The sequence below is a fragment of the Pinus tabuliformis genome, chromosome J (genome assembly GCF_031772625.1).
Source record: "Pinus tabuliformis cultivar Carrire ecotype Pingquan chromosome J, CPIR1, whole genome shotgun sequence".
NCBI lineage: Eukaryota > Viridiplantae > Streptophyta > Pinopsida > Pinales > Pinaceae > Pinus > Pinus tabuliformis.
This window is the reverse complement of record NC_142295.1, coordinates 432,410,024-432,554,202: the sequence shown is the minus strand read 5'-3', so window position 1 is coordinate 432,554,202 and position 144,179 is coordinate 432,410,024. Positions and strand designations below refer to the sequence as shown.

Here is a 144,179-nt window from a genome sequence, read left to right as displayed (position 1 = left end):
TCATATAGTTTTAGATCTTTCATTGTATATGTACATTATTAATACTCCCTAGTTAAGAGGGAGTGTTAGAAAATGTAACTTTATTCGGTCTTCAATAATTTACTTGAGTCATTATGTAATGTACTTGTCAAAAGAATAAAGGATGTATTTATTATTGTAAACAATGACTTGTTAAAGCATGGGTTTCATGCTTGGGTCATCATTATATTAGTCAAAGCCTCTATTGTGGATTCCTAAGATTAATATTGAGTTTATAGAGTCATTATACATTCGAAGAGACCCTTCTTGGGCTTTCGGATCATTTAAAAAGGTTTTGTATCAAGTCAAATATGAATTATGTACCCTCCACATCATGTCGGACAAAGAGAGATCAAGTCGGCCTTAGGACCCCCATTTGACCCACAAGAAGCCTATATATACAAGCAGGTCAAAGTTATTTGGAGCATTCACTCTCAAGCAAGTTTGATATCTCAAGAAAAGCTGGAGAAGTGTGAAGTCTTTTGCTAGGAGGCTGAAAGAAGTGTGCGTTTGGGGAAGTATTTCGAGAAGAAGAAAATCAAACTTTTGATGCCTCTCTCTCTCTGGTTCGTGGTCTAAGTTGGGAGTTTGAAGTCTCCTAAGATTTCATTGTTTTCGTAAGTTGTTGCCTAGTTGAAATTGCTGCAAGGGGTCGAAAATATGGGAGGCTGACAAGGTGTGGAGGGAAATTTTGGTCTTGGTCTAGGTTAAAGAGTTTCAAAGAAGACTATTGAAAGGAAGAATTATCTTAACTGGGTTTTCCCCTTGCAGGGGTTTTTCCCTGGCATGTGCCTATATACCTATATATTTTGTCTCTTGTTTTGTGATCTTCATACACATATAATATGGTAATTTCTTGATGAAAGATAAGATAATAAATAAGTAAAAGAAGCCAACGCGCTCATAAGTAATTATAAAGAAAGGAGAATCAAACCCTAATATAATATCTTTGATTTTCCAACATAAACTCCATCCAGACTTGGAGGGGATTCAAAATGATCTTTCTTGAAAAAATTATTGAAGACAAAACCTCTACCATGTTATTAAAGGAGGTGGGTAATTTTAAGATGGACAAAAAGGAAAAAATGAAAGATTTCAATCAGAAGTTCAATCGCATATTGAAAAAAAAAATCGACAATACAAAACCTCAAGCCTCCATCACTATAGATTACTACACTTATTCCTTGCTAACAAATATTGTGCAATTTGTAAAGTGAACTACGAGACAGACATTGACAAAAAACTATGAAGAGGATATTGTCACTGAGAAGGAAGTGTGTGCTATTAGAGTCATCTTGGATGATGATCAAAAAAAGACTCCAAGGAAATGGGTAAGAGGTCTCAGGCCTCTGTGACCAAGGCTAAGGAGAAAGAACCAAATGATCTTGAAAGCTTGACTCATCTCGTCAAGTACCTGACCACTGAAATGGAAAAACTCAAACAAAGGACAAGCGAGACTACCATGAGCAGCAAGCCCCCAAGTACCTATTCAAAAGGAATTCAACTTCTAACAGTAGCAGCAAACAGTCGGCCAAGTCTGCGCAAAGTTCTAATGTTGTCCTGAATATTGAGAAAATTGGCACAGATTCATATTGCACATTTCATGAAGAGCATCATTCAGAAAAGACATGCCCACAGTGGAACCAACTCATGAGCAGGATGGTTGTGTAGTTTTTGTATTCAATGATGGCTAAGGAGAAAACTAAGCCTAATGAAGGGAAGGAAGAAGCTACTGCATCTGATGAAGCTCCAAGTATTGTTCATGCAACAAACATGTTTAACTACATTCTCACAGCCCAAAAGAGTATTGTGGATAAGCAGCATCCGAGTAACGGTTCAGCCCAAAAGCAGAACAACCAATACAACCTAAGAAGTTAAGGTTTGACCACTGTAATTGAGTTTTTGAAGCAAAAATTCAAAGAAAATTTTTTAAGGAAAATCAATCGACCAACTAACTCAACGCAAAACGCTCAGAGCAAGTCTGGGAAAGAAGTCTCAACGAAAAGTGTTTCCTACAGCAGTAAGGACAGAACCATCCCTTCAAAAATCACAAACCAAGTTCCATCCCCAGACACCTCAGTGAGTCTTCCCGCTATGGATTATAACATTGTGGATGATATGAAGAATGTTTGTGCAAACATATCCATGTTCGAACTCACAAATATCATGAGCCAGCGGGACATTGTTCTATGGGCACTTGGGCAAACCTCTACAGGTAATTCTACCTCTTCAGACAAGGAATATAGTAAGTCTCCTGATACTCTCGCATATGTACTTAATGCACTCATGATGGATGAAGATACACTGCCCATTGTTCTTGTTAATGTTCGAAAATTTCAATTTCAATGTACGCAATTGCTTGTTTGATTCAGGTGCATTGGTGAATGTCATGCCATTATATGTTTCCAAGGAAATTAATTCTAAATGGTACAATAAAGATGCATAGATTATTTAGTTGGACGGAACTCATTTCCAGGCGATTGGTGAACTCAGACATGTGATCATCCAGTTATCATCTGACGAACGAGTTCACCAATGTATCAACATAGTGATTGTGGACATTTTGGAAGCATACAAAGTGTGACTGAGCAGAGACTAGTCTAGTAAGATTCAAGGGTACTTTGCCACAAACTGGTCACACCTATGGCATCTCGACAGGGGTAGGAAAAAGCAGATCTGGGGAATCAAAGAGATACATGAAACACATAGTTACTCCCTTCAATGGACAGAACGATCCAATGGATTTCATAGAATTATTATTTGGAAATTACTTTTTGTAAACTCATCTAGAGTGTTATCTATTAGAGCCATCCCCAGTCCCACCACACACAGTTGGATCTCCTTCCTTGTCCAACTAGTGATAATGAACTCTGTACAGTTAGTAGAAGTAGTAGTACTACTACTACTAGTATAGTTAGCAGTCCCTGTACATATGATATGTGGACTACGTATTTTGATGGATCCAAAACGTAGGAGGCTCTTGAGATTGTTGCATTTTAATATACCCGCTGTAGAGAAAATATTTGATCTCTAGCCGCTTGGAATTCGAGTGCACGAATAACACTACAGATTATGAAGCACTCATCTTGGGCTTACAGAAGGCCATCGGCCTCTACGTTTCCATTCTAAAAGTGGTACGTGACTGAGAAATCATGGTACATCGGATACGTAATACCATACATTATGTGTCACCTCATCTTAAAATTTATCAACAAGAGGTATGGCAACTCATCTCAAATTTCCAAGATTTGAATATTATTTTTTTTTCCAAGAATTCGTAATGCAGTTGCGTATGCCTTGGAAAATGCTACTACTAGGATGTCACCATTAAAGGGATACTTTTCTATTGAAATTTTGTATAAACATTTTGTCCCAAATAATATCACTAGTTTACGCATTTTTGATGATGACAAACAGATACTGTATTTTATGGCGAGCGCTGACATGTTCAAAAACGTAGTGATCGATGAGGATGAGCATGAAAAGGCACTACAGGATGCAGCCAATGCAAGTAAAGAGAACCTCATCCCTAAGGGTGTGGTATCATTGTAGAAGTTTTATGATCTGCATAACCGCTTTCGAGGACCTGTCAATGCCAAGACCCACACCTCCACACTGTCACATGAACAAATCAATCTTGATACTTGTTGAACACCACAAAAGCAGTAAGCCTTCATTCGCTTATTCAAGCAGTATCATGTTGTCTTCACGTGGACTTACGATGAACTCAAAACATATGACACGCAAATCATCCAACGTGTAATACCAATCAAGGAAAGCCTGGCCAAGTCATTTGTTCATCCAACGTTTGAGCCCCTCATAAAAAAGGAGTTGAGAAAACTATTGGATGCTCAGATCATATACAAGGTGTGACATTCGATGTAGGTATCAAACTTGGTTCCTGTGAGGAAGAAGTCTCGAGAGATCCGCCTGTGTGTAGATTTCTGGAATCTCAACCGTGCCTCAAACAAGGATAACTACCCAATGTCATCCATGGAGAAAATATTGTAAATAGTATCGGGGTCTGAAATGTTTTCTTTGCTTGAAGGATACTTAGGTCATAACCAGGTTCTATTCACAGAGCTTGACATAGAAAAATACATTTAGAACGAAGTGTGGCACGTTCCGATGAATGTCGTTTGGGCTAATCAATGTTGGTACAACATTCCAACGTGAAATGGGCATCACCTTCCACGGGCTCATTGGCCAGAGCGTAGTGGTCTTCTCTATGATGTAACAGTGTTCTCCAAATTGAGGTTAGATCACCTGTGCCATTTGAAGAAGATTTTTGAGTGATGCTGCAAATACAGGATATCCTTGAATCCCAAGAAGAGTATATTTGTAATGTCCGACAGTAATCTCTTGCATTGCTAAAAGTGGGATCAAGATAGACCCAAATAGGGTCAGGATTATCACGTAGATTCCCTTCCCAATGAATAAGAAAGCCATGCAGTCTTTCTTGGGGAAGATCAACTTCCTCCACAAGTTCATCTCTGACTATGCCTAGATTGTTAAACCAATGTAGAATATGGTGAAGAACGACAAAGTTTACAAATGGGATAAAAGGGAAAAGGATGTGTTTACTCGTATCAAACAATTTATAGCAGAAGCACCTGCATTGTACAACCCAGACTTTGGTAAAGATTTCTTGCTCTACACTTTTGCTTCTGATACCTCTCTTGTTGTTGTACTTACTCAGAAGGATGAGTTGAACAATGAATGACCTATCTCCTTCATGAGTGCAAGTCTGCAAGGACCAAAGCTTAATTACCCCGTCATGGACAAACAGGCTTATGCAGTGTACAAGGCGGTAAATAACTTCAGACCCTATCTGTTAAAGAATTGTTGTGTTATCTTTGTTCCACACCCAGCAGTCAGGTCACTACTTGTTCAACAAGAGTTGGGTGAAAGGAGGGCGAACTGGATGACCAGGTTACAAGAGTATGATCTAGACATCAAGCTAGTTCACACAATCAAGCGTTATGTTCTTTCCCAATTAGCAACAGAAGCAGTAAACGCGAAAGAGGAAGAAGAAGAGCTCGCAGGATGGGAACAAGAGATTGAAATATATAACGTTGAGCGAGCCTCCCCCACTATAGACATAAACTATTGGTACAAGGATGTGTACCAGTACCTAGAGCATGGAACAATGCCTTGTCACTTTTCCACACAACAAAAGAGGGCACTCTAACTTAAAGCATTATCATATCAGTTGGTGCATGGGGTGTTGTTCAAAAAGCAACAAAATCGAGTACTACTTAGGTGTTTGGAGGCACACGACTCAAAAAAGGTATTGTGTCATTTCCACGAGGGACCACTCAAGGAACACTTTGCAGGCAACACTACAGCACATAAGGTTATGTGGGCATGCTTTTACTCACCTGCATTATGCAAAAATGCTCATGACCATGCCCGCAAATGCCCGGCTTGTCAAAGGTGTGCCAACAGAAATCAAAAGTTAGCATCCTTGTTGCAGTGGAAGAACCTTTACAACAGTGGGGCTTGGCTATCATTGTGGAAAGTTTCTCACACTTGTCAAAGCAACACTGTTATATTCTAACCGTTATGGACTATTTCACATGGTGGATAAATTTAGTTCCATTAAAACAGGTGAACGATCAAGAATTCAACAACTTTCTGCAACATAACATCATTTCCAAGTCCGGTGTTCCTACCTCACTTATTTTTAACAATGCAAAATATTTTTCATCGTTAATACTTTATGATTTTTCATTGGAAAATGGTATTATATTGAAACATTCAGCTAATTATTATCCGCAGGGGAATGGTCTTTCTAAATCCACAAACAAGAACCTTATATGTATCATCAAAAAGACCATACTCTCTGAACAATGAAACTGGCATGCTGCTTTGGTGAATGCCTTATGGGCTGACCGAGTCATGCCTAAACCTTCTTTAAACACCTCCTCTTACTTCCTAGTGTACAGAAAAGAATCCATCCTCCCGCCGAACATCTACTTTCCCACTCTCCAACTATCATAGGAATCCCAAGGCAAGCCCTGTCTTTTAGTTTAGCATAGGACAAACACTTTGACAAGCTACAGGAAGAAATGTTAAAATCTAAAGAAAAAAATTTAGTTCACCAAAGTCGTATCAAAAGCTCGTTCGACAGGAAGTCTGCAGGGAAAAACAACTTTAGTGTGGTTGACTTAGTCTTAAAGTGGGATAAAGCCCACGAGGACAAAGGCAAACACACTAAGTTTTAGTGCTTGTGGATTGGACCATACACGGTACACAGGAAGTTTGGCCAACACACAACATCATCTTCAATCTCTTAATAGGAAGATTGACTCTCTCCATGTAAATGGCCAAGACTTAAAATTGTATTTTCAATGAAGATATGGGGTTGTGCCCCGCACTATGTACATAGTATTTTTTTGTTGCTATTTGTTTCTTTTCTTTAATTTTGTGTTGGTTTTGTCATGTGAATAAGTGTTGTGCCTGATTGCGTTGTGGCTTCTAAGTGTGTGTGTAGCTGAATTCTAAAGAGTCGTGTGACACTGCAGCATTTGGCTAGCCTTCTATCCATCTTCCTTGTGTTGGTTACATCTTTTGGCCAATGAATTTCCGATGGAAAATACGATCCATCCGTTAAGAGAGTTTTGGTCCAACCATGAACCCATGTTTAGTCTAGAAACCACATCTCTATACTCATTTTTTCTACTGGTGTTCTCAAACTTATCCAATTAGTAGAAACTAGGGAGGGGAAAAATATAAACGAGAAAACCTAAATCATAGGTCTCTATATGCTTCTCTAAAGAAACAACCTCTTCTTCTCTCAATAAGTCGAAGCTTGGGCATATCTTCCCCAGTTGAGAGGGAGAGATAGACACAACATTCTTGTCTTCACTTTGGAAGAAAGAACGGAGGATTGGGTAATCATTTGGCATCTGATGCTCTTTGAGGGTGTGTAGGGCATCCAAGACAAGAGTATTCAAGAGGATCAATATTCTTTGAGGGTTGGGAACCCAAGATAAGAATATTCCTAGAAGGTCATACTCAGTGAACACCCCGATGGGTATGTACCTTGAGAGACAATGATGAAGGTTTCTATAGTCATTGGTCTTGCCAACATTGTTCTCTGATCTAATAAGAGATAGAGTTGTCAGTCAAGGCCTTGTTGTGGAAACAATGTTGGTTACTATGATGTTATAACAGAGGTTACCAATCGGATTCTTCTTATGAGAAATTCTTTAGATTGAGAATGACCAAGTACCATTATAAATACCTCCCTAGTTAAGAGGGAGTGTTGAAGAAAGTGTAACTAGGTTCGGTATTTATAAATGTAATTTTGATCTTTGTACTTGTCAAGAAAAAGTAATATTATTTTTGTAAATTATAAGAATGAGTTTCTTGGTCATTCCATAGTTATAGGAAAGTCAAAGAGTCAAAGACCTGTGTAAAGAGCTATTCTTGAGAATATATGTAATGTATACAAGTCTATAAAATGGTGTCTAACATCCCTCTAGTAATGAAAAGCACAATCCTCTTCACGTCGGCTAACAAACGAATTAAATGTAATTCGTGTTAGCTCACATAAGATGACACATCCCTTCATTGGTTCATGTCAGCTAAATATGGAGACGTAACAACTCTAAATACCCTACTAGGTTATCCGCAAATCACAGGTGCAGAACTCAAACTTGTCTGAGATTTTCGAATGAGATTACAGTGTTTTAGGACAGTAGATAAGGTACAAGAAACACGGTTGCCTCTGCACCTTCATGGGTAATCACAGAAGCATCATTACAGTCTCAGCATACTTGTGAAGAAGAGGGCAGTCTCTATCTCAGCCTCCTGATGATCATAGTCTTCAATGCAATCATACAACACATAGTCACTGTGTAATATAGACTCAGCATACCTGTGATGGAAAGATACAATCCCAGCGCACTTGTAAAAATTTTACGTGATATCTTAGTCAAAGTCTTGGGATAGGTGTAATGAGAAGATTTCAGTTATCAAATAGAGACATACCATGTCTCAACATTCTAAACGAATTCATAATTGAACACAATCACAGTGAATCTCAATGATCCCATATCGGTGTAATTGTGATAAACAGATCTCACAGTAACACACATTAGCATGGTTTGAATGAATTCATGATCTCAATGTAAACATAGTTACAGAATGCATAGATGATCTCAATAAAGAAATAGTGAAGATCTTAGTAAGTATGTGACAATGGAGGTGCAGTAATGATCTCGTTGTTATAATGAATATCTCAGTGAAAATGCAGTGATAATGACCTCGATGAAGCAGCAGTGACGATGATGATCTCAATAGCAACGAAGAAGAGGATTGGTGTCTTGGTCTTGGAGTGGCATAATATGTCAAGGGTCATGGTCTTGGTATTCGTCAATTGGAACCTCTATAGGAAGAATTTTGTGTGGGTTTTCCTCTCCAAGAAGGAGAGGTTTTGGCCCTGGAAGAAAGCCAACATTTTGTGTTCTTGTCTTTTTTTTATGGTGGCTATTTGATGAATTAAATAATACATGCTAACATGAAATAATATGATAATAATCTAAATTTTAAATACCTCACAAATAATTATCATGCTAAGAAGAATCTCATTAACTCCATGACCTAGATTCTTCAACATCGTGTCAGAGCTATGGTTACAGTCAAAGGAAGGGCAAAAAAGAGACATATCAAGGATCAAGTTTCTAGTAGGACATCAAAGCAAGCTAAATGACATCAAGATATGCATTAAAGAAATAAACCCTCATCTTGATCAAACCCTAGAAATCTACAACATCAGTCTACATCAGCAAGGGTTTTGTCTATGCAATCAAGGAGACAGTCTACAAAAGCAAGAACTTGTGTCCCACATTCATCATCAAAAGGACACCAAGACCCTCATCAAGATGTCTACAAAAAAAGATAGCTCGAAAGATTTCAAAATGAAGATCACATCAGCTTGGTGAAAGTTGTAACCCTAGTAGCAATCCTTATCTACAAAAGAAGGCAAATCATATTGAAGAAGAAAAATCATTTTCATCATCTTCAAGGTTATAAAAGAAAGGATCATTTCCTTTCCCTAGAAGAATTCATCGAAGGAAAGTGATGAGTCTCATGATTGAGTAATTATATGGGCCTTAATTGGCCTTAATTCACCAACTAGCTTAGTCAAACCAACTATTCTCACAACTTATTGCATACTTTTGATTATATTTTGCTTATGGGTTGAGTTAGAGTTAGATATTTTGCTTTGTGATCTAATGTACATGTAATGAAGGAATAAAGGATAAAAGCAAGGGAAATGCAAGGATAAAAGGTAAAAGCAGGGAACTATGGTAAAATACCTTGGTAAAAACTTAGATGGGACAAGGGAGAGGGATTATAGGAGGTAAATCCTCCTCATTTACTGCCCATCCATTTGAATGTCTTTCCATTAGCTAAAAGTACACACGGCCAAATCAGGAGTACTAAAAGATAGCCAAGCAAGTGGAAGTACAAGCAGCCTCCCTACTAGAAGGCAGTCGAGATAGTGAAAGTGAAAGGACAAGTTACCATTAAGTTGGGAGTTGTACCTCCATAATTTTGAGGGAAGTCATTGAGACTTCAGATGTATAAATAGAGAGGCTTACGACCTCAATTTTTTTAGCCAGTCATTAGTCAGCTAGTCAGTCACCAATAGTCAATTGAAGACTTGTAATAGTTTGATGTAACATAGTGTTCTTTTATAATGAAGATGAGTTTCTATTTGAGCCAACACTGAGTAAACTCAGAGGGCTGAAGCTCTTGGGTTAGGGACCGACCCTAGCAGCCAAAGCTCCTCTTTATTGTATTCTTATTCTAGCCTAGATTCCTGCTTTATGTCCATTTACTTAAGCAGTTCATTCCCATTACATCAGTATCATAGATGCATGGTTTGATTGTTCATTTGGTTAAATAGATGCATTTTCATTACAATGGTTCAGCACAGATTTATGGCTTTCCTGTTTGTGTACTTAAGCGACTTCTTGTTTACTGTTCATTTGCCTAAATAGTTGCAGTCTCATTACAGTGGTGCAGAACAGATTAGTTGTGTGCCAGTTTGCTTCATTTATGCTTTCATTTAGCCTTGTAGCAAAGAAAAGATCCACAAGGTTGCTCACAGGTGTCTCGGCCTCACCTCGTCCCTCTGGGACCATGATGTGAGGAAGAAACCCTGCAGCAACCCCAAAAACATAGGGTTTTGGTTTTCACAAAGGGTTTGTTGTTTGATGCAATCACTAAGTTCATTGCATATTACTTTGTCCCTTTAGTGGTCATCTACCCCTTCGCTCTCTTTCTGTCATCAGATCTCACTCACATTCCCATTTCATTCTTCTTTAGCACGAAATGCCTAAGTAGAAGCTGTTAAATTCATGTTTAAATGGTTTTTGCCAGTAAATCGCCTCACACAGCAAAATTGACCAATCACCGCTCAAATTCCTTTGTGTTTGACTTTTTTCCCTTTGAATCCCCACTGTTGATCTTCCTTGTCAGATCCAACGGTTATCGTGCACCCGCTCACCAACCATCTCGGTCAAATCTCCACCATAGATCTACCTTGCCAGATCCGACGACCATCACGCGATATCGCATGGATTTCCGTCTGACCATTATCTGGCTGAGGGCACGCGATATGGGTAGTTTCCCTGTGCTACATGTCGTCCAGGGAGGCCAATCGCGTGAAATTCTACAAAATTGCTTACATATTTGAAGGTGCACGATATACTGCTTACCACCCTCTAAACCCACTCCCCCATTTCTACACGTGCCTTTGAGCACTCTCATCTCCGCCGTCGATCTATCTCCTGATCCGATAATTGTCACTTCACCCGATACCATTTCTGCACGTTCCTTTTGCCCATGACCTAACCTCCACCGTCCATCTGCCGATGAATCATGTTTGTCCATCTCCTAACTCCACCCACGCGATATAATCCCAACCATCCATCCTGTTAGTTCACCATGTTCGCCCATCTACCTACGTACCCTCCTGTGATCCAATCTCAACCGTTCATTCACCTTCCACCCGCCTGATCCAACGGTTCTTATGCGTTGTTTCTCCTTCACGTCCTCTTTTCACCATTTTGATCTCCGACCATTTTTCTGCTTGAACCCAGACTTCGCCTAGTTTCCTTTACCTGCACCTTAGGATAGTTTTATGCTCTTTTACTTCTACAACTAAGATAGTTAGCATTAGATTAGTGTTGTTTAGCAATTCTGCTTAGTCTAGTTGTTTTCTTGGTTAATTAGGTTATGGTGTGATTTAGGGTTGCATGTTGTTTTCTTCATTTCTGCAGTAGAGTAGCTCTCCCTTAGAATAGATTTGCTTTCCTTCCATCAAAATCAAGCTTCTTCTAACCCTATAAGTCTGGCTTGGAACCCCTGGGGTCTCTTTCCAGATGAGCAGTGACAACAAGCAGTACCTTCACTTCTACTTGTGTATATAGCATAATCACCTCCAAGTTTGTACGAACCCTAGGTTGATAAGTAAAGCTGGTAGCCCTGGGAGTTGCAGCATTCTTGCTGCACTACCTAGGCTCGTCACTTTTTGGCGCCATTGCCAGGGACGTGTCAGAGTAGTAGTGATTACTGTTCTTTTCTTCTATTTTCTAGTTTCCAACTTTTTTCCATTAGTTTATTTCTACAAAAGTAACCTAGTTTCTTTCTTTCATTTTGTCATTTATCTATTTTCCTTTCCATTCTGCGAATTAATCTACTTTCCTTTCCATTTTGCATGTAGTTTCCTTTTGTTAGGGTTTTCACTCAATCAATAAATTTCATTCTGCAAAGTAGTTTCCACTATGTTAGTAGTTTTTCATTTGATCAGAAATTTCCTTTCTGCAGAGTACTTTCTAGATTTAAATAAAACCTCACAAAAAACCCAAAAACATTTCCTTTCATGCCTCGTAGGATTAGGGATAATTCTGGAAAATTCTTTCCAAATGCCCCCACCTCATCCAACAGTCAGCCTTCTTTCTTCTTCACTGGCGGTGAATTGGAAGCCCCTTTAGGTGAGCAACCTGACATATTTAAGGAACCTATAGGGGAAGAAGAAGAGGAAGAACCTATTCCTACTGAACCAATGGCTGAACACCTAAATGACAGAGGAAATAGAGGGAGAATTGAGGGTGCCTTCCCCATCAGGGAACCCAATGGGGACACTAAAATGAAGAACATAAGCCCCTCTGCTCTACCTCACTTCCATGGCTTGACCACAGAGGACCCTGACACTTTCTTATTTGAGTTTGTTGTTGTCTTCCGACGCTATGACTATACAGATGATGAGCAGAGGTTGAAACTATTTCCATCTACCCTCAAGGAGGCAGCATTGCGCTAGTTCATGGGTTTACCTGGGGATAACATAACAACTTGGGCTTAGATGCAGCAGGCCTTTAACAAAAAATATAGGGACTAATCTAGGTCAAAGGACACTAAAGAGGATATTTTTAGGATGACCATAGGCCATGATGAATCCCTAGAAGACTATGAAGAGAGATTCCAACTCAGTTACAAACGGGCCAGGTGCACACTTGACCCTTGAGTCACTGAAGTTGGACCTACTTAGAGGAGTAAGGGAGGATATCCTAGACACCTTACATATGTTAGTAGGATGAGATATCCACCAACTACCCTATGAGGACATCAAGACTTCTGTAGAAACCATTCTAGGACAACCATAAACAAGGGTAGAAGTAGTCAACCTATGTCCAGTACCCCATCTTCCAACTCATCCATCAAGGGTGAAATTGGAAATATGTTGAAGGACTTCAAAAGTGAGATGCTACAAACCCTCGCCTTGAAATTGGATACCATGAATATCATAAGGAAGCAAGAGGAAGCAAAGAGAGCCTTGGCCATATTTTGTCCTAGGTGCACCAGGAGGCATCCTAGGAATGAATGCCCATTAAACTGTATTGAGATTTGCTCAGTCTGTGAAGAAAACCACTCCACAGACAAGTTCCCTTCCTTACCTGGACTCAAAGTTGTATATCAAGGCGCTGAAGGGGTCATTGAGAAGTTGTGCTACATTAACCAAAGGAGACCTCCTAGGCCTAGACCATACCAGCAGGGTATGCAAGGATCATCCCATGCATATTACAGACCCAACCAAACCATAGCTACACCTTCTTGGGGACCCCCTGCTCATCCTTCCTGGTCTACACCCCCTCCTTGGTCCTATGCATCTCAATATCATTCCCAGCCACCCAACCAGTCATTTCAACCTTACAATTAGCCACAACATCAGTGGAATACCCACCCCAAGGGTGGAGGCCCCAATTCAACAATTTTCCAACTCTATTGCCTCCATCACCTACCCAACTGCAACTCTTGCACTCTACTACACCTAGGCAACCCAAGATGCTTGTCCGGCAAAATCCAAACCCAAACAATAGGCAGGCCCAACAAACATATGGTGGAGAGACATCATACCCAGCTTATGTTTTTGAAATTCAAGAGATCAACCTGTGATCTGGGAGAATTATCCCAGATAACCAACCTCCCTCTCCACATAAGGAGGTTGAGGGAAAAAGAGACAGAAGCAACCTTAAAGAAAATCCACCCTTTCCTGAAAGATTAGTCCAACCACACCAACCTACCCCAAAAGAAACTGAAATTCTGGGAGAATTGGAAAACCTATGTGTAAAGATTCTCCTTCTCTAGGCAATCAAAGATGTGCATATTTACAATAAATTGATTAAGGAGAAGTGCTTTAAACATCCAGGAAGAAGAAAAAGGGATGCACCTACCATTAATGTCATTGGGAAGTTATCTGACTTAATGTTGGGGCAAGAAATATGTCCAAAATACATAGACCCTGGAAGCCCTGTAGTCGATGTCCACATCAATGGCACCATTGTCCCACACACTCTGATTGATCTTGGGGCTGCCATTAATGTGATGACCAAGGATACCATGCTAAAGCTTAACCTCCAGTGGTCATTAAGGAAGACCACAACAGTGCTGCAACTTGTAGAATGTTCCACAGTCACCCCTGAGGCAATTGTGGAGGATGTGATGGTCTCCATTGATTCCTAGGAGTACCTAGCATATTTCCTAGTTCTCCAGCCTAAGGCTAAGCTAACTAGTTACCTCTCATCCTTGGAAGGCAATGGTTGGCCACATTTGATGCCTACATTAGCTGCAGAGCTGGGAATATGACCATCAAGAATGGGCATATGCCCAAACAATTAGTCATATACCCTCCTGCTCAACCCTCCCTAGAACATGACTTACCTTTATGGTTGGAGGAGGAGGAAGAAGATGAGTTTTATTCTGCCGAACTCTATACTTTGGAAGCCATCATAGGAGGAGGATAGGAAGATGAGGATGATGTAATTGAAAACCTACTCCAAATTCCAACTCCTAGTCCATTATCACTAGAAGAATAAGTAAAGGACACACTGAACAGTGGTCCAATTGGCTTATGTTTGGCCTATTCCAACCCAATCCGAGTCAAAACCATAGAATTTGGCTCAGAAAAAACCTTGAAGATCAATTCATCTCTTTCTACTTTAGAAGAGGAACAGCGATGAAACTTGTTGAAAGAAAACTTAGAAGCCTTTGCTTGGAGCTACAAGGAAATGAAGGGAGTACACCCCTCAGTGTGTACTCACCACATATACATCAAGGAAGGTTGCAAGCCAGTCAAGCAACCACAAAGGAGGATGAATCCATCCCTCAAAGACATATTCAAGGAAGAACTGTAGAAACTGTTAGATGCAGGGTTCATTTACCCTATCTCTAACAGTGAGTGGGTCTCTCCTTTAGTGTTAGTTCCCAAGAAAAATGGGAAGTGGAGGATTTGTGTCGATTATAGGGCGCTGAACAAAGCCACTAAGAAGGATAATTTTCCCTTACCCTTCATTGACCAAGTGTTAGATGGCCTGGTAGGGAAGAAGTTATTTTCTTTCCTGTATGGATTCAGTGGGTACAACCAGATCTAAATCTTCCTAGAAGACCAGGACAAGACCACTTTCACCTGTCCTTGGGGTACTTTTTCCTATAGGATCCTTCCTTTCAGCCTGCACAACGCTCTTGCCACTTTCCAGAGAGCAGTCCTGAGTTTCTTTGCTGAATTAGTTCATGACGCTATGGAAATCTACATGGATGATTTTACACCTTATGGTTGTGATTTCCAAGAAGCCTTGACTAACCTAGGCAAATTATTACACAAATGCATTAAGATGAACTTGTCTCTCAGTCTAGAAAAATGTGAATTCTTAATGACTGAAGGAATTGTGCTAGGTCACTCAATATCGCAGAAAGGACTGCAGGTGGACCCAAACAAAGTAGCAATCATTCAAAGGGTCCCACCTCCACAAAATCATAGAGATGTTAGAATTTTCTTAGGGCTAGTTGGATATTACAGAAGATTCATAAAAGACTTCAGCAAGTTAGCCTCTCCTTTGTTTGGATTATTGGCCAAAGATTCTAAATTTATATGGTCAAAGAGTTGTCAAGAGGCCCTCGACATTCTAAAGGGTAAGGTAACCACTGCACCAATTCTTAGAGGCCCAAACTGGGCCCTCCATTTTCACATTCATGCTAATGCCTCACATAAATCCATGGGAGCAGCCTTAGGTCATGTACAAGAGAAATTGCCTTATGTCATCTATTTTACCAGTAAAAACCTGTCAAAGGCTGAACTAAACTATATTGTGACAGAAAAAGAACTCCTAGTTGTTGTGCATTCATTGAACAAGTTTAGGCATTACATTACAGGCTATCAGACATTTGTGCATACTGATCATGCTACCATTAAATATTTGATGAACAAACCAGATGTAAATGCTAGAATCATAAGATGGTTACTTTTATTACAGCAGTTTGATCTAACTATCATTGATAAGCCTGGTAAGGAAAATTTTGTTGCTGACTTTTCTGTCTAGAATGAATCTTACTACAGGAGAAGAAGGAATGGTGGATGATCAATTCCCAGATGGGAATTTGTTTGCTATTTCAGTGCTCTCCCCATGGTTTTCTTATATAGCAAACTATTTGGTGTCAGCACAGTTCCCACCAAACCTGCTCTCCAGAGAGAAGAGCAAGATAATCAGGAAAAGTGCCCACTTCACCTGGATTGGGGGAAATCTATTCAAACTTGGCCCAGATCAAATCTTGAAAATACGTGTAAGGGAAGAGGAGGTCTTTGATCATTCTGACCTGTCAAGATGGGCCTTGTGGAAGTCACTTTGCAGCAAAAAGGACAACATTCAAGGTGTTGCAAGCAGGCTATTATTGGCCTACTCTTCATCAGGATGTGAAGAATTATGTTAGTCAGTGTGATCGGTGCCAGAGGATGGGAAAGCCGACTCCAAGAGATGAAATGCCCCTACAACCTCAAGTGACTTTCGAGCCATTTGACAAGTGGGGCATGGACTTCATTGGGCATATCAACCCTCCTTCAAAGCAAAAACAGCACATCATTATGTGCACTAATTATCTGACTAAGCGGGCTGAAACCAAAGAAACTAAGGAAGCAACAGAAGAAAAGGTGGTTGAGTTCCTGAGGGAAAATATATTCTACAAATTTGGGTACCCTAGAGAACTAGTCAGAGACCAAGGCAGCCATTTCACCTCCAGCATGATTGAAGAAATGCTCAAGCATCACAAGATCAAGCATAGGACCTCCACTCCTTATCATCCACAAGCTAATGGGCAAGTGGACATGACCAACAGAGCACTAGAGAACATCATGACCAAGGTAGTGAACAGCAATAGAAAGGACTGGGTTGAGAGACTAGTTGAGGCCACCTGGGCCTATAATACAACATGGAAGACCACCACTGGAGTTACACCCTATGAGCTGGTCTATGGAAAAAAGGCTTTGTTGTCCATTGAATTTGAATATAACACATTGAGGATGGAAGCCCAACTAGATTTAAATCACAGTCATGCACAAAAAGAAAGGTTGTTCCATTTGAATGGCCTAGATGAATTCAGAATCCAGGCCCTCCTCCACAAAGAGATAATTCAGCTTCAGAGAAAGATCTAGCATGACAAGCCTATTAAGGAGAATTTATTTCAAGAAGGAGACTGGGCATTATTGTATGATTCAAGGTATAAAGACTTAAAGGGAAAGCTAAGAACATGATGGCTCAGACCATATGTGGTGGAAAGATGCCATGACAATGGTTCAATGCGAACTAGGACTATAGATGAAGAAGTCATTCCATTACTAGTTAATGGACAGATATTGAAATTATACAAGAGGCCTTCATCTAAACAAGAGTTCATTGACAGCATCAATAAGACAGTGATGATGGTGGAGCAAGTTTCAGCTCCTCCCTCATTAAGTCACTGAAAAAGAAAAAACAGAATAAGGATTCAGGTGAAAACCTCCATGAGGTGCCTGAGTCCCATATTTGGGTTGAAAACCTCCATGAGGCGACCCAAGGATGAAAAAAATGGAAATAAAAAGAAGATCCTTGGGTGAAAACCTTCCTTGAGGTGCCCAGGGCAAATATCTAGGGTGAAAACCTCTCTGAGGTAGCCTAGGTGTTTTTCAAAAAAATATAATAATAATAATAATAAAACATAAATGTTATTTGCAGGAGGACGAAAAAGACAATCAAGGAGCAAAGAGAAGATCCAAAGGGGGCCTTGCCTCACATACGTTCATCTCCTCCACTCCTTACCATGAATCCCTCCATAAATTCCATTATTTTTCACTTCATTGCTCCAATTCAAGTGAAAATTGTGTTTTCTACAGGGACCCCTCACCTCGTCCATTGTCATCATCCCTGCCTTCACACACACTCCTACTCCCTCTGTCCATTCATTGCAGCATCCTCATAGACACCATCAGCAGACAGCAGGGGAGGAAGAAAGATGACTACACAGTAGCAGCAGCATCAGATCTGCAGTCACAGACACCATCAGCAGACAACAGAGGAGGAAGAAGAATGACCATCAGCAACACCTCTGATCTTTGACACTTGCAGTGTGGCATTAAGGCCACAGGTAAGTATCCTACTCACTCACTCATCTGCATCATTTGATCAAAGGTTGTAAAGGTTAAGAGGTAGTTGGTTTGTAAGTAAAAAGGTGGCCAGTTTCCTCTAAAAAAGGCTATGCCCTCCAAAACCTCAGGATCCCTATAACATGGACAGTCTTCAATGACTTACCAGCAGAGGATGACATCAAAACCTTCATCTATGGTGTTAGTCCTTCTGTCAGTAAGGAGGAGGAAAAACAAGAAAAAGAAGATACAAAGCTAGATGGGGATGAGATGGACAAGGAAGAAACTAATATAGAGGGACATGATGAAGAAGAACACAAGGAGGATGATGTTGAAACAGAGGAGGAACGAAGCAAGAAACCAATGGAGATGAGCAAGAACAACAAAAAGAAGAAATCAAGAAAAAACAGAGAGGCAGAAGGCATTGAAACAAAAGGGGAAGAACAGAAAAACTAGCTAGCATGTATAGCCAGCCTCTCCTTGAAGGCCATCCAGTATAGAATGCCAGCTAAACCTTATGCTCCTTACCTCAGAGAACAATGGTTGCAATTTTAGATTAAAACACTAATTATGAGGATATGTTTAGGCTGCTAAAGAAATGATAATATACATGCCTGCTAAAGGAGATGGAAAACACTGCCACATAGCTTGAAGATCAGAGAATATTAGTGGGAAGAAGGAGAAAGGAAAGCAGGTTGCTATAAACAAGAAGAAAAGACCACAGCAGAAGCATGAGATGTCAGAAAGGCTACCAGAGCCACTGAGTTGCTCAGAGGATGGGAAACACTTTTAGTAGGGGGTGAAGATGAGTCTCATCATTGAGTAATTATATGGGCCTTATTGGCCTTAATTCACCTCCTAGCTTAGTCAAACCAACTATTCTCACAACTTATTGCATACTTTTGATTATATTTTTCTTATGGGTTGAGTTAGAATTGGATATTTTGCTTTGTGGTCTAATGTTGTTAAGTTTTGGTATGTTCTATGCAAAAGAAATTTATTTAAATTTTCACAGTTAGCAATCACATCAGCATTAAAGTAAACTACAGATAGAACATAAATATAAATCGCATAAGACAAGCCAAGACAAGAGGACACAAGATGTGGCACTAGCCAGGGACAAACCCCACAATGTGGGAAAACCCTTGATCAATTCTTCTTTTATGTTATTCAAAGTTCAGTAGAGAAAGTGAGAGAAATAGTACATTTACAATAGAAGTCAACACTTTGACTTTTTATATCACATGAGATCAGTTGAAGACACATTGCTTCAACTGATTCTCTAAGGTGACTCCTTCACCTATCATAGTGCTACATCTCATCCATTTGTCACACCTTACCATGTAGTACCATCATGCTGCATCATGCATCATCAGGTTGCTCATGATCTCATCACTATGCTGCCCATACATCATGTTGTACTCCAAGTCACTGCTGCATGTCACCGAGATCCATATACCAGATCTCTAATCCTCTTTTCCATCATTATTGAGATCCTCCTCATTTCAGCACCATTGAAGCCATTATTATGGAGATCTTCATTGTTGCTTCATATCAACGTGATCCACTCATTGTGATCTCTATGATTTCATTGATGCACTAAGACAGTCATTACATTATGTAAATGAGCTCTTCATTGAAGTCATCATTATGTGGATTGTTGCAATATTCCTTTGTCATCATTGTATATTTGTTGAGGCAGTGATTCTCATTACTGCTTTATTATGTAACCCTTGTCATTGTTATGCTACTGAGACTACATCATTCCTTTATCATTTGTACCAAACAATATGATAAATCCTGTATAGTGGATCTTCTCCAATACTCACACCAAATAATGTGAGATACCTCCTTCAGATCATAGGTATGCTAAGACTCTTCTTCACTGCGATGACGTTATTCATTGCTCCTGGCATCGAGGTTGTGACTGCATCGAAACCCTAGGTGCAGTCAAAACCTATTGCAGCTCCTCTCTATGTGATTGCGGCTTCTTATATCCATTGCACCGTATTCCATATCTGCATATGACCTGCGTATATGTTATGTAGAGTTGTTGCGTATGACAGCATATATGCGTATATAGAATTGTTGCGTATGATAGCATATATGTTACACGTACATCGTGTATAGAGTTCTGCGTATTATATGTCACCATGACTGCAATTTAAATGTTGTGTATATGCATGACAGCGTATAGAGGCATGCCAGCATATAGAGGTCGTGCTATACTCTTCATTATATGTATGATAGCGTATGTTCCATTGCTTCGCATATGCAAGAGTCTCCATTGTTGTGCATGTATATGCATGAGTCTCCATTACTGTGCATGTATATGCATGAGTCTCCATTGTTGTGCGTATATAGTGTCTTCATGAACGTGTAGCATCTAGGGCATTAGCTAGGGCATCATCTGTAGCTATTATACACTTAGCCCAACATATCTTCATTAGTGTCTCTCCTTCACCAAAAACCCAAGACGTGGAGTAGAGGAGATCACGTGAAGAATGTGTGTAAAATGACTTCAAGTCTTCTCTTATTTATATTAAAACATAGATGATGCATGGACATGACTATTGGGCTTCCAAGCCTACATAAGATGTTGGCCGACTTGACAATTAGTCTTATAATACAAATAAATTCATAACTCCATAAATACTTATCGAAATCGGATAATCTTTAGATCAATCCTACACCTCTCGATGAGAGGGATCCAATAAAAATATCAGTTGCCATAAATAAGATAACCCACATGGATTTTGGCCCTATTTACCAATTTAACACTCCCTCTCAACTAGGGAGAACTCCATCCGCTGATCCATATGTCCAACAGTACTATCTCTGCCATCATTTCCCTGCACTGCTCGGTTCTGCTTAGCTTTGTTGGCTCTGCTCTGCTCTGTTCAACTCTATTGGCTCTGCTCTGCTCTGCTCAACTCTGCTGGCTTTGTTGGATATGCTCTGCTCTGCTCAGAATTGCTGGCTCTGCTCTACCCTTCTCAGCTCTATTGGCTCTACTCTGCTCAACTTAGCTTTGTTGAACTATGAAGAAGAAGAATTGATCGAGAATGTCTCATAACATTCTCCACTGATCCGAAGTCAGTCTCAGAGTGTGTACCACTGGTCCAAGACCAGTCTCAACCGACCCAAAGTCAGTGTCATAGTGGGTACCACTCCTACCACTGGTCCCAGACGAGTATCATCAGTCTCAGAGTGTGTACCACTGGTCCCAAACCAGTCTCAACCGACCCGAAATCAGTGTCATAGTATGTACCACTCTCACTGGTCCCAGACCAGTCCTACACTGACCCGAAGTCAGTCTCAGAGTATGTACCACTGTCCTAAACCAGTCTCAACTGACCCGAAGTTAACGTCATAGTAGGTACAACTCCTACCACTGGTCCGAGATCAATGAAGGTCATCCTAGCGTAGGGAGTACGGTAGATACAGCGATGCATCCATCGATACTACTATGGTCCCTATCTTCATTTCCCTACTCATTGATCAGATGAGAGGTACTTCCCATGAGTCCCTGACTGCATGGGTAGGATGCCTCGACATGAGAACTTAATCAATCCCATCCTCACAGGAGAACTAACCATCTTGCTACAATTGTCATGGAGAACACATCATCTAGACCTCACAGGAGAACTAACCATCCTGCTACATTTCGTCATGGAGAACACACCATCCATACCTCACAGGAGAATTAATCATCCTGCTATACAGGAGAGCGAATCATCATGTCCCACAAGAGAGAAAATCATCTTGTCCCACAAGAGAGTGAATGATCTTGTTCCAGTGCGCACCACCAAGGGAGGGTGAGTCACCCTGTGGCCTTATGTTGTTCCAGTAAGAATCGCAAGCCCCCAGAGCTCCCAGAGTTGAATGTATGCAACATGTAGGACCCTTTTACAAGGATCGCTAGACGACTCCAAGTCGTATTGGAAAATCACAGATTTGATCTTTCCCCGAGGCTTTGTCAAAATGTCAGCGACCTGTACATCAGTCTCAATGCAATGGAGTCTCCTTGCTCATCGACTTACCATATCCCAGATAAGGCAGCATTTGATGTTTATCTACTGGAGCAATCATCGAATACGCGATTCCTCTAGAAGCGAATCCCACCTCAGGTTGTCATAGAGAATCACAATGGTATTCATCATGTGTACAAACATCTCACTAAAGAGCTTCCGTAACCAGACTGCCTCTCAGGTAGCCATGCTAGCAGCAATATACTCTGCCTCAGCGGTGCTCAAAGCCATCGATTTCTACTTCCTGCTCAACCAAGATATCGAAGCAGATCCCAAGGAGAACCAGCACTCAGAAGTGCTCTAGTGATCCTCCACAATGCCTGCCCACTCAGCATTTGAAATATTTCAGGCAGTGTATCTCAATCCATGAGAGATTGTGCCCTGAAGATATCTCAGAAGATTCTAAGCACCAATCCAGTGAAGCTCAACCAAATATGAGCTCACCATACTAACTGCAAAACATATGTCCGGACGGAGGTTCACCAAGAACATCATATGCGAATGATTTTATAAAACTTAGAGGCATTTCCCAAATCTAGTCTGACATCACTACCATATAACTTCTAAAAGTTAAGATCCTCGAGATAGTCACAGGCTTGCAGTTTATCTTTCCACATTCAGAATCCAACTCCCTCTATCTCCTACAAATGACAGGGTCTACACCTGTCAGACATAGGTGCCGGTATGAGAGGTCTATCATCCACAACCTTCGAGAAATGGTTTGGATCGGTTTCATTCCTAGTGAATCTTAGCGTCATCAAACAGCGATTAATCCTCTCATACCACGCCCGAGGTGTTTTGCTTCAAGCCATAAAGGGCTTTCTTCCACCTGTATACATGAGATTCTCGACCATGAATCTCAAATTCCTCGGGTTGTTCCAAACCTGTGGATCTGCTATATGATGGGAATGGTCCCCTTGTAACATTTTCCTTTGGTACATTTCAGACATGTACCTTCATGCTATTTTTTAATTCAGGCATCCCTGTCACCATCTAACACATACACCTCCGGTGTTGTCTCAATGGACATGGTCCCCAGTGGACTTCTTGCAACTTGATACAACCCTGAACTCAAAAACATCTTTGAAAAATCTATGTACCTTTCCATCGATGAGTGCCACCCTAAAACCTTTGACTTCCATTTCGAGATGGAGACCAGGTTCTTCTTGCAATCACGTACATGAAAGAGATTTTGTAAATGAATTGAGTTACCCTTATTCAATTTAGGGGTAACATTCCCTACACCCTTTTCGAGATAGGTGGTATCGGCTCCAAGTATAATCCCACAATTATCTATCCGATGAAGTGTCGGGGGTTCCTTGCTTTCTTTGAAGAATCGACCATTTCTCCTTGATGAACTATATTACTTGTCATTCCCTTGACCCTGGAATGATTTGTTTATCTTTATCAAGAGAAGTGTCTTTGCCATTCAGACACTCCTTCGCATAATGGCCGAACTTATTGCAACCAAGGCATCCGCCTTTCCTTCCACCCTTAGATCCGAACTTCCTAATGAAGTGATCTTTAGATGGGCCATCAAAAACTTCTGTTTCACCATTCTGATAATATTCTCTACTTTGACTTCACCCTGGGTGAATTATGAGGAACCCATTAATCCTTTTGTTCTGTCCCAACTGCCTTCCGTGATTTCTCTTTCACTCTTGCTTGGGCATTGTCTTCACCTCAGCTCTGATACCATGTTAAGTTTTGGTATGTTCTATACAATAGAAATTTATTTAAATTTTCATATTTAGCAATCACATTGGCATTAAAGTAAATTGTAGATAGAACATAAATATAAATTGCAAAAGACAAGCCAAGACAAGAGGACACAATATGTGGCGCTAGCCAGGGACAGGAAACCATTGATCAATTCTTCTTTTATGTTCTTCAAAGTTCAGCAAAGAAAGTGAGAGAGATAGTACATTTACAATAGAAGTCAACACTTTGACTTTTGATATCGCATGAGATCAGTTGAAGACACATTGCTTCAATTGATTCTCTAAGGTGACTCCTTCACCTATCATAGTGCTACATCTCTTCCATTTGTTGCACCTTACCGTGTAGTACCATCATGTTGCATCATGCATCATCATGCTACTCATGATCTCATCACTATGCTGCCCATACATCATGTTGTACTCCAAGTCACTGTTGCATGTCATCGAGATCCATATACCAGATCTCTAATCCTCTTTTCCATCGCTGTTGAGATCCTCCTCATTTCAGCACCATTGAAGCCATTATTACGTAGATCTTCACTATTGCTTCATATCAACGTGATCCACTCACTATAATCTCTATATGCTTTTATTGATGCACTAAGACAGTCATTACATTATGTCAATAAGCTCTTCATTTAAGTCATCATTATGTGGACTGTTGCAATATTCCTTTGTCATCACTGTATATTTGTTGAGACAGTGATTCTCATTACTACTTTATTATGTAACCCTTGTCACTGTTATGCTGCTGAGACTACATCATTCCTTTATCATTTGTACCAAACAATATGATAAATCCTGTAGAGTGGATCTTCTCCAATACTCACACCAAAGAATGTGAGATACCTCCTTCAGATCATAGGTATGTTGAGACTCTTCTTCACTGCGATGACGTTATTCATTGCTCCTGGGATCGAGGTTGTGACTGCACCGAAACCCTAGGTGCAGTCAAACCCTATTTCGGCTCCTCTCTATGTGATTGCGGCTTCTTATCTCCATTGCAACATATTCCATATCTGCGTATGACCTACGTATATGTTATGTAGAGTTGCTGCGTATGACAGCGTATATGCGTATATAGAATTGTTGCGTATGACAGCGTATATGTTACGCCTACATCGTGTATAGAGTTCTGCGTATTATATGTCACCATGACTACAATTTAAATGTTGTGTATATGCATGACAGTGTATAGAGGCATGCCAGCATATAGAGGTTGTGCTATAGTCTTCATTATATGTATGACAGCGTATGTGCCATTGCTTCATATATGCAAGAGTCTCCATTGTTATGCGTGTATATGCATGAGTATACATTGTTGTGTGTGTATATGCATGAGTCTCCATTGTTGTGCATATATAGTGTCTTCATGAACGTGTAGCATCTAGGGCATTAGCTAGGGCAGCATCTGTAGTGATTATACGCTTAGCCCAACGTATCTTCATTAGTCTCTCCTTCACCAAAAACCCAAGACGTGGAGAGGAGGAGATCACGTGAAAAATGTGTGTAAAATGACTTCAAGTCTTCTCTTATTTATACTAAAACATAGATGATGAATGGACATGACTATTGGGCTTCCGAGCCTACATAAGATGTTGGCCGACTTGACAATTAGTCTTATAATACAAATAAATTCATAACTCCATAAATACTTATCAGAATTGGATGATCTTTAGATCAATCCTACACCTCTCAATGAGAGGGATCCAATAAAAATATCAGCTGCCATAAATAAGATGACCCACATGGAGTTTGGCCCTAGTTTCCAATTTAACAAATGTCCATGTAATGCAGGAATAAAGGATAAAAGCAAGGGAAATGCAGGGATAAAAGGTAAAAGCAAGGAACTATGGTAAAAGACCTTGGTAAAAACTCAGATGGGACAAGGGAGAGGAATTACACGAGGTACATCCTCCCCATTTACTACCCATCCATTCGAATATCCCTCAATCAGCTAAAAGTACACACAGCCAAATCAGGAGTACTAAAAGACAACCAAGCAAGTGGAAGTACAAGTAACCTCCCTACTAGAAGGCAGCCGAGCTAGTGAAAGTGAAAGGACAAGTTACCATTAAGTTGGGAGTTGTACCTCCCTAATTTTGAGGGAAGTCATTGAGACTTCAGATGTATAAATAGAGAGGCTTAGGACCTCAGTTTTTTTAGCCAGTCATTAGTCAGCTAGTCAGTCACCAATAGTCAAGTGCAGACTTGTAACAATTTGATGTAACACAATGTTCTTTTATAATGAATATGAGTTTCGATTTGAGCTAGCACTGAGTTAACTCAAAGGGCTGAAGCTCTTGGGTTAGGGCCCGACCCTAGCAGCCAAAGCTCCTCTTTATTGTATTGTTATTCTAGCCTAGATTCCTGCTTTCTATCCATTTACTTAAGCAGTTCATTCCCATTACAGCAGTAGCATAGATGCATGGTTTGATTGTTCATTTGGTTAAATAGATGCATTTTCATTACAGTGGTTCAGCACAGATTTATGGCTTTCATGTTCATGTACTTAAGCAGCTTCTTGTTTACTGTTCATTTGCCTAAATAGTTGCAGTCTCATTACAGTAGTGCAGAACAGATTAGTTGTGTGCCAATTTACTTCATTTATGCTTTCAATTAGCCTGGTAGCAAAGAAAATATCCACAAGGTTTCTCACAGGTGTCTCGGCCTCACCTCCTCCCTCTGGGACCATGATGTGAGGAAGAAACCCTGCAGCAACCCCAAAAACATAGGGTTTTGGTTTTCACAAAGGGTTTGTTGTTTGATGCAGTCACTAAGTTCATTGCATATTACTTTGTTCCTTTAATGGTCATCTGCCCCTTCACACTCTTTTTGTCATCAGACCTCACCCACATTCCCATGTCATTCTCCTTCAACACGAAATGCCTGAGCAGAAGTTGTTAAATTCATGTTTAAACATTTTTTTCCGGTAAATCGCCTCACACAGCAAAACTGACCAATCACAACTCAAATTCCTTTTTGCGTTTGAATTTTCGCCCTTTGAATCCCCACCGTCGATTTGCCTTGTTAGATCCAACGGTTATCGCACACTTGCTCACCAACCAGCTCGGTCAAATCTCCACCGTAGATTTGCCTTTCCAAATCCGATGGCCATCATGCGATATTGCGTGGATTTCCATCTGAGCATTATCCCGCTGAGGGCACACAATATGGGCAGTTTCCCCGTGCTACGTGTTGGTCGGGGAGGCTAATTGCGTGAAATTCTACAAAATTGCTTACAGCTTTGAGGGCACGTGATATACTGCTTACCGCCCTCTAAACCCGCTCCCCCATTTCTACACGTGCCTTTGAGTGATCTCATCTCTATCGTCGATCTGTCTCCTGATCTGACGACTGTCACTTCACCCTATACCATTTCCGCACATTGCTTTTGCCTGCGACCTAACCTTCGTCGTCCATTTGTTGATGAATCCTATCTATCCATCTCCTAACTCCACCCACGCGATATAATCCCAGCCGTCCATCCTGTTAATTCACCATGTTCACCCATTTACCTACGTATCCTCCTGCAATCCGATCTCAATCGTTCATTCACCTTCCACCCGCTTGATCCAACAGTTCTTATGCATTGTTTCTCCCTCATGTCCTCTTTTCACCATTTTGATCTCTGATCATTTTTCCACTTGAACCCAGACTTCGCCTAGCTTCCTTTGCCTACACCTTAGGATAGTTTTACACTCTTTTACTTCTACAACTAAGATAGTTAGCATTAGATTAGTTTAGCAATTCTGCTTAGTCCAGTTGTTTTCCTGGTTAATTAGGTTATGGTGTGATTTAGGGTTGCATGTTGTTTTCTTCATTTCTGCAGTAGAGTAGCTCTCCCTTAGAATAGATTTGCCTTCCTCCCATCAAAATCAAGCTTCTTCTGACCCTATAATTTTGGCTTGGAACCCCTGGGGTCTCTTGCCAGATGAGTAGTGAAAAAAGGCAGTACCTTCACTTCTACTTGTGTATATAGCACAATCACCTCCAAGTTTGTACGAACCCAGGGTTGATAAGTAAAGTTGGTAGCCCTGGGAGTTGCGGCATTCTTGCTGCATTACCTAGGCTCATCGGAAAGCAGCAGAGCATCCTCATCAAAAAGGAGCAACCTTTTCCATTGAAGAAAGGCTTTCCATCAAAGAGAAGATCATCCAAGAGGAAAACTCCAATGCATCTTCTCCAACAAGAATCAAAGTGATCAAGTAGAAGAGTTCATCTTCACTTGTCAAGTAAGTATCTTTCATTTTTATAATCAAGTTTGGTTAATTGAATTCATGATTGCAAGGAGATCTATGGGTTGGATAGGTCATCAAAATTCCTTGCATGAAATTAGGAGGATTGTCATAATCCTCATAGATAAAAGAAGTCAGTGAACATATCAAGAAAAAGGTCTCCTTTGAATTCATGGGAAGGAACTCTTAAGGTCCTCTCATCCCTACGTAGCAAGAAAGGAGACATAAAAGAGATATATGAAATGTAGTGAAGAAGGTCATATCACTTAGACCTGGTTGAAGGTATCAAAGAATGAAGGAATATCTTCATGAGATCTCAATTGAGAAAACTAGGAAAGATTGTAAGAAGACAAGCATCATTGTTCTAATTGATAAGAAAGAAAAAACAGTGATATGGAAAGATTGTGAAAAGAAGTTCATATCACCGGAAAGATGGAGGAAGCTGAAGAAAAGGGGCATGGAAAGAGGGAGAAACAGATCTCCACTATGATTATATTTCCTCCCTCACAAAAAAAAGGGTCCTATCATAAGCTTTTAAATCTTTAGATATGACCATGATATTAAGATGCATCATTGCATCATGAGTGCATTAGAAGCAAGAGCTCGTGGCATCACCATGGGAATCATGAAGTATAAAATCCATGACAGTCAAACATGAAGGATATAACTCTTGAGAACCTCATTGGACATTGAAGGAAAGGAAGAATTCATCCAGGAGAGGTATCATCATACACCAAGTCAAAAAGGAAACATCTACCAGATGTGGATATGCAAGATCCTTAAGATTCTCTGATGGAATCCTTATCGGAGGATTCACTAATCTAGAGAGGAAGCAAGTGTTTCATCAAGAACTCCAACTTATGGAATTCATGGATGATGTTATGACGACATAAGAAAAGAAGCAGATCAAGGGGTTGAAGACACTTCAATCAAGGAAGTTGTTGGAAGAAACCTAGATGACTTAATGGTAAAATGAGGTATGTATGCTTATGTTTAAATTGTATAATGTCATGTTGTATGGCTGCAGATAACATGGATCAATACTTCTATCTTGAGAAGCATGATCAGGGAAAAAGGATCTTCTCCTCCTAAAGGATGCAGAAAGACATAATTCACAATAGATGAAATCAACATAATATGTCATCATATAAAGTATGAGGTGATTAACTACGATTACATAACACTAATTAGAAACCCCTGAGAATGAAATGTGTGAGGAAGGAATAGATCATGAGCTATGCAACCATGATGAAGGCAATCAACATCCAAAAGACCAAGAAAAGTTGACTAGGAAACCTCCCTGAAAGATAAGAAGACTCTGATGGAAGTCTGGAAAAGATAGAGACACTTGACAATGTATATGTTTGGGAAATGTGTCAACATGTATGCAGGATGTTGATACCTACAAAAAGATGGCATGATGAAGAGTCATCTCGAAAGGTACAATTTGATTTAATGTTATGCTTTGATTTCTTTAATAATATCTGGAAGAGTTCATGGAGAGTTATCGGAACAAAAGTTTCAAGTACAAGTACAACCAGCGTTCATGCCATGGATGGAAACTCCTGAAAGAAGCATGAAGAGAAAAGAAGTAGCCATATGAATAAGGTTCTAGATATGTACGAAGAAGGCCACTTTCCATGAAGAGAGAAATGACATGACAAATCAAGAAGGAAAGTGATCGATGGTTGTTTCCCTACAAGAAAGAAGCTCAACTGAATTTCATGACATCAAGAAGAGAAATTGATCAAACAGTTGAAGGACCCATGAAGAAGTTGTTGATGTATGGAAGAATCCCTAGCTAAGAGGGAGCTCTGATGATCCAAGTGGATATCGGTGGCCATCCGCCTATTCCACTTGGACCCCCACCATTGTTTCTTTCAATTTTTCAGTTTCCTTATTTGTAGCACAATTTACTATTTTTGGTAGTTTTTCGGGTCCTAAATTTCTGAAGCCGTTTTGAGGCTCTAAACGACGCCTTTTGGGAAAACTTGAAGCAACATGGATCATAGATTGATGTTGCTCACTCAAAAGTTGTAATCCTCGGATAGATATTTCTGAGGTATTGTGCGCGTCAAACAGAGATCGTATGCCAAAGTTACGACCCCAGGAAGTTGATGTACCAATTTACCCAAATGGGGCCCATAGTTTGGCGCTTCATCTCCTAGGGTTAGGTTTTTGGATTTTTAAGGTTTTCCATTGTTTCTCAACAATAAAGAGGCCTTCGAGAATCATTGTAACACAGTGCAGAGGCATGTTTCCACCACATCTCTTCTCAGAGATAAGCTACCATCGCCCGAGCTAGTCTTATTTCCATTCTGTTTGCAAACATATTTTAGTATTTGATATTAATGAAATGAAGTGTCATTTCTACTGCAACTTTGTATTTATGGTTATATATGTAATTTATTTCGTTCCTATTTAAATCCGGGTCAGTGGTATCGGAGGGGTCTGCTCTTTCTCTGTTTTTCTTTCCATGTCCCCAACGAGGTCAGGATATAAGGAGTTAGGGTTTGAACTGGTCGAACCTTTGCAAGACCAGCGTCGCAAATCCCGACGGGCTCCCATGGCGGATGAAAAAAAATGAGGGGGCAGGAGATCCTATCAAAATCTTGCTTGAAGAAGCCCTCGAGTGACAAAGGAATGCGATGATGGACAAGTTTGTCTAGATCCTTTAGCGCTACCCAAGGGCAACGCATCTACTTTCAGTAGCTACTCTGGAAGCGCCACACCCTTTAAGGTACAAGTTAACTTTGACATTCCCATATTTGAGGGTCAGATAAATGCAAATGATGTAGATAAATGGTTAAGTCTGCTAGAAGGATATTTTTCCGTTCATTATTTTTCCGGCCGGGAAAATATCACTTTTGCACTTCTCAAAGCAGACCCCCATGCCAACGACTAGTGGGAAACCTACTGTGAGCAAAAAGATGAAAGTAAAAACTCATTGTTTTCATACGCACCCACTAGGAACTCGTTCTGGGATGCCATCAAGGAGCATTACTACTCTGTCGGGAGCTATGAGGATAAATACATAAAGTGGACAACACTGTGATAGGGAAGGGACCAAAATGTGCCAGAGTTTATGAATTTTTTTCATACCCCTCGCACGAAGTTGGGTATCAAGGATTCTGAGACACATTTGGTTCTTAAGTACCGCGGTTGCCTGCACAAGTACATCCAGGACGAGATGGAATTCTTGGACATCTCCTCACTCATCATGGCATACTGATATGTCATCAAGATCGAGAAAAAGTTTAAACAGAAAAAGCAAGACTTTAGATCTACAAATCTGAAGCAAGGGAAAGGTGCCCCCAAACTGCAAAACAAAGGACAAAGCCAAGGCGGGGCAGCCCAGGACAACCCACAAAAGCCGCAAGAAAATAACAACGTCGTGAAGCCGAAGGAGGACACGGGAAAGTGGTGTGAGTTCCATAACAGCTCCACTCACAACACAAGTGAGTGTCGGACCAAGCAGTCACTGGTGGCTAAGCTAAAGGCTTCGGAATCATATGCATGTTTAGACTCTGGGTCAGAACCTGACAAGGGGAATGACAAAGGGAAGCAGATTATCGATGTGGAGCCCAACGCCACCATTTCCACCATGAAGATCCAGAAGGAGGAACCCGAAGATCCAGAGGAGGAGCGCCTCTTCCACTCCTAGATGTGGGTAAAGGGTTCCCCACTATAGTTTATTGTCAACAGCGGGAGCCAAAAGAACCTCATTTCGGCAGAGATCGTGAAGCAGTTGGGCTTACCGACCACAACACATCCATAACAGTATACCATCAGGTGGCTTCACCAAGGACGGGATCTTCGCGTGAGCTTGCAATATCGCCTTCCATACAACATCAAGCCCTTCACGGATGAGGTATTATGTGACGTTTCTCCCCCTGATGTTTGTGATGTATTATTAGGCCAACCATACCTATGGAAGCGACATGTTGTGTATGAGTCAAGGCCTCGTGTTGTTATTGTTACTTTTGGAAATAAGTTGTACAGGATATTGTAGGTAGCACCGCCTAGTGCCATCTCTTTGGTTACTACAAAACAATGCAGTAAGCTCATTTACAAAACTAGGAAATTTGTTTTCCTGATGATATGCCCTTAGGGAAAGAAGAAGACGGTGGCCATGACCTCTAGACAAGGCCCCTCCACACAGCAACAATAGATGGACAAGGTCGTGGAAGAGTATGAGGACATCTTCACCTCCCCCACAGGGTTGCCTCTGCACTGTCAGGTCAAGCACTCCATCAATCTGACCCTAGGTGTGTCGCTGCCCAATGGACCAATCTATCGGTGCTCCATTCTAGAGAATGACGAAATCAAGAGCCAGATTCAGGAGCTGCTATAGAAAGGTCACATCTATTCGAGTTCATCACCATGTGGGAGCCCGATCATGTTGGTACAGAAGAAGGATGAGACTTGGAGACTCTGTATTGACTATTGGGTGCTGAACAAGATCACTTTCCGGAATAGGTACCCGATCCCATGGATTGATGACCTTCTAGACCAACTGAAGGGGGCAAAATATTTCAACAAGATCGACTTGAAGTCCGGCTATCACCAGGTACCAATCGAACCCTCCGATGTGTGGAAGACTGTGTTCAAAGCCAAGGAGGGCCTTTTCGAATGGCTGGTTATGCCTTTTTGGTTAAAGAATGCTCCTACAACCTTCATGAGGTTGATGGATGACATCTTGCGGCCCTTCACCAACTAATTTGTAGTGGTATACTTGGATGACATCCTAATCCTCAGCCAGAGTTGGGAAGAGTACCTCCACCACATCCAACAGGTTCTCCAAACACTGCGGAAACACAAGTTGTGTGCCAATTTGGAGAAATGCACTTTTGGCATGACTCGGGTTCAGTATCTGGGATACACTATTAATGAACGAGGGATGCATGTGGATCCAGCGAAGATCCAAGTCATTTGGGATTGGCCAACCCCAACCACTATGACAGAGCTCTGTAGCTTTGTGGGTCTTGCCAATTTCTACCGCAAGTTTGTGTTGGGATTCTCTCATATCACTTGGCCCTTGAGTCAAGTCACCAAGGGAGGAGTGAAAGTAAAAGTCTTTTGTTCTGAATCTCAACAAAAGGAATTCGTAGAGTTGAAACATCGCCTCTCCTCTACACCAGTGCTCACTTTACCAAACTTGCAATAGCCATTTTAGATCGAGACAGATTCCTTTGACTATGTTATTGGGACAGTCCTTACTCAACAAGGGCATCCAGTGGCATATCATAGTGAGACACTTTCAGACACAGTCCAAAAGTATCCCACTGATGACAAAGAGATGTATTCCATTGTGTCGGCCTACTGATAATGGAAGCATTACATTTTGGGAAGGAAACAGTCATCCACACAGACCTCCGACCCCTGCAGTTCATACAGACACAAGGGAAGTTACAAAATGATCGCCATCAAAAGTGGTCCACATCCTTGCAGCAATTCCATTTGAATATCAAGTATAAGAAGGGTAGCACCAATAATGTTGCACACTGCCTCAGCCGACCATCGATCATGACATTAACCACCATGCTCAACTCTTGTGGTCACGAGACTTCTAATTGGCCACTTCTCTACAAAATCGACCCAGAATTTGGCCACACATACCAGATGATCTTGGAGGGTCAGCAAGTTCCAGATTTTTACCTCTAGGATTCCCTATTATGCCCCCTCGGACACCTTTGTGTTCCTTCAAGTGAGCGAGCCAAGATGATTTTGGAGGCACACTACAGTCGGGCCGCTAGGCATTTCAGGGTCGAGAAAACAGTGGCAGTATTGCAAAAGTATTTCTATTGGTCGAATCTTCGACAGAATGTTAGGAAGTACATCAGACCCTGCACCATTACCAAACCGACCATCAAGAAGCAAGGCCTCTATACTCCGTTGCCTACCCCTAATCGACCTTGGGAATCCATCTCCATGGATTACATGTCGGAACTTCCTTCTACTAAGCATGGCAACAACTGTGTTTTTGTGGTCGTCGACAGATTCTCGAAGATGGCCATTATGGTGGCAAGCAAGAAGAATATCACAGCAAAAGTCGTTGCTAAACTCTTCTTTCAACGAGTGTGGGTACACTTTGGGATCCCACAGTCTATCATCTCAGATCGGGACAACAGGTTCCTCAGTACATTTTGGTCCAGTCTCTGGTCGATGTTGGACACCAAGATCACTAAGTCCACAGCTTTCCATCCCCAAACTGATGGCCAGACAGAGGTCGTCAACACGATGGTCATACACATTCTACGCATGTACAACTCAAAGCATCCATGCACATGGAATGACAGCCTTCCCTATATCCAGCACAGCTATAACTGGGCTCTCCATATCTCGACTGGCCACAACACTTTTCAGGTGGGCTTGGGATTCCAGCCACTATGTTCCATTGATGTGGCCATACCATTTGTAGCTACTTAGGCAAATTCGGCTCATGTCCAGTCGGAAGCCGATAAGACAAACAGCGTCATTGAGCACATCCAACATATCCGCCAGCAAGTCCATGACATTCTTGAGAAATCAAATGCCAAGTACAAGCAGCGACATGATCAACATTGAATGTCACACATGTTTCTAGTGGGCGACAAAGTCTAGTTGCATTTGTAGAAGGAACGCCTTATCAGAGCCTATTGGAAACTCAGACCATTCTGATATGGTCCTTACACCATTACCAAGGTTGTGGGCGAAAATGAATTTGAGCTCAACGTTCCCCATTCCTTGGCCTGCAGCCAGTGTTCAATGTGGATCGCCTTCAACCATACTTCCCACCATTGTTGAACACATCAGACATTGCATAACAACTCACACCTACATAGTTAAATCCAAATTGCATGGAGCAAGCCACAACTGATCGGATCATGGACATGTAAATCAAGAACACCCGACAGCAAAGGATCCAACTATATAGAGTTGTCAAAGCAGGCCAACTCCTTCACCAGGGCAAGTGGCTCACCAGGGACCAAGTTCAGCAGAAGTCTCCTCATCTCATGGAGGAACTCAACGCAATGAGGACCATTGCTTCCTAAGGCGGGAGGAATGATCCAAGTGGACGTTTGTGACCACCCACCTATTCCACTTGGACCCCCACCATTGTTTCTTTCAATTTTTTTAGTTTCCTTATTTGTAGCACAATTTACTATTTTTGGTAGTTTTTTGGGTCCTGAACTTTCGGAGCCGTTTTGAGGCCCTGAACGATGTTTTTTGGGAGAACTGAGAGCAACACGACACATGTTGTTCACTCAAAAGTTGTATTCCTCGGATAGATATTTCTAACGAGGTATTGTGTGCGTCAAACGAAGATCGTATGCCAAAGTTACGACCCCAGGAATTTGATGTACTAATTTACCCAAACGGGGCCCATAGTTTGGCGCTTCATCTCTTAGGGTTAGGTTTTTGGATGTTTAGGGTTTTCAATTATTTCTCAACAATAAATAGGCCTTCGAGTATCATTGTAACATATTTTAGAGGCATGTAACTGCCACATCTCTTCTCAGAGATAAGCTACCATCGCCCGAGCTAGTCTTATTTCCATTATGTTTGTAAACATATTTCAGTGTTTGATATTAATAAAATGAAGTGTTATTTCTATTGCATCTTTGTATTTATGGTTATATCTATAATTTGTTGCATTCCTGTTTAAATCCAGATCATCTGAAAAGTTCCTGATTAAAAGGGAGCTTGGGCAAGTTTCTGATCAGGGGAAACTTGGGCATATCTTCCCCAGTTGAGAGGGAGAGATAGACACAACATTCTTGTCTTCACTTTGGAAGAAAAAAAAGGAGGATTGGGTAATCCATTAGCATCTGATGCTCTTTGAGGAGGTGTAGAGCATCCAAGACAAGAGCGATATTCTTTTAGGGCTAGGAACGCAAGATAAGAATAATCCTAGAAGGGCATACTCAGTGAATACCCGAGTGGGTATGTACCTTCAGAGACAATGATGAAGGTGTCTATAGTCATTGGTTTTGCCAAAATTTTGCTATGATCTAATAAGAGATAGAGTTGTCAGTCAAGGCCTTGTTGTGGAAACAATGTTGATTACTATGATACTATAACAGAGGTTACCAATTTGATTCTTCTTATGAGAAATTCTTTAGATTGAGAATGACCAAGTACCATTATAAATACCTCCCTAGTTAAGAGGGAGTGTTGAAAAAGTGTAACTAGGTTCGGTATTTACAAATGTAATTTTGATCTTTGTACTTGTCAAGAAAAATAAATATTATTTTTGTAAATTATAAGAATGAGTTTCTTGCATATTCCATAGGTCTAGGAAATTCAAAGAGTTAAAGATCTGTGTAAAGAGATTTTCTTGAGCATATATGTATTGTATACAAGTCTATAAAATGGTGTCTAATAGCGCTCCAGTAATGACAAGGACAATCCTCTTCACGTTGGCCAGCGAATGAATTAAATGTAAGTCATGTCAGCTCACATAAGATGACACATCCCTTCGTTGGTTCATGTCGGCTAAATATGGAGACATAACAACTATAAATACCCAGCTAGGGTATCCGCAAATCACAGGTGCAAAACTTGAACTTGTCTGAGATTTTCGGATGAGATTACAGTATTTTAGGATAGCGGATAAGGTAGAGGAAACACAGTTTCCTTTGCACCTTCGTGGGTAATCACAGAAGCAACATTATAGTCTCAATGTACTTGCAAAGAGGAGGACAATCTTTGTCTCGGCCTCCTGATGATCACAGTGTTCAACACAGTCATACGACACGCAATCACTTTGTAATATAGTCTCGGCATACCTATGATGGAGATATACAATTCCAGCACACTTGTAAAGAGAGTTTACATGATATCTTAGTCAAAGTCTCAGGATAGTTGTAATGAGAAGATTTCGGTGATCAAACAGAGACATAATTTGTCTCAACATTCTGAACGCAATCGTAATTGAACATAGTCACAATGAATCTCATTGATCCCATATCGGTGAAATTATGATAAACATATCTCAAAGTAACACACATTAGCACAATTTGAATGAAGTCATGATCTTAATGAAAACATAGTTGCAGAATGCAAAGATGATCTCAATAAAGAAATAGTGAAGATCTTAGTAAGTATATGACAATGGAGGTGCAATAATGATCTCGATGTTATAATGAATATCTCAGTGAAAGTGCAGTGATTATGACCTCGATGAAGCAGTAGTGATTATGATGATCTCGGCATCAATGAAGAAGAGGATTGGTGTCTTGGTCTTGTGGCATAGTATGTCAAGGGTCATGGTCTTCGTATTTGTTAATTGGAATCTCTATAAGAAGAATTCTGTGTAGGTTTTCCTCTCCAAGAGGGAGAGGTTTTGACCCTGGCAGAAAACCAACATTTTGTGTTCTTGTCTCTTGTTATGGTAACTATTTGATGACTTAAAGAAGACACACTAACATTAAAGAATATGCTAATAAGATAAATGTTAAATACCTCACAAATAGTTATACACATTAACATTAAAGAATATGCCAATAAGATAAATGTTAAATACCTCACAAATAGTTATCATGCTAAGAAGAATCTCATTAACTCCATGCCCTAGATTCTTCAACGGCGATTGCATCTTCAGTTGTCCAACCTGTAACTATCAACCATCTTGTTGTTCCAAGAGTGACTAGACCTTGGCTCACTAATTTTCCCACTAACAATGTCCTTTGTTGCTCCAAAGGATCATGTTCTTAGTGTCTCCCATATCTGCCTATTATCCATCTCCTTGATGCTCCAAAGGTGACAGAACTTAAAGCTTGGAGGTTGCCCTTTTATCACTAAAGTTTCCCTCCTGCAATTCACTAAACTACGGCATGATAACTGGTGGGCTCCGGTATTGTAGCAATAATGCTACAACTCCTGGAACTTCCTATCTCTAATTTTATCAACCCGGTAGTTCATACAAACTTGGAAGCGACGGTGTTGTATGCACAAGTACTAGCTCTTGTCGCAGCTGCCACTTGGTCAGCTGGCACAAGTCCGCTAGGGCTCAAGCCAACTTCTATATGCTCACAGAAGAAGCTTTATGAGTGATGGACGAAAGCTAACTCAAAGGAGGCTAATCTATTTGCAAAAAGAAACTGAAAGCTAACAAAGCATGAAAACCCTAGTAAACCCTAATTTGACTAGCTAGGCCCTTACAATGCAAAACTGTGAATGAAACTTCTACCAATGATGCCATTACTTGTAGTGAGATGAAATACATGCATCTAAGCTACTTGCATCTGAAAAGACATGTTTTTGTATTTTTTCATTAAGTGGTTGGATTTATTGTGATGATGCCTTTGATTAGGGTTTGACTGTGCAGGAGCGGTTCGAATGGAAGGAAAACATGGGCAAGGTCAGGATGGCTAGGAGAGGTCCCAGAGGGTCTCTAGCATCCGTCCACAGAAGTCTACCACGTTCGGATGCTCAGCAACCGAGTTTGCAGGCTTCTACAGGAAGTCTGCAGGGGATCCTACAGGAAACTCAGGGGTTCTACAGGAAGTCTGTGAAATTCTACAGGATGTTCAACCGTGGGAGTTTTGGGAGATGGTGGAGTGATGGAGTGGTGTGGGAGGATAGGTGAGATGGAGATGGAACTGGTGATGGCTCAGGAGCAGAGAAGTCAGATGGAGAAAGAGTGCATGCAGTGGGTTGATGGTTGGAAGGATGAGATCAACGAAAGGTTAAGTAAATGGAGCTACGTGAGTAATGGAAGAGCTGGAAGGTAAACGAGCTGAACAGAGGTCGGTTGAGTGGCTTCAGGTGTGGTTGACAAGAAGAGGAAGGTAATGGAATGGTGTGGAGCAGTGTAGATGAAACAAATTGTCTATGAATGTCACCAAAAACGAGAACTCTTTAACCTATGTTAACTGTGTTATTTTGAACCAATGAACAGCAGTGCAATTTGTGAAAGAAACTCGTGCATGGAAGTGGAATGAAGAAGTAATGATCAAGACCAAAATGCATGGATGGATCTACGACTAAAGTAACTGTTGCAGCTTGCATGGACGTGAAAAGAGTTGCGTTTCTTTTTGGTGGTTGATATGGACTGCACCCCAATCCCTAAGCGGAGATGGCAGTGATCTCTAACAACCTTTTTCTGGAGCTCCAATGAATTATAACTATCCTCTTCTAACCTAAGCAACTGGAAGCAAATTCACCATAAACTAATCCTATTCAATCTCATAAAAACTAAATCAGCAGACTGTAAATTCGAATTGCATGTCAAAGTAAAGAAACGAAGTGCTGGAACGAAAGGCAAATAACATTACAACACAGAGGAGGTCTATTGCTCTCAGGTTGGGCCCTAACCTGAGAGCTATAGCTCCCTTAGAAACTCAGAATGAGATCAAAATCTGCCTGCCTTTATTCATAACCAAAAATCTGATGTCATGCCAAAACTGGCTTACAAAAAGAACCAACACCGAGCTGTAGCTCGTACTTCCAAATTACAAGAGTAATGCAAAATTTCAAAAAGCTCCTATCAAAGGCTACGGCCTCAGTATTTATGCAAAATGATAATCCAACAGGTTTCCTTGATTTGTGGAGCTCGGCTGTCCAACTGAAGGTTAAACTGTTGATCCTGTAGAATAGTTGTAACTGTTGTTCCTGTAGAACGGTTGGCTGCCTCTAAGCTCGGTGGGGAGATTGGTTGGAGCTCGGAGCTATGGTGGGAATCACGAGGAAGGTCCCCAAGACTGTGGACATCCTCTCCTAAAAACCAGCAGTGCCACTTTACTGTCTCCTTGTCTCCTTTCTCGTGGTCTTTTGCTCCCTTTTGATGCCAAAAACCTGAAATCATCATGTATTAGTCACGTAGATAGAATGCCTACCCTTCTTCCTACAAACAACACGAATAAACCAAGAAATGAATGCATAAGCAATAAAAGATGAATGGTTTGAGCAAAGCAAGTAGGCCAAATGAGCCCAAATTGTACCAAAAATTGGGGCTCATCATCACCCCCCAGCGAAACTATTTGCTCATCCTTGAGCAACTTAGTCCAAATCCTCATCCTTCATTGCTTTCACTGCTTCCCTTGCATCCCAAGGCTCTGTGGTAGTGTCCTCTCTGTGGATATGAAACCCTGCTTTCCTGTTCACCTCTTCCCATTGTTGACTGTCATCCTCCTCTGTATTGCCTTCAGTCAGTCCTAGCAGTAGTGGTGGGCTGAGTTTAAGTCCAATCCAGCTGGCCTGGAGGCTTTGCATGGATTTCTTGTAAAGGTCAACCCTTGCCAAAGCTTCCCTCATCCGAATGGGGGTATGGTACTCTCGGATTTTCAAGCTGTGTGCCAGGGTATTCCATCTGCGTGCACATGTTTCTCCCAACAACCTTTCCATGTCTTCAAAGTGAGCTATGGCTTGGGCCTGTTGGTCCATAGATCTCAAGGAAGCTGTGGGATCCGTAGCCAACTGTTGATGGGCTGAGATGAGTGTCGCCGGATCCTCTAGTTCTGGTCGAATGAACAGTGGCTCGCTCACTTCTCGGTTCATGACCGATTTTGCTTCAGCTGCTCTTTGATCCTCATGGTTTAACCATGAGGCGAACGCCATCAATTGCATATCACCCAAGGCAATATTGGGATCCCAGGAGACTTAATTAGGAAAAGCCAAATTGTGGAGGTAAAACTCCGCTAATTTGGCTTTGTCTTCTGACGAACTAGTACTGCACAATTCAGAAAATTGTTGTGGATTTTGGATATGTGAAATACCTCTTTGTGCCAAGGTGTTTATTTGGAACTGCAGCCATTGATCTTTTAAGAACAATCCATAGGATTTTGCAGGTGGTCTGCACTGAATTGCCTCCATGGCCCAACTGGCCATGCAGGCCAATTGTGCTTCCTTTTGTTGCAGCTGTTCTTTTAGGGCTTGCACTTCAATTTTTGTTTGCTGTTCTGCTTCATGTAGAAGTGTCATTGGCTCTTCAAGACTGGTGGTCAGCTCCTTTTTGCTTTGTTGTTCTTTTGTGATGTCCTTGGAGGATGTTCCTGCCCCTGCCCTTAGTTCTTGTAGCTGCAATCTCAGCTTCTGATTTTCTTCCTGTAGAAGCACACGTTGGCAATTAGCCACATGTTTAGCCATGGTGAATTCACTCCTGACCTCCTTGAGTTGCTCTTGTAAAGGGCCTATGTCCGCCACACCCTTTGATTTGGCGATCTGCATCCATGTGTGGGAACGGACTCTTTCTTCCTCTAGTGCAAAAAATAGAGGCACAGTAAATTTCTGCGGTATGATTTTGCCCGCCTCTAAAAAGGTGTAGTATGAACTCAGATTAGGCGAAGGGCTATGTTCTGGTATATGTTCTCTTTCTATCTCTTCAGGCGGTTCTACCTCACCCTCCCTTGGTGGTGATGAGGGTCCTTCTCCTTCCCTCTTTTCCATTTCCTGTAGCCGGGCCAGAGTATCCTGTAGAACATTTTCAGCTTCCTGTAGCCGAGTTTTTTCAGTCAACAGGTCTAACCTTTCTTGCCACGTATTTTTCTTTGGACTCCCCTTCTCGTAGGTGACTGTGATCCTGGAGGGTGACTTTTCCTTGGGAGAAGCAGGTGTATCTTCGATGACAATCGGGCTGCTGGATTGAGGCTGTGGCTTGCCCGTCTTTATCCTAACACTTCTTCGAGCTTTAAAGTATAGAGGGGTCTCCCTCTTCCTCTTTTCTTTTGGCTTAGGTGGCGTGCTGAGGCCAGCTAATACAGCTGTTGCCTCCCGTGCCAGAATATCCACCTTCTTCTCTTTGGGTTTCACCTTTTCGGGGCTTCCTGTAGAAGCCTGTTTCTGCAATTTCGGGCTTCCTGTAGAAGCCTTTGTCTCTGTTTTCGGGCTTCCTGTAGAAGCCTGTTTCTCAATGATTTTCGGGCTTCCTGTAGAAGCCTGTTTCTGCTTTCCTGTAGACACAGGTGTCTCCACCTTTGCTTGCTTACCTGCCTGAGTTTTGCTTTTTGCTTTGGTTGCAGGTGCTGTTGAGGTACTTGGGCTGACGTGGACCACCTCAGCTTTGTCCATTCTGCTCTTCAGCCTCTTTTCTCTTGCTGACAAGATAGGTGTGCCACCTTTTTCTTTGTCCTCCTTTTCCTCATGCTTCTTCCTTTGTTCTTTCTTCTGCACTGTGGTCGGGGTCTTCTGGCCTTTTTCTCTCTGTCCCTCGGCCACTGCTTCTTGTTCCTCACTGCTGGAGGAACCCGTTTCTTCGATCAACATTTTAATGTCTCCATCTTTTGTCAAATTCCGGAAGGATTCCCATGAGAGGGGAACCTTATATGAATGCAGCGCATCCTCCACAAGAAGCTTGATCAACCCATGGTGGGTTATCTGATCTAGTATGCCCTCTTTTAGCTTTGTGGCACACTCCATTAGAGATTGCAATAGGAAATAAGGGATGCTCAGTTTTTGTTCTACAGGAAGATCAATCCGGTGCCTCAATTCAGTGAGCAACCGAAAGTGATATGCATACACGATGCTAAAACGGCCTTCACAAGTGATATATTTCATGATTTGCAAACTGACTTCATTCCATGGTGGCAACAGACTCGTTCTTCGCACCCCATTCTTGTCCTCCGAGAATTCCTCCTCAGGTGGAAAGAATTATTTCTTTGCCTGCTGGCTCAGCTTTCTTTCTTCCTTATCCCACGGCAAACCCATAGGAAGTTCTGTGATCCGACTGATATGTTGCGGGGTGAGCTTGAGGCTTAGACCTCTGAAGTTCACTGTGGCCAGTGTCTGGGATTTCGGCCTCAGAGCCTGCAAGAATTCTTCGGCCACTTCATCATCGTAACCCTGCAGCTTATCACAAAAAGACATCCATTGTGCTCGTGTGAAGAGCTCTACCACTTCCTGGTTTTCCCTTAATTTGGTTGAATCAGTGGGTTCCCGTCTTATAAACCCACCCGGCATGATGCACACGGTTGTTTTAACTAAAGGTGGCAAATGTGAAAGAGATTTGGTCTATTGAGACAGAGCATGCACATAATCCAAAAAATTCAACACAGCCTAATTACACTGACATCCTGTAGAACGACAGTATAGGCACAGCAAACAACAATTTCACCGATATCTTTATGACCAGACTGTGGACGATGATCTTGCCACTCTTATTAACCAGTCGCACGAAGAGTTCAGGGTTACCTCTTTAATTGGCCACCTTTTTACGTGAGGCACCCACTTCCCTGTAGAAGACTGCGTTCCAGTAGAGACTGCGTTCCTGTAGAGACTGCGTTCCTGTAGAAACTGTGTTTCTGTAGGAGCACTGCGCAAATTTCGGGGAGGACTGTAGTTGGCCTGCGCTCAAGGTGTGCTTCACCGGCGTTCTGGTAGCCAAAAACTCGGCGTATCAAAGTGCAGAGGAGATCAGAATAGCCACTCGAGTTTGAAGTGGTGGTTGATAAATGCATGCGCACAATCTAGCCGATTAGATTTTGAATCGGCGCAATCCGTGGCGCGGGGGGTGAGCTGTCCCCGCCGGACCGTTGGGCGACGTCATCCATCATTCGCCTGCGTATTCACTTGCTGCCGCATCCATTCCCACAGATCTGCCGCCGCCTCTTTCTGTTAAACTCATTGCTTCCGACGGGAGTGTTCTCACGTGCGTGCTGCTCATTCTCTTTGTCGTGGCCGCCACCCAAACATCCAACTATACCATAACTAGCCGACGTGGCCAGTCGACTGGCCATACGGCTGCTCAACCATTCACTTTTACGCTGTGCAAACAATTCAAAGTAAAATTCATGCGATTTGATGGAAGGAAGGGTCGAGACACTTACTTGCGTGGCTGCACACGATTTTTCCAGTTTTTGGACGATGGTGAGTGGATCTACCTGCTGCATGCGAACTTACACAGACCCGGAGGCTCATGGTTACAGGCTGCCGACGATGGAGTGGATGCTTTGGTTGCATGCGCCCGCGTTTCATTGCAGATGGCGGTGCTGTGAATGGTATCCACTCTAGCAGGTTTAACTGTTACAGGATTCCCGCGGGGTGTCTCGTAACAGTTCTTCCTCCTTTGGTGCATGTTGCACGACGGAGGATCTGGCCTTTCGATCACGCTCCCGGAGCTTCTGATGCCTGTGGTATGAGATCTCAGCACTTGTTTATCTTTGAAAATGGCTTTTCCCGCGAGAACTCATCGATCTGCTTTGTTGGTGCAGGGGACTTGGTTGCATGTCGACAAGGATGGTGGAGCAAGGTAACAGCAATGTGCAAGGGTGCCAACAGAGGCTTGCATGCGTCCAAACCGATCCGTAGTCGCTAGATCTCCTTTTAAAATGAATTCTGGGCCGTCCCAAACTTCTACAGGAAGTTTCCTGTAGAACACAGAGCTTCCTGTAGAAAGTTCGGGCTTCCTGTAGAAAGTCTGCGTCTTCCTGTAGAAAGACTGCATCTTCCTGTAGAATATTCAAACCATGATAAAATTGCACATACCTTGAAAAAACATGGGTATCCTTGGAGGAGGTGCTGGTGAGGTCCCTTGACAGCATGATAAGGACCCTTGGCTTTGAGTTGAAGAGCTTCCTCTCCCCCATAGAACATCTGCAACCTGCATGCAATTTTACCATATTTTGCTTATTGTTTTTCTTTTTTTCTTTCTTTTCTTTCTTTTTTTTTTGAAAGATAACAGGGGCGCCTCAAAGAGGTTTTCACCCGTGCCATCTGCACTGAGCGCCTCAGAGAGGTTTTCACTCAAGGATCTTTTTCAAACCTTTTCCTTTTTTTTTTGTTTTTTTTGAAAGACAATAGGGGCGCCTCAATGAGGTTTTCACCCCTACCACCTGCCTTGGGCGCCTCAGAGAGGTTTTCACCCAAGGATCTTTATTATTTTTCTCTTTTTTTTCTTTTTTTCTTTTTTTTTTTTATCCTTCAGGGTATGCCAAAAGCAGAGGCAGAACCCTTCTCTATGACCAATACAGATTTCTCCATAGTTTTGATGAACTCTTGTCTTGAGAGAGGTCTCCTGTAGATCTTCAATCGATGCCCATTGACAAGCATGGGAATGGCTTCCTCATCAATGGTTCGAATAAGGACAGATCCATTGTCATGGCATTTGTCCACTGCATATGGTCCTAGCCATCTGGTTCTCAGCTTCCCCTTGAAATCTTTGTATCTGGAGTCATACAACAAAGCCCAATCTCCCGGCTGAAATTGCTTGTCATGGAGATGTTGGTCATGCCACACCTTTCTCTGAAGTTGAACCACTTCTGAGTGAAGGAGGGCCTGCATTCGGTGCTCATCCAGGCCATTCAGCTGCAATAGCCTTTCTTGTTGTGCATGGCTGAGATCTAGGTCCAGCTGAGCTGCCATCCTCAAAGTGTTGTATTCAAACTCAATGGACAGCAAAGCTTTCTTCCCATAGACCAGCTCATACGGTGTGAAGCCGGTGGTGGTCTTCCAAGTGGTGTTGTAAGCCCATGTGGCTTCAACCAGGCGATCTGCCCAGTCCTTTCTGCTGCTGCTCACCACCTTAGTCAAGATCCCTTCTAATGCTCTATTGGTGACTTCCACCTGCCCATTTACTTGAGGGTGATAAGGGGTGGAAGTCCTATGCTTGATCTTGTGATGAGCTAGTAGATCTTCACCCAGGTTGGAGGTGAACTGGCTCCCTTGATCGGTGACCAGCTCTCTTGGATAGCCAAACTTATAGAAGATGTTTTCTCTTAGGAACTCGGCCACCTTTTCTTCTGTTGCTGCTTTGATTGCTTTGGTCTCTGCCCACTTTGTCAAATAGTCGGTACACACAATGATGTAAGACCTTTGCCTCGAAGAGGGGTTGATTGGGCCCACAAAGTCCATGCCCCACTTCTCAAATGGCTCAAGAGCCACTTGAGGTTGGAGAGGCATCTCATCCCTTTGGGTCGGTTTCCCCATTCTTTGGCATTGGTCACACTGACTGACATATCTTCTGACATCTTGATGAAGTGTGGGCCAATAGTAGCCTGCCTGCAGGATTTTGAAGGCAGTTCTCTTTGCTGCAAAATGTCCTCCACAAGGCCCATCATGACAAGTGAGGAGGATATCAAAGACTTCCTCCTCCCTTACACAACGCCTTAAGATCTGATCGGGGCCAAGCTTGAACAGATTGCCCCCGATCCAAGTAAATGAGGCACTTTTTCTGATGATTCTGCTCTTCTCTCTGGAAGATAGGTGCGGAGGGAACTGTGCTGAAACAAGATAGTTTGCTATATCAGCAAACCATGGAGAGAGTACTGAAATAGCAAACAGATGTTCATCGGGCATCTGGTCGTCCACTGTTCCATCCTCATCTGCAGACAAATCCAATCTAGATAAAAAATCAGCAACAACATTTTCTCTACCTGGTTTGTCAACAATGGTCAAATCAAACTGCTGCAATAAAAGTAACCATCTAATAATACGAGCATTCACATCTGGTTTATTCATTAAATATCTAATTGCAGCATGGTCAGTATGTACAAAGGTCTGGTAACCAGTAATATAATGTCGGAACTTGTTCAGTGCATGGACCACAGCCAAGAATTCTTTCTCGGTTACAGTATAATTCAGCTCAGCTTTGGACAAGTTTTTGCTAACAAAGTAAATGGCATATGGAAGTTTTTGCTCAACTTGTCCTAAAGCTGCACCTATGGCTTTGTTCGAGGCATCAGTGTGGATGTGGAAAGGTAGGGCCCAGTTTGGACCTCTCAGGATTGGGGCTGACACCAACTTGTCCTTCAATTCATTTAAAGCCCTCTGACAATCGTCAGTCCATTTAAACTCCACATCTTTTGCCAACAGACCAAACAATGGCGAGGCTAGCTTGCTGAAATCTTTAATGAATCTCCGGTAGTATCCTGCTAATCCCAAGAAACTCTGGACATCCCTTACCTTCTGAGGAGGTGGAACCCTCTTGATGAGAGCAATTTTGTTAGGATCCACCTGCAACCCTTGGCAAGAAATGGTATGGCCTAGCACGGTCCCTTCAGTCATTAGGAATTCGCATTTTTCAGGACTAAGGGACAAGTTCATCTCGGTGCATTTGGTTAGGACTTTTCCCAGGTTGGACAAAGCTTCCTGGAAGTTGGCCCCATAAGGAGTAAAGTCATCCATATAGATTTCTACTGCATCATGGACCAGCTCCGAGAAGATGCTCAAGACAGCTCTCTGGAAGGTAGCAGGAGCATTGCATAGCCCAAAGGGAAGGACTCGGTAGGCAAAGGTACCCCAAGGAAAAGTGAAGGTGGTCTTATCTTGGTCTTCCGGGCTGATTTGGATTTGGTTGTACCCGCTAAACCCATCCAGGAAAGAGAAGAACTTCTTTCCTACCAGTCCATCCAACACTTGATCTATGAAAGGTAGAGGGAAATGGTCTTTCTTGGTAGCTTTGTTCAGTTCTCGGTAGTCCACACAGATTCTCCATTTCCCATTTTTCTTGGGAACCAACACTAGAGGGGACACCCATTCACTATCTGAGATGGGGTAGATGAACTCGGCATCCAACAGTTTTTGCAATTCTTCCTTGACAATGTCCTTAAGGGCTGGATTCATTCTCCTCTGAGGTTGCCTAACCGGTTTACAATCTTCTTTGATGTATATATGATGGGTACAGACCGAAGGATGGACTCCTTTCATTTCCTTATAGCTCCAAGCAAAAGCATCTAGGTGGTTGGCCAACAGACTACACAGCTCCTTTTCCTGGGACGGAGATAGGGAGGAGTTGATCTTCAATGCTTTCTCAGGGCCGAACTCCACATTCTTGACTCTGGGAGTAACAGGGTTGGTTGTACAAAGATCCACTAAGGTGCTAGCTTGGGCATCCTCCACCAATTTCTCTAAGGGTAGTGCACTGGAAGGTGGATTCTGGATCAAGGTCTCGATCAAGTCATCCTCGGTTGGGGGGTCTCTTCTAGTGGTATCTAAGGTGCACAGAGGTGTTGAGTACACTTCGTCTTCCTCTCCTTCTTCCAACCAGAGTGGTAAGTCATGCTCTAAGGAGGGTTGGGCAGGAGGGTATAGGACTAGCTGCTTGGACATGGGACCATTTTTGATGGTCATGTTTCCTGCACAACAACTTATGTAAGCATCTGCAGTAGATAACCAAGGCCTTCCCAAAATGAGAGGATATCCAGTAAGCTTTGCCTTTGGTTGCAGAACCAGGAAGTCTGCAGGGTATTCCCAAGAGTCAATAGAGACCAAGACATCCTCCACAATCCCTTCGGGAGTCACGGTGGAGCGATCTGCTAATTGCAGTACTGTCGAGGTCTTCCTCAAGGAACCCTGAAGATTGAGTTTAAGCATGGTATCCCTGGTCATCACATTAATGGCAGCCCCCAGATCAATCAAGGTGTGAGGTATAATGGTGCCATTGATGTGGACATCTACTATAGGACTTCCAGGATCTAGGTACTTTGGGCAGATGACTTGTCCCAACATAAGGTCAGACAGTTGTCCTATGACATTGATAGTTGAAGCATCTTTCTTCCGTCTGCCTGGGTGTTTGAAACACTTCTCCTTAACCAGTTTGTTGTATATTGGCACATCCTTGATGGCTTGGAAAAGTGGTATTTTTACACACAACTGCTTGAGCTCACCCAGAAGCTCATCCTCCTCTGGGTTGGGTTGTGTGGTGGCTGTTAGTCTCTCAGGAAAGGGTGGAATAGCCTTTGGTTCACTTTCATGTTTATCTTCCTCATCCTCTGGGGGAGGAGGTTGGCGATCTGGTAGAGTCTTTCCAGATCGAAGATTGATCTCCTGGATCTCCACAGCATAGGTAGGGCATGAGGTTTCCCCAGTGTATACCTGCTGGGCCTGTCTATTGTTGGGGTTCGGGTTCGGTTGAGCAGGCATTTGAGGTTGCCTTGGAGGAGCAGGAGGTAATGGCTGAGGTTGAACTGGTGGTGGAGGCAAGATGGCAGGAGGAGTGTTGTATTGGGGCCTCCACCCCGACTGAGGTGCATTCCATTGAGGCTATGGCTGGGCATGTGAGTGATATGAATGAGAAGTAGGTTGAGTGGGGTACTGAGGTGGATAAGACCATGGAGGAGGCATGGACCATGAAGGATGAGCAGGGGGACCCCAGGAAGGCATAGGAGTCGATTGGTTGGGGCTGTAATAAGCTTGAGATGCCCCTTGCATCCCCTGCTGATAAGGTCTAGATCCTTGTGGCCTCCTTTGGTTGAGGTAATAGAGAGGTTCAGTGGGAGCCTCTGTCCCTTGGTACATGGCTTTAAACCCAGGTAAGGTTGGACACTGATTTGTGGGATGGTCCTCCTCACAAACGAAACACACTTCAACCGAATGCAATGGACATGCGTTCTTAGGGTGTCTCCTTGTGCACCTAGGGCAGAAGACAGCCAAGGCTCTCTCAGCTTCTTCTTTCTTTCGCTGAATCCTGAATGTGTCAAGCTGCATGGCAATGGTCTGTCTCACCTCACTCTTAAGATCTTCTAATTGATTTGCAAGCTCATGTTTGGAGAAAGCGACACTAGCTGAGAGGAGGTTTCCTCTACCTCGTTTCCGAGCTACCCTGGAGTGGTTTCTAAACACAGTCTTGATGTCCTCATAAGGCAGTTGGTAAATGTCCCCCCCAGCTAACATGTGAAGGGTATCTAAGAGGTCTTCAGGGACTCCTCGGAGCAGGACCAACTTGAGGGATTCAGGGTCAAGTGTGCACCTGTGCTTAGTTGGAACCTCTCCTCATAATCCTCTAAGGACTCATCATTTCCCATGGTCATCCGAAAGATTTCCCCCTTTGTTTCCTTGGACCTACAGTAATCCCGGTACTTGGTATTGAAAGCTTGCTGCATCTGAGCCCAAGTGGTGATACTATTCCCAGGTAAGCCCATGAACCAGCGTAATGCTGCATCCTTAAGAGTGGAAGGGAAAAGTTTCAGCTTTTGCTCATCTTCAGTATAGTCATAGGTTCTACAAAGGACAGCAAACTCAAACAGGAAGGTATCCGGATCCTCAGTAGTCAGCCCATGGAAGTGAGGTAAGGCGGAGGGGCTAATGTTCTTCATTTTCATCTCTCCATTGGTCTCTCGGATGGGGAAGGCACCTTCTATTCTCTCATCTTCTCTTCTATTGTCAGCCATAGCTTCAGATGGAGTGGTCTCTAACTCTTCTTCTACTATAGGATCTTTGTATATCTCAGGATGTTTACCTATAGGTTCTTCTGGGTCACTGTCACCAAAGAAGAGAGAAGGGTGACTCAGTGATGTGGTGGGGGTGTTTGGTAGGAATTTCCTGATCTATCTCGGTTCCTACGAGGCATGAAATGGAAAAGACTTTCTTTTTCTTTTGATTGTTTTTGCTTTTTTTTTCTTTGGTACCTGCAAAACTGAAACAGATTGATCTACAACTAACTATGAAAGATGCAGAATTAAACTGAAAGCAGGAAAGAACTAATCTACTTTGCTCAAATGAAATTGCAAGAATGGAAATGCTAGTCTACGCTTGCAGAAAGGAAATGCTAATCTATGAAAGCAGGAAATGCTAATCTATGAAAGCAGGAAATGTCTATGCTACTTTTGCAGAATGGAAATGAAATAAACTACTTAGCAGAAGGCAAGAGTAAGAAAGTAGAAGAAAAGCAACAATTACTAATACTCTGACGTTTCCCCGGCAACGGCGCCAAAAAGATGGTGGGCTCCAGTATTGTAGCAATAATGCTACAACTCCTGGAACTTCCTATCTCTAATTTTATCAGCCCGGTAGTTCGTACAAACTTGGAAGCGACGGTGCTGTATGCACAAGTACTAGCTCTTGTCGCAGCTGTCACTTGGTCAGCTGGCACAAGTCCGCTAGGGTTCAAGCCAACTTCTATATGCTCACAGAAGAAGCTTTATGAGTGATGGACGAAAGCTAACTCAAAGGAGGTTAATCTATTTGCAGAAAGAAACTGAAAGCTAACAAAGCATGAAAACCCTAGTAAACCCTAATTTGACTAGCTAGGCCCTTACAATGCAAAACTGTGAATGAAACTTCTACCAATGATGCCATTACTTGTAGTGAGCTGAAATACATGCATATAAGCTACTTGCATCTAAAAAGACATGTTTTTGTATTTTTTCATTAAGTGGTTGGATTTATTGTGATGTTGCCTTTGATTAGGGTTTGACTGTGCAGGAGCGGTTCGAATGGAAGGAAAACATGGGCAAGGTCAGGATGGCTAGGAGAGGTCCCAGAGGGTCTCTAGCATCCGTCCACAGAAGTCTATCACGTTCGGATGCTCAGCAACCGAGTTTGCAGGCTTCTACAGGAAGTCTGCAGGGGATCCTACAGGAAACTCAGGGGTTCTACAGGAAGTCTGTGAAATTCTACAGGATGTTCAACCGTGGGAGTTTTGGGAGATGGTGGAGTGATGGAGTGGTGTGGGAGGATAGGTGAGATGGAGATGGAACTGGTGATGGCTCAGGAGCAGAGAAGTCAGATGGAGAAAGAGTGCATGCAGAGGGTTGATGGTTGGAAAGATGGGATCAACGAAAGGTTAAGTAAATGGAGCTACGTGAGTAATGGAAGAGCTGGAAGGTAAACGAGCTGAACAGAGGTCGGTTGAGTGGCTTCAGGTGTGGTTGACAAGAAGAGGAAGGTAATGGAATGGTGTGGAGCAGTGTAGATGAAACAAATTGTCTATGAATGTCACCAAAAACGAGAACTCTTTAACCTATGTTAACTGTGCTATTTTGAACCAATGAACAGCAGTGCAATTTGTGAAAGAAACTCGGGCATGGAAGTGGAATGAAGAAGTAATGATCAAGACCAGAATGCATGGATGGATCTACGACTAAAGTAACTGTTGCAGCTTGCATGGACGTGAAAAGAGCTGCGTTTCTTTTTGGTGGTTGATATGCACTGCACCCCAATCCCTAAGCGGAGATGGCAGTGATCTCTAACAACCTTTTTCTGGAGCTCCAATGAATTATAACTATCCTCTTCTAACCTAAGCAACTGGAAGCAAATTCACCATAAACTAATCCTATTCAATCTCATAAAAACTAAATCAGCACACTGTAAATTCGAATTGCATGTCAAAGTAAATAAACGAAGTGCTGGAACGAAAGGCAAATAACATTACAACACAGAGGAGGTCTATTTCTCTCAGGTTGGGCCCTAACCTGAGAGCTATAGCTCCCTTAGAAACTCAGAATGAGATCAAAATCTACCTGCCTTTATTCATAACCAAAAATCTGATGTCATGCCAAAACTGGCTTACAAAAAGAACCAACACCGAGCTGTAGCTCGTACTTCCAAATTACAAGAGTAATGCAAAAGTTCAAAAAGCTCCTATCAAAGGCTACGGCCTCAGTATTTATGCAAAATGATAATCCAACAGGTTTCCTTGATTTGTGGAGCTCGGCTGTCCAACTGAAGGTTAAACTGCTGATCCTGTAGAACAGTTGTAACTGCTGTTCCTGTAGAACGGTTGGCTGCCTCTAAGCTCGGTGGGGAGATTGGTTGGAGCTCGGAGCTATGGTGGGAATCACGAGGAAGGTCCCCAAGACTATGGACATCCTCTCCTAAAAACCAGCAGTGCCACCTTACTGTCTCCTTGTCTCCTTTCTCGTGGTCTTTTGCTCCCTTTTGATGCCAAAAACCTGAAATCATCATGTATTAGTCACGTAGATAGAATGCCTACCCTTCTTCCTACAAACAACACGAATAAACCAAGAAATGAATGCATAAGCAATAAAAGATGAATGGTTTGAGCAAAGCAAGTAGGCCAAATGAGCCCAAATTGTACCAAAAATTGGGGCTCATCAATAACCAACCCACTTGATTGCTTTTTGGCTCCTCCAAAGGTCAATCCTTAGGGCATCAATGTACAACCCACTTATTGTGACAAGTCCACCACTTGTCCACAACACTTAGGGCTTCCCAAACAACAATTAACAGTCCTCCAACCATTGTACATGGGCTACTCCTCAAACTGTCCAAAACCAAACCTCCATACTTCACTTCATGACAGTCCTTCTTCCACTGTATACCACCCTACACTCTGCTTATTAACTCGCACTCTCTTGTTCATACCACTCAAGCATTCAGCCCTATATCATGCACATAAACCCTACGCAAGAGCATTGTAATTTGTGGCCCTAATCACAAGTTCAGTCCAGACTTTCGTCCAACCATCTAGGGTCTCCACCTTCCTTTGTGTGGACAGATCTTGAGTGAGTTTAGGCAAACTTTAGGGCATACTTGGATGACCAATCATGCTTTAAAGCAACCTTAAACTAGGGCATCAAACCACTATTATTCAACACATACTAGAACAACCTACCATCCATAGCCTCTAACAACATGGCAAGACAAATACATACCTCTAAATGGTGTCTTCTTATGCCCTGTACTCCACGGCTCTGTGCACATTTCTTTGAGGTTTTGACCCTCCTTTTAGGGCTCTTAAACAACTACAAAAGTGCCCTAATTTCTGCTGCCAAATTATCCCTCCAACCTCTATGTAATCCTCTCCTTTTGCCACTACACTTTTGCGTTTTCACTTGAAATAAGCTCAAGCTTACTCCAATTATTTGGCAAGGTTTTCAGCCCTCTAAAACAAGCCTTACGGCCCTCTAAACTGGTGTCATGGAAACTCAACCCTCCTTCCAAAAAGCACAAGACCCTTTTGACCTTTCCACAAAGAATTACACAACAAATATGCCTAGAAATGTGCCTTTATAACTCTAGCAGCATATGCCCTAACTCGGTCTATCTAAAAACACAATGATACTAAAGTCATCCCCCTTTCACTTTAGATATGCTCCTATAGGACTGTGGTTGCCTCAGATGTCTTTCACCTTGAAGAAATGAACTTGGATGGTGATCAAATGAGGCTTCCTTCTCTTTTATTTATATCTTTCCATGGTGCTACGACTAGCCCTCAAAAGGGCACCTTTAAAACCTAGCTAACTTGAACATAACATCATTAACCCATCTCATATAAATATTAATTGTTTTCCTCATTTGATCAAAGCCTCCATAGTTTCCTTAGATTCCCTTAGCTCCCTTAAGGGTGCTCCACTTGCAACAATGAATAAACATTTATTTCCTTCACTTGGTTTTGTGCCCACACCTTGGTGCAAAACCCCATCGCTTGGGTACTTCGCCCACAAAACTCTTTTGTGGTCAAACTTCTCACAAACCTAGCACCTCTCAAGCTACACAAATCAACAACCTCGACTAGACAAGATCATTTTAAATGACCAAACCAATCGACTTACCTAAACTAGACAAGTTTAGTGAAATGTCCCAAATAGTCGACCTACCTCAACTAGACAAGACCATCACCTGGGCCGATAGAAACTTAATGTTACTAGCTAGTCAAAGCCTTCGTCTAGGCCGACAATCAGTGAGATTTACACATGTAATTGAACAATACCCTCATATATTTGGCTAGGACAACAACAATGAAAATGTCTCATGCTCTTCAAGAACCTATGCTCTACACAGACAACTTTATAGGATGAGTAACGAACAAGCCACTACCTCATCTGTCAATAACCTCTGATGAATTAGGTGCCCCAACAATCCAAATCCTCATCATGAAAATTCGGCACCTTTCCAATTATGGACAAGTCACAACCCGTCGACTCCACTCGAGCTTCAACCGACCATAGAATTCAAGTACCCTTTGGTCGACTCGGGGTGAACTACGTTGGCTTTTCCCCCATCTAGTTGTGTCTTAGCCTCTTTCAACTAAATATTCGGTAGTGTAACAACCACCCTCTTTACCAAATATCGACCTAGCCTTCTCCGCAACTAGATTACCAACCGATTACACACTATAATAGCTTAGTTGACCACACTCTGCAATCGCACAGGACCATATGAACAACTTTGCGCTTAACGCAAAGGCCTTCATGCCCCTTATCACCATGAAAATTACATATATATAAAACATCTCATCATAGACAAACAAGACTAACGTACTCCTCCATCTATGGTACTAGTACATGCATTAGAGGAAATTTCAGCGTAAAAGTGGCCTCCTAAGGAAAAATAATAAAATAATAGGAAAATAATAAAATAAGAGTTATGAATTTTGGAGGGAAAAGAAGAAAATTATTTTTTTAATGTATTTTTTGGCTTGTCTCTTTATAAGTTTACTCAAATTTCAAGGGTAGACACTCGTTGAATGCAGAATTAAACTTTGCATCCAACGAGTACCCATTATGCATATTTTTGAGAAGGCTTGCATTGATAAAAATTGAAGATACATTAAAAAAAAATTGTGTTCAACACATTTTTTTAATGTATCTTTAACTTTTATCAATGTGGGCCTTCTCAAAAATATGCATAATGGGTACTCGTTGGATGCGGAATTTAATTCCACATCTAATGAGTGTATACACTTGAAATTTTAGTATATCAATAAAGAGATAAACTAAAAATACAATTTAAAAAAAAAAAAATAGTATTTTTTATTTATTTTCCCTCCAAAATATTGACATGTACCTCATTAAATTTACAAGATTTTGATTGGTTTACATATTTTGTACATGAAAATTTCATGGGCACTTTTAGGCTGAAATTTCCTCTAATGTATCACATAGCAACAATGTTCATCTTTTTAATGCCTCAAGTATACAAGTAAGCAACTTATCTTATTATCTTCAAATGAATGGATACTAGGAGTGGGACTTCAACTCTCCACCCAACCATATGCCAACTACACTGCAATCTTTCTTGCATTCAACCACCCCTGAGCAAGATTCGAGTCTGGCAAGGTAATTGCTTAAGAGTTCTCTCGCCCATAGCCAATCAAATAGGTAAAAGGCAAAGTTCATTTCTTAGGTGGCTTCTCGACAGCGCCAACTGTAACACCACGAGAACTCTCAAATCAGTGAAACAACAACCACAAGGGTTCGACCAATGCACAGAGAGTCTCTATGCTGTTTTGGAGAAGATTGAAAGCACAAAATGAGGTTTATCAGCTAGATTAGCTACTACAAGAGTCAATAGCCCACTGTCCAAGTGGTTTATCATCCTACTGAGTAAGAACACAAGTGGTTTATCAACCCCAAGGCAAGCACTTGGTGGTTTATCATCTCCTTTCAGCAAGCACCTGGGTGTCTCAGCCTAACAGTAGTTTATCAACCCAACAAGTTCCCAGTGGTTTATCAACCCTAAGGCATGCAACTACTTAGGTGGTTTATCAACTCAACAAGCACCTAAGTACCATAACTCCACCAAACTCTCTGGAAAACAACACACGGCATATGCATAGGCTCAGTAAAACAACACACAAGCACAATGCATGGCTTAGCGAAAACACAAGGAATCCATCCCATCAGCACAAACACAGTTTCTGAGAGAAACTGAACTTTCCAGGCAAACCACAACAATTGCCAGACTCCACTCTGCATCCCTTGCTCTCTCTCTCTCTCTCTCTCTCTCTCTCTCTCTCCCCACGTTGTCCCTCCTCTAGGCGATCCCATAGAATGAGTACTCTCCTCCAATAATCTCCTCTCTTAATTTTTTCTCTCGACTTCTTGCTTGTTAGCCCTATTAGCACGAGCTACGAGAACAAGTTTGCAGACTCGTTCTCCACTCATGAGGCTCGTTCCTCCATTGAATCACTGCCCAGTGGTGTCATTATGCCAACAGAGATTTAGGTGATGGAATAAATGCAAGGCTTGGGCTTACAAGCAACTCCTATTGCAAACATTGAATCTGTGTCCCATCTCAGCCAATCAATGTGTTACAATTCCACACAATTTACATGAATTACAATTCATAATGATATTTACAAGAGTGTTCACTACAAGAATTGTCAACTCTTCCTTCATTGATCTAACACACATTGCTCGTGCTCAACTAACTTGCCACTAACTCGCTCCATCTCCTCTTATAATTTCTATCTCAACCCTAATCTCCCTCTCAATGGTTGAGATTAAATCGTGATCAATGGTTGAGATTAAATCACAAGTTAACTTAGGAATTTTCAATTTTCCTAAGGCTAAATTTAGGAAATATTTAAATAAATTAATATTCTACTAAAGTGACAGTGTTATGGGTTCCTCTGCTAGTCTTAGCACTTATACAAGCAAAACCCTTACATATCTACTCCAATCAGCATACTCTTAAGTCTTCATGTTGTGATACCATGTTGGTATTCAGAGATGCACAACCATGAGAGAGAGAGATACATGGGGAAAATGCAGTGTTCCACAAAGACGCGCTCCCCCACGCTCCGAGGATGGGGAAACTCTAGGGGAAACATTTCCCCCAGTCCCCTTTTTGGGGAAACCCGGGGAAACTCTAGGGGGACGTTTTTCTGTTGACGAAACATGACTTCTTTGCAAGGGGGACCGGGGGATGCAAGGGGGACATCGGGGGACGGAGGGACGCAAGGGGGACAACGGAGGGACACATATCCATCCCCCCATTTTTTTGTCTAGTAATTTTTATAAAACATTAAAAAAATACAACTTAAAAATAAACAAAAAACAACAACAACAAAATGAAACTATATTAAAACTTAAACCTAGTTAAAGCTTAATTTTTTTTAAACAAATTAATTAAATAATTATATTAAAATTTAAAACTTCAAAAATAAAATAAAAACAATAACAAAAAAAAAACTTGAAGTATATAAAAACTTAATACTTAGTATTTATTAATATTATTTAGTATTTTTTGAAAAATTTACTAGTATTTCACTGCTCAGTGCTTTCTATGTTTACTTATAGTTTAGTATTCTATGGCTATTTTAGACTTCAACATAATGTCAATGTCATTGTCATATGATGAATTTACTTTTTATCGCTTTTGAAAACTTGATGCGCATTGCATAATTTCAATTGTGAAATGATGAATTTATTAATTTAATTTAGATGTACCTTGCATCATGCCAAATGATGAATTTAGAAGGAACAATGCATAATGTCAAATGATAGGTTCAATTTAGTAATTTACTTTTAGATTTACAATGCAGAAATGTCAAATGATAATTCATAAATAATAATAGTCTAATAAGTAATGATGATCATATTTACTCTTTAGATGTACATTTCATAATTATTAAGATTTTCTATTTCGTTATTAACATATTCTTGGGATTTTACTTTTTTTATATTAAATTTTTAATAATTTATAATTTTATAATTTTTATGGATATGACATCCCCCATTTCCCCGAAAATTCCCTAAATTTTGGGGTTGCTTATATACATCCCCTTTGTGCGTATCCCTGCTCCCGCATTTCCTGTCCCGGAATAGGAAACTTGGTGGAACATTGGGAAAATGTATTATTCAATTAATCAAGAAGTCATTAAATACAATATGACTTTTCTTTTATATGCCATTTAATAAGTTATTAAATCACTCCTCTAATAAAATTATAGTTATCACTAACCTGACTCAATTAGTACTCTTCATTCAAGATAACCACCTATTGTCTATGGGCAACTCATTATTCTTTATGATTATCTCTAACTGGTTGGATCAAGCTCAACAATTGACCCATGAGAAAAAACAGGCCTGGATGTCTCGTGTTACATCGAAAAATTCCTATCAGAATATAACCTCATGCATTCTTCTACCTTGTATTCGTTAACTTCTCTAGATATAATTCCCCAAAGAACACCAGTTGCAGGACACCTCTCCAGTATCTACATTAACACCAGAAATTACCACTTTCTTGTCTGCTGTTATATGTTCTTTTTTTGTTTCCTTTGCGGAAAAGTGGGTGTTAGCTCGTCAATAATATATAGTTTTATACAACTTAGTTGTTCAATGGGATATGTCCATATTTTCTGTAATAAGGAGGTTTGACTATCTACCGAATTCTGTTGTGCTTTCCTATCTAGGAAAGTCTCTTTTGAGTTTTCAAGCTGGGATCAGATCCCAAGCCATGCAAGTGCTGCAACAAAGGCTGGTCACTGAAGTTCGCAGGCATGCAAGAGAGAAGGGATTCACCAAAGTCCCAAAGGCTGACAGAAAATGACCTAATCTTGTATTTATGAAAGAAAAAAATAATTAGTACTAACTCCCAGAGTAAAATGAGCCACCACAGCTGAAAATTTGATACAGAAAAAACAAAAAATATTCTATTTTTGAAAAAGGTCAAACAATCGTTATCTGCAAAGTAACTTCAAAACAACCCAAAGAAAAAATGGCCAGTTGAACGCTAAAAGCATCCCATGTATTTATTGCCATAACAACATAGAAATCGAAAATTCAATCAATACAACATTGTAATGATTGGGATGTATGTTATGGCTCAGAATTAAGAAGATATAATCCAAGTTGATAAAAATCACATCACACGCCATCTGGGGCACATCTTTGATGACTGAAATATTTACCGTCCCAAAAGCAAGGTTGCAAATTTGCAGTGGCATAGAAATATAAAAACTATAGGTTGCAATTTTGCAGTAGCATTGAACTATAAAAGCTATCTTAGTGTAGTCGGTGAGATTTGCGAAAATGTCATAGAACATGGTATCTTCTTTACTCTCCTTTGATTTTGATAAAAGCATATACAACTGAGCCAAAGAATCCAAGAGACTGTCCAACAACATTCAACTGCCAGAAAAAAATGAGATAAATTTAGTCATTTCTAATCAAATATTTCAATTTCAAACTAAAAATATTTTTAAATCCTTGATCAGATAACAAAACAATCGGAAACCTGAAAATTCCATAACCATCTGCAAATTTGTGTTGGAACCAAAATAAAGACAGTACAACAATATTAATGAAGTGTAGAAGAAATATTTACCCAATCAAAAGGTAATCCACCAAACAACAGCCACCCAATGATTATAGTGAAGAGATCCTGTATGCCAGAAAAATATACAGGAGAAAATTATTAACCGCACAATATAGCATACATAATACCAATTTGTCTTAGAAACATTCAGAGGAAAATTCTTCTCAAGGAGGTGCTGAAAGGGCTGCATATTAACAGAAATGAATGTAAGTCAACCAGAAACAGCGAGGATCCCACCTTCAGATTACCACATATGGTTTGTGTAAGGGCAGAGTTCAGCGTCGTATTCAAAAATATGGCATAATTAAGACAAAATGCCATCATACACGAAAGTAGCATCATAACCTGCAAAAGGAAAAAGGTTGTTTTGACTCTGACAAAACAAAAGCTAAAGAAGCTGTCAACTCCTAGGGTACTCTAGCTAACACACACGTAATTGCATATTTGAATCATAACGTTTGCTAAGACATTAGGAAAAAAAATTCTATGATGAATGCATGCATGTATTTGTAAGAACTTAAGGTTTAAAAGGATGTCAAACATTTTCATTAATAGTTTCCTACAAACTCTTCACCAGCAAACACCTCTTGAGCAATTTTATTTACTATCATAATTCAAATATGTATTAGCTCAATTGGTTGGACCATCCAACAAAAGCATGTTGCCAATGGTAGGGTCACAAGTTCCAAACCAGTTGATTCCCTCAGGGCTATCAGCTAATCTTGCAGCTGGTGGTTGATACTGTCCTCCATCCAGATATTCCAGGGAAGAGTGGGGAAGCTATAAATTTTTACTTTAAAAATATATATATATATATATATATATATATTATAACTATCAGTTTTCCACGAGGATGCGTACCCTAGGGTGGGGAGTGCACTCCCCATGTTTCCCATGCACCTGAAGATAGGGGGTGTTAGAATTTCCCGAACCCAGCTCCTGGTATTCGGTTCCCAGAATTATTAACTGAACAAATACATGCCTAAGTTCCTGACCAAAATATTTAGCAAAAGCAAAATTACTCAATCTGAATCACACACACATCAACAGATTTCTGCCTGTTGATTTGGGGTAGCATCAGATGTGCTCTAGCCATGAAAATTGGTGGAGAGACTAAATCACATGAGATCTCCAAGACCCATAAATGGTTTGGGCAGATTCTAACCAGTTTGGGAGATATTAAAATAATTAATATTTTTAATGAAGTTCATAAGTCTAAACTTAGGAAAAATAAAATATTAATGGGTATTAATGTAAAAATGGGTTAAAAAGTTCCAAAAGTCATGGATCAAGCCAAATCTAATCTTAGCCGTTGATTAGAGATTTAATCTCGGTTGTTGAAGGACCAACAAGAAAAGTATAAGAAGAGGCTTGAGGGTCGGTTGGAGGACACACCAAAGTGATCAATGATTCTATTCTCTAGAGCGAGGTTTGCTAAGAGAGATAGAATCAGTGAATAGCAGCGAGGGGCAGTGAATACATAGCAGAGAGGAAAAGTTGGTACCAAATAGACGGCGCAGAGCCCAGAGAGGTTGACGCAAAGGCAGATGGGTGCTACACAGAGGCAGCTAGGAGCTACCAGCGTGTGAGACGCAGAGGGTCTAGGGGCTTATGCAGAAGCTCCAGAAGCTGACACAGAGGCTAGCAGAGTTGTTGTAGGGCCAAGAGGCAACGCTGGGACGATTTTTGTGGGTCGGACTAGGTGCTAGTGAGCCAGGAAGGGTGACGCAGTCCCTATTAGAGTGACACAAAGCAATGGCAGCTACAATTGTTGCTACAGGATCATTCATCCGGTCATTGATCAGTCGGAATATCTGTCTCCGAGGAGAGATACTATTTCCGAAGGCATTATCTATTGGGTGAGCCATTTCTAGCACCTTGATTGTATTCTGAAAACTGCATAATAATAAAACCCTCTAAATAGCTGCATCGGTTTTCCTGCATTGGGTTTTTCCGGGGACATTGGTCCAAAATAACAATGTCACTTGTGTGCTTGTTATTCTTTCAGTTGATGATCTGTAGATGTTGATATTGTAATCGTGTTTATTTTCAGTATTTACATGGTAAATAACTTGTTAAGTAAATTAAACAAGTAGGAAGAAATAAACCAAATAGTACAAGAAAATTTTCTAACAGGTTAAACTTAGAAATTCCAACACTGCCCAATCAACAGTTCATCAATAAATTGATCACAGAACTTACTTGGCCTCCCGGCATAAGATAATAGCCCAACTAAGAAAATATAAAACTGATCATCAGCGTCACTACACTCTCTCGGACCCAACACACACTCAATAAGAAGCCTCTCTCAATCTTGTGTTGTTGTTGTGTCTCATCTCCTCACCAATGTTATCAAAACTGGACCGTTCATCAAACTAGTAGACCCCCGGACCGGGAACTGGTAAAAAAAAAACAGATCATAAAACCGATCAACCAAAAATACATAAAATATTCAAATTTTAAAGAAAACCACATACATTCATGTGCCTCCATATGAATCCAAACCATTTATACACAAATCAGAAAAATTTCTCATTTGTAGAGCATATAATGGTGCGCATAACCAAATAACACCGATTGCAATCCATCTTTGAACTAAAAATACATCAAAAAAAAGACTTAGATGGCCTCTAACATCCAAAAAAATTCATGCTACAACAAATACCTACATATCAGCAAAATCTTTGCCTATACAGGAATCTTTGTCATCAATATCACCCTCTAAGCATTAAAATAAAATAAAAAATGCTCAGCATGTCAATTCAATATTTTGTTTGATTGATGGGTATGTTTGTAGTAGGATCATGATAGAGAAGTTCAACAATCAATGCCACTAACATCAAGGTACATAGAGGGATTGGTGTTCTTGATTAAATGCTAGTTCGATACACTCATACATGACAAAATCCAATGGAAACATTGCAATCCCTCCAATCCCGAAATCCTGAAAAACTATTAAGTCTGCTAGATTTTGAGTGAGATCTAAAATTCTACTTTCTCCATATGAAATCCAATGAGGTCGGAACCACTCTAAAACATCCTGTCATGGTAATGTTAAAAAGTAGAAGGATGGAAATGAAAGATAAAGGAGAATTTAACATTATCATGAATTGCATATAGCAATAGTAGGGCCCAGTGTTACTTGGGTGCGGGAGTGAAAGCGGGGAGTGGGAGCGAAAACGGGTGCGGGAGCGACATTTTCAAAAGCTCCCGGTTTGGGAGCGAATCTAGGAGCAATTTTTATATAATATATATATTTTTTATATTTTGATACATATATGTCAACAAAAACATGTAGAATGACGATTTAGATTAAGATATATTAAAAAAAAAAAAAACATAGATTGATCATTGAACCATATAACATCAATCATCTAGAAGTTATAATCTTCATCAACAACGTCCACAAGTTAGTAACACACAGCATATTGAGTCTCGTGAATCATGCTTTTTAAATCTTAAAGTTTTAACTTCAAGCTTTCAAAATTGAAAATTCAATATATAACATTTATCATCATTGGTCACCAAAATTGTACTTGTAAGCTAAGTTTAACCATTACAAGAAATAATATCTAACATGAAATGAAATGTTATAAAATGAATTATGAAATGAAATGAAACAACTTTCACGAAGCATCATATTCATAATTCATAATCATTACGAATGAGTTATAATTGCCAACTTCAAACTTCAAACTTAAATTCTCACGGTCATATCTTGTTTACAAAAAATATCATTATGATATGAAAGAGTCAAGACTCAACAGTTATGAAAACTAATAGAAACTAGAAAAGACAAGTAAACTGTAAATCTATTATCTACTACTTCATGCAGCCCTTGCCACGAGAAGTGTCTGATGTATGAGCAGGTCGTGGTGGTCTTCTAGGAGTCTCCTCCCGCACAGATCGATGACCAAAACCAGAAGGCACATGCCCTCCACATGAGGGTGTAGATGGAGGCGAAGATAGCAAAGGAACAAGACTCGGAACTCGAGCACTGCTACTGGATGGTGGAGGTGGCATGGTTATTGCTTCATCTTCCTCTCTCATAAGTTCCGCTTCCAATTCTTCAAGATGTATAGTGCCATCCTCCAAATTATCATCCTCTGGGTGGTTGTCCCAAATTTTATATGTTGGATCCTCATAAGCCCGATCACAGTAATGACTCAACAACCTCAAGTTGTAGTGCACATAAACCAAGCTTTCTGCCTGGTTTTCATTGAGTCTGTTTCTTTTCGCATTATGTATGAAGCTGTAGGTGCTCCAACACCTCTCTGCAGAAGAAGTATTTACAACCTATGAGAGAAATTTTTTTGCCAATTTTGGCAAAAGTCCCTGGCCGCCATATGATTCCCACCATGTGAGAGCATCAAATCTGTCTCTATCTTCCATTGCATGAAAGGTACCAAACAAACCAGTGCAACTGAAGTATCTACCTAATTCAAGACGCACACTAGCACATTCCTCCCTGTCAGTTATCAACTTTTATAATGCTTGCAAATATCCTGTAGATACCTCTTCATCTATATGGGTTTTGACCCTAACCCCACCCCCTGGTGCAGGTTGGCCCAACCAAGATGTAGAGTAGTATTTTGGTGTAAGGATATACGCTAAGCAATGTAGTGGAACATTAAGTTTATCCCACCGTATACACACACAATCGTGAATCAATTTATACAAGTTGGGATCATTGTTATGAACAATATCTTTTATTTGCCCCAACATGGTATCCATCTGCTCATACACCTTGCCAATCACTGGTTTATCTGTATCTGCAAACCGAATCATGTGATAAACGGGCTTGGTGAAATCCAATACTTGCCTCACACGTGCCCAAAGCATACCATCAAGAGTGGCCTCCTCCACCTGTTCAAAACCTTGCCTGTCAGCTGCATTTGTAGCCCTTTCGTTTAATACCTGTCAGTGTGGACTTGATACCATGCTAGCCAATGACTCTCTTACCTTCAAAAGGCGCCTGCAGGTGAGGTAATAGCTACCAAATATAGTCCTCGCAATCTTCAACAACTCCAATCTTGAGTGACTACGGAAAAGGCCATGGGTATTGCTATGATTTGTAATAAATTTTATCATTCCTTTGCCTCTCTTGTACAAATCACCAATCCATTTGTATTGTTCATTTTTGTTCTTAACAATATCATGCATCAAAAGGTTCATTGTGTGAACCAAACACCCAGACCAAAATATGTTGGGGTATTTAGCCTCAATAATTGCTCCTGATGCCTTACAATTAGGAGCATTATCAGTGATGACTTGGATGACATTATATGGCCCAATACGCTCAATTGTTTCAAGTAATGGTTTTGCAATGTTGATGGCGATCTTGAACTTGTTTGAGTAATCATATGCTAAAAGAAAGATGGCACCACTAACAGACACAGCAAGAACATTTATCAATGGCTTGCCTTTTACATTTGTCCATCCATCAGATACAATGGACAACCCATGGTCAGTCCAAGAACTTGTCATTCTATTCAAAGAATGTGATATTTTTGCTTTTTCATGATCAAGTCCAACGGTTCTTGCCTTGTCATACCCAGGGCTCTTGTATCCTTTAGGGGCATCATTTATGGTAGAAACCATTTCGTGCCAATAAGGTGAGCGAAGAACATTGAATGGTATCCCACATGCATAGAGAAACCTGTAAACTTTTGAATCCACAACATTCCTACACCCTTCATCAAGGAAATCTGATATGTTTCTACGCCTTAAACTTGGTGACCATGTGCCTCCATATCCACTGCCTTGGGAGGATGCTAAAGGAGTTCTTTGTGCATATGATTGTGAGCTTGGTTCAAAGAAACCCTTTGATTTTTTAGATTTGTATTGGGCTTCCTCCTCTTCCTTTATGTATTTGCCTCTATCTGCTGCTGAGACACCTGTACAAGTTTTGATTCCTATTTGTTTATCTCCATCCCATGGCCTTTTCCTGCAAAGGTGCTTTTTAGCACGAGTGTATGAACCTGTGTAATTATTGTTGCAATGGGGGCAATGAAATTTAGTGGTTCCACCCCCTTTCCCTGCTTCAGGCCTATTAACATATTTCCACAATGGGGTTTGGTCTTGTTTAGTTTTTTGAGCTGACTCATGTTCACTCTCCTCCAGCTCCTCACCGGGGTTTTCATCAAATCCACTATGACCCCCTTCTTCATTTTCAACCCTCCTTTTTCTACTCTCCAACACCATAATAACCAAAAAAGGAACAAAGAAGAAGAAAATGCCCAGAAATATAACCATGATGTTTGAAATTTGATGTTTTGAATCTGCAAAATTTTAAAAAATGGAATGGGAATGGGAATGGGAAATAGAGAAAAAAATTATTTATTTATTTAGGAATGAACATTAAAAAAAATTGCTAGACACTCTATTGTAGAGCCTACCTCTTTGGCCTCCAATCTCCCCTTGCAAGCTCTTCAATCTCCCCTTGCTCCTTGCTTTCTCTTGCTCTCTCACTCTCTTGCTCCTTGCTCCTTGCTCCTTGCTCTCTCTTGCTCTCTCACTCTCTTGCTCCTTGCTCTCTCTTGCTCTCTCCTTGCTCCTCACTCTCTTGCTCTCACTCTCACTCTCACTCTCAAACAATGATGAAATGAATGAGGGAGGGTTTATTTATATTCTTTCCCTCCCTCCAACCCTCACTCCTCCCTCCCTCACTTTATTTTCACACAAATCATGTTTTTGAAAAAAAATCCCCGCGTTTTTTTTCGGGCGTCGCTCACCACCGTCGAGAGCGATTTTTATAACCCGAGAGCAATCACTCCCCGACCGCTCCTGGGTTGTAAAAATCACTCCCGGAGCGACGCTCCCTCTGTCGATTTGAAAAAAACCAAGGAGCGGAAATTTTTTTTAGAGAGCGCGCTCCCGACCCATTCCCGAGTCGCTCCCGCCCGGAGCATGGATTGGGAGCGGGATCGGGGGGGGCTCCCCCGCAACACTGGTAGGGCCATAGGCTTGAATATTAGGTACCTATTATGGGCTAGTGCCCAGTTAAGACAAAAAATAAAAGAATAAGAGTAAAACAGGCCCCACTTGTTTCATTTTATGCGGTTTTACCAAACCAGCCAAAAACGATTCAAGTCACTGGTCTGAACCAGTTTTTTCCTCAAAACGGTCAAACCGACTAGTTCAGACCAATTCAGTTCAATCCTGATAACACTTCTCCTCACCTTAGCCTTACCTTTATAATTTTACATTGAGCCAAAATCCTAATCCTAACCCTAACCCTAATCTCAAAGTGATGGATGGTCGAGATTAGATATCACCTCACTTGAGATCAACAGCTAAGATTAAATTTTGACTTAATCACTTAAGTAAATAATTTACTAAGTTTTTATTTTAGCTCAATAAGCCAACATATAATTATGTGTTTTTTCCTAAGTTTAACTTAGGATAAGTTACATGAGCAAATATTCTAAGGTGAAATGTGGGCAACATTTTCACGCTTAGACACAAGGCCTGTGCAACAGTACATGCCCAAGTTACAAACTTCAACAGGGGGACGCCAGGGGAAACATTTCCCCACATCCCCCTTTTGGAAAACTTCCGGGAGACACGAGGGGAAAATATTTCCCCAATGTGGGGGACGTCTTTCCACAAAAGGCATGCTTATCGGCGCCCCCACCCGCTCAAAAAGGGTTGGGTGCCCCTCCTAAATTTTGATCAAAAACAATAATTTATGAGTGGGGAAGCCTAATATTCAACCCCAAGGCCCTACTAATGCTATATAATTAATGATAATGTTAAATTTTTAAATTAAAAGGACTAGGTCCCTACTAATGTTATGTAATTAATGGTAGCATTAATTTCATTTTCATCCTTTTATTTAAATTTTTAACATTACCATTGAATGATTCAAGATGTTTGGGAGTGATTTTAACCTCATTGGGTCTCATATGGAGAAAGTAGAATTTTAAATCTCACTCAAAATCTAGCAGACTTAACAGTTTTCAGGATTTCGAGATTGGATGGATTGCAACGTTTCCATTGGATTCATAATGTATGAGGGTACGGAACAGCGTATAATCAAGAGCGCCAAGCCCTCTATGTACCTCAATGTTGACAGCATTGATTGTTGAACTCCTTTGTCATGACCTTAGTAAAATTATACCCATCACGCAAACAAAATCTCGATTTGACATGTTAAGCTTTTTACTATCTTATTTTAATAATTAGAGGGTAACATTGATGATGAGGATCCCAATATATGCAATGATTTTGTTGATATGTAGGTATTTGTTGTAGCATGAATTTTTTTGGATAATAGAGGTCATCTCGAGTCTCTTTGTTGATGAATCTTTTGATCAAATATAATTGCACTCGGTGCTATTTTTGTTATATGCACCTTACATATATATATGAGAAACTTTGCATATTTATGTATAATGTCTGGATTCATATGAATGCACATGATTATTTACATTTTTTTTTCAAAATTTGAATATTTATGTACTTCTTGGCTGATCGATTTTTTGGTCTGGTTTTTTTTCCAATTCCTAGTTTTTGGGCTGAAAGATTTGATCACTGGTCTGGTTTTGATAACATTGGTTCATTGTCCATTTTAATTTGTAGTTTTAACTTTTCATTCTTGACTCTAGAAACTGACGACCTTAGACCAAGTCTTTCACTCGACACTTTATACTAGTTTTGAATTTGAATAATTTCAATTTACTATTCGAGTCTCCAGACTCCAATATCTACTATTTTGCTTAGTACTAATTAGATTCTAGAATAATGAATGACGAATTTAAATCAATGTACACAAAAGTTTTACTATTTCTATTTCATTGAATCATTTGTGAACCACGATCTATGAATCAATGTATTTCATTATTGAATTTGAATCTGCATCATGTTATATATATATATATATATAACTCGACGTACCCCGTCCTCCCTGAATTTCCCTAAAATTTGTGGGTGTTCCTACACATCCCCCCGTGCATATCCCTGTTCCCGCATCCCCCTTGTCCTAGAAACTTGGTGGAACATTGATATATATTTTAAACAGAGATACACATAAGATCCCCTTTAACATGAATGAGATTAAAGCACCTGAAACACTGGAGAATACAACTGTGAAAAATGCATCGTCATTTCCAGTTCACCACTAAAGAAGCTCCACAGAAAAAGTATAGGTCCACAAATCACACCTGAAAATAGCCATAAACTATTATGATCAACATAAACCAAACTCCCTTCTAAAACAAAGAGTGTAACTGCTGCTACCCAATCAAAACTAGTAATGGAAATAAGGACCTTGTTTACAAGATTAGTATTTTTTTGTAGACTTGTAAATTATAACTATTGACCTCTTTATCAGCAAGCATTAATATGTTTATTTTTTACAATATAATAAATAACGATTAAACAAATCTAGTTTTACCATTGCACCACATTAGACCAAAGCTGTTGAGACCACTAGATTTCCCTGCAAACATTGAAGAGTCCATCAATCTCATAACAGTGTGATTTCTAAACCCCATCATCACCATACAGATAATTGGAATTAATAAAACATGGGATTATAGATCTGAGAATAATACCAATACGAGCTATAGTCGTTAGATATACTGCTGTGGTTATATTGGAAACTATCACTATTGCGTAGCCATTAAAATCAAAGGACAAGTCTCTAGCTCCAGCCACAAATGCTCCCAACACAATTACGCCCACACTGATGAAACCCTTGGTATAAGCCACAAGAAAAGAGAATAGTTAACTTCTCTGATTATCAAAGAACAATTCTGTATAGCCAAAATGATCAAGGCAAACTTTTTGTGCAGGACCCAAAAATGTCTCAGGTGATTTTTATGCAGGCCTCGAGATAAATGCTGAAGTGGCATAGAAATGGAAAAGAAGAAAGAAAAAATGTTGTACCTGGCAATAATAGTAGGAGAGTGTTTGTTTCCTGAAAGAATGTATTCGAAAATCATTGTAAAAACCACAGTTGTCCGTCTCAATGTTGTGTACATTGGCACACTAACTCCACGAATTGATGCCATACCCATAATCTTCTCACATATAAATCAATAAGAACACAATCTCAAGAAGCATACTAGAATAAAGTGTGAACTGCCTAATACTTACTCAGTTCTATAGCACAAAACACTTTAAAATATGAACTGGAACAGAGTTTGCCAATACATAATGCCTTACCATGTATAATAAATAAGCAACTGAAAGAGGTGATGTACGTATATATGTATCAAGTGGTATAAATAACTTTGAAGACATGTCTGCCAGTGTGTTTCTCCCTTCCACTGTCCTAAACGAAATCACATTCCATGACTTTAATGCATATAAAACTGTAGTTGAAGTGATCATCTGCCAAATAAGAGTTAATCTTTGTTATAACTGCACTGACTAATGATAAGTCGTGAGGAGAAAAGGGATAAAAAAAATTGCTAATGGTCAGATCCTAAGTTACAAAATTTCCAATAAAGGATCGGGGTGAGCTTTGTAAAGGAAATATACTAAACATTATGCCTAATTACTGTAAATAATATCTATTAATTTGTTATGGCCACTGTAAAAAATAAAAGAAGAGAACACAATACACCGTCTTGGGATAGAGCAGATGCAAACATACAACAGATCAAAAGCAAACAAATAAGGAGATTGCATAAAACAGGTAAGGTTATCTATGGGAGAAAAATCAATCCTTAGCATGAGAAGATAAATCAAGATTCAATAGAGTCTCCGGGAATATTTTCCTATCCATGAATAAGTGAAAAATAGAATATACTGCAGATTCGATTCTCAAACAAAGAATCATCATAAACACAAATTAGCAAGAAGAGTAATTTGATTTCAAATAGTTGTCCTATTAACTTTAAATAACTAATGCATGATGGTCACGTCTGGTCTAGGACAATAAAATTCACATGAAGCTTCTGCGACTCTGACCAAAGGACTTTAATCTTCATTTTAAGATGCAACATGCTATACCAACTGGTGTTCCGATGTCTAGAACCTCAGGTATTTGTTTGCTGAGCTATATTTACAAAAGCATACTGTTCAAACCTCTCAGAATCTGTTCAGTGAAAAAAGATATCTACCTGAAGCAATGTGATGACATTAGCACATGGAAAGTTGTACGATGAAAGAACCGCTTTGTTAAACATCACCAGCAGTACTGCAAAGCCCAACAATGGAGTGAGCTTCTTCTAAAGAACATTAAAAAGTTTCTAAAAATGGAAAATCCAAAGAAGTATGGCTAATACAAACAAATTATTTAATTTTCTATTTACAGTCATTTCTTGATCAATGATGAGAAAGTTGTATTTTCAGCATTAATACAAGTCAGACCTGAATTACATTGAATTAGCATAAGAACGGAATGATAATTGACCAAATCTGCCACAAAAATCAGCTCTAGTAGCTATGGCAAGGCTAGTCTTAATCTAGCATAGGGAAGCATGTTGTGCAGAAACCAGGCAGAAGCATCTATCCTAGACACTGGCTATGCAATCTATAAGAAACCTCAAATCGGGTGAATATCATCAAGTGTATATCAAGTCATGCCATGAAACAGTCAATTCATAGTCTGATTATATGCAAATACTAAAGGATATGTGATCACCACAATATGCTGTCTGGAATCCGAAGAGACAATACAATTAATTAAAAGCCCACACACGGTAGGCTGAATAAAAATAAAACAATCAAAGAGGAAAACTCCATAACCAAACTAGATATTCGGAAGGAAAATGTTGAAACATACTGAGAAAAAACTTTATACATTTAGATCCAGATAGATATCTCCTCCTGTCAGCACAACAAGGTGCCAAACTTCCTAGTGATTTTGACACTACCATCCTGAAGGATTACATCACAAACACTACACAATCTACAGGAGCACCTTAACTTCCCCAGGTTCATACACCCATAACAGAAAATTCTGCAATGATAGATTCAATACAACCCCTAATAGATATTCATGAGGGCAATGATTAATCCATTATTTCAAGTTTCAAACTCCATAAATCCATTCCTGGCACAAAACAACATAAGCTCCATCAACACTACTAGTCACATGCAACCGAACACTTCAAACATGCAAACCTCCATTCCCATGACTATGTCACACAACAGCACCTCAAACCTCAAATCCATCACAAACTAACAATACCTACACTCAAACTACATACCATCTTACCTACAATCATCTTCAAAAGTATTAACTCCAAACATTTCCAACATATTAACATCCACAAATCCTAACACACATATTACACAAAACATGCAAATACCTAACATAACATCCACATCCATACCACTAAATACTTCAAACATGCACACTTCCATTCCCATGTCCACATCATACAACACATGCATCTGCATCACCTAAACAACTTCAACACGTACCAACAACACTTTCTCACTTTTGACACTAGCACCATACCAACTTCAACACCATCTATCAACCCTAACAACACCTACCAACAAACAAACCCCTTTAACTATAACACACACACATACCACACCCAACAAAAACATATATAACCCATTCAACACCAATCAACAACAACAACCTTACACCAACACATATCAGTGACAACCCATCAACAACACAAACATGCAACCACCACACAACATCACTCCACCAAATAATTATAATTACTTGATCTGGCAAATTCAAGATATTCAAAAACAATTGTCTAACATGTCGATTAGACATCCAAAAAAGAGTTACACACTTTAGGACATATATCCTTATCCCTTCAACAGGTCTATTCAGATGGTGCCCTTCCCCAATAACTTTGAAATGCCAAAATTCGACAAACCAAGGGAACATATCAAAGAATTCTATATTTCTTGTCTAGAGATATCATACAATGACACTTATTTGAAGTGCTTGTTCCCTTGATCTTTAGGAGGACAAGCCATTGAATGGTTTTCCCACCTTTCGCACAGCATCAAAATATTTCAAGAACTTGTGGGAAAAATTTCATACAACATTGAACATGAGATTTCCATTATTGATCTTTGTAATAAAAAATAAAAGAATAGAGAAACTTTCATTGCCTTGATGATTTTTAATGTACCTTGGACAAGTGGTTTCCCATGGGTTAGTCTCTACCTAGGGAAAAAGTCCAAAATAATTATTTTCCTAAGTGTGACTTTATAAAGTGAAAGTGACTTTATAAGTGGTAAAGTCAATGTTAAATTATAAAGTAAAAAGTGACTTTAGACATAAAGTACAATGTGGGTACTTCATTTAATGGGTGAGTTAAAAAATAGAAAGTGAAAATTAAATGCACATTTATTCTCATCCCTTGATCTAAATGAATTTGAGCCATTAGATATTAAGGTTGCCCAAGAGTCATTTAGGGAAACAAAAGGGAGAAAAGAAAAGTGACACTAAATTCATTCTTCATGAGCAGATTGGAGAAAGGACGCTGAGAGTTGCAAAAAAGTTCTGTAGGAGAAATTTGTTGCAACAAGCTGAAGGAGTGATTTCTAGGCAAAGCTAGGCACGGAGATTGAGGCACAGAAGACAACAGAAGGTACATTACGAACAACATTTAATGTTGTGAGCTGAACGCCATTCGAGAGAATTTTTGAGAAAAAAATGAAAAATCTATACAGTCCATACAGCGGTACAGAAATCCATATGGAATCTGTACAATATAGTTTGTACAGTCTGTATCCGTACAGTACATATTTTCAGCTTCAAGTGGGCATGGAGATCGAGGCAAAGTGGGCATGGTCTTACAGGAGTTTTGCGCTGAAGAGAAAAGTTGTATTTTGTTGTTTTGTTTTGTCTGCAAATGTATTTTTCCTGAACTTGAAAGATAAATAAATTTGAAGAGCTCTCTAACAAGTTTTCCCCATAGAAGATTGAAGGGGTTTTGCCTGGGTCTAAGTTGACCAAAAATCTATGTGTATTTTAATGTGTGTTGTTGGTCTTTGTATGTCCATATTTATTTTCAGCATGTGTTGACAGTCCCATGTATTTTAATCTAAAAATTTCATTTCCAGAATTCTATATGTCGAATGTATGTTTATGGGAAAGGGCATTTAACTGAATGGGAGTGATAAGGTGAAATTAAAACTGGGTTGGGATTGCAGGAAACTTTTTAGTCATCAAATTTCAACATGGTATCAGAGCTACAGGCTGAAAATTGCAGTTAACAGCAGACAATAGTTTGAGACAACAAACAATGGTTTGGAAAACAAACTGAATTTTTGGACAGCAAACTGATATTTTGGGACAGCAAGGTTTGTTGGAAAGTTCATTTCTCCATTTTCTTGTTTTTGTAAATTTTGGACAGCAGTCATGGCCATGTTCTTAAGGATAGAGGACAGATTGGATGGGATATCCAATTATGCCGTTTGGAAAGACAAAATTCAGACAGTGTTTGAGGAGGCAGCAGTTTGGGACATAGTGCGGCAAGTGGTTTTACCTCCTACTGCTGTAGATGAACTTGCTGAATTCACAAAAATAATGCAAAGGCAAAAAGGATTTTGATGGACAGTCTGAAGGATCATGTGGTTCCTCAGGTGAGAGGAAATATATATGCATATCGGATGTGGACAGCTCTAACCACTCTCTATCAGAGTACCAATGAGAGCAGGAATATGGTACTCAAAGAACAATTGAAGAACATCAGGATGACAAAGGCTGAAAGTATAGTTCATTATCTTGGCAAGGTCAAACAAGTAGATGATGATTTGACTGTTATTGGTGAGGCAGTTCCACCCACAAAGTTAGTCATGATAGCTGTAGCGGGACTTCCTAATTCTTGGGAGGTCTTTGGAGATGTTGTTACCTTAGGGAGAATCTTCCCAATTGAGACAAATTTTGGGATGATTGTGTGCAGCATGAGATACAGAAGACTGGCAGTGGTGGGGTGAAGATAGCAGATAAGGAGGATGTAACCTTGACAGCCAAGGGGAAGAACAAAGGAAAGGCCAAGAAAGGGGCATCATCAGATGGGGCTAAGGGAAAAGAGGAGAAGAAGAAGAAAGATATGGATATGTCCAAAGTCAAATGTTGGGCATGTCAGAAGATGGGACATTATGTTGTTACATGTCCTGAGAGGAAGAACGAGGGGAAAAAGGGTATTGCAACTTCAGAAGAGGTGGAGCAGTTTGCTTCACAGTTTGACCAGGACTTTGCATTTATTACTTCTACATCTAGTGGGAGTACATCATTCGATGTGTGGTACATAGACAGCGGGGCTTTCCCCCATATGACAAGTGCACGGGAGTTCTTTTCAAAGCTTGCAGAAAGGGCACTTGATATTGAGATTGTATTAGGAGATGACCGCACTATGAGAGTTGTTGGTGCGGGGATTGTGACCTTTGAGAGGGAGTCTTTGCCTCCTTTGAAGGTCATGGATGTTTTGTATGTTCCAGGGATGAAGAAGAACTTGATTTCAGTTTCTGCTATGGAGGAGAAGGGGTTTGATGTCACTTTCTCAGGAGCGCAGGTATTGATGCATCCCAAGGGAGCTTCCATCACTTCGACAAAAGTGATTGGAGTCCGCTCTGGGAAACTCTACAGGTTCAGTTTTCAGTCGCCAGGAGCATTCGTGAGTAGCACATCTGGTAGCACTCACACTAGTACCACCAACAGTAGAGACTTGTGCGAGTTATGGCACCGAAGGATGGTGCATATGCATCATGGAGCTTTGAGAGTACCGAGGAAGATCACTACTGGAGTTCCTGATTTCAGTGTCAAGCATTATGAGGTTTGCAACGGGTGTGCTTTGGGCAAGTACACCAAGTTACCATTCCCAGTGAGCGACAACAGATTTACAGGTATACTAGACTTGATTCATATTGATGTTAGTGGTCGTATGTTTCATGTATCTTTGGGTGGTTATGAGTATTATGTTATATTCATAGATGACTACTCTAGGAGGACTTGCATGTATTTCCTGAAGACCAAGGGTAAGGTCTTCAGTTGCTTTAAAGAGTTCAAATCTCTTGTGGAAAAGCAAACTAGTAGGAAGATTCGGGTCTTGAGATCAAACAATGGTGGTGAGTACACCGATGGTGGGTTTTTTGACTTCTGTGCACAGGAGGGCATTAGGAGAGAGTTCACGGTTCATTACAACCCCCAGCAGAATAGGGTGTCTGAAAGGAAGAACAGAGCTATTGTTAGGGCCGCTAGAGCGATGATTCATGATCAAGGGTTGCCTTTTTTTGTGGGTTGAGGCTTGCAATACTGTTGTTTATCTTCAAAACAGGAGTCCTCACAAAGTATTGGAGAATATGACTCTGGAGGAGGCTTTCACTAGAGAGAAGCCTCATGTGGGACATTTTCATATCTTTGGATGTCTCACATATTCTTATATACCCAAGGAGCAGAGGACGAGGCTAGAACCCATGGCAGAGAAGGGTATCTTTATGGGTTACAAAGAGACTTCGAAGGCTTATCGAATCTTCATTCCTTCTAAACGAAGAGTGGTGATTAGGAGGGATGTGAAGTTCGAGGAGGAGAGGGCCTATCGGAGATCACAGGAGTATGATGAGAGAGAGTCACAGACTTCTCCTCAGCAGGGAGGTCAGGTACAGGGAGCAGGACCTCAGGGTTCTAGATCGACTAGTATAGGAGGTACTTCAGTGTTAGTGACATCTGGGGCACCAGTGGCGAGTTCATCGAGCACTTCTTTAGGGAGTCCATTGGTACAGATTTCACATGGCACTTCAGCTGACATAGGCACAGGTGCCAGTACAAGTTCTTCGAGGACAAGCGCTGGTACAGGCACACCAGGGTCAATTGGCAGACCTTCAAGTTTACCAAACTAGGGGGCAGAGGATGAGGTTCCCTATGGGGAAGCTTCTTCAAGGAAGAGGAGGCCCAAGTGGCTTCAAGACACCTTGAAGGAAACAGAGTTTGTTGGTCCTCCGAAGAGGGTAAACAGGGAGAGTGTGCCACCTGAGCGGTTTTGCAGTTATGTAGCCTACCAGCATTGTTGACTCTGAGCCTACTAACTATGAGGAGGCTGCTATCCAGGAGGTATGGAGAGAGGCTATGGTGGAGTAGTATGCCTTTATCATTAAGAACAATGTCTGGGAAGTGGTGCCTAGGCCTGAAGGCAAGTCAGTTGTGACTTCCAAGTGGCTCTACAAGATCAAGCATGTTGCAAATGGCAGCATTGAGAAGTTCAAGGCGAGGTTTGTGGCTAGAGGGTTCTCACAGATAGGAGTTGACTATGATGAGACCTTCGCTCCCGTAGCTCAGTACACTTCTATCCGGTCCCTTATTTCTATTGCTGCAGAAATGGGCTGGCAGATTCATCAGATGGATGTGAAGACCACATTTCTGAACGGAGTTATAGAGGAGGAGGTGTATGTTGAGCAGCCACAGGGTTGAGGCGAGCACTCTACGGTCTTAAGCAAGCTCTAAGAGCTTGGTATTCAAGGATTGATACTTACTTGCAACATATGGGTTTCACGAAGAGTAATGCAGATTCGAACCTATACTACATTATTGTAGGGCATGATCCGCTCATTCGTGTGTTGTACGTTGATGACTTATTCATTACTGGGGCAAAGAGACTGATTAGTGGTTGCAAGGAGGATCTTGCTATGGAGTTCAAGATGAAGGGCATTGGGCTGATGCATTACTTTTTGGGGCTTGAACTGTGGCAAGAAGAAGGGCATATCTTTCTGGCGCAGGGGCAGTATGTTGTGGATGTGTTGAGCAGATTTCACATGGCAGACTGTAGACCCATGTCTACACCTATGATCACCAACTGGAAGAAGCTTCATGCTTCAGATTCTAGTTTGGTGGATCCCACATTGTATAGGCAACTTATTGGGTCCTTGATGTATCTGGTCAACACTAGGCTAGATATATGCTTTGAAACGAACATACTTAGCCAATTCATGGTTGAGCCTAGGAGGGTGCACTAGGTAGCTGCAAAGCACATTCTTCGCTACGTGCAGGGGACTGTTGATTATGGTCTGGACTATAGGTAGGGAGATGGAGTGAGGTTGGCAGGTTACACAGATGCAGATTGGGCAGGTTGTGCTTCTGACAGGAAAAGCACTTCAGGGTGTTGCTTTGGATTGGGTTCGACAGTTGTCTCGTGGTTCAGTCAAAAGCAAAAGTCAATTGCTTTGAGCTCTTCTGAGGCTAAGTATATGGCTAGTTGTGAGGCCATTTGGCTTCGCAAGTTGTTGTATGGCCTATTTGATCAGGAGTTGAGACCGACGGTTATTCACTGTGATAATTAGAGTTGCATTAAACTCACGAAGAATCCAGTGTTTCATGACAGGTCAAAACACATTGACATCAGATATCATTTCATCAGGGACTATGTTCAGAAGGGGGCAATGAAGCTGGAGTATATATCAACAGATGAGCAGGTGGCCGATGTTCTCACGAAGTCCTTGCCAAGAGGAAAGCATGTCCATTTCAGGGACAAGATGGGTGTGGTGAGAAACACTTTCCTCGATAAGAGGGAGTGTTGATTTTTAATGTACCTTGGACAAGTGGTTTCCCATGGGTTAGTCTCTACCTAGGGAAAAGTGTTCAAAATAATTCTTTTCCTAAGTGTGACTTTATAAAGTGAAAGTGACTTTATAAGTGGTAAAGTCAATGTTAAATTATAAAGTGAAAAGTGACTTTAGACATAAAGTACAATGTGGGTACTTTATTTAATGGGTGAGTTAAAAAAATAGAAGTGAGAATTAAATGCACATTTATTCTCATCCCTTGATCTAAATGAATCTGAGCCATTAGATCTTAGGGTTGCCCAAAAGTCATTTAGGGAAACAAAAGGAGGAAAAGAAAAGAGAGATTGAATTCATTCTTCATGAGCAGATTGGAGAAAGGACACTGAGAGCTAGAGAAAAGTTTTGAAAGATAAATTTGTTGCAGCAAGCTGAAGGAGTACTAACATTGGAAGGTAAAGTACTAACATTTAATGTTGAGTTGCACATTGTTAGAGAGAAGTTTTTGAGAAAAAAATTGAAAAATCTATACAATCTGTACAACGGTACGAAAATCCATACAGTACAATTCGTACAATCCATATTCGTACAGTACATATTTTCATCATCAAGTGGGCACGGAAATAGAGGCAAGGTGGGCACAATTTTCAAGGAGTTTTGGGCTGAAGAGATAAGTTGTATTTCGTTGTTTTGTTTTGTCTGCAAATGTATTTTTCCTGAACTTGAAAGATAAATAAATTTGAAGAGCTCTCTAATAGGTTTTCCCTAGATATTTATGTGTTGTTGGTTTGTTTATGTCCATATTTATTTTCAGCGTGTGTTGACAGTCCCTTGTGTTTTAATCTGAAAATTTCATTTCCAAAATTCTATATGTTGAATGTATGTTTATGGGAAAGGGCATTTAACTGAATGGGAGTGATAAGGTGAAATTAAAACTGGGTTGGGATTGCAGGAAACATTTTAGTCATCAAATTTCAACATGCCTTCCTTCAAAGATGGAAAAATATGGCTAACAAATTCACTTACCCTATTCCACAAAAAAATTAGTCAACATATTTGTACAGAACTTAAACCAAGAAATGTTCATTTCCAAGTACAATGTGCTAATAATTTTAATGAAATCGTTGGAAAGGATATCACCATAGATAAGGCTCTTATCGCTAAGGGCCTAGCCAAAATTTATAAAGAAAACAAAGACCAACCATCGAACAATAAAGACAAACCACGTATTTGAGCTACAAAAAAAACGTTGTTAACGACAGAGTTGTAGACTCAGTTTGTTTAAAAAGTCCAAGGTCCATCACAAGGACAAACTCATCAAAATTCTAACACTTCGAGAGAAGAACAAACACCTTGATGAAAACATACTCCCTTAGGTGAACCTATTGAAGTAGCATTTAAGAAATTGATACAATCAAACATAATTAAAATGCAAGAATTAAGACAACATGATGAACCACAGTTTAAACCATCTTGGTATAAAGACAACAAATATTGTGAGCACCATTGAGTCAAAGGACACAGAACACCTGATTGCATGAAACTCAAAGACCTCATCCAAGAATTGATTGATAAGGGTGAGGTTAACATAGATGAGAAATCCAACACATCAAACCATGATTTAAAAATCTATACAGATCCAATCCTTGATCATGGGAAGAAGAATGACTCAGGGAAGGTAAAGAGTTATAACGTCATCAACTTTTCCTATGATTCCGTTGTAGGATGAGATGAAGTTGACTACCATATAAATTCCATTTCTATTAGGGGGCATCATCCACTACCTCTCGACTATCTACCAAGTACAATCTATTAGATCACCCAAAGAAGACACCTGCACAAATATCCATCTTAAAACTTCTTATATCTGCCAAACACAAAGAAATCCTAAATCAAGCTTTACAAACATCTTTTGTTTCCACAGATCTAGATATTGATATATTCCAAGCTATGGTAGGACATCTTTCTTCACGCACAATTTGAGCCTTGCCAAATAAGCCCTTCCACCCATACCAGATCATAATCGCACACTACACATAGAAGTCTATATCAATAATTGATAGATGGCAGAGAAGCTCTAAATATTTGTTCCTTAAGTCTGGTTAAACAGTTGGGATACCCTAACGAATTTGTCCATAAAAATAAGAAATTAACTATCAAGGGTTATGATGAGACGACAGTCAAAAGGAGTCATCACTTTATCAGTGCAAATTGATCCAGTTATAAGACATATCAAATGTCAAGTCTTGGACCTAGATCTACCTTAGAATATCCTCCTAGGCCAACCATGGATTCTTGCAATGAAAGTCATTGCTTCCACATTTCACCAATGTATAAAGTTTCTTTATAACGACATGGAAATCACCATTCATGGAGATCTTGAACTTACCAATGTTGTAAGCACCTAGAAGACAAACCTAAAAAGGCATACCAAATCCCTACTAATGAGGTAGCTTATGGGGACCCATCTACACTTGCTACATCATCCAATACAAAATTTCTCAAATCCAAGATCAAGGTCCAACTACAAAACAAAGGTATAGGAGAATATGATTTTTGAAGCTCCTTTTGCATAAGACAACTTCCTCCTCTTAAAGCATCTGGAAAACCCCAACTCAAAGAACAAGTTGCCCTTGTCACAATAAAATTTTCCCCTACAATATTCTCACGTCAGGGAGAACTAGATAAACAGATAGTTGAAGAGGGCATCACATAACAGTTATACAAAGAGGAAGAACTTTTCCTAATAACTATTGATCAATATCCTAAGGGATATCCAATCATCAAACAAATGGGCTATAAAGATCATGATGATCTAGGACTCGATGAACAAGGAATCAAAATACCCCTCTCCAAAGAAAGCTACAAAATGTAAAGGACTTAGGCTTGGAAAACTGGATATGACCACTAATTCTAAGGGTAAATCTATAAATGTGATTGACACTTCTACCATTGTTAATACTTCTAAGGATACCATTGAGGATGATTCATTACATATTGACGATTTATTCCTTGATACATCCATTTGCACTATAATCGAAGTATCATACACATCCATGCCATCAAACAATGACATCATGCTAGTTTATCATGACTTAATCAATTGGAAACAACAAGCACCACCGGTTTTGGAATTATTCAAAAACAATGAAGTTATCGTTGAGTTCATGGGAAAGAGACAACATGCCCCTAGGAGATCATAAAGTAGGGTTTGTTATGGAACTAGATGTCGGAGCATACTTTGGGAACACAGTCAAATCCTTCAAACACAAAAATGAAAATATAAAAATTGTCAAGCAATCACCTAGTGAAAACCACACTATGGCACTATCGGATCCACAAATAGTAAAAATAAAGGACATATCCAAGGGTGAAAACCTCTTTGAGGTGCCTAAGGATGAAGGATCTGACCTCCCCGTTATGACAAGAAATCAAAAAAGATCAACAATCTTGGTGGAACCTTTTAAGGAGACTAATATTGGGACACCAGATATTCCAAAGATCATCTTCCTAGTAGCACCTTTAACTCTCAAAGAAAATGAGAATTTCACAAAGTTTTTCCAAAAACGAAGTATCAACTTCGGATGGTCCTATGCTAACATGCCTGGAATGGACCCTTCTCTAGTAATCCATCATTTGATAGTATTTTCGGATGCAAACCAATCAAAAAAAAGCTTTGAAGAATGTACCCTCAAATAGCATTATTGCTAAAAGTGGAGCTACAAAAATTGCTAGATGCTCGATCCATTCACCCTATTGATTATCCTAAGTGGATCTCAAACTTGGTAACTATGTCCAAGCCCACTGGGGGCATCAGAATGTGCACCAACTTCAGAGCCTTGAATAAAGCATCTCTGAAGGATAACTTCCCATTGCCAAATATAGATATGATAGTAGATTTAACAGCTGGTCATGAGATTCTTTCCTTAATGAATGGATTTTCTAGCTATAATCATATTCGCATAGCACCCAAGGACCAACATAAGACAGCATTCACATGTCCTTGTGGTACTTACTGTCGAAATGTCATGCCTTTCGATCTCAAAAATGCTGGGACAACCTCTTAGAGAGCAATGAACACCATCTTTCATGACCTATATCACAAAATGACATCTTGGGAAAATCCATTCTTAGAGCATCACATTTGGATAATCTAGCAATTATCTTTAACAGATTAGAGGAATACAAGGTGAGATTAAACCCCAAGAGGATGTCTTTGGTATCACGTCAGGGGAAACTATTGGGATTCATTGTTTCACATAAAGGCATTGAGATCGATCTCGCTAAATTCAAAGCAGTTATTGATATGCATCCACTAACTACATTGAAACAGCTAACAAGCCTTCAAGGAAAACTACAGTCTGTTAGATGATTCATTTCACAGCTTGCGGACAAGTGTCATCCATTCACCCATCTCTTACATAAGGATGTTACCTGTAATAGGACTGAGAAGTGCCAAGAAGCTTTTCAACAGATGAAAGACTACCTAGCATCACCACCAGTATTGGTGCCACCAATCCAGGGTAGACCATTGATATTATACATCTCCGCTTCATCAACAGCACTAGGAGCTCTCCTAGCACAGCATGATGACAATAGGAAAGAGAGTCATATACTATATCAACAAAAACATAGTGGGATATGAGCTAAATTACACACTAGTAGAGCGAGCATGTTTAGCAGTTGTCTTTGCCTCTCAAAAGCTTAAACACTACATGTTAAATCAACAAACTAAGCTCGTTTCAAAGGTTGATCCACTCAAGTATCCTCTGTCTAAGGCAACTCTAACAGCATGTATGGCTAAGTAGGCCATGATCTTTAAGTGAATTTGATATAGAATATGTAAATCGAAAAGCTATTAAGGGACAAGTTATTGCAGCTCAATTGGCTAAAGCGTCGATATATGCAAAAAATCCCTTAGTGTTCGAGTTTCCTAATGAATCAATCTTAAATATCACAACTAAAAATTATACTTTGATAGTCTTATACTCAGCATGGATCAGGAGCAAATATATTCTTTATCACACCCCAAGGCAATTGTATACCGAAATCATACAGGGTAGCATTCCCATGTACAAATAACGTAGCAAAATATGAGGCTCTCATTACAGGACTAAGGATGGCTACTCAATGGCCACATCAAAGAGCTTCAGTTTTATAGAGATTCTCAATTAGTCATCGGACAAGTTGATGATGAGTATCAAACAAAAGATGAAAGATGATGCCTTATAAAAAGATGTTTGACAGTTTCAAGCAATACTTCTCCGACATTACTTTGGAGCGGGTACCAAGACTAAACAACGGAGTTGTTGATGCAACGGAAACCACAGGATCTCTCATTGACATGCCTAATAATAGTCAGTGATATGATTTCCTAGTTGAGCAATTGTTTGTTCCAACTTTTGAGGTACCCAATATTGAACTTGTGTGTGAAATCGTTGGCCCCAATTCACCTTGCTACAAAGACATTTACACTACATTCATGATAATATTCTACCACCCGCCTTACCAACACTCAAAATAAAACCGTCACTTATCATTCATCCCACTTTGTTGTACTCAGCAATACAATATACAGAAGAGGTCTCAATGGTACCCTCCTTAGATGTCTCAACTTGGAAGAGGCTAATACTGTGTTACATGAGATACACAAAGGAATATGTGGTTGGCACTCTACTAGTCCAACCATAGCTAAGAAATTGCCCAAACCAGTATACTACTAACCCACTATAGAACAAGATGTTTAACAATATAGTAAGAAATGCCTATATTGTTAGCAACATGGAGATTTGATGCATTTGCCAGCACAACAGCTCCAACTAACTACTACACCATGGTTGTTCTCACAATGGGGACTCGATCTCATAGGCAAAATTTATCCCACCTCCTCCAATGGACATAAATTCATAATCACTGCCACCGAGTATTTTATGAAGTGGATCAAATCCATTCCTCTCATGTAGATTACTCGCAAGCAAATATCAAAATTCATCTTAAACTATATCATTTGTCGATATGGTGTCCCACAAGCTATTATCACTAACAATGGTACACCGTTCAAAAATGTTGATGTTCGTGAGCTTTGCCATAAATTCCATATACAACACTGCTTCACCTTGTCTTACCCACAAGGTAACGGCCAAACCAAGGTGTCTAACAAACCATTCTAAAAATCCTCAAAATGACGATTAATGAAGTTGGTCGTGATTGGCACTTGCAACTTAATCCTATCGTATGGGCGTATTGCACTAGTATTCACACTCCTACAGGTGTCACCCTGTACTCTCTCATTTATGGGACTGAAATTATTCTTCTTATTTAGGTCGATATCCCATCTCTATGGATATCCTTCTAGCGCTTCGTTTATAACGACAAAATAGAGAGTTTCTAGATTGCATGAACTAGAACTGCTAGAAGAACAGCGACTCAATGCACTAAATCGCTTACAAGCTTACCAAAATCGCCTTCGTTATAGCTTTCCAAGTTAAAAACCTAGTCCTTATGGAAAATCAAATGCTTCCACCAGAACCAAATAACAAAGGTAAATTTGAACCAAACTAGTTGGGACCTTTTGTCATCACTATCATTTATGGTACAGGAGCATATCAACTTCCGACACCTGAAGGTGAACCTCTAACATAGGCCATCAACAGTGGCTATCTTATGAAATTATACACATAGCTCTCAGGGTATCCCAACTCAAAAAAAAAGAGACACAATTCGTCCCATGGTGTAAACCACTTCATTGGTGCCTTGGATAAGTACCATGGTGAATACCTTTTCTGAAGGCGCCATCCATATTGAGCTTCATCCACCCTTTCTCAAGTTTTCTAGACTTCCATAATAACTCTTCCATCTCCATTCATAATAGTCATTCATCTCATCCATAATAAATGCCCTGCACATATCCATTTATCATCGCATCATAGCTTGGAAACTATCATTGCTTATTCCATAATAGGTCCATTATGTTATCTCCACAATAAATTAATCCACCCACCCCATAATAAATAGTCCTTACCTAACAAGGGGCATCTTTCTATACCTAGTCAATGAACAGATCACTCACGTTATCCATAATAACCCATCATTAACCAAACCACAATAAAACAAACATGGCATCTCACTTCACCTCATTTCACTATCACTTAGACTAGGACACTTAAACTGGACAACAAACTAAGCATTGTGTAAAGCATACAGTTGTCATGAAAATCAAAGAAGAAAAAAACATTCTAACTAAATTAATCTAACAGTTACCATATCCATTACCTAAACATCCTAATCAAATATCACTTAGACACCTCATGCCTTGACGGATATATCCTTCCTCCAACAGGCATAGTTTAAACATTATCCTGTATCAAAAACACTCCTAGAAAGAAATATAATGGTCATTGATTGTTTGGTTTGTTAGTCTTTTTTTTCCTTCGTTCTAACACTCGCTTGAAGCCATCTTGATCTTTAAATATCATGGGGGCATGGTCAGTGCTTTCGTATGCCGTGTTTGTGGATGTTCTTGTAATATTACCATAGCGATTACTTTCCTTGTATGTGTTGGAATAGCTTTCAGCATAGCATTCATCCTCTTGCATATCAAGTAATTTATACCTTTTGTGCATTACGACTACCATGCTTCAAATGACTCTCTTCCTCACATGGTTCCAACAAGGTTACAGTATGTCTAGCATGTACAAGGATACTCCTTGTTTGCAGAGTCATAGTCCTATGCAAAGGATACATCGTCACCCTTGTTCTTCATTCCTTGATGCATTGTGTCCATTTGCTATATCAAATTAAGGGTTGATATCTACATTGTTTAGAATTTAACTACAAGCAAGATCATACAAAGTCGTTTTTCCATCCTATCCTGCATTAATTCTATTTTAGCATTACATCTAACTTTGTTCTATCACTATCATTTTCCATCCCTAACATTTCATTCCATTCCATATTTATAACTTTCACTTAGGTGTTAATCAACACCCCCTTCTTCCATTTTTGTCATTCAATCTCTATTTTTCTAACTACTCTGTCTTCCCTTTCCATCGTTTTTCTTCTAACATATCCTGTCCAACCTTTCGAGACATTTTCTAGAAATCTATGTTTTCTCGCAAAATTTCTCGAGGGGACACCTACTTCCCATTCCTCTATTCCCTCAACATACTAGGGCATATGACATCATGTCTTTGAAACAATGCTATAAAATGCATTGTCTCGAAAAGGGGCAAAATGTAGACATCAAAAACTCACTAACGCACTTTATTCTAACTCCTAAACATCATTTCCTTCTTCCATCATAGTTAAATTTTTATAATTATATAATTATTTTAAATTATTCCAAACATTAGCTAAATAATTCTTATTATTTAATTAATTCCTTGTTACACATAATAATTTTAAAAAAAAAAAAAAAAACTATTATTTTTTTCCAACTTTTCTCATTAATTAAATATTTTTTATTATTTAATTAAATCTTCTTATTCTAGTGTTGGGTTCCTCTGGGATAAACAAAAAAAAAAAGTCTTTTTATTCTACTCTCCTATAATCAAATAATCATTTCAATCATTTAATTACTTAACTAAATCTTCTATAATTGAATAAATAAAATCTTTATTTTATTTATTCAATTTCTAAATTCATTTATTCAAAAAAAATAGAATCTTTATTTTATTTATCTTTATCCTCTCATGCACACAATCAGATGATATATAATTTTCTAGTCCACATCCACCTCTTAGCTACAACTCACTCTGAGTTCTCTTATCATCAATCAGTTATCTATATCATATAATTGGTAACCTTCCTTAAATCAAATCTTATCCATTGATCTTCAATATGTTTCAAGCAATCTCCACTGTTGATCGTGTTGAGAAATGTAACTAGTATCAGTCTTCATAATTGTATTGGAGTCATGATGTAATGAATTTGTCAAAAAGAAAGAAAAGGAAAATTATTTATAAGCATGGGTTTCAGGGTTTATTTATTTTGTTTCTAGTTCAAAGCACCCATTGAGTGCTCTTAGGGTTTGTGTCATGAGTCATTGCCCATGTCATCTTGCCCTAGACCCTTCTTGGGCTCATTGTGTCAAAGAAAGAAAATTATTTTATGTAATTTTGTCTTGCAATACTCCTCCACCAAGTTGGCCTGCCCTACTCTTCATGTCGGCCTAATAGAGGAGCTTCAAACCACTATATATAGCAATGGATTCGACCTAGTATGAGAGCAAGCTAAGTAAGATTCGATCTGCAACTTTTCAGAAAAAGAGAATGCGAAGAAGCCTAAAAGAGAAGGAAAGTTATAGCGAAGAAGAGGAGACACTTGTCTAAACAAAGGAAAACGAAAATGTTCATCTTTTTCTCACATGTACGAGAGAACTGAAGCACTGCAGGGCCGAAGATGCAAGACAGTGATTGCAAGCCGAATTACAAAGGATCAAAGCCTTATTTGATCAGTTTAAGGGTTGATTTGAGTTGACTTCTTTTTGGTGGATTTTGTTTTGATTTGAAGGAAGATTCTTAAGGGTTGGCTTGGTGGATGGAGGAAAGTCTTTGTCATGGTCAAAAGGTCTTGGTTGTGTCATTTGATTTGGTTCTTGAAGAAGAGAAGAAATTTTGGGTTTTCCCCTCGAAGAGGGGTTTGCCCTGGCTGAGAACCTACATCCTGTCCCATTGATCTTCATGTTTTGTTTTGGTAGTTGCTTGATGATAAGAAGACATAAAGAAATTAAACAAGAACTATAAGAAGATAACTAAAAATCACAAGTAATTATCAAGATAAGAAAATATTTTTTCCTTTATCTTTTTCCAGCAGATCGACAATTGACAAGCCTATAAATACAACCTTCTTCTCACCATCTAGAGGCAGGCATTTTGCATAACAAAGCTATCACCCTACGACTTTGTAACCAAGTAGTTTTAAGTTATGTTCAAGCATATTGAGCCACCCACATGCTTATTTTTTTAAGCACTCAAAATGGAGCACACTTAAGTGAATTCTATTGGGAAGGTATTGCATTCCTTAGATTTGATTTACTCAATTGTTCACTTACAGCTTCATTGTTGATTCAGGCAGTTAAATTTTGTTTGATTTATATTGTCATTTCACCCATATTTATTCGATTTTATTCCCCAATCACCCTTGCCATTTCCCATTTCTTGTTTCCATTAATTGGGGATATATAGCTATTTCCTATAAATTTTTCACCATGTAGAAGTCAACAACAACTCCTCCTTGCATAGACTAAAACTCTCTTGTTCTTAAAGTAACTTACGAACTGCTTTTCGAAATATTTAACAAACCATTCCTTTGGCTTAATCTATCTAAAAATATCATTCAGATCTTCACCTAGTTTTTACCCCATGTAATAGTGGTTTGATGAAGAGTGCTAACTCCACCACAAGCATATTTGATTCATTTTTACATTTGACCCTCCTCCTTTCCCATCTTTGAAAATCATATTGTCACCTCCTCCACCATAAAAAATGGGCTTTCCTTTCATTGAGGAAACCTAAGCTTTGCGAGGCCCTCCGCCATTCACTTAGAAATTTATGGTGCACCATTTTCCTTGACATATACTCTCCCCTCTAACTTAGATCCCTAGTCCAAGTTCTTCCTTATTGTCTCCCTTTACAATGTTCCTACACAACCCTCTATCTGAACCACCTCTTCCCACCCCCTCTTCTCATATTTTCTCCTACAAAAACATTAGGAGAGCAGTCAGAGTTATGATTACAAACAGGGCAACCAAAAGGAAGGCCTCTAAGACAAGTTACTAAAACATGGTTCAATCCCTTGATTTCCACATTATTGATTTGTTTAATCATGTTGTTTGCTCTAGTTTCCCTTAGGCATTGTCCCAACATATCATCCACCTAATTTTAAAATCAAAGGCCAACTCAAATCCAAATAATTAGAAGAACATCATGATTGGACATACCTTCTCCAAGCTCTATGTTATAGCTCTTCATTTATGGCTTTCAAATGAGCTAGAGAGAAAACAACTCAAGGCTAGAAGATAGGAAAAATTCCACTGAGTACTTAGCACAGTCATAGACGAGGGCGCATCTGTTAGTATCCTATCCTCAACTGCTTGGCAAGATTTAGATCTCCTCAACTTGTCCCTGTCACCCAGAATCTGTTAGCTTTTAATAGAGGAACCAGTCAACCGTTAGGGATCCTTCCTAAGTTGCCTATTACTTTGGGAGGAAAGACAGTCTATATAGACGTGATGGTTGTCCAAGGTCCATTGGATTTTAATCTACTCCTTGGTCATGACTATGTTTATGTCATGGGAGCTCTTGTTTCCTCCCTCTTTCGAGTGATGTGTTTCCTGCATGAAGGAAACATTGTGATCATTGATCAGCTTACATTCATTGGTCCTGAATCAACTCCCCATCAACCATCATCCCTAAGTGGTTCTTATGTGCAAGCGGTATCACCCCCGCCACAGGTTAATTATGTGGCCACCTATTCCATGCCCACATCTACTGATGATCTAGTGAATGATGTAGTATGCCATGTACTGGGAGCATTGGAGACCGATTTTTCCATTGGATTCTTGGACATGTATCCCTTCCAGAGTGTTGTTCTCCCATCTGATGAGAACTTCTTGGAAGCCATGGCCTCTTTTGGTCTGTGATCAGGTGTCATGGAGCAAATTTCCTTGTTTTGTGTCAAGCTCCTTAAAAAATGAAACAAAGGATACGAGGATAGTTCTTTTACTATGTCAACCTTGTTAAAAAATGAAATAGGTCTCCATGAGGATAGTTCTTTTACTACGTCAACCTCATTAAAAAATGAACTAAGGTGTCATGAGCATGGTTCTTTTCCTATGTCAAGCTCGTTAAAAAATGAAACAAATTCCCTTCCAATTCGAGCCTTTGATTAGATCTCGTAAAATCCCAGTCGAGTCTTTCACTTGATCTCGTAAGTGAACCTTCATTCCATCCACTTAGGTGCATGAGATGAAGCTTGGGGGGCATGTACCTCGAATTGAGTCATTATGCTAGAAGCATGCCAACTTATCTCAAGCACAGTTTATCTTTGTTTCAAGCTTGAGTAAAAATGAAACCAAATACAAGCATAGTTTGTTTCCGTTTCAAGCTTGTGTAAAAACGAAACCAAATCCAAGCATAGTTTTTTCTCATGTTTCAAGCTTGTGAAAAATGAAACCATCTTCAAGAATACTCAAGCATAGTTTCTAATGTTTCAAGCTTGTGTAAAAATGAAACCGTTACCACTTTAAAATCTCGTGATTGTCATTTTTATCAGTGGATTTTTGCCAGATGCACCTTGGTTCTTTCATTCCATCGTCGCCATCTCTTTGGCCAATCGTACACTTTCACTTGATTATTTTACCCTTTCCTGAGGAACATCTGCGATGAGTGGTCTTATTAGCCAACCTCTTGACCATTACATGTTTTGAGAAGTTCCATCATGACTAGAACCAGTTGCTATCCTTTTATACCACTCCTTCCTCTAGAAGGAGTCATCTTTAAAGCTCTTTTTTGACTCTTGAAAAATGAAAAGTTTTCCAAGTACTTGTCGTTTCAAACTCGTAAAAGTAAATGAAATGACGTCTACTCAGTATACGTTTAACCCTTTTCCGGACTGAAATAGACTATTTACGAAAAAGTAACACCTTGGTCGACATGGTCAAGAGGTTCTCTCGTAATATTGTTTTCTACCTTTTCGGGTTCGAGGGACAAATTACGAAAAGGAACCTGATGGAGTTTTCTTTTTTCGTCTCTTTCTCAAACTCTCTAAATATGAAAAAGACAACGAGTTACTCTTCCGTCGAACTCGTTAAAAAATTAAACAACGAAAGGCTCATCACCATGATGAGACCGAGTTTCTCCTTCCTAGGGCTCATAAAACTTACTAGGATAGATTCATCCGAAGGATGAACTTATATGACAAGCATATGGTATCCTCTTCAAACTTGTGTAGAAATTAAGAGGTACTAGCTAGAAATAGCAGGGAAAAATGAAGATGAAACATTCTTTGTATAGGTAGCATGTAGCTCTTGAACATGACACTCTTCTGCATCTCGTGTCAAGTTTGGGATATCCTCACTTAGTCACTTGTCCTTTTGGGTTTGGGTGATCCATTTTGCCTCTCATTTGACTATTCCACCTCGTCATTATGACCCTTGGTCCTATGTTGAGTCTAATGCTACCACACTCCGGAGTCGTGTCGCCAATATGTTCAAGAGAAGTCCAATCTGCAATTATTTACCTATACACTGTTTGAGTCATTGTTACAGTCTTGAAAATTATTCCACTTTATTCCTTGTTTCATGTCGATGATGGGGGATTCATCATTACCCTCCTTCGACGGGTCGCTTACTAGCAAGTTCAGCTCATTATCCAGGAAGATGACTTAGAAACTCCCTTTCAGTACCTTAGAGCTGGCATACCCTAATGGTCGGTTCTTCGCATCCGACAACAGGTCTTCATCATTGGCTTTCGATCGAGTGATTCCACGAGTGTTCAACTTCAGCCTCATTATCACATCACGAATTGTACTGTTGTACCTTGAGAGCCATTGCCATTATTGGTGGTTTCTTTCATCCCTGTTAACAGTGCACATCATTGGTCGGTAATCAGGTGGTTTTCTAGCATGTTCAACTTCGACACATTTATTCGCATGTTAGGATTCGTATGTTGATCGGGTCGAGATGGAGTGCAAGACCCTGAGTCTTGTCTAATATAACTCAGATTGCGTGGAGTTATATGTTATTCATGATTGTACACATGTTTCTACTATACGGATGGTTGTGACCATACCGTGGGGACTTTACATTTATGATGATCCTTCTATATCAGATGGCTGCGACCATACCTTGGATCTTAGATTTACAGATGATCCTTCTTATTTGGATGGTTGCGCCCATGCCATGGATCCTTTCATATAGTCCTTATTATCCGAATGGTTGCGCCCATGCCATAGATTCATGTCTTGCTCTCAAATATGTATATGTATATGCATCCTTGATTTGCAGGTCTCCTGATAGTGTGTGTCCTCGTCCTTGCAAAAGCTCATAAAGCATCTCAGCCATCACTCCCCGTTCTGCCTTCATGCTTTAGGGGGCATTTGTTACACAATATTTTGTCACACCTCCTACGCTTCCCTGTGACATAATCTGAAGTGTCTGAAACATGACCATCATGCAGTGTACTTATTCATATATGCAGCTCATATCCTCCCTAGAACATTGATTGGAAATTGCCTTGAGCTTTCCCCTGAAGAAATAGCTCTAAAATCCTAATTTTGAGACTCATCGCTCTTATGAGGCCAAAAAACGTGATGATCGCACGTTGCACTGTACTCGACCCACGATGGCATCGCTCTTTTTTCTTGTATACCTGCAATGATCCCAAAAAGGCAATTTTCCCAAAGAGGATGAGAAGCTTCATGATCTAGAAGCTTCCAAAGCAATGAGCTGCAGGTTGTTCGACGTAGATGAGGCCGAATTCTCCCAACTTGGCCTCTTGATCTTATCCCTATGAGCTACCTCCTTGAGATGAGGGCCTAATCCTATCTTTAGAGAGGTCCTAACTCCCTTTCCTAGCCTATAAATTCATCCTCTCCCATTCCCATATGGTTGGTCAGGTTAGAGGCTGGTTGGTATATGTCTATTTGCACCCTTATGCTAAGTCTGTGCCTAAAGGCTATTCATTAGACTTGGAAAATGAGTGTTTGGGGAGTTCTTGGCTTGGACATGGATTACCACTCAAGGAGAGCCTTTCAACATCAAGGCTTTGGTTGTAAGCTTCCCCTTTATTCCTAATAATATACTACTGCTAGTTCATCTTCCCAAAATATATATGTTCATGTATTATTTAGCTTGACATTCCTTGATCAGTTAAGTAGGTTGTTATTGGATTTGTTATTGGTTTTGGCATGCTTTGTTGTCTCTTGATCACTTGTGAAGGTACAAAACGTTGAGAGAAGCAAGAACAGGTCCGTGACACATGCGGCTCGAGGCCCTCAACAAAGCAAATCAGAATAGCATCAAAACGAGGTAGGTCATCTCTTTCATTCTACTTTCCAATTATAATCTAGGAATATGTCTAGTTGATTATCACTTCAGTTGCTAGACCCACTCATTGGGCTAGAGGGATCGTCTCTGTCCGCAGAGAGGATTAACCTTGTCAACAGGCCCTCCTGTAATTTCATTGGATCAGAGATGCATAAAACCAAGTTGATGTGTCCAAAATGAGGAGAAATTATCTCCTTTATATAGCCTTCATTTTGGGGTTGAATGGGTGCTTCTTAGGGGCCCAGCCGACATAATAAATTTGGAGGCAAATTTAAAAAATTCAAATTTCCATTTCTTTTCAAGATGAAAATACCGACTGTGGCTACCATAGTTTCCAACACTCCCTTTTACTCAGGGAGGTACTTTTCATTCTCTCTCTCAAGATCAATCTTCCCGACCAATCATAAGTCTCACAACCCACAACCTAAGGAAGAGATCACAATCCAAGTTTCTCTCTCTCAAACTCATCATAAGGAAAGACACATGCCATCCATCTCAAAGCATCTCCCCGACCACGAGGTCTCACACCACACAGCCTAAGGGAGGAACCAACAATATATCTCGCAGACCACAAGGTCTCACAACACATAGCCTACAAGAATCAATACATCTCCTGGACCACAAGGTCTCACAACACACAGCCTACAAGGGGAATCAACAATGCATCTCCTGGACCACAAGGTCTCACGGCACACATCCTACAGGAGGAATCACCAATACATCTCCCAAACCACAAGGTCTCACAGTACACAGACTACAACTGGAATCAACACATCTCTCGAACCACAAGGTCTCATGGCACACAGCCTACAAGAGGAATCAATAATACATCTCCCAGACCGCAAGGTCCCATGGCACACAGCCTACAGGAGGAATCAACAATACATCTCCCAAACCACAAGGTCCCAAGACACACAGCCTACAGGAGATGGTCCATAATATGATGTCATGTAATTAGTGCTCCCTCTTCAAGAGGATTCTCAATCATTCCAGTAGTCGGTTTACACCATATATGTCAAGATCGGCTTGGGTTAAATAAGCCTCTTGACAAGTTGGACAGCCCTAGCGTGAAGTTGAAAGGAGCCCCTCTTTAGTATAAATAGAGGGTGATGGAGAGTCATTTCTCTCATCCATTTGTGCAATATCTTCTCAAGAAAATAGATTCGGTGGAGGAAGAAACAATAAGCCCTAGCTGCAGCAACAAGAGGAGACCACAGGGAGGCCGAGATTTGTTTTTGGGCTAGAAAAGGGGTCCATGCTTGATGTAATGTAGGCCGAGACCAGTGTTGCAGGAAGCGCCCCCCCCCCCCCCCCGCTCCGAAGCTCGGAAGCGCGCCCCGTACGGAAGCACCGTACGAAGCGCCTTCCGAAGCGCGCTTGGGAAATTAGGAAGCGCGATTCCTAAAAAAAATTGCGCTTCCTGGTTTTTCCGAAGCGCCAGCTCCGAAGCGCGCTTCGGGCCGCCGAAGCGCCACGCTTCGGAGCAGGAAGCGTGCGCTTCACGCACGCTTCCGTACGCTTCGGCGAAAAGGGGCGCGCCCAAGAGAAAAACAAATTTTTTTTTTAATTTTTTTTTAAAGTTAAGTTAACTAAAGCTTAAGGGAGTGGGTTAGGGTGAGGTTAGGGTGAGTTTAAGGTGAGGAATGAAAAGAATAAAGCCCCCATTCATTCCTCATTTTCTCACTTTGAGTTTATGAGAGTTGGAGAAGAGAAGAGAGGAGAGGAGAAGAGAAGAGAGGAAAGGAGAGGAGAAGAGAGGAGAGCTTGGAGGAGTGAAGAAGGAAGAGCTAGGAGAAGGAGGAGGAGCTTGGAGCAAGAGCTTGGAGGACTTCATCTACAAGAGCTAAAGAGGTAAGTTCAAACCCCAAACTCCCTTGTTTTTTTGAAAAAAAAATTGTATTTTTCTCCTCCCTCTCCTACTCTTTTCCATTGTTTCTACTTGCTCCTTTATTTACAGGTTGCCGTTGTCCACCACCTATATCCATATTCCAAGATGGTGTTCTTTTGGCTTCTATGTATCATTCCACTCTTGGTTTTAATGATGGCAAGGGTGAGCAATAGAAGGGAAGAAACAGAAGAGGACATTGGTGATGGTCCTAATAGTAGTGACCCAATGTATGATGAGGAGGAAGGGTTTGAAGAGGAAGGGGATGAACTTGAAGGGGACACTGAAACACAAGATGGGAAAGCTACATCAACACCCTTGTGGAACTATGTGACCAAACTTGATGGGGGAAAGGGTGGTGGATCTTACAAATTTGTGTGCCCTCATGGTTGTCATGGAGGAAAACCATATTGTGGTTCATATACCCGTCTGAGGAGGCATCTTTGTGGGGTGCTGGACAGTGATGAAAAAAAGGGTTCTGTGGGGGTACAAATTTGCCCAAACATTTCAACTGAAGAAAGAAGAAAATACATCCAAATAGAGATGGTTGCACAACAAAAAAACAAGAAACAAAAAACTCATTCTGAATCAAGTGCAACCTCTAAATTTGGTAGTTGCTCATCTTCTCATGGTACTTCTGCAAGCTCTGGAGGTAGAAGAACAATAGGGGATTTCCTTAATGTTGCTGGGAGGGATGATGTGGATGGAAAGATAGTCCGTTTTCTTTGTGCTTGCGGTGTACCATTCAATGTGCTTCACTCTCCCTATTGGCATGAAATGGTAAAGGCCATCAATGAAGCCATATCTATCTACATACTAGTAACTACAATGGAATCATGGATGCCATATCTATCTTGATTTATGCAAAAATATGCATGTTTTCATGTCTTCTACAATTAATTTGGTATTTGGGATGTTTGTTTTGAGTATAAATGCAAAAAAATATAAAAAAATATATATATATAGCAGACGCTTCCGCGGACGCTTCGCTTCCTAGATTTTTGGAAAATGACGCTTCCGCGCTCCCGCTTCGTGCAACATTGGCCGAGACTGCTCGTTGTTAGGCCAAATTTCTTATGGGCAAAACGCAATTGTTTGGAGTATGTTTAGGCACCGTTTTGAATATTGTCTCACTATTGGAGGGTTGTTGTGCTAGGTCGCAGGCCATAGCACACAACTGGGCTTGTTTAAGGGTTGTCAAGGGTTGACATATGCCCTAAGGAAGCAGCGTGTGTGAGAAGGAGCCCTTCTAAGGTGTGTCGCAGCCCTTTAAGGGCCCATTTGGTGACTGTTCGGAGGATTTAGGGCTGCAGCAAGTACCCTAACCAGGTGTCACGAATAGCAAAGTGCAAACATCGTTACAACAGTGTTTTTGGAGGGATGTTGGGTCAAAGATGTTGACCAGAGCGCGGATCAGTTGATGGCCAGCTTGAGGAGGCCTTAGGAGTTGTTTGGAGGAGCCCATGCGGACTGTTGGGTAGCCTACCAAGCAGCCAAGGTGACAGCAAGCACATCAGATTGAAAGGCAAGAGGAGAACAGCAAGGAGTGTTGCAAATGTTCACTTGATGATAGTTGTATAGATTTCCTAGGAGAGGACAAGTTGTTGGAGCCTATAATAGTGCAATAGCTCCTCTATTGCAGAACAAAGGGTAGATTGGTGGAGTTTGAGGGTAGCCGTGTGTAAGGGTCTCCTAGGTGTGGCGATGCCCTAACTAGGTGCGGATGCTACAGCGTGGACTTGGTCTCTTGTGCACTATTGGAGGGCAGCGTGAGAGAAGACCAAGTGTGGATGAGATTGGGCACTTATGGTCTGTTGGAGGACAGCGTGATAGTGTCCAAGTTGGAGCCCGGTGAGCAACACCTTGATGGAAAAAGGTAGTTGCGAGAGAGACAGTTGTTGAGCTCAAGGGTCTAATCAACCAAGAGTAGTTTGTGGAGCCCGAGACTTGTATGTGGAGAAGGACTTCTACAACAGATGATGGGCAGTCCTCCTAGCCCGTGTTCATTGTGGGAGATGGACATCTTGCAGTGATAGGTGGTATCCCTCCGATATTAGTCCTCATTGGTGCAGCGTAGGAAGACCATAGTGGGTTGAAGTCCCTGAGTAGCTGAGGAGCAGCAATGGGCAGATTGAGAGTTGTTCACAAGTGGAGTTGTGAAAAACTCGACAAGAGTCTCGATGTGTTGATGCGTTGACAGACTAACGATCAACTAGTGAGAAAATTGATAGCCAAGATTCAGTGGCTAGATGGACTTGAAGCATTGATAAAGGCAGGAGCTGCAAATCGGGAGCCAAAGGACCGGGCAGGTATAGGGTACGACCGAGGGGAGCTGAGAGAGTCAACTTCATCAGCCAGATGGTCAGAGTATCTTGTTGAGGGCAGATTGGTCGTCGATGTACTGACACCAAGCCCCAGTTTTGTATCTTGTACTAGTGGATGTATGAGGGCCATTATCCCTGGTACAGAAGCCCTAGACTATTGTATTATATGTTGTTTAATATAACAAAGTTGAGTTGAAAAATGTAAAAAGTTGTCTATATTTTGTGCATGTGTGATTTACTGTTGTTCATATTTCGTTGTGCAAAGTAGTTCTATTGAGATTCTTGGTTTGGTAGCGTCAGAGATTTTAAGATTCTATCCTAGACCCAAGGTTGTGGAAATTCAACATGGTATCAGAGCATATCTGAGCTACTTTGAGGGACAGTGAATCAGAGTGTGCACAGCGAAGCAACTCAGAGGGAGTTGTGGGTGTCTGGATCATGGAGCAGAGGGTTCAGCTGAAGACATGGATATGTGGTCTCAATAGACTACATGATGAGATGGGCTGGGAGTTCTAGTGGATCGATGGTGAACCTGGTGCACTTCAATATGTTGTGTGGCAGTTTGTAGATCGTGGACTTCCTATGTCTTGTCATGGATGGTTGGGACAGCTCGAGGGTTTCTTTGGCATGGACAAGATCATATTGATCGAGATGACTTCATGTGATGGACTACAGATTGGCAGGCTAGAGTCTTCATCGAATCATGATGTTGCATATATGGGATTGGTGGGATTTGCACGAGTTGTATTTGATCCAAGAGGATGAGTGCTTGCAGGACTGAGCCAGTGGAGATTGTGTAGGCTCAGAGGGAGTCTAGCCTCAGAGGAAGCAGCTCTATGGAGGTTTGGGAACTTCAAGTTCAAATGCAATGAGGCAGAGGCACTACCGACATTGTCGGATTCATTCTACAAGGTATGTTGCAGGGATGGATGCCAGATGGGCTAATGTCGTCGTCGGATGATGGTTACTTCCTAGTCTTGGAAGTACCTCCCTCACTAAGAGGGAGTGTTGATTTTTGTGTAGCTGGGAGGTATTCCAAGCCCTAGTCTTCAAGGGTTGGAGGTCAAACTGTCAAAGCACCACAAGTAGGCTTGTGGGCTTAGAACCCAAGCTTGGGATTTTGCACCAATAGATGTTTGGGCCAAAACCGTGACGAGTTTTCAACATGTGATGGATGAGGATGATAGCTCTCGACGAGACGATTCTAACGCAATGAGAATCATCTGATTTCGAGTTGTCATTAAGGAGTTATGAATTTTTGAAGGTCATGAGTGGGTTTACACCATATGTGTCAAGGTCGGCTTGGGTTAAATAAGCCTCTTGACAAGTTGGATAGCCCTAGAGTGACGTTGGAAGGAGTCCCTCTTTTTAGTATAAATAGAGGGTGATGGAGAGTCATTTTTCTCATCCATTTGTGCAACATCTTCTCAAGAAAAGGGATTCGGCAGAGGAAGAAACAATAAGCCCTAGCCACAGCAAGAGGAGGACACCACAAGGAGGTTGAGATTTGTTTTTAGGCTAGAACAGGGGCCTAAGCTTGCTGTAATGTAGGCCGAGACTGCTAGCTATTAGGCCTAGTTTCTTATGGGCAAAACACAGTTGTTTGGAGTATGTTTGGGCGCCATTTTGAAGACTGTCTCACTATTGGAGGGTTGTTGTGCTAGGCCGCAGGCCATAGCACATAGCTGGGCTTGTTTAAGGGTTGTCAAGCGTTGACATATGCCCTAAGGAAGCAGCGGGGGTGAGGAGGAGCCCTCTTAAGGTGTGCAGCAGCCCTTTAAGGGCTTGTTTGGTCACTGTTGGGAGGATTTTGGGTTGCATCAAGTGCCCTAACCAGGTGTCACGAACAGCAAAGTGCACACATCGTTACAGTAGTGTTTTTGGAGGGATGTTCATTGTTGGGTCAAAGATGTTGACCATAGCATGGATCAGTTGATGGGCAACTTGAGGAGGCCTTAGGAGTTGTTTGGAGGAGCCCACGTGGACTATTGGGTAGCCTACCAAGCAGTCAAAGTGACAGCAAGCACATCAGATTGGAAGGCAACAGGACAGTGGCAAGGAATATTGCAGATGTTCACTTGATGACAGTGGGATAGATGTCCTAGGAGAGGAAAAGTTGTTGGAGCTTAGATTTGTGCAATAGCTCCTCTATTATAGAACAAAGGGCAGATTGGTGGAGTCTGTGGGTAGCTGTGTGTAAGGGTCTCCTAGGTGTGGGGATGCCCTAACTAGGTGCAAATGCTACAGTGAGGAAATGGTCTCTCGTGGACTGTTGGAGAGCAACGTGAGAGAAGACCAAGTGTAGACGAGATTGGGCACTCATGGTCTGCTGGAGGATAGTATGATAGTGTCCAAGTTGGAGCCCAGTGAGCAACACCTTGATGGACAAAGGTAGTTGCGAGAAAGGTAGTTGTTGAGCTCAAGGGTCTGATCAACAAGGAGCAGTTTGTGGAACCCGAGACTTGTGTGTGGAGAAGGACTTCTATAGCAGATGATGGGTAGTCCTCCTAGCCCGTGTTCATTGTGGGAGATGGACATCTCGCAGTGATAGGTGGCAACCCTTTATGCCCTATGTTGGTCTTCATCAGTGCAGCACAGGAAGACCATAGTAGGATGAAATCCTTGAGTAGCTGAGGAGCATCAGTGGGCAGATTAAGAGTTGTTCACAAGTGGAGCTGTGAACAACTCGACAAGAGTCTCGATGTGTTGATGCATTGACGAACAGACGATCAACTAGTGAGCACATTGACAGCTAAGATTCAGTCGCCAGATGGACTTAGAGCATTGATAGAGGCAAAAGCTACAGATCAGGAGCGGAAGGACCGGGCAAGTACAAGGTACGACCGAGGGGAGCTGAGAGAGTCAACTTCATCCGCCATATGGTCAGAGTATCTTGTTGAGGGTAGATTGGTTGTCGATGGACTGACACCAAGCCCGAGTTTTGTATCTTGTACTAATGGATGTATGAGGGCCATTATCCCTGGTATGGGAGCCCTAGACTGTTGTATTATATGTTGTTTAATATAACGAAGTTGGGTTGTAAAAAGTTGTCTATATTTTGTGCATGTGTGATTTACTGTTGTTCACATTCCTCTGTGCAAAGTAGTTTTGTTGAGATTCTTGGTTTGGTAGCATCAGAGATTTTAAGATTCTATCCTAGACCCAAGGTTGTGGAAATTCAACACTTCACATAAATATCAGCAACCAGTTCATCATCAAAAATGTAGCCATGGTAGATCTCAAATATTTTAGCAAGCAACAACATTCAGTTGTTTTTCCAGCTTCAACCAGGGCTTCTCTCAAAAGCGAACATCAACAGCTATCAACAGACAATAATAGATTTCAACAGTGGCTTCTCACATAAGCAATCATCGGCAACCACAGGAGTGAATATCAGTCTCCATAGTTGAATCCAGTAGATAATAAATGGCTTCTCTTAGAAGCAGGTACCAGCAAACCATAATCGAATCCAACAAATGATAAGTGCCTTCTCACACAAGCAGGCATCAAAAATCATAATATAATCAAAACCAGCAAATAATGGCTTCTCACAAAAGCAGGCATCAGCAACCATAGTAGAATCCAACAGACCATAATCGAATCTTCAACGGAAACAAACATCAAATAGATCAACGAACCAATCAGAGAATCAATATCAAAGTCTTGTCGCTTCTTCAAATCATTCATCAAGGAGATGTTGATGGACTTGTTGTCCATTGTGCCAAAGATATCACAAGACTCACGCCTTAACAAAAGCAACTCCCTCTTACACAAAGGTCCTCTACATGGTAGAAAAATTGTGGGTTCATCTTTAGTCTACTTAGATCAACATCGCTCTTCAAAACTTCTATCCATCTTCATATATCAGGAACGTGCTTCAATTAGGTTGTTCTTATCTACTCCCTTTGAGTTCAATCACGAGCATTCTTGTTGTATTGTTCTTCCATTTATTTCCAACAATTGTCTGACCTTGGTAGTCATCATTATAAACCTGCAAACCTCCTTAGGAGGCCATGGAAGAACAACAACAACCAAGCAAGCCAAGAGACTCATAAAGAAATAATCAATAGAAACAATCAAGACAACACATCTCTTGAGAGTGTGTCAGCTCCCTCTTGATCTTAGTCTTTTTTGATCGAGTCAAACTCGTCACATCAAGGAGTCCATGCCATTATCAAAGAGTTAACATCATTAAGGAGTCCACGTCATCAAGGAATCCACATCATCATTAAGGAGTTCTCATCATCAACAAATAGTTATGGAGACCAAGTCATCAAGGAGTCCATATTATCATCATTGTCAAGGAGTCTACATTCTCAATGAATCATCATCATCATCAAGGAGTCCATGTTATCATCATTATCAAGGAGTCTACATTATCAATGAATCATCATCATCATCAAGTAGTCTTGTCCATATCACCAAAGAATCCACATATATCATCTATATTATCAAGGAGTCCATATCATCATCAAGTCGAAATCATTATCATCAAATGACTCCACATTGTCATCATCATCAAGGAGTCTAGTCCAATTCATCATCAACAAGTCCATGTCATCAACGAGTCCACATTATCATCATCAACATCATCATCATCAAAAAGTGAGCATCAAGGAGTTCAGATCACCATCAAGGAGTCCAATCACATCATCCACATCATCAATCATTGTCAACAAGGAGTACTTATCTGTTGGAAATAATACTGAGAGGGGGCGTGAATCAGTATTTGTAAATCAATAACTTTTTCATTTCCATAATCAAATTTATATACGCTACTTCAGTGAAGAGAACTCGCGTGTGCACGCAACTGTTCTTAAGGCAACCAGCGTATATCTAGTGAACTTATGATTCAGTTAATTCATCATATGTTGATCTTTAATCTGTGCATCGTTACTTTATTAAACATTAAACAGTAACCGTGTGCAGTTAATAACAGAATGAACCATCACACATAAAGATTTAAGGTGGAAACCCAATGTGAGTGAAAACCACTCGCTACTGTCGTCGCTGGCTTCTTTTAATAATAAGAAAATCTGTTTACAACATTGTACTGGTGCAGACTCATACCAGTGCGCACGCATCTACCTGCAGAAGGTTACAACCTTCTCTCTTTCTCCAGCTTCTACTAGAAGGTAGCTACAACCCCCTAGCTCTTGTTCTAGCCGATATGTTTACTAGTACGTAGGTGCCAGCCTACAGAAGGCTACGACCTTCTTTCTTCCTCGAGGGACCATGTTTCATAAATTTTCAAACTGGATACTCCTGGTACACAACAATACACATGAAGGCCTCGTTTTATCCAATTTTCATACTGGACCCATCAACAACATTGAAGCTTAGAATCAATCATCATTACAATACAACCATCAACTACATATGCATCAACCAATCACTGAAACTCAATCATCACTTTCTGAATCAACCAAACTCAATCACTAACAATCTTTGAACCTCTGACACAACTGAATCAACCAAACTCAATCACTAACAACCTCTGAACCTCTGACACAACTGAATCAACCATTCGTTCATACTTAATCAACTTCAACAAATCAACTGGAACAAAGAAATCATTGTAACCAGTACACAGATCTGAACCCAAAATACTGCATTATCATTTAGAACCAGCTGTAACCTCAAAACCATGCATCAGAGTGTATACGCAACTTGGAAGAGCCGAACCAGCGTGTATATGCAACTTCATCAAAGCGAACCAGCGTATAGATCTGCAAATACTTACTTATAACTTCGTTGCACTTCCCGACTTCAAACATACCCAGATCATCACATATAAAGGATAAAACATGTGTTAGCAATCAGATCTAGCCCATCAGATCACATAATGATAAGTCATTATGATCCTAATCCATCATTAGATCTCATCCATCATCACTGAAGCAAATCACAATCAATCAATCTGAACACTATCACCAGAATGCAGTCACCAGAACATAAAGCAAAACCCAGAACTTTGCATCAACAACCAGAACCAACTGTAACTTCAAACATCATAGTTCATAAGGTATACGCTACTTCGATGTGTCGAACCAGTGTGTATACGCGCTTTTACCAAAGCGAAACAGCGTACATATCTGCAAATACTAACTTAAAACTTCACAGACATTCCAGACTTCAGTCATACCCAGATCATATCATTTACAAAATAAAACATGCGTCAGTATTCAGATCTAGACTGTCCATGATCAAACCACATAATGATAATACATTTAAGGCTTTATGATCCCGATCCATCAACCATCATCAACCACATAGGTGCATCCTTAGATCAGATCAAGCAACGCATCAGAAGCTCATAACCTGCATATATGATCTAACACTTCAGAAGATATTCAATACTTGCACACCCTGGCCTAATGATCTTCTCCTCCTTATATAGTTTTAGGCCTTTCTCAATACCTTGGACCAAAACCACTTAGGACCAATACCTTGGACCAAATACCTAGGGTCAATACCTCGGACCAAATACCTTGGATCAATACCTTGGACTAAATACCTCGGACCAAAACCTTGGTTTTCCAACATGTACGCGCCTTTCCTCCTGTGAAAGTGCATGTATACGTATACGCTCTTTTTGTTTTGTTAATCCGCATGTATACGCTCTTTTTCTACAGTGAACCCGCGTATACAACTTAACATACCTGAAAATGTCCTTTTTATTCAACTTCTTGATTCTGATCTGTAGTCCTTTGTTCCTTCATCCTATTCTTTTGTATCATTACTTTGTTCCCTCTGAATAGACCTGTTATAATGTGATTTGCCTTTGTACATTACTTCTGAACTGATTCCTTTGAACTGCCCTGCATTTTGTCATATCTGTAAACACAACTGTCATGCATTCTGTCACATCTGATATCTCTCCTGTAGATTCATCTAGATACATAGATTCATCTAGTTACCATATACAAGTGAGTTGTTCTGCTATAAGTGGGTTGCCATCAAGTACAACACATGCATCATAATGCCAACATTATCATCATCAACAAGGAGTACACATCGTCAACATCATAGAGTACGCATCACTCATCATTAAGGAATCCACATCAACATCCTCAAGGAATCCATATCATCATCCACATCATCAAGAGGTTGACATCAACATCAATAAATAGTTCATATCGACATCATTAAGAAGTTTATATCATTAAAGAGTCCACACCATTATCAATGAGTCCATATTTTCAACAAGGAATTAGGGTTAGGTTCATTAGACTTAGATTTTCTTCTCCAAACCCAACCTAGGGATTTACAAATCATAGACAGTCCAATGTCAGTATTAATTGAAAAAACAAAAGAAACTCAAGATACTTATCTTTTTTAGATCATGATAGCTCCCTTTTGATCTTTGGCCTCCTTGCACCCAGCCTGCAAAATAATCTCATCATCAAGATGTCATATCTTCTAGAAGCTAGGGTTTCTTCTTTCAAGCAGAAGCAATCAATCCCTTTTGTCTTGACGATTCTTCAAGATTGGTCTAGAATATACAAACCCTAAATATTCATATTGTATCCAACATTCTTAGTGCTTTGTCCTAGGTCTCCCTCATATATGTTCACAATGTCCACATCAGTCCTAGGGATTTGTCCTCAAACCCTAGGGTCAAACCGTTGCTTATAATGTCCCAAGACTTTCAGTCTTATAATGTCACAGACAGCAATGGATGGCATCAATAAAAAAACCTTAAATGGTTTCTTTTACCAAAGAATCTTCAAAAATGGAAACCCTTCATGAAAATCATCAGGAGAAGTTCTTCTTTTGCAATAAATTTCATTAACCAGACCTATAATCATATACTCAAGCAACTTCATCATCATTATGGACAAGGATTTCTCTTTTAATGGAAATGATCAGGCCTGCCGAGTGTCGTGATTCAAACATGGCCAAAGCAGTGCTATTGCACTTTGCTTACATGTACAACTACTCGAGGTATATCAATCCTATGTGTCACCAGGTCAAGCTTGACACATCATTTCATCCACCAGCTTAGACAAGCATTTGTCATTGCATATCTTGGAGTTGAATGATTAGTCTAAAGTGCAATCAATCAATGTAGGGCCAGATCAACAACTCATACAACATGTTATTATCAATATGTGGCTAGCTGTGATTAGTTCAGAGTATCAGAGATCTTGACAGAATGTGTACCACATCATGTGCAATTCTTAACATGCAACCATCTATTGTTACCAGAAAACAGGCTATGCCAATCTTAGACCAAACCCTTTCTCATCATCGTCAAGAGTCTTTCACTAAGACAGTTATCTTGGCATCAAAACAATTTTATGAAGATTCCTCAATCTTCCTTAGTTTCCTTTTCATATAAGGTCAACAAAGACCTACCTCAGGCTTCAAATTTCATTGAAACTCATGATCCTAGCCTTTTGGTCCTGCAAATAGCTTACATAAAAACAAAAATATCAGATCAGAAGATTTTTCAAATTTCTTTGAGTAGATTCCATAGGTCGGCTCCTTTTTCAATGAGGAGACACCTTTTAATATATATATGGAACAGAAAATCATCAATATGACATCTCTGAATCAAAAAATGTCTCAGATTTCCTCAAGGGTCAGATCGGTTATATCTTAGAGTATAGAGCTTGCAAGAGAAATAATATTGGATCAATTTGCAGACTTTGAATGGGCTTGAGTCTGAAGATATTTCTTAGACAATATTCCTTTTCATAGTTGCAGTTATAGTTCCATAGAAAAGCGATATATAAGACCTTTCTTCAGACTTGACATTATTCTACTTCATCATTTTATGAGAGAAATCCGACCTCCTCCAACTTGCACTTATTGCAGAGATGAGTCATGAGAATGTGCTTCAGATTTCACAGAAATCTCGCATCTAACCGCATAGAATAAATTGAATGAACCATCGAGATACTTGCTACAGGAAATTCGCTTGACAAACCTCGGATCCACAGTTACAAACTTCACAATATTTCAAGGAGATAAGATGCATTAGGATTACAAGGATTCATTAGAGAATGGGTTCCTTAAATGATAGAGATGTGATGCCTTTCACAACCGAGCCACAGGAGCTAGGATCTCATATATGAATGCAACAGAATTTATTGCATCACGGAGTGTTATTGAAAGGCCTGCTTGATATCTAATGCCATAGAACCCACAAAAACAAAAACAAAAAAACTTTGATGCAGGATTAGCATATTTCCACACTGACTTGAAATCATGAGAGCTCGCATGCCACAGACTTCTAGATTTCAGCCTTCAAAGATAGGACTAAGCCTCAGCCTAGAGACCAATTCTCAAACAGAGAACTTAGTTTAGAATCAATACCACATACCTAAATCTTAACCTCAAAACTTCAGATCAATGCCACTGAACTTGAGTAGGACTCGGACCTCAGCTCAATGGATCAGCCCTCTAAACTCGAACCAGATCAGATTTAGAGTTTGGATTAATGAAACAGACTTCAGTCTTCTTGCAAAAAAAAAACGGTCCTCTGACCCTCAGATTATTACAGTGCTTCTTCACAAATTTTATCATGATCATAGTCACAAATTTGGATCTTCGATTACAGGAGATACTTCAGGTGCAGCCTACTAGATACAACACTTTTGTGATTTGTTTCTCATTCGAATGCCCAGATTCGTATGACCAGATTCTCATCAACTCATCCAGACTTTTATCAACTTGATCTTCTCTTCAAACTGCCGTTCAACCTAGCTCTAATACCATGTTGAAATTTCTAGGGCACCTACTAGAATTAAGTTTTTCTTCACCTGATAACTACTTCAATGATCAATTAAACATTAGTTTCACATGGCATTGAATTCAATATCATTTAGCCGGTTATACAGAAGAAAAACATCAACATGAAAGAGCAGTAACGTAACCATGAAACAAAGAGACAAGAGACACATAAAATTAGGCACACAGCCAGGGCAAAACCCACAAGGAGAAAACCTAATAAAAGTTATTCCTTATGAGAGAGAGAGAGTTTCCAAATTTGTCAATACATCATAAATAACAAATAGCATAAAAATAGCCAAACCAGTAACCAAAATCATGATCAAGTGCCATGTCAAAATCCAACTCCCTGAAATTTCGGCCCTCCCTAGAATTTCGGCCTCCTAAAATTTCGGCCCTCGTGTAATTTCGTTGGATCATGCATGAGACCAAGTTGATGTGTCCAAATGAGGAGAAATGATCTCCTTTATATAGCCTTCATGTGGGGGTTGAATGGGTACCTCTTAGGGGCTCAGCCGACCTAATAATTTTGGAGATAAATTTAAAAAATTCAAGTTTCCATTTCTTTTTCAAGATGAAAATACCGACCATGGCTACCATATTTTCCAACATAGAATGTGTTGGAAATGAATCAAGCCATCCCTCAAGGGATTTCTACTGTTATGCGATACCACCTAAACAAAACTCTCAAGATCAAATGGGATCAACATCATTAGGGACATAAAACCATTAAAGCATTATAATGGACCATATCTAATGTTAGGGGCACAAAAATACTTCACACAAGACTTACCTTCAAATGTCTAACTAGCTCAAGATCTATAAGCAAGTTACCTCACTTATGTCAGGGATGATTAGGTCAACAACTCTATTAGGTATTTCCGTCCCTCAAGGGGAGTGACATGTACTAGTTAGACCCATTAATCCATAGGTGTGTGTGATAAGGTGGTCATAGAGTGGGAAAGACTTCAAGGAATATGCCACAACCATGAAACCAGCTAATGGAAGTCCCCGTCCAACATCTTGAATATAATGATGTAAGGAGGAAGCAATAGTGAAAGCATGAGCTACCCCTTTCCTCAACTTGCTTTTTCCACCCCTCTGGTGCGCCTTTTTCTATATTGATTGATCTTTCTTTGGTGCATAGCTTAGGAGACCAAACTTGCTTTGCAGCAGTTTCTCGCTCATCGAGGTTGGGATATTCAAGAGTTCCATTATTTTAGATGAAGCATTAAATGCTTGTGGAACTAGGTAATGGCTAATGAGGGGGTAGAGCTCGTCCTAGGCTTTTTCCCACGTGCTAAATAAGTCCTAGACACCTTTTTCATTTTACATTTTCATTTATTGTGGCTTTATATGCTTGCATCGTTCTTTTAGCTACATCAACCTCCAGGGCCAAGTTTTTGGGCCGTGACCCAAGGATGTGGATATAGGTTTCCAATCCTAATGACCATTGACAATCAACCCAAAGAATGGAGATGGATAATAGGGAACAGTGGAAAGTGGTAAGTATGGATAACCCTATACATGGTATATCAATTGGTGCCCCCCATTAGTGCCCTTCTTAAACCATCAAGCATTAGAGGAGGACCCATTGGACTAGAGTCAAAGGCTAACCACCCAAGTGAAGTGTGGGAACAAGGATATAATCAAAAGTGATCAATCATCTAGTTTGTCATGTGGTCCATATTAACATGCCCATAACATTAAATGAAAGCACATGATTGTTAAAATGGTTAAATTACTTGTTGATAGATAACCCACCCCTAGTACTTGATGAACACGTATATCTCGCGATTTTCCCTGGCTGGGATCACTCTAGATGACAAGGAAGACAAGTTGTATTGGTTCAACCTATCCACAAACGGGCCCATTTATGTTAGGAAGATATATAACCATATTGCTTCCTCCTATGGTGGCATGATTGACAAATGTTGGTACTCAGAGGCTTGGTCCTTACAACTGCCCAAAAAACTCCTACTGCTTGGATGGCTTCCATGGAAAAATAAAATTCTAACATGGGACAATTTACGCAAAAGAGGCTACCAGAGTCTTGGTTGATGTCCATTATGTCACTGTACAGGTGAATGTATCATGCATCTTTTTATTGATTGCAATGTGGCTAAGGACATTTGGGAAAATGTTTTACATAGATTAGGGATTTATACATGACAAAACTACACTTCCATTGAGTCATGATTCAAAATATGGATGGATGGCCCCAAAAAAAATAGGTTTGTTCCCTTCTATATTTGTTTGGGGAATTTGGAAAGGTAGGAACGCCCAGATTTTTCAAAACAAGCCCTTCCAAAAGGAGATTGTGTCTACACACATTTGCGCTTTTTATATGGAATACAGGATTCCGACATTGCCAAAGAATCCAAGGGTAATTGCACATAAGAATCAATCCTCCATCCTACCATCTGGCCATTTTGATGGGGCAGCCCAGAATGCTTCCTGTGGATGCGAAGTGATGATCAACACGGACACAGTTACCTCTTGGAAATTTTCATGGAACGCTAGGAGCAGTACTAATAGTAGGGTAGAGGTCATTGCACTTTGGGTTTCCCTATATTGTTCTAGGTGGCTGAATCTAAATGAGATCCATATATATGGTGATTCTCAAGTTACGATAGATTGGATAAACAAGCACACATCCTTTGCCCCTCCCCTTATGGAACATTGGAGAAAGAGGATTCATAAGATCAAAGGCTTATTTCATACTGTCACTTTCTCCCATGTTCCTAGAGTGCCCAACCAAGAGGCGAATGCCCTGTCCAAATATGGCTTGAATATGGACCCTGGTTTCATCCGATTTCAGTCTCTACGTTTGGGACAGATCCTGGAATCTGGCTATTTTCCTACTAGGTGAATGATGATCCAGTCATGGTTGTCGCTAGGGATCTTGATATGGGCCTCCAATGCCCACATATTTAGCGTTGCTGGTTGGTTCTTCGTCGGTAGTTCACTGGTTCCTTGGTGCATTCACAATGTGTCAAGTTTTGGAGATGTTCTATGCTAAGAGCAATTTCACTTTTCTCACAGCAATCATACAAGTAGTTAAGCAAAATGCAGATAGAACATATAAGCAGATCTTACAGAAGACAAATCAGAAACAAGAAAAATGTGTGTGTTCGTTTCGACGGTCAACAGGATGCTTCAACCAGCAAAGTCTCCTTTGGTCAGCCAGCCCAGATGTGTCACAAGATCCCTCCAACTAGTAGATGAGTCAACCCAAGTCAATTCTACAAAAAGTCAACGCTGTCCTGAAAAGTCAACGCAGGGGCAGCAAGCTAAAAGTCATCGCAGCAGCAAAACGGTCAACCCTTTGACCTCGATTTTTGTGCCAGATAGTACGGCCTTCAAAAATCGAACTTTCCACCAATTTTCAGCTTGATTGGACCAAGCGTTGACCAAAGTCAACGCTGGTCAAACTTTCTGCGAAACCCTAGCAGCAGAAACCCTAGCAGCAGAAAATCCGTACGGTCTGTCCTCTTCGTCCTTCCCACGTGTGGCTGAAATTCGTCCTCCAAGTAGCGTACTCTCTAAGATGAGAGAGGAAGATGTGAGTTGAGTTGTGATAAAATTCTCTCCAACTTTTCCTGTATATATATCCATCAATGAGGGTGTGTGACACATCTGTTGGGCATGTGAGCCTACATTACAAAACTGGCTGACCTTGCACATATAATTTATTAAGAATAATAAATTCACAATATAAGTTCTGCTCATCGGATTAAGACTATTTTTATATGGATTTTACACCTCTCAGAAAGAGGAATCCAACAAAAATATTAGCCTCTTAATCTGAGCATCAGAACATGGAGTTTGGACCTAGTTGTCCAAATTTAACACTCCCTCTCAACTAGGGAGAACTCCATTTATTAGTGCAATCAACATCGTGAGTCATCCCGCCGAAACTTGCTTTGCTGGCTTCTTTATTTCAGAACAGAAGTGGGTCAGTCACAAAGACATCATTCCCCGACTGACATAATCAGTCCAGAGGTCCCAGACCTCACAAATCTTGATCCCAGATCAAGAGGTTGGACCATGCCATCCTAGATAGAGAGTACGGCAATCTCTGATGCGTCCATCAGTCTTTGCTAATAGTCTCTAGCTTTTCCACACCTCATTCGCCAAATGAGAGGTACTTCCCATGAGCCCTGAACTCAATGGGTAGGATGCATACGGGGCACAGATTAAACGAGTGGCGAACCAGCTCAATAATCACAAGGGTGGGGCAGAAGCATTATGAGTGCTTATAGCTTCGAGAAGCTATCCCCAAAGCCCCCCAGAGCTCCCAGAGCTCATCGTCCAACAGGACCCACATCATAGGGTCTTTCCACGACACCAAGACTCTCACGGAAGGTTAGGAACTTGACCTTCCCCAGGGGCTTAGTGAGAATATCCGCGACCTGCTCATCAGTTCCTATATGATCGAGCCTTACGGCGCCTCGCTGTACCATATCCCGGATAAAGTGGTACCTGATATCAATATGCTTGGATCGGTCGTGGAACACAGGATTCTCAGTCATACGAATCCCACTCTGATTATCACAGAGTATTACAGTGGTATCTAGCACATGTTGGAACAGCTCACTAAAGAGCTTCCTCAACCAAACTGCTTCACAACAGGCCATACTAGCAGCAATGTATTCGGCCTCCGCGGTGCTCAAAGCCACCGACTTTTGCTTCCTGCTCATCCATGAGATCGAAGCAGAACCAAGATTGAAACAGCATCCAGATGTGCTCTTACGATCCACCACACTGCCAGCCCAATCGGCATCAGTATATCCCGGAGTATCACACTCCCGGCAGTGTATCTCAGCCCATGGTTTATCGTGCCCTGAAGATATCTCAAAAGATTCTTGGCACCAACCCAGTGAAAATGATGAGGCTCAACCATCTGTTGGCTCAAAGTATTCACTGCAAAACATATGTCGGGACGGGTGTTCACTAAGAACATCAAAGCTCCTATGAGTTGACGATACTCAGTAGGATTGGCCAAGATAGGCCCTGCAGCGCTGCCACTCAACTTCTTAAAGTTGAGTTCCATTGGTGTCGACCTGGACTTACAGTCCACCATCCCAAATCTTTCCAGAAGCTTCACAATATACTTTCCTTGAGAAAGGAAAATCTCTCCAGGTCTCTGCCAGACCTCTAGGCCTAGGAAATAGTGCATCAGTCCTAGGTCTTTCATCTCGAACTCAGCAGCAAGCTCCCTCTTACATTGATGAATGAGAGGGTCACCACCTGTCAGGAAGAGGTCGTCCACATACAGCACTAGAATGAGAGGCTTTCCTTCCACAACCTTAAAGTAAAGGTTTGGATCAGCATTGCTTCGAGTGAAGCCCAGCTTCATCAAGTAACTATCCATCCTCTCATACCAAGCTCTGGGTGCTTGCTTTAACCCATAGAGGGCTTTCTTCAACCTGCAGACATAAGTGTCTCGATCTTGAACTTCAAATCCCAGAGGTTGTTCTACATACACCTCTTCCTTTATTGCACCATGCAGAAAAGCGGTCTTGACATCCATCTGATGAAGACTCCATCCTTGCGTAGCAGCAAGGGTTATGATGGATCGGATGGTGGTATATCGAGCCACAGGTGCAAATATATCGTCATAGTCAATTCTCAATCATCATGGATCTGCACCTCAATGACTGTAATGTTGCTCTCATTATACAGCATCACATTGCTACCCCAAATCAACAAGAATGACAGATATGGTCTTTTCATTGTAATATACTCCTAGTGGAGATTCATATCTTCTTTGCTGTCTATGCATCATCACGTTGCATGCTACCCATGCTGCCTTTGCATCATCACGTTGCAACACTACAACACAGTCAGATCTGCACTAATTGAGGCTTACGATCACCCAATCAAGCCTCCAAATTTGCTCCCACAGGTTGCCCAACCATCTGATCCAAAACTGATCAAATTCCTTGACCCAACACAAGGCATAAATTGTTGTTCCAATCTGTTTTCGCTGCTGCTCCTAATTGTGACTGGTTAGGGCATCCATATGCTGCAACAGCCCTTAACCAAGTCACCAAACAGCCTTCAAAAACTATGTGCTACCCTTGTATAAGTCCTCTGCATCCACGCTGTTGATTAGGGCTCAATCTAGCCCCAAAACAGTCCCACTCAATGCCTTTTCAGTGGGGTAAGGGCCTGCGGCCTACCACAGGTGGCTTCCTGTACCCACGGCCTGCTGAAACAGAGTTTCCAGCCCGCACATAATATTCAAATCAACCCAGAATTTTGTCTCCTTTATTGAGGCCTTTCTGCTGGTTAATTTTCACTCCAAAACAGTCATAGGAGTGACCTAAACGTCCCCTCTTCCTTCACTGGAAATGCCCTTACCTGCACCCAATAAAACAGAGATTTAGGGCCCAATATACTGCAGATTTAGGGCTCCTATTCTTAGCGTGTAAGGGCCTCTTGGGACAGCGTATGAGGGCTCTTTAGAACTGCGGATTCTCCTCTAGATCTCTCTATCCACAAAACCCAAACACGTGGAGAGAGTGCAGTGGTAGTCTCCCTCTTAATGCCAGCTTCTCTGCAGAAGTCTTTGAACTCATTTGACTCATATTCAGTGCCATTGTCAGTCCTCAAAATCTTGATCTTCTTTCCGGTCATATTTTCCACCAAGGCTTTGAAGGTACGGAACCACATGAAAGCCTCATCCTTCTTTTTCAAGAAGTATATCCAGGTTTTGCGAGAGAAGTCATCAGTAAATGTCATATAGTAAGAACATCCCCCCAGGGATGTTACAGGCAACATACCAGAAAGATCAGAATGGACCAGTTGCAATATCTCAGATGTCTTTGTGACACTTGAGGGGAAAGGTCCCCTTGTATGTTTTCCTTCAGCCCTTACATACACCTTTATGATTATTTCCAAAATCAGGCAGCCCTTCATGTTCATGATCTTATAATGCTGCCTATGCATCATCATCATGCTGTCCTATATATCATTGTCACATCACAGCCATATAAATCACTGTCATACAAGAATCACTTCCATACATCAAGAAACATTGTCCAAATATCACTAAAGTCGCTGCCCAAACATTATTGTCATAGGAACAAATATCTCTTCCATATATCATCTCCATTTGTCAAGAGAACAATATCACTGCTATGCATAATTGTTATAAGAGTAAGTGACACTACAATGAGTGCAGAAGATCACTGTCAAAAACTCTGTCATATTGTCATATTTCACTGTCATACGTACAGAAGATGGGGTCTGATAATAAGCCCACTTGACTACCCTTAAGCTCTTCCATATATCCATTTTTAAGACTCCAAATCATCTACCTTCTAACAGCCCTTGTTGTCCTTCTCAAGGGACTATACTTGGAGCTTTACCAAGCATCTTCTTACAGCCCATTATACCAGAATTGCAAACTGTCTAATCTGGACCATAGTATCTGGCAAATTCATCATTATAAAAGACAAGCACATACCTGTGATAGACGTCATATTTCTGTCCACAACTACATTTTGACCAATGCACAGGACCCTGAAATTTCGGCCCTGGTTAGGGCTTTCTGTGGCTTCTACGACAACCCACTATACAGCCTTCAAACCTCTTTAATTCCTACGTTGATGGTCAAGGGTACTGCGGCCTTCTTCCTGCTCCTTGCTGGGCCTCTCGGCCCTCTCAAAACAGACTTTTGTCCCATTGTAAAACTCAAAATCACTCAACGGCCTGTGCATAGAGAATAACCCTTGCATTTATGCTCAGAACTCCTCTTTACAAGCTCAACTAGCCTCCTTCCTTACTTGGCCAATCAGATCATAAACAAAAGACACAGAAATACTCCTCTTCGCACTTTGGCCAGAGCCTTAAGCCTGCAGATACCTCTTCATCACTACGACTTGACTCTTCATGACTGCAGCCTCATGTCCTTATGACTGCGGCTTCCTTTACTGCCTAAACATATCCTCTACAGCTGCGCTGTATATCTTTCCGTTACAACGTATATCATTGATAGCGTATATAATCCTCTATGTACAGCGACACAAAGGCATCCATTGACTTCGATTAGGGCATGATTATTTCGATGATGATTGCTATAGATAGAGTTTGTCTTCACCTCACCTCTGATACCATGTAAAGTTTTGGAGATGTTCTATGCTAAGAGCAATTTCACTTTTCTCACAGCAATCATACAAGTAGTTAAGCAAAATGCAGATAGAACATATAAGCAGATCTTACAGAAGACAAATCAGAAACAAGAAAAATGTGTGTGTTCGTTTCGACGGTCAACAGGATGCTTCAACCAGCAAAGTCTCCTTTGGTCAGCCAGCCCAGATGTGTCACAAGATCCCTCCAACTAGTAGATGAGTCAACCCAAGTCAATTCTACAAAAAGTCAACGTTGTCCTGAAAAGTCAACGCAGGGGCAGCAAGCTAAAAGTCATCGCAGCAGCAAAACGGTCAACCCTTTGACCTCGATTTTTGTGCCAGATAGTACGGCCTTCAAAAATCGAACTTTCCACCAATTTTCAGCTTGATTGGACCAAGCGTTGACCAAAGTCAACGCTGGTCAAACTTTCTGCGAAACCCTAGCAGCAGAAAATCCGTACGGTCTGTCCTCTTCGTCCTTCCCACGTGTGGCTGAAATTCGTCCTCCAGGTAGCGTACTCTCTAAGATGAGAGAGGAAGATGTGAGTTGAGTTGTGATAAAATTCTCTCCAACTTTTCCTGTATATATATCCATCAATGAGGGTGTGTGACACATCTGTTGGGCATGTGAGCCTACATTACAAAACTGGCTGACCTTGCACATATAATTTATTAAGAATAATAAATTCACAATATAAGTTCTGCTCATCGGATTAAGACTATTTTTATATGGATTTTACACCTCTCAGAAAGAGGAATCCAACAAAAATATTAGCCTCTTAATCTGAGCATCAGAACATGGAGTTTGGACCTAGTTGTCCAAATTTAACACAATGCTATGATGGATTCCTGGTGATGAATACTTTGTTGCTCATAATTTCATAATTAGTGCCTATTATTGATGTTGTGTGTGGAGGCAATATATATATAGATATAGGATCTGCTTTTGTTGTTTCCAATATATATATATATATGATCCAAGGTGAATTATAAACATTGACTATGTAAGCTTTAATATATTTTATATAACCAAAGTTCGCTTTATTCGTTCTGACAGATTAAAAAAAGAAAGATAACCCACCTTCCTTCAAGAAGAAGGTTAAATGCATGAGAGCATTGACTAGAGCAATAGTGGAGCACTCTGGCATAATGCCATTTGAAGACCATCATAAGGCTACTGGCTAGTTGACAGTGAAATAAGGGGAAAATTTTTCTACTATGGGTTACCCACTTTTAGTGGGTAACAAGAACATCAATTTCATTAAAGGCCACCTCCATTGAATAATAGTGGAAAATATAAGCTTGGGCTCCTTTCTTAACCATCTTCTCCATTCTACTATATCAAACTATTTTGAGGGGTGGGATTTAGTTCCATAAAACTTGTATTTCCTCCCATTTTCAAAGAACTTTGGGAATTGTTAATGTAAGTTTAACCCTATTGTACCAATCATGGACAACCAATGGGTTCTAAATACTACATCCACTCCCCCCATTTCCATGGCATAGATGGGGGATTATAATTGGTAATCATTGATTGACAATTTTACCATATGACATTTACCCATGTACAAGGTAACTTTATTTCGTGGAATTGCAACTTGGAGGTCAGAAGGGGGATAAACAAACATGTTTAATTGTTATTTAGTATCAACGAAATTATGAGAACTTCCACTATCTATTGACACGATTACTCTTGTCTTTTTAATGTAGCCCAAAATGTTAAAAAGAGTGTTGGAATGGAATTTGATAGCTAGATCTTTTAGAATTTTTAGACTCTTCATTTGAATTTTCTAAATCAATGTCGAATGGAGACAAATTCCCTATCTCCTTATTGTTATCACTTAGTACTTCGCATAGATAGAATTTATTTTCTTGCATTTGTGGTCTAACCTCCAATTGGGAGCATGACATCTAAAGCACAAAATGTTGCCAACCTTTACATTAGATGGTGGAATCCTTTTATTAGAGGGAATGCACTTTGGGCTCGATCTCTTAGAGTGGGACCAAGTTACTTGTTGCAAGGACATTAGTTTTTCTTTAGCAACTCTGGCCTTTAGTCATGCTTGCTCTATGTCATTTATATCTATCACTTTGAGTTCATTCTTTATGTTTTATTTCAATCCTAATATGGAAATTTGTAAGAGATAATCATCCAGTAAATCAGGAAAGCGAGTAGCCAACGTGTAAATCATTTAAAAACCCATCCACCAAGTCCAACTATTGTAATCAAGTGAGAACGGAAAAAACTTCATTTTCTTTGATGTTTTGAAGCCTCTTGAAAAAATGTTTTCTAAATGTATAAAAATTTCTTGACCGGGCCTTTCAATGCCACTACAAGAACCAATCACATGCTAATCTCTCTAGGTGCAATGACGCAAAATTTATTTTTCTTCAATGTCATACATTTGCTGCAACTCAAAATAGCACTCGAGTCAATTATCCATCTTAAGGTCTTTCTATCATCCTCTTCGTCAAATTTGGGTACATCAATTTTTAGTTTGTGTGCAAATCCATTAAAGGAACCAAAATTAGATGAATAGGAGAGTGTGAATTTCGGCTATTCAATCCATGTTCCACGAATTAAAGTCCTTTGGAAAAATCGTCTATTTTATTGAATTTTTGAGAAATTGTGTTAAAAAGACTTGTATTAAGACCACTTAGCTTGTTGGAGATATCATCCACCAAAGCCTTTAATTTTTTATATCTACATTCAGAAGGTTGCTAAAAATTTTCCTTATTAAATCTTTTAATTCTTTTAACTCACTACTGAAGTCTTTGGTAAGTAATGTAATGCTTAGATCACCAATATCCTTGAAGAATTTTTTGGAATTCTATGTCTACCTCATTGAGAAACATGAAGAATTTCTCTGTCTAGTTTTATATCTATTTGAATTCAAGTTAATAAATAGTGTATTGGGGATGCGAGGAGGAACGGATACCCAAGTATACAAGGAAGCAACGAAGAGGAATGGGTAAGGAAAAGGAATGGATCGTTGAGTTTATAGTGATGGGTATTAGCCCCGAGGGTTAACTCAGTTGGTCGAGTCCCTGTCGTTAAAGCACCTATGTTATTATTTGGTCATGAGTTTAATTCTCTCGACACTCTCGGGATCAGGCTTCGTGGTTGAGCCGGCAGGTAGTGATCCTTCCTAATAGATATGCCTAGTACAATTATTTTGTGGACATAGCGATCACTAATCTTCGGGGATTGTGAACCACATATGAAAAAAATAAAAGATATAGCAATGGGTATACAGCTAAGAAGGGAGCATGAGAGTGGAAGTAGTAGAGAAGACAACATGAGCATAAACATAAGCATGGACACAACAACGAAGTGAGCGTGAGGTGGATGCAATAGAGAAGGGAATGAACACCACCAAGAACTAGCTCTAATATCAACTTGCAGGAAATCAGATATCAATTTAATACATATATACATATATATAATGATGAATTGATCATTAATCAAAGGCAGAAGGACATGACCAAAGATGTAACCCGCCAACATTACTTATTAATTATTAATTATAATTATTTGACACTACTTATTTGGTATATTACAATCGGCCATTTCACAATGGTTGATGAATTCAATGTGGAGAATGCCTCTTAGTTCCTTCACTCATCCTCAATAATCACCTTAGTGTACCTTGATATCCTATCTTTTATTGAATACCTAATTTTCGATTTTAAACATCTCTCTTCATCGTGTGCTTGTACCTTCTATTATATTCTCTTTTAGCTAGATAATTAGATTTTTATCTTTTTATACTTTATCCTAGTATTGCATTAATATAGGAGTTCCTTGCACGCTCCCAATTTATAGTTATACTAGATACCCTCTTTTACTCCTATTGACCTACTTTTGTGGTCATTTGTTGGACATTAATAAATCTACCTTATCTACTTTAATCATAGAGGGGATATTTGTGAAGCGGCGTTTGGGCCATTTCCCATGCTTGTAAAATTGACATAAGTTCTTTATTACAATTTAACCATTTTCCACTGCAGGCTATTACTAACTTCTATTTAGATTGAAGTCAACTAAACTCTCACTAACTCCTGCACATATCAATGCTCTCTTGGGACACCTACCAAGGTGATTTTGGACATTTAATTGGAGTATCAATTATTTATAAAATTTGTAAGATGTGTGTAGAATTAAATCTCTCTAAAATTATTTATTAAAAAAAACCCAATCAGGGAGGCTAGAGCGGGAGGGTTTCTCTATCGCCTCGACGAAGAAAGAGAGTCTCAATATGCATGGGGATTAGGTGTTGCAACAAACAATCAAGTTGAGTACCTGGCCTTGTGGCAAGTTCTGGACCTTGCGCTCTCCAAAGAAGTCCATCATCTATCAGTTTTCAGAGATTCAAAATTTGTTATTCAACAAGTGTCCAAATGTAGGAAGTGTTGAATTTTGAGCAACGAGGGAGAAATTTCCCTAGAAATCACTTTATGTGGTTAACTCCTTTCACCCTTGAAACGAATTATTTCTCAAGAGCAAATTATTTTACATAAGAGCAAAAGTATTTTATAAAGCAATTAGACATGTGCAAAATAAAATCACTTAAGTTATCCAATTCGAATGGATCACTCTAGGAGCTTCCAAAACACTTAATTCAAGGTAGGGATTTTGCCTCAAAATTTTCTATATATTGCAAGGAAGGCATCATTGTGATCATCGAGTTCTCTCTCTCTCTCTCTCTCTCTCTCTCTCTCTCTCTCTCGTTTTGGTGCTCAAACTATCTGGCTTTTGCATTGGTGATTCATCTAGCTTTCTCATTGGTGATTTATCTCTCTCACGCATTGGTGATCAAGCTCTCGCATTTGTGATCAAGCCCTTACATTGATCTATTGTTTATTATTTGGCAGATCTATTGTTTGGCAAATCTACTGTTTGGGAGATCTATTATTTGGCAGATCTATTGTTTGTCAAATCTATTATCTGGCAGATCTATTAACAGATCTCAGAACTCTCAAGCTACAGCTCTCGCAATTGGAGGATATTTCTCTCATATTTTTGGTTAGACCTCTTCGCATAGAGGCTTATTATTATCTTGCATCTACTGACTGAAAGGATCATATTACTCTCATTTTGAAGTTGGTTGATCTCACATTCAAGAGTTATCATTACTCTTATATCGCTCTTGCATCAGAAGAATATTGCTCTCATTCAGCTCTCACACCAATGGTTTCTGTTTTTCTTATTTGTTGTTGTTAATGCTCTCGCTCCAAAGTTGGTATTGCTCTCGCACCAAAAGTATTTAGCTCTTGTATTGCTCTCACTCCAAAGATATTATGTTCTTGATATTGCTTTCGCACCAGAGTTTGATTGCTGGTATATTTCCCTTGCTTCAGTAGCATTCTGATCTTGCATTTGGAGAATATTGCTCTCAGTATTTAGCTCTCACACTTGTGCACTTTGTTCACGCACTTGTGTCTACTACTCTTGTTTTGGAAGCCTTTGGAGGCTTGTGGTGGTATTTTGAAGTTGTCATATTAAAAAGGGTTGTTACTACTGTTATTTGTAAAAGGGGTTTTGTACTCTGATTATGTATCTCTACTAAACATTTGAAGACGATCTAATAGAAGAGCAATTTAAAAGGGTTTTCCCCCGTAGTGGGGTTTTTCCCTGGTCTTGGACCAAATCATGTGTCTTGTTGTTCATTGACTATCTTCTATGGTCTATGATCTCAAAAATTAAATTTAAAATCTGTAAAATTTAACAAGAAGAACGATGAAAAGTTCCCCCTTCCCATTCTTCATCGAATTAAGATGTTGGTTGAAACATTTGATTCAATAGCCTCTTATCATATAAGAAGGAATTTAAATGAAGTTGTCGATTCCATGGCTAGCCAAGGTTTGCAGCTATCACAAGGAGAAATAAAATCTGAAAACAAGATTATTATAATCAAAGACATTCCATAAAAATGAGAGAAAACGTTAAATTGGTTAAATCCTCAGGGCAAGCAAAGCGGGGGGCTTGGAGGTGGATCAACGTATTTAATTCTATAGTGCATAATCAAGTAGGCGGTCTCAAACATTTGCAGCAAAAGCCTTAGAAAGATATGGAGACTCATGTCATTTTTGACATATGGGAAAAGAACGTCCCTTTGAATAGGAAACAAGACAGATGGAGTAGTGTGGATAAGGAAACTGGAGCAGGTAGCTTGTGTGAAATTTCATTCTGCAATATCAATTCTCAAGTTGACGGACCCATTTTCTTCGATTTCCGGAAGATTCATCCGACTTCCATAATGAACTCTGCAAGTCGTGTTCTGGAGAGTTATGATTTCATTAATGTGTGATGGAATGAGACAGAATCACAATGGGAAAGTATGATGGTATATATAAGAAGTCAGGGGACTCCTGATTATGGTGAACGGGAATTAAGGAACTGCATTAATCAAGCTCGCCATCGTTTCTAGAGTTGGCTCTATATGATGGAGAATTCTTTGAGAGGTGGGGAGGAAGACTTTGGCCCAACCCTTGCAAGAATGGTAGAATCACTTGAGTTTATCATATCATTAATTTCGTGTCATGCAGAGTTCTTCTCGGCAAGAGCGAGGGCTCAAAACAATTTGATGGCTCGTCAAATGAATTTGCTTGAACTCAAACTTGACAGGCTTCAGATGGCCATGGACATGGTGGAATTTCGCTTGGACAATTTGCACAGGGGAGATGGGCATGGTGCAGAGGACCAAGTTCCCTTGAATGACAATAGCACAAAGCGAATGGAATTCGGGTCGCCTCTTAAAGACTTGTCTGGTGGTTGCAATGGCAAAAGCAATGTTCCAACAGGCACACAGGAAGGCAATCCCTCTTAAAACAAGGAGATAGAAGAAGAAGCGCAAGGGAACCAAGTTTTGGGGATTATGTAGTCCTCTTTTTTTAGTTAGATTTTATCAATGTTATGTAGATTTCTAGTTTTGGAGGGGTTTTTTGGAGAATCTATGGAATCCATCAGTTTACTATAGTAAGTTACAAAATAGAGGACAACATAGATAGACATATTTTGAACTTTTGGACCAGATGGCTAGAACAATGTGAATTTCATGGAAAAAATTGTAAAAGGTAATAGCCTCCAAACCAATTTTCTTAATAGAATATGTAGTCATTTCTTTTAACACAAAAAAAATCCAACAAGAAGAAAACAATTAGTGCAAAACTAACCTAAATTTTAGTGATCATGAACGAAGTCTACTAAATTTGCAATATCACATCAGAGTGTTGCAAGAAAATGGAAAGCATTTAGGCCTTGAGGCCATCTTCTTGCTGATCTTGTTCCTTCACAAAATTCGGACCTCTAGGGACCCAGCCTCTAGAAGGGAACATTATCCCTATCTAGCACTTTGTTCTTCTAACACTATTGCCTTAGCTGACCCCCCAAGGCATGTTTATTGTTGGTCCTCAAATGCTTCTTGGTTACTTCAATCTATGGCCATCTCTACATACCATCTCCCCCCTTTCAAGTACTCTCTAAATGCACTAGGTCATTTCCTATCATCTAAGCAGGATTTGAACCAAGAAATCAGAGAGGACATTACAAATGATTTATTCAAGACTCCTAGAGCACACATTTGAGGATCCTGGCCCAAAGACGACCTTTTATTCTAAGCAATTTCTAGAGCTAAGAGACGAACTTATTACCTGAGCTCAATATATGTGAAGACACTAGATTCATGTCCTCATGATCACCCTTGGTCAGTTCCAAATTGGCTGTCACCAACTCCAGGATGAGACCAATCACCACATCCCATGGTTTAACCAGGTTTGCCAATTATGTTGTTCACACGAGCCAGAGACAAAGAAGCATATCATTTTCTAATGACATATCTACGATGAGATCAAAGGGGAGATACTAGTACTTATTTCGAGACTTGGGACCCTCCTTTCAACTTTCTTTCATTGCCTGGACCAAAGATGTCTTGTTGTCTTCATAAGAGAAGTGTTCAAACACATCTCAATCTCTATATGCCCCACCCCAACCGACCCCTATCCAAACTTCTAAGACCCCAAGAGGATCCCCTCCTTCTCGATGGTCTTGCTTGATTGGAGCAAGAAGTGTGAAGCAAAGATCCATGCTACTTCATATTCCAAGTCAATGAGACAAGCTTCCTCTTGAATACTCCCCCCCAAGGCATAGACTAACCTCTTCGATACCAAGAAGGAGTTGTCACTCCATGCCACAAGACAGACACCATTTGTCCAAAAAACATATCAGCTCTAGGCAATCACAAAGTCGGGTTCTCATGTCCAAACCACTACTCACCAAGTTTGATCGAGTAGTTAGGGTTCCATGTGAAGTTTCTTCCCCATAGAGTAGGGTTTCCTTCCTCTTGTACTAACCTGGGATCATGCTACCAAGCCCCCTCAACCCTGCTCACTCCCCAGTGGATATCATAAACCAACAGATATCCCTTTCATAGCGATGATGACTCCAATGTGGAGACTGCCTCTCAGTCCCCTCACATGTCCTCATCATCCAGCTCTGACGTCTCTTGACATCCTCTCTTTTATTCAACACCTAGTTTTCAGTTTTGAGCACCTCTCTTGCACCTACATTTTCTCTTATATTCTCTTTTAGCTAGATAATTAGATCTTTATCTTTATTTCTTCTTTCTTTTATAGCATTGATATAGGAGTTGCTTTCGTACTCCCACTTTATGCTTCTACAGAATGTATTCCTTTATTCCCATTGACCTATTTTTATGGTCGTTTGCTGCACATTAATGAAACGTCTTATCTTACCTACTGTAATCACAGATAGAGATCTTTGTGAAGCGATCTTTGAACCATGTCTCATTGCTCGTAAATTTGAGATAAGTCACTTATCAGAATTTGGTCATTTTGCACTACACTCTGTTACTGTTTTGCATTAAGATTAAGTGAACTAAAGTCTGACCAACTCCTGCACATATCTATACTCTCTTGGGACACCTAAAGAAGTATTTTTAGAAATTTATTTGGAGCATCAAACGAGAAATTTAAGAAGTTTATTCCAATCCATATAGCATAATTTATTTAGTTTAGCCATTACTTTAATATATTTTACAGAAATTACTTTATCTATAACAGCCTCTGAGTAATGTGAATTTGACAAAAATGTACAAATTTTCTTGAGTCACAAATATTTATAAAATTTTCAGGTTTCCATGTAATTAAATCTCTATAAGTCTGGGGGATAGCTCGTGTAGTTGAGTGCTTTGCAAGAGATATTGCGCCAATCCCCTGGGCTGGCTGCTTCTGTTGCTACCTCACTCAATATCCCTACCAGGTCAGGCAGAGAAATCAACTTCCACAAGTTTACACAGGGCACCACCGGCAAAATGTAGAGAAGTGCACATGGTTTCCCAAGAAGTTTTACTTGAGAAAAATATTAAAAATAAAATTTTAATCAAATTAGAAACAATTTGCCTTCGGAAACCGTATGTTAAACTGCCTCTGCCATTTGCAGTGTCATATCCGAGTCCTGCGAGGGACTAGAAAGAGTTTTGAATAAGTGGAAAACCTCAAATAAAATCATTTTAAGACTATTCTGAATTTCGAAAAAATAATTTCAGATTATTTCAGATTTGCTAGAAAGAATTATTAAAATATGTAGAGAGATAACTAGCGCTGAAACTATCATTGAGATTGGCACATAGAGAACTGTTGAATTTATTATTTTACAGTTAGAATCGTAAGGATAATAGGGATTTTAAGAAAGAACCTGCGCAGGTCATGTAAGTAATGGCTGCCATGGCGCCCCGCTTGGTCATGCCGTCGCTCTTCCAGAGCGGTTCGTCTTTGTTTACATCCCCAACTGCCATGGGCAAAATACGATCCTTTTCCCCCATGTCGCGGGATCGAATACTTATACTGCCCCTCCTTCCACTATACGAGAGGTTCGAATGTATTACAGTAGGTTATATTTGATTAGCGAGGGGTGCAAACTTATGGGCAGGATCACGATAGCTGCGGCCATGACCGTGAGTCCTTCTGCAGGTCAAAATCGTCTGAATTAGCCATCGTGGCCTGGCATGACTCTCGACTAAGCAAAATTTCAAACAAAACACCAAAATCGTCCCATAGTCAAATGAAGAAAAAAAAAAGTTATGGCAGCAGATTCGTCTCATGGTCCCATACTCTCATAATACTAAAATATCATTTCATTTCCATTTTTGCTATATGCTTTCTTATTTGTTTGAACTTGAGTGGAGTTTTAAAAAAAATTGTAAAAGCTTTTCTTCCTAAAAACATCAAATATATTATAGATTTTTAATGTTTTTGATAAAATAATATTTTTTTAAATAAGTTGATAAACAATGTGGTTAATTTATTTTTCAATTTAGGATTAAATTATGGTTATTTGTAAGGTTGTGATTGCAAAAAAAAATCCCATTCTTTTTTCAAATTTGCATTTTGATTTATTATTGTGTGATTTTTTTTCATTATGTTCTTGTTACTTATTAAATTTTATTTTGATATTTGAATAATTTTTAGTTTTTTTAAATTTTAATATTTAATTGGATTAAGCTAATTTTATTTAGAGGTTTATATATGTTAAAATAGATTTATTTGAATTCTGAATTTATTAAGTGTTAAGAAGGATCAAATTATTTGAGATGCAAATTTTTTTAGAGTGTAAAATTTAAAGAAAAGTTTATATTTTTAAAGATTCGGTACTTGATAAATCTAGGGTTAAGATGAATCTATACTAGTTTTATGTATACACTATGTGTCAACTCCCTATTAAGCATAAAAGGAATTACACATCTCCTTCATTTCAGCAAAACACCAATAAAGTGATTTAACCATAAGAAAAAATTTATTTTCAATTGCTTTATATATTATACACATAGTTGACTTTGAAATATTTTACTCTACATGGTCTTTGAATTATTTTATTTATGGCCACATTGTACACATTAAAATGTTTTTTTGTTATTAAGACATTTTTAAATCAATTACACATCATTTTGAGCAACAAACTAATAAAATGCTTTAACCATAAATAAATAAATAAATAATCGGTTATTTATATGTTATACATATAGTTGACATTGAAATATTTTACTCTATATGAACACTGAATTATTGTATTTATGGCCACATTGTCCACATTAGAATGTATTGTTTGTTATTAATACATTTTTAAATGCATGTCTTCCTCATATTAGAAAGTGGAAAGCATATCTCCATGGAAAATTTAGTTTTGGCCCTCATCGCGGCTTTTAACTCCTTTACTATGAATGCAAGCAGATTTCCCTTATGCACACATGACCTTGTGAACCTCCCTCGGATAGCAACCCTCTCATCACACTCAATGGATCCATTATTACAACACATTGCAAATGTTAGAGCTACTGTAGCAGGTGAACAAGACCAACCCTTACTCCTAGACATCCTCCCTCAATCAACTCCTAACAGTTTAGGCCTCATTCTCCTTGAACCACGTTGGACATTGAGTTCCTCGATATATATCATGTATCATCTCCTCTATTTCTATTGGTTTACTATCCCTCCTTCCCCTTCCCCCCTCCAAAAACCAATTCTCTTAGCCATTTCCTAACCCAAAGACGTTTAATAGTTGCAACCTTCCTATGTAGCAACCTACTCCTAACGCTCCACCTGTCATAGAACCCACTAGGCAAAAAAAGAAATGCATTAAGCGAAAGATGGAGGAACCTAGTCTAGTGTTAGGAAGGGACGTCATGTTAAACAAATCTCCAAGTTGGGGGAGTCTTCCATCATCAGCAAGTTTGTGAGTAAAAGAATGTCAACAACATCATTGCAAACTTAAACTGCTGGAAATTTTGCCAAGCTGCTAGGTTACTCCCCTAATTGTCTGATTCTAGCTAAGGGTTGAAAGGGATGGATAGCAAAATCCTGAAATGATGTGAGGAAAATCCTCAAGAAAGGATGGCACTGAAGTTCTTAAGCCATATTTACTAAAAGATGGAATCTAGATTTTGATACTCAATATGAAAAGCTAGTTGTTATTCCAATTTCAGATCAGTTACTAGGTCTTCTCCTCACATTCTGGTCTGAATACGTCTTCAAGGATATTGGGAATATCTTAGGTTTCTTTTATGAGGTGGATCTCTCTTTCCAATATGCTGCCTAAATGGGCATGGCTTGTATCTTGGTGGGCCCATATCTATCATCAAGATTATTGGATGTAATCTTCATCAAATTTGGTTAGCTGACACATTGGCGGGTCATAGGCTATAAGGGAATTCCTTTCAAATGTGAGTGTTGTCATGCATATGGACATTTGGGAAAGGATTGTCTCTTCGACAAGCCCAAGTAGAAATGGGTCTAGAAAGTGCAGAACATGGTTGTTCATCCTTCCTCAAATGAAAAATACCTCCAATCTCTTATTGTCTCCTCTCAACACACACAAATTCCTATCTTGATTTCAATCCCTAATACCCCTTGAACAATACATCCAATCTCTTATTGTCTCCTCTCAACACACACAAATTCCTATCTTGATTTCAATCCCTAATACCATATAAGGGACTTCCCTCAACATGTATGGAAAATGTTCCCCCTTTTTCCCTTGTTGTTACTGAATTTTCTCAACCTATTTCTTGCCCCCCTAGAGGTCTCTCTTTCCCCTCCACAATCCTTTAGTGAATATAGGGCATTTTTCATGTGGCTTTCCCTCCCTATCTCCTCACTGCTTCTTTCCTACAACCCCCAAACCCTTAATTTCCCTCTTTCTTCCCCATACAAATGCTAGCTTTCCTTCCAGATTTTCCAAAATAAAATATTCCCTCCCCTCCCCCTTCCTCCTATTATTACTTATGCTCCCAATACTCCCTTCCTTACCTCTTTATTCTAGTGTCCTCTAAGCAACCTCTAATCAATGAAGGAGGTAATTTGGGCTCATTTGCAGATGGATCCCCAAAAATCTCAATGTGAGGAAGAAAAAACTTTCCATCCATTGCTAAAAAAGAGATAAATTTAGAAATTTGATTTGGGAAACAAAAGTCTATAATTAGGGCTCTTAGAGAAAATGCCCCACAAAGGGTATCCAAATGAAAATCATGTCTCTGAACTACAAGGGGTTGGCCAATCCCTCAAAAAAATTGAACAATAGGAGATTACTTGAGGTTCACTCCCCTCGAATAATTTTCATACAAGAAGCTATGATGGATTAAGGAAAAGTGGCTACTCTATTTAAAAAATCCCTTCTGAATTGGCAGTTCATGTCCATTGAAGCAATTGAGAGATTAGGCAAACTCTTATCTAGGTGTACAGAAAATTGTTTTCAATGTCTATATGCTTGGTCTATCCACTCAGAGTTGGCTTTGGAACTTCTTTCCACCGAGTATGACTCTTTTTTCACATGTCTAAACTTGTATGGTCCTTATGTCCATAGAAACGAGTTCTAGTTCTTCACTCTGAGACAACTTATTTTTGCTTCAAGCAAAACTATAGTCAAAGTGGATTTGAATTTCACACTTGGGGTTTATAAGATTTAGGGACCCTCTACACAACCTGATCCCCTCTCATATTTCCTAATTGACAATCTTCGGCATGTCAAACTCGCTAATATACTACCCCCAAAGTTGGCCCCAACTCACAGAAATAACATAATAGGGGAGGCTCAGATGCCAAAAAGGTTGGATCGTTTCTTCATATCTGATAATTTTTTGGATCATAGATTCCATCTCAAACAATGGGTCTCTGTGGGAGGCGACTTAGATCACCACCCTATCATCCTAGATCTTGGATCTGCCTCCCAAAAGTCCCCAAACATGTTCAAGATAAATCTACATTGGCTAGAAGATCCTTCCCTATAGGAAAAAAAGAAAAGAAAAAATAATGTCTTTTAAACCCAAACTTGAGGGAATCCCCTCCAATACAATTTCAAAAAAACTTAAAGCTTTCAAAAGAAGTCGTCATCTCTTAGGGTAAAAGGAAAAAGGAATTTGAAAATGATACCTTAATAGACATAGAATATAAATAGAGAGACTTCATGAATGGTTATTGTTGATTTTTACATGGTCTTCTTAACCAGTAATTTCTTTTGATGTTTTAAATGACCTTCTACTGCATCCTTAAAAATGATTACATCATTAAGAAAATTATATAGAAGACGTCAACGATACTATGACAATAGAACCAAAAAGAAGAAGTCAAACAAGTAACACAAGATATTACCTTAGGAAAACCCAACTAACCTTTTCCTTAGAGAAATAAATGCAATAAAAGATACATCATAGTCAACTAACCAACAAGATGACCAGCCTCCTAGGACCAAGCCAGCACTCCACCATTCTATTTAAAGAAGCTCTACAGCTATGTCAAGAGATTGCTTCTAAACTTGAACTGTGTCACAAAGATCAACTTCTTTCTATAGAGATTAACCATAGGATTCTCGACTCCCTTGCCTCAAAAAAATACCACAGGGTCTCGCCCCTTTCCACAAATATATACCTCAAGTTCTTGACCGTTGCTCCATAGAATAATGCCTAAGGGTTTCAGCCCCTATTCCATAGAACCATCCCTTAGAGTTTCGACCCTTATTCTACATAATGATGCCTCCAGATATCACATTGTTCCATAGATAAGCAGTCTTAGACTTGCGAGCTAATAGTCTCCTTCTTACCACAGATCAAAGAGTTGTCTAGCCTTACACTAGCAAATTATCTTGCCTCAAATCAAATCCAAAATTGTGTCTTTTTGGAGAGAAAATAGGCTTTATTTATAGTTGTTTGTCCATGCAAAAGGTCACGTCTTTTGGGAAAGCCAACTTGATCCTTGGATGGTCATATCGTCTTTGTGGAGGAAAAATTTAAATTCAAAAAAATCATTTTCCCGCTCTCAATGAGCATATAAATAAATAATTCCTTTTTCTTGCAAGCATGAAGAACATGCATCATATAAATTTTCTTTTTGCAAAAATAATTCATATTTCAATAAGTACAAAAGAATATTATGAAGACCAACCATAGCTACAAAATTCAACACTCCCTCTTAGCTAGGGAGGTATTCATAATGACTATCCATATGTTCTTTGTATACATGATCTCTTATAAGAAAGGTCTAATTCATTCATTATTGAGGTCAATATCCTTGACCTACATCAGCATCATCATCATATACCATCATCATCATCCAGTGGCCATATTTGGGGTGGTACCAAACCCATGGCAATGTCATCGTCATATCAGGACTCACTCCTCCAAAGTGATCAGTCCTCAAATCCCATGGCCTCTTCCTAGGCCAAAATGTTGAGAATTTCAACTAGCAAGCACTCACTCACCCTTCTTGGTGAGCACTTTGGGCCAAGACCTCACTCAACCTCTCCTTGTTGGTGATCGACTCTATATGTTGAAAGGACCTCACTCCACCCTCCTTGGTGTGTGATCAGGGTCCAAGACCTCACTCCACCCTACCTGGCGTGTGATCAAGGTCCAAATGTTAAAGGACCTCACTCCACCATTCCTAGTGTGTGATTAGGGTATAATACCTAACACCACCCTACCTGGTGTGTGATTAGGGTCCTCCTCCGAGAGGCACTCACTCAATCCTACTTGTTGAGCACTTTGGGCCTCTCAGACACATTCTCTATCGGGACAATGTCCATTTGTGCATCATTCCTCATCAGCACTCCCTCTCAACTCGAGGGGTGATCTCCACAAGACCCAACCTGTCTCTAAAGTACACGAACTTCTCCTTGAGAACGACTTTGTCAAAACATCAACTGCCTACTCATCGGTGGAGATATGCTCGAGCCTGATCACTCTCATATGTAGAGATACTAGATCTCAAGGTTCCATGACTCGACATCATGTTGTCACATGCACCTGATCAACCAGTCTTACAAGCTACAATCATACTGCTTCATAGCTCGCCTATCAAATTGCAACATACTTGACCTATGAGTGCAACAAATGTCTTGTTTCCTGCTTATCCATTAGATTAGAACCCAATTAGAAGTGATATACAAACTCCCTCTATTTTCAACACTCCTTTCCCAATTTGTATTCTTACAATTGCACATCTCTTATAACTAACTGTGCCATGACCAACCATACCATCCTAGTACTTCAACACATCTTGAGTTATGTTCCTTAGATCAATCATAAGTAGAATTGATTCCTTTTATTGATCCATCACCCTAAAGCAGATCTCCCCATAGTAATTCTAATTTGCGCCCTTTGTTATTGGTGCTATTAGTTATCTAGTGAAGATCCTTCATATGAGATCAACTCCCTCTAAAGCTGAGCAAGTATTCTTGGAGGACCCTTGACTTACTAGAGCAAATCTTTCGAATAATGCAGATTCCTTCTAGTACATGAGCTCTTTTTCTTTCATTGGAGAACAAATCATATAGGATCAACCTTGATCCATCAAACTTAGAGGTGATTATACAATGCCTTCCTTCTGCTTACTGGTATAAGACTTCTTCATGTACCTCACTAGCCTGAGGTAATTCACTTCTTTCATCGAGAAATACGATCTTTACAGAAGTGTACCTGACAAGATGTCTTTTCATTGGATTCTTTCCCTTTGCTGGGGAAATCCTTAACCTTGTACTTCTTGTCATCCAATCATATTTTTTTCTTGACAGAAATCAAAGGCATTCTACTCCCTCTAAGTCTAGATCTCGTCCATCACAATATCTGTCAACACAAAGAGTCTCTTAGTCACTGTCAGGCGGAAAGAGTCGATTGTGCGGACACAACCAACCTCCCTAGGAGCCTAAGACTCTCTAGTGACAAACAAGACAAACAAGAGCAATCCTTCTCTAAACATGCATTTACTATATAAGAAATCAAGTGTTTAGATCCTACCTATAATCCAACGCTGTTGTAGCAGTCCAGCTCTGCTGATCCGGATGAGCTCCTCCTTCACTTTGGAACCTGCATACACTAACAATCAAACGATTAAATAGCACTTGATAATCTCATAGAATAAAACATATTTAACACATAGACCAAGGAGTACATGAAACAACTCATAAATAACAAGTTATTGAGAAGAATGGACTCATTTGCATTAATAGGTAACAAAAGGAACAAATACAACCTGAGCCTTGGTGTTGTGCAAGTCCCTCCCAGGGTCCATCAAGAGTTCTCCTTTACTTTGACAAAGCTCACCCACTTCCAAATAGAACAAGCAAAGATGGCAATCTCTCCTCACAAGCTTCTAAATGGGAGTCCTAATTCCTGCAGCATTTACCCTTAGAAATGTATAGGTTTCTACCTCCTCTCCTTCTGGCCCAATGCCTGTATTTATAGTGTTCAAGAGGAAGTTAATCAGGTCCACCATCAATGGGATAATCCCCTCTTTGGATGGGATAGCTCCCTTATTGATGGGATAAGTTCCTCTTTGGTAGGAGTGCATGAACCATCTGGAGGCGCTCAATACACATCGAACAACCTTCTAGAATGCTCTAGAAATGACCACAAGTAACTTTTTAAAGATGAAACTTGCGCATTTTAACCTTTACAGGGGGACGCACCTGCCCCTTTACATACAGAGCGTCCAGAGACGCAGCTTTTGTGAACATTGGGTGCGTACCCGCAGGTAAGGTTGAGAGAACCTGCGTCCCCAGAGATAAATACATTTATAAAGACTTTCTCTCTTTTTGGAGTTTGACATGGAGAGCAGAGGCATAAGACTTGCCTAAGAGGATAGCATGACTGTTGATAGAGCCATACTAACTGTAAATAGTCATGGTGACATTTTTTAGTGTAACAGATTGCCCCCTAAAGTGCGAAGTCTGTAATAGATTAGGGTTTTGTATTATCTAGGAAGGGTGAAGCGCTTTATCATTTCAAGGATTATCTCGTGGAGAGCCTGGTCAGAACCTGCAATTTTCAACACAAAATACATGTATAAGATTATATCATCACTGAGGTAGGCATTCCCATACTCAGATTAAAACTTTAACTAACAGACTAACTACTCTGATACAGGAATGATTTTGCAGTACATCATAATCATAGACTTTTGTAGACACAGTATGGGCGCAGCCATCTGTTTATGATGAGTCTACTTAGATAATGAATACAAAATTCCTCGCAGCCTGGATGGTGGAAACTAGATCCAGGGTCTTCATTTCTACTTCCCGAATTGGTACGATTCTAGCCATGCGAATAAATGAGTTGATGTCGAACATGGTAGAAACCACTTGATTACCAGTCGATGATGTAAAATGTTAACAAGCGTGAGAGAGACCACCAGTAATGTCAATGGTTCTCAAAGTACCCAGTACAATCCATGAGATGTGAATGCATGAGTTGATGTCGAACATTTCACGGAATCCTTCGATCGAAAGTCAATGATGTAAACTGACGTCAAAGGCGAGAAACCTGCCATTGATGCATGCAGACTTCAAGGTACTGACGATTTCTAAGTCATCTCTCTAGATAATGTGCTGATGTCGATAGAAAGCGACCCGTTGCAGGCAAGCCCGCAACACGAAATCATTGTTCAAGTTGAAGAAATGTTGCTGTAAGGACTGACTCAGGGATGGTCAAACGGATGACAAGTATTTTGCAGATGAAAGTTTTGCTTGCAGACCTCTTGAACACATAACGACACGAAGATGGCTTGGTGATGAATAACTCAAAGTTAATCCCCGGAACCCGGTTAAAGACTTTCAAAGTGGTTTGATCAACTGTGAGGTAAAGGATTTCCCAACCCAGGTGAATGAAAAGTGTCGTGTTCAAGAGTGGTAATAAAGTTTCTTCTGAGACAAAAGATAACAAACAGGTTCATTCTTCTCTCTTTTCCCCCACCATTTCTGGCAAGTACCTCTTTATTTTTAACAAGCTTGAGGAGGATAACATATGCTTGATTATAAGCTCATCCTTCGGATGAGTCCAACCTAGTTTTGATCCGAACCCTAGGAAGGAGTGGTTCGTTCCTGTTTGTAATTGAACAGGTCCTTTACTATGAAATGTTTAACGAGCCCAGTATAGGAGAAACTCGGCGTTTTTCAATTTTAGAGAGTCTGAAAAACTTAAGAAGACTCCAAGTTGAACTTTTTCGTAGATTTGTGTCCCTCAAGCCCGAAAAAGTATAAAATAATACCTGGGGGAACCGCTTGATCTTGCGACCAAGGAGTACTTTCATAATTAGTGCCACTGACCTGAAAAGTAAAAAGCGATCAAGGACACGTCGTTTTATTTCCGTATCGAGTTTGAAACGACAAAAACCCGGCAATCTTTTCCTGATTTTACGGTCAGAAAAGAGCTATAAGGGGTCTTTTAATTCCGTTTTAACGAGTGTAAAAGAAACGCTCGGCAATATTTTCATTTTTTAGGAGTCAGAAAAGGGCTTAAAAGATGACTCTGATATTTTGGTTTGTGAAAAAATGATAATTTTCCCTCTAAATCCCTTTGTCCTGCACAAAAACGACACATTACTCATACCTGTTTAAGATAGGTAAAAATACATCGAAAAACATCCTTCCATGGTGAAAAATGAACAAATTCATCCAAAAAACCTATAAAAAGACTTTTTACCATGTCATTTTTACCATTTTACTGTTGAGGTTGAAAAAAGGGCTTTTGGCAAGAAACTTCCCGTGGTCGCTGCGGAAAATCCGACCGTCAGAATCGAACGCCGTCTCTTCCAGGTATTTTACAACATCCTACTCTTCAATTTCATCCGATTAAAATTGTATTTTAGGTTTTAGTTTTGATTTTTGGGGGGTTTTGGGTTTCAAAGCGCGCTCTGCGGTGGACGCAGGTGCCCTTCGGGTGACCTGCGTCCCCCGACTTTTTCCTGTACAGGAAAAAGGTCGGGGGACGCAGCCCACCTTCAGGCCAGCTGCGTCCCGACGCCCTGTGTTCTAAACGCGGGGTGCGTCCTCCGCAAAACGCGGAATTTGAAACCCCAAACTCCAAAATCAACCATTAAAAATTTCCCAAATTAATTCTAATCTCTGTTTCTTGGTGTGTAGGGCACTCACCATGTTGGATTGGAGAGAAAGAGAGCACGAGGACGTTGATTTAGCCGCAATTGAACATCAACCTTCCATTGATGCCCTAAAAGCATGCGGGTTATATAAATACTGGGCCATACCTGGCATGAGGGCTCAGGTAAGATTCTTAGAATGGCTGGTTGAGAGATGGAACGTTCAAGAACAATGCTTTTACATCGGAGGGCACCAGCTCGAGATAGAGCCCTCTGATATATACTTTCTCACTGGCTTGCCGAATAGAGGTGAGCAACTCAATCTAGCCGGGACTAGGCCGGGTGGCCAATCCCTTGCTAGTCTCCGGGCAGATTGGTGCACACCCAATGCACACCATGCGAAAGGCGTGGAAATCAAACACATCTCTCTGCGTGAACTCAAAGTTATAGCTTTCACGGTTACCAGAATTTGTGGCGCAACCGCTTTACATATTGCTTCCGGGTCCCAAATGCGGATGGCGATTGACTGTTACCAAGGCACCATTTTCAACTGGTGTGATGCTGTGTCGGCTAATATGAAGAGCCAACTGACTAGGGAAAAGAACAGACGACTGAAGACCTTTGGATATGGGCCTCTAGTCGTGAGCTTTGCCTTAGAGAGAGTTCCGATGCTGATCCCTCAGCAACTCACTGTTGATATCTTGGGTCCTCTGGAGCCAAAGCTGATACGATGGGTTACGGTGATGGCCCGACATCCTGACGAGGGCGCGGCGGTTGTTCGATTCTCTGATAGTTATTTTCACTGGTTAGAGGACCAGGTTTTTTCGATCCAGGACTTTCCGTATGCCGGAGTAGATTTTCGACATGATCCGGACATGGTTCTTCCACAGGGAGAACAATGGGATGACAGAGGTACTTTATTTTTCACAAGTTTTCAAATTATGTATTTTTTTTGTTTTTTATATATATCGTCTCAAAACTGACAGTAATTTTTTTTTAAAATGTAGATGTTGGTCCACAGCGCCCAGCCAACCTCCGGCTTTTTGAGAGGAGACATCCAGTTGCACCGGTACCGGCCCCACAGGACGCGGCTGCAGAGTCACTAGCTGAGTTGGAGCAGGATCTAGAGCGTCTGACAGCGGATATGCCTGAGACTACCATAGATGATATTCCTATCAGACTTCAGCGCTATGTAGTCGCAGTCCCTGGACCGTTTAGGAGGTTTTTGTGTAAGGTAGCCCGTGCAGTGGTGTCGTATAGGGAGCACCACCAGTGATTGACTAGTCACTTTTGTAGACACATATGACATTTTTGGCTTTTTGTACTTATCATTTTACCGATCATAAGGTGTTTTTCAACCTATGATCGAAGACGATGTATATTTTTTGACACACTCCTATCTATATATATATCACTATTACCGGCTTATCTTGTTTAACATATGTGATGAAATGTTTTTAAATTTACTTGCATGATTATCGTAAATGTCTGTCCAACATTCGAGAAGCAATTGCATCTGCTAATGTATTTAAAGACCTTGGAATATGCTGATATTCAATGTAATCAAATTCATGTTCCAAGAGACGCACTCTCAAAAACAACCTTAATAACACGGGATTTCTAATGGCATATACTCTATTAAGGTGTAATACAACAAGTTCAGAATCTAACCTCACTATCAAACGTCGAATTCCAAATGAAATAGATTCGGATAATAATTCAACCACTGCACTGTATTCTGCAATGTTGTTCGTTGTTTGACCGAGGCTTACCCCATGCATAGAAACTAACTCGTCAGAGGGCGAATAGATAACCCAAGCTGCGGAAGAGATATTCCGTGTACTACGACAAGCACCATCAGCAAATCCAATGTATGTTTGGAGAGGCGTCGACATCTGCAATATCAAGAGTAAAACCAAGATAAGCCAGAATAACGACGAATAACACACTCTCTAAGCTAAGCACACTGACTAACTAACAAACATACTAGCTAGAAAGAAAATCTAACCTATCTAAAAATTTCTCCATACCCACCATTTAAGCATAATACCTCTTTAGGTAAAGTCCATTTCTGGGTTTACCCAAAGAGTCCCCATCAAAATCAACCAGCTCATAAGCCCCTTTTGCTAGCTTTCGCTTTACAATGTAGGGTCCATGCCACATAGGAACGAATTTTCCAGCACCTAGCTTATCGTTAGCTTGATCATATAATAGCACTAGGTCTCCCTCCGAAAAACTTCGAGGGGTCACATTTCTATCATACTGAGCTTTCATTCGCTTCGCGTGAGTCTCGATTGCCAATGTAGCGTCACGTCGAGTCTCATCTAATTTAGCTAAGTACAATAAACGTTTCTCCTCTTCGGAAGTAGCTGGAAGTAATTCGACAGCCATTTGAAGTGATGGGATTTCGCATTCAATGGGTAACACAGCTTCCAAGCCATAAACTAGCTGGAAAGGAGTGAACCCTGTTGAAGTTTTCACTGAGGTTCGGTATGCCCATAGCGCTGAAAATAACATGTTGTTCCAATTCGACCGATGAATACCAATGGTTCGTCGGATCATGATAACTAGAACTTTGTTGATAGACTCAACCAAACCGTTGGCTTGCGGATAATAAGGAGTAGAGCTATCGTGGTGCAAACCAAGCTGGCTTGTAAGCTCAGTCATCATGATGTTTCGAAAATGGCTCCCATGGTCAGTAATGATTGCTTGTGGGACACCAAACCTAGTTATAATATGATTGAATACGAAAACTGCAGCTGTTTTGCCGCTTGCGTCGAATGTAGGCATCGCCTCGGCCCATTTAGTAAAATAATCAACCGCGAGGATGATATATGCATGCCCCCCGGCCGAGTGAGGGTTACAAGTAATAAAGTCGATACCCCATTTGGCGAATGGACCAACGGCAATTATAGGGTGGAGAGGAGCAGGTGGTGCGCGCATCTTGCGATCAAACACTTGACAGTTGTGGCACTTCCGGACTGCAATGATACAATCTTTAAACATAGACGGCCAGAAATAGCCAGCGCGCAACACCTTCTGAGCTGTGGCATACCCAGACATATGACCGCCACATGCTCCAGAGTGACAATCATTCAAAACCCTCTCAGCCTCTTCGTGAGTTAAACAACGTCGAAAAACTAAGTCTGCCCCCCGGCGATAAAGTGTATCTCCAATAATTTTGTATTGCTGGGATTGAAACCGAATTTTTCAACGTTCCGCCTTTGAAGCTTCAGGCCGAAAGGTTTGGGTTTGGAGATAGATGATTATATCCCCGTACCACGGATCTAAAGTACTGATAAGAAACAAAGATTCGTCCGCAATGGACTCCTCTGCCATAGTCTCTGTGTTAGCACGCGGGAAATCACACATCAATTCCGCAAAAACTAAGGATGTCTTAGACTTGGACTTCTCGAACTCCAAGTCGAACTCTTGCAGGATAACGATCCATTTGGAGTACTTGCCCCCTAGCAGTTGTTTTGTCAAAATATAAATCATAGGGTTGCAATCCGAAATAACTGTAGTTTTACGGAGAAGAATGTAGTGACGAAAACGCTGGACAGCTTGAACGGCTGCCAGGGCCAATTTCTCCACATGCGAATATTTTAACTCAGTGGGATTTAAGGTCCTGCTAAGATAATATATCACATGTTCTGCTCCGAATTCATCTTCTTGAACTAACACCATTCCAATGGTGGAATGCGAAGCTGCGAGGTATAAGAAGTAGTCCTGGTTGTAGTTGGGAGGATGCAACAACGGTGCATGGGTCAACGCGTGTTTTAGTGCATCAAAAGATTGTTGGGCAATCTCGTCCCAAAAGAATTGTGCGTTCTGTTTCAACAACCGTGTAAAACCTTTAGTGACCTCGGCGTAGTTTGGGATGAATCGGCGTAAAAAGTTCGCTTTCCCTTGCAAACTTTGGAGTTGGCGCAAACTCGAAGGAGGAGGCAATTTGATGATAGCTTCGACCTTCGAGGGATCGACGCGAATGCCGGCTCTTGAAACAACAAATCCCAGCAATCGACCTGTTTCTATACAGAAAACACACTTGTGGGGATTCAACCGAATTCGATAATGCCTACACCTCATAAAGATTGCTCGTAGGTGGACAAGGTGATCAGCTCGATGTAAAGAATGAGCAGGCAAATCATCGAGGTACGGTTGCACAATGTGCTTGATGTCATGAAATGCGTAAGACATCGCCTGTTGAAAAGTGGCCCCGGCATTCTTAAACCCAAAAGGTAATTTGCAATAAGCAAATGTCCCCCATGGACAAATGAATGCCGTTTTTGGTTGGTCGGCAGGTAGAATATTGATTTGATTATAGCCCGAAAAACCATCCATAAAGGAAAACATTTCACTTCCGGCACAATCATCAATAATTTGATCGATATAAGGCGTAGGATAGTTGTCTTTTGGACAAGCTCGATTTATATCCCTATAGTCGATACAGATTCTTATTGTTCCTTGTTTCTTGTTGACCGGAACAATATTCGATACCCAATCCGTTAACGGGATCGGATATATGAAACCTGCTTTCAACAGCTTTTCGACTTCTGCTTTAATCGCAGCCGCTTTTCGAGGGTGAATCTGACGCAACCGTTGCCGGACGGGTTTAGCATCCGGGTAGGTCTTTATTTCATGAACAACAATGGCAGGATCGATTCCTGGCATTTCCTCGTAAGACCAGGCAAACACATCGCAGAATTCTTGGAATAGGGCCTTGTAAGTTTGGATTTCATCTTCTGTACATGCGGCACCTATATGAATGTTTTCCTCAATTCCGGGCTTCACTGAAATATCAATGGGAATAGTACGAGAAATATTCCCTAAATTCAACTCTGAATCAGAATGTTTCGTTGGATCCTGAGCGTCTTTGACATATTCAGCGGTAAAGATAGATGAAAAATCATTTTCAAAAGCATCATCCTTAGGTAAAAACGAAGATCTGTGATGGAGATCTTCCCATGGTAGATCGTCTACACTTAGGATTTCGCGAAGTTGCTCGTCAGATGACACGACTTCGGGAAACGCTATCCGTTCTAAGGTTGAGGTGAAAAGTGATTCTTCACTGACCACATTCATTTGGTCGATTTCGGTTGAACGCGAGTCGGTAAAAGACATGACAGCTTCATAAGCAATTTCATATGGACTCAAAGGCATAGCATCACCGAATGAGTCTATCTCAGATTCAGATGGGACAATCCAAGGATCATCATAAATAATGTTTTCTGATGTAATCATATGAATTGTTGCAAATGAAGGATCTACGCTGAGTGGAGGGAGAGGAAAAGTTCCCAGTAAACCGGAATCTTTAACTAAACCTATGCCAACGTCCCTATAAGGGATTGTCGTCTTACCGACATGCTGGATACTCTCTGAAGAGGCTGGGTCGGATGAAAAGTATGACAGCTGATCAATAGTCACGATCTTACCGTTATGTGGAAACTTAATTACTCTGAAGACCGATGAAACGACCACTGTCATAGCATATGACCAACTTCGACCCAAAAGAAGGTTGTAGTCTAGAGGGGCATCAACCACCTCCACATCCAGACTAATGGTTTTACCTTCTACCCCTATAGGCAATTCCTGTAGAATACCAAACGGACGGAACCCATGGCCATCAAAGGCCTTAAGGGTGGTGGGGGATTGGTTCAACGAAGGAGAACCAAGAGATCTCCAACATTGAATCGACATAATACACGTAGAGGCTCCCTCATCAATCACAGTCCGATGAATAGGCCTGTTTTTTACTATCACTGGAATTTGGAAACCCATTTGATGGGGGAGACGTGGTGTACTATTTTCTAGATCGAAGATTATCAGGTTCGGGTCCTGAACATCAACAGCTCCGATAGCCGACAAAAGTAATTTTCGTTGTGCTGGGCATGATTGCAGCACTTCTAACGCCGACATTGCTGAGGGTGAAACAACTAAGTCCTCAACAATGTTGTAATTCTGGGCTGCTCTCGCATGTGGATTGAAAGCAGACCTTCGAAGTACACCCTTGGCGGGCGGTTTAATTACTAAGTCCGGGTTAGGTTTTTCGATCTGTAGTGGATCGGAACCAGGAGCTGAGGTTGATGGGTTAGAGTGAGAAGATTCTGCTTCCTTACCATCAACAGGAGCCTTACTACCATAATCTTGCGATCGAGTCGCAATCCTCACATGAGACATCATCAAAATGGGTTCTTCACTGGCATTCGAGGAAGAACCTATCATCTTATTCTCCTGCTCCGGGAATGGATTTTTTAACACAGCAGGAGTGGGAGAACCTTTTACTATTTTCACAACCTCGGCCCGATGAGGGCAATCTCTCGTAAAATGATCCTCTTCACAAATAAGACAAGGATATCGAGGTTTGCGCTTTTCGTCATTGGTTTCCGACTTTTCCGTTTTCTCCTTCGGAGCCTTGTCTGCTTTAGCCTTCTTCTTTCCTTTCTTCTTTCCACCGTTTTTTGATTTGGCCGTAGATGTCTCTACAGCGTGAATATCGGCGGTAAGTTCAGGAGAAGACTCTCCTGTCGGGGAATCAGGCAAAGTGATAATAGGAGTAGTTGAAGCCTTGGAAGACTTCTTCTTGCTCTTTGTATTCACGATACCAATCATACCATCAGCGGCATGAGATCCCGAAGGAGCAGCAGCAATTTGATTCGATTTTGGAAGATCCGGAATCTTCTCGTGTAACGTACCCGACTGAGTATAAACTAAGTCAAGGTATTGCGCCTGAGCAATGACTTGCTCCTCAGTAACTACTCCGGCCTTAGCTACATCTTCAGTAATCTTCGGTAATAATGATTTAACAAACCATTCAGCTAAGATTTGGTCCGGGATAAAAACTTTCACTAGCCTTCTTCGACGTCTCCACTCATGAATGTGATCAGAAATATACGTGGACGTCGATTGTTTTAGTGAAGTTAATAACTCCGTGCCGTTATCGTATCTGACCGGCAACTGAAAGTGAGTTAAGAACGAGGTAGCTAACTGGATAAAATTGTAAAAAGAGGCCCGTGGTAACTCAATGTACCACTTGGCCGCGAGACCAATGAGTGTACGCTGGAAAAGACGTAAGCGGATCGAATCATCCGAGATAGAATTTGAAGCACACCAGAGGTGGTAAGTCATCACGTGATTGGACGGATCCTCTCTAGACTTACCTTCGAACTTGGGTATATCACTGGGCAACTTATTTGGCATTGGCGGCCAGAACTGAAGATATTGAATTGGATCGTTCGTTAGGCGCGTCAAGTCTGGTAAATCCAAAGTTGCGATAAACGGTAACTGCCGGTTAGGATCTCTAAAACTCTGGGTCACAATACCAACCCCAGGAGGAGGATATCCAGGATAACTAGGAACAGGAGTCGCATTTGGGATATTATATCCTCCTGGAAAACCAGGATTAACCGGACCGTACTGGGGTTGTTGAGGTTGTTGATAAGTGTACCCAGGATACGGTTGATACTGGTAAACCGGCTGTTGGACAGCTTGCCCATGTTGGTACTGTCCCTGGTACGGAGGTTGAACAAATTGAGGTTGAGTAGTGACAACCGTACTTATACCAGGCTGACCTACAGGCATCTGGACCGTGGTTTGAATCGTAGATCCAGACAACGGTAAAGATGTCTGAGGAGTGGTCACAGGGACAGTAGAAACTGGAGCCGTCGATACTCCAGAAGTAAGTATGGTAGATGTGGCGGTAGTTGCAGCAGCCGTTTGAGATGGAGTACTAGGTGCGATTGGCGGTTGAGTAACTACCGAAGTTACAGAAGTTTGAACATTTGACTGGACAGGTTGCGGTTGTTGGGGTGGACCAGAAACTACGGGTTGTCCAGCTTGAGGTACCGACTGTATACTTGGCTGCAACACCTGTTGACCCTGTGATGGATCCCACACTAACATTCCAGGGTATTGACCCGTAACAGGTTGAGGATACTGAGATCCATAACCGGATTGAGGATAGGATTGATAATTGTAAGGTGCAGTTCCTATACTTGGAACATATGACTGACCTTGAGGCGGTTGATAACCTTGACTCGAGTATTGACCTTGAGGTTGATAACCTTGAGGTAAATACTGATACTGGGGTTGACCTTGACCTTGAGGTTGGTACCCTTGAGGTTGATACCCTTGGGGATGATACCCTTGAGGTTGATACCCTTGGGGATGATACCCTTGAGGTTGATACCCTTGGGGTTGATACCCTTGAGGTTGCCATCCTTGAGGTTGCCATCCTTGAGGTTGATATTGATACTGAGGTTGACCCTGGGGTACATATTGAGGCTGGGGTTGACCTTGAGGCATGTATTGCACCATAGGTGCATATTGACCTTGAGGTTGCCCCCCAGACACGATTTGTGTACCTTGAGGTTGCCCCCCAGGCGTTAACTGAGGCTGCCCCCCAGGCGGTAATTGGCCACCTTGAGGTTGGGAAACGGGAACTGAACCTGACATCATGTAAATGTCTCCTACACCCAATGGTATATTACCACTGTTTCCAGCTAATAACCCATGATCAACGGGTTGAGGAGATGCCCCCGCAAAGGTACCAGAAAGTGATTGATACCCGGTGGGAACAGAAGGACCGCTGTGTAAGAAAGATTCAGGACTTTGAGTAAACACGGACGACTGACCAGACATATTTACAGGAGTATAAATACCTCCAGGTGGAAAAGGAGTACGAGGTGTAGAAAAACCTACCCCTGAGTTGTCTAAATAATTGGTTAACGAAAGGTACCAAGTAGTACTTCTAGGAGGACTGTAAAAGATGGATTCACGCTCCCTTAGATCAATAGTAAGTTGACCTTCAAGGTTAGAGACACCTATTTCTTCCTCTGGAGCAAGTTCTTCTATAGCAATCAAACCAGTAGGAAGATTTTCGGTGATAATTCTTTCTATTCTCGGTGAATCTGGAACACTAGAAGTCGGAGTAACAGGTTCAGATATTTCTGGTTCTTCGCCTGTATCACTAGCAGACGAAAAACTACCAACAAGCTCAGAAACTGTAACAGCTTCGGGATTATAACCTGTCTTTAAGCCTTGGTAATCTGAATGGACTACCAAGGAAGATTCTCCTTCTTCAGGTGAACCTACTCTACTGCCACTAGGAGGAGTTACAAGGACC

General features: G+C 40.5%; 1 protein-coding gene across 1 annotated transcript; it reads right to left on the bottom strand.

The window, feature by feature from the left end:
* Positions 1 to 59,025: 59,025 nt before the first annotated feature.
* LOC149227661 (UDP-N-acetylglucosamine transporter UGNT1-like) lies at positions 59,026 to 125,297 on the bottom strand. Its single transcript, XM_089377853.1, has 10 exons — positions 124,896 to 125,297; positions 70,690 to 70,766; positions 69,788 to 69,955; positions 69,509 to 69,642; positions 69,175 to 69,305; positions 69,015 to 69,059; positions 68,684 to 68,781; positions 59,855 to 59,962; positions 59,627 to 59,683; positions 59,026 to 59,430 (listed from the first exon to the last, which is right to left on the bottom strand). The coding sequence occupies exons 1-10, from the start codon at positions 125,020 to 125,022 to the stop codon at positions 59,356 to 59,358; spliced, it is 1,020 nt and encodes a 339-aa protein (XP_089233979.1). The 5' UTR covers positions 125,023 to 125,297; the 3' UTR covers positions 59,026 to 59,355.
* Between the last annotated feature and the right edge of the window lie 18,882 nt (positions 125,298 to 144,179).

Coding starts and splice junctions, on each gene's coding strand:
- LOC149227661 (XM_089377853.1), bottom strand. CDS start 125,022: ATGGGGGAAAAGGATCGTATTTTGCCCATGGCAGTTGGGGATGTAAAC. Junction 69,643..69,787: donor TTGCTTATTTATTATACATG/GTAAGGCATTAT, acceptor ATATGTGAGAAG/ATTATGGGTATGGCATCAAT. Junction 59,431..59,626: donor GTGGATTACCTTTTGATTGG/GTAAATATTTCT, acceptor TTTTTCTGGCAG/TTGAATGTTGTTGGACAGTC.